At 41.0% G+C, this 144,179-nt stretch overlaps 7 protein-coding genes across 15 annotated transcripts; 4 read left to right on the top strand and 3 right to left on the bottom strand.

Annotated features, from left to right (window-relative positions):
- Nucleotides 1-47,381: 47,381 nt before the first annotated feature.
- fam32a (family with sequence similarity 32 member A) lies at nt 47,382-49,224 on the bottom strand. Its single transcript, XM_048253677.1, has 4 exons — nt 49,091-49,224; nt 48,545-48,689; nt 48,100-48,153; nt 47,382-47,924 (listed from the first exon to the last, which is right to left on the bottom strand). The coding sequence occupies exons 1-4, from the start codon at nt 49,162-49,164 to the stop codon at nt 47,856-47,858; spliced, it is 342 nt and encodes a 113-aa protein (XP_048109634.1). The 5' UTR covers nt 49,165-49,224; the 3' UTR covers nt 47,382-47,855.
- A 148-nt stretch (nt 49,225-49,372) lies between these two features.
- On the top strand, nt 49,373-51,751 carry mrpl54 (mitochondrial ribosomal protein L54). The gene is made up of 3 exons (XM_048253675.1): nt 49,373-49,585; nt 49,871-50,027; nt 51,166-51,751. Exons 1-3 carry the CDS (start codon nt 49,459-49,461, stop codon nt 51,296-51,298), a joined length of 417 nt encoding a protein of 138 aa, XP_048109632.1. The 5' UTR covers nt 49,373-49,458; the 3' UTR covers nt 51,299-51,751.
- Nucleotides 51,752-52,367: 616 nt separating this feature from the next.
- malt2 (MALT paracaspase 2) lies at nt 52,368-61,565 on the top strand. Of its 4 annotated transcripts, none has more exons than XM_048253578.1 (18): nt 52,368-52,671; nt 53,096-53,190; nt 53,508-53,674; nt 54,226-54,392; nt 54,887-55,020; nt 55,208-55,358; nt 55,456-55,640; nt 55,795-55,891; nt 55,998-56,033; nt 56,409-56,450; nt 56,769-56,972; nt 57,237-57,414; nt 57,598-57,672; nt 57,766-57,893; nt 59,410-59,556; nt 60,407-60,564; nt 60,688-60,825; nt 60,923-61,565. In XM_048253578.1, exons 3-18 carry the CDS (start codon nt 53,538-53,540, stop codon nt 61,358-61,360), a joined length of 2,415 nt encoding a protein of 804 aa, XP_048109535.1. In that variant the 5' UTR covers nt 52,368-52,671; nt 53,096-53,190; nt 53,508-53,537; the 3' UTR covers nt 61,361-61,565. The 4 variants fall into 4 exon arrangements, with proteins under 4 accessions (XP_048109535.1, XP_048109533.1, XP_048109534.1 ...); XM_048253576.1 differs by having other exon boundaries at nt 53,503-53,674; XM_048253577.1 differs by having other exon boundaries at nt 53,096-53,200; nt 53,503-53,674.
- A 19,831-nt stretch (nt 61,566-81,396) lies between these two features.
- Nucleotides 81,397-90,396, top strand: safb (scaffold attachment factor B). 6 transcript variants are annotated; one of them, XM_048252794.1, is made up of 21 exons: nt 81,397-81,693; nt 82,284-82,371; nt 82,457-82,521; nt 82,616-82,813; nt 82,914-82,973; nt 83,079-83,118; nt 83,948-84,410; nt 84,801-84,847; nt 84,976-85,070; nt 85,520-85,669; nt 85,947-86,044; nt 86,127-86,182; nt 86,411-86,490; nt 86,583-86,728; nt 87,132-87,434; nt 88,188-88,337; nt 88,445-88,487; nt 88,586-88,674; nt 89,007-89,077; nt 89,690-89,744; nt 89,907-90,396. In XM_048252794.1, the coding sequence occupies exons 1-21, from the start codon at nt 81,526-81,528 to the stop codon at nt 90,022-90,024; spliced, it is 2,583 nt and encodes an 860-aa protein (XP_048108751.1). In that variant the 5' UTR covers nt 81,397-81,525; the 3' UTR covers nt 90,025-90,396. The 6 variants fall into 6 exon arrangements, with proteins under 6 accessions (XP_048108751.1, XP_048108748.1, XP_048108752.1 ...); XM_048252791.1 differs by having other exon boundaries at nt 82,598-82,813; nt 84,985-85,070; XM_048252795.1 differs by having other exon boundaries at nt 82,598-82,813; nt 88,200-88,337; nt 89,007-89,062.
- Nucleotides 90,397-92,850: 2,454 nt separating this feature from the next.
- si:ch1073-396h14.1 (disintegrin and metalloproteinase domain-containing protein 10) lies at nt 92,851-113,642 on the top strand. The gene is given in 16 exon segments (XM_048253427.1): nt 92,851-93,171; nt 93,719-93,866; nt 94,002-94,120; nt 94,563-94,718; nt 98,216-98,310; nt 98,925-99,047; nt 101,592-101,684; nt 102,063-102,119; nt 102,121-102,232; nt 106,864-107,027; nt 108,708-108,879; nt 109,056-109,200; nt 110,916-111,099; nt 112,070-112,169; nt 112,332-112,552; nt 112,791-113,642. Coding segments are annotated over 16 exon segments (2,067 nt in total). The 5' UTR covers nt 92,851-93,098; the 3' UTR covers nt 112,896-113,642.
- A 440-nt stretch (nt 113,643-114,082) lies between these two features.
- LOC125301124 (lipoprotein lipase) lies at nt 114,083-119,802 on the bottom strand. Its single transcript, XM_048253428.1, has 10 exons — nt 119,557-119,802; nt 118,728-118,927; nt 118,434-118,613; nt 118,216-118,327; nt 117,858-118,091; nt 117,493-117,735; nt 116,363-116,483; nt 115,839-116,057; nt 115,610-115,705; nt 114,083-115,517 (listed from the first exon to the last, which is right to left on the bottom strand). The coding sequence occupies exons 1-10, from the start codon at nt 119,654-119,656 to the stop codon at nt 115,496-115,498; spliced, it is 1,527 nt and encodes a 508-aa protein (XP_048109385.1). The 5' UTR covers nt 119,657-119,802; the 3' UTR covers nt 114,083-115,495.
- A 6,507-nt stretch (nt 119,803-126,309) lies between these two features.
- lpl (lipoprotein lipase) lies at nt 126,310-133,197 on the bottom strand. The gene is made up of 10 exons (XM_048253425.1): nt 132,945-133,197; nt 131,998-132,185; nt 131,528-131,707; nt 131,123-131,234; nt 130,577-130,810; nt 130,183-130,428; nt 129,197-129,317; nt 128,880-129,062; nt 128,604-128,711; nt 126,310-128,185 (listed from the first exon to the last, which is right to left on the bottom strand). The coding sequence occupies exons 1-10, from the start codon at nt 133,036-133,038 to the stop codon at nt 128,134-128,136; spliced, it is 1,518 nt and encodes a 505-aa protein (XP_048109382.1). The 5' UTR covers nt 133,039-133,197; the 3' UTR covers nt 126,310-128,133.
- Between the last annotated feature and the right edge of the window lie 10,982 nt (nt 133,198-144,179).

The raw sequence follows: 144,179 nt of genomic DNA, 5'->3' as shown, positions 1-144,179 counted from the left end.
CATTTTTCTAGTCATTTAAGTACTTCTCAAGTAGGTCAGAAGAAGTACAGCCATCATGATCAGGTGGTGTAGGCCTACGGTGACATTGACGTCAAGTATTTAGATGACGTGCCAGCTTTCTCCTCAGAGTGTATTACACTCATGTGTTCCTCTGATTGGTCTGTGATTGTTTCATGTATTTGCCGCCTTCTATTTCACCAAAGGTGTGACAACTGCTGCTGAAACTTTTGGGATGGGTGTTTTGTCAGTTAGCACTAGTCATGTTGAAAGCCAGACATGCTTTGTTGTTAGGCAGCAGCACCGTGGATGTCTTGGGTCCACTGTGCTGTAGGAAAGCACATTTTTACTGCACTCAGTCAACACAGAGACGGCTGCCAAATCATTCTGAAAACCAGATTTCACAGGAAACAGTTGAGATCTGTCCAGCACCCCTCCCTTACCCCTTTAGCCATGAGCGTCACACTCACTATTGCTGTGCACTGACTCATACAGGCCTGATGCTGCTCCTCTCTGGGCCTTCAACTGAGTTGATCACTATAATGCCGAGTTGTTGTTGCGCAGCTTTGAATGTAGACTTGTACATCTTGTCCTAATGCTGATCTCACTTAGAGACATATATATTTAATAGGGGAAGGAAATGTCAAACATGGGGAAGATGGTGGGTGTTCGACCTATAGGTGGACGAATGGCACGTGTATGCGCTGGTGTCCTGACGCAGGTTTTGTTGAGATTGAACTGGCAGTCATGAGGCAAATTCACAGTAATTAAATCTTTAATTTGCTGATTCAGGACATAGAATGGCCTACAGGTTATCTGGCTGATGTGACACATTCACTTGTGTCTGTTTCAGAACAGACTCTTCCTTGGATGTTCTCACATGTCATGTCACTCCTCCTCATTCACTCATGACCTCATCTGGTTTGACAACAGGTGCGTCAAGCAACTTCAGAACATCACATCTGCTGATGGCTTCTTTAGTATCTGACTCACTGCACTACCTTCCAGACAATGTGTCTGCTTATCAATTATACTGCCTATCCAAGTAATTTCCAGTCAAAGGATAATAAGGACGGACTACGTTCCAATGCCGTTGGCGGATTGCTCATTGACCACTCTTATTTAAAGGAGAATTCCGGCGATTTTTCAAATAAATCTGTTTCTCGGGGTCACATAGTACTGTTGGTACGACAAAAATTCTATTTTTGGTTTCTCGGTTCTATACCTAACTTGAATTGCTGCAGCCAACAGCTAGAGCGGCAAGGAAGCTAAAGTGCTACAATCTGGGGGCATGAACATGGGGGCTCATTCTTTGTACAAAATCACCGGAACTCTCCTTTAAGTGGTTATACACAAGTGAGAGTAAGGTTGGTAAAGGCCACCTGTGGTTCAGCCACAGTCCCAGTGTCACATGTAATCAGCCATGAGGTCATTCTTTCACCAACCCCTCACAAACGTGTCATATTTTTCTTTTATACAACAATTCTACTACCAAGTAATTGAGTTTGATGACACCATTTTTTGCATCTGTAGTTTATTTCTATTTTTTCTATTACCACTTTGACTAGACTGTGTCTGAACAGACCTGGTTTGGGAGCTGACATTGGTCTGCCTTCATGTGGCCTGCTAGTTTTTATTAATTAAGCTAATTGGTTTTCCAAATGTTTTGATATTAAAATGCACAAATACTGATCAATTTCACATTGTGGATCATGATTGCACAGAACAATGTCAATCATGGAGAATAATGAAAGGCCTTTTTTTGGCCAGCATTCCTAAAAGGGGGAGAGAGCATGAATGAATGTGACTTCTTTCAGATTACAATGCACACAGGCTCGCAACAAGTCTGCTAGGATGACGTCTTCCCCTTTTGTGTGCTCAGAACAGAGGTGATCTCAAGCCAAAATTATTCCTGCCATTTGGGAGAGTAGATTAATAATAAAAAAAGGTTGGCTGTAAGCACAATGGGACTTCCGTCTATGGATTATGTAGAAAGCCCTTTCCTTTGTTCCTACGCAGCAGTGGATTGCCTGGCCAAGGTCTTGGCAGAGACCCCTTCAACCTTCAGGGTTTCTTTTTTACTATTTCTTGAACAAAGAAAGTGAAGTAATATCCGCCTGTGCTCTGAAAAAAAAACCCCAGATATGTTTGCACACTCTGACAGCACTTGGTCTACACTTGGTAATAACCCTTGCAGTAGATCTTTGTATGTGATGTTGCTCTGCACAAATGAAACATCAAAAATAACTTGCTTCTTTTGAGAGATAGATCTCACACAGACAGTTCCCTGAAACAAACACTGAAGATCAGTGTGAAATGTCAACAGCACAGAACGTTATTGTGTGTCCACAATACACACGCGGGTAACTGTCCAGTTCCTTTCTCGCTGTTGATCTCAGTCAAGACATAAAGGGCTACTTACTGTAATGTGACTGAAGTTGTGCAATGCCACATGGCTCCTTTCAGAAGAAAGAATTACAGTTGGGTAAACACACCATAAATATTGACTATTTAACAGTTTCAAAAAAGGTTCTTTAGATTAGGATGTTTGTCTTGGCAGTGCTAACTAAATGACTCCTTTGTGAGACTGAAGGTTGGACTTTACGGCTGGGTTAAGGTCTTTTATTTGAACTGAGGCACAGTGCAGGATAATGTTCTTGCCATGACAACTCACAGGAGTTTGATGTGGTTTCTGTTCACTGAGAGCACTTGTATAATGGCTGCCATTGTTCTATGATTGAATCAAGTGGCTTCACTAAGACACTTATGAGGCGGCATAGAGTCACTATTTCATTTCGTGTAATTCACTCAACCGAAGGAAACAACGGCCCATAGCGATGAGATAAACAAGGCAGAGCATGGAGTACTTTGTCCTCATATGAATATAATTCATTTTTTCAAAGAATGTTGTGTGTTCATAGCAATACAGTATACTGCTTGAAGGAACATGTCTAACTTAGATTGTTCATGATAAAAGCAGAATGTGTACATAATCTATAGGCAGCTCTGTCTGTCATTGGAGTCAGTGTACAGTATGCTGTTTTGCCAGAGGCAACTCATGTCATTTCAAGATGGCAAACTTTGATGACAAGCTATGCAGAAATTCCCTTTGAGAGGTAAAATAAGTAATTTGTTACACTCTGTATAATGAATGGGTAGGGCTAATGTAGGACATTTTTTCTCATACATCATAGATCATAACTGGATCATAACTAGGTCATAATAAGGTACTTCAGCATACAAATGGCAGGTCATTGCTGTCAGTCGTGTTAAAATGTATGTCATGCCATTGGACTACATGGTGTTTTGGACTGATACTGGATTTCTTAGGACAGGACTCTGTACTCTTTAAGCACAGAAAACTGTGGATTAGCCAGATTCCTCTCGGTCAGACTAATCTTATGAAACTCCTGTATGGGTATGCTATGAAAATAAAGATACAGTACAGAGTTTTACCTTCTGGATCAAATCATTGCACTGATACAAGACTCAGCTAGCCTGACGAGCCAGACCCACATTAAAATGTAGGGTCTGGGCACTCACCATTTGCAGTGCTCAGTCCGAGGGGCGGGATAATCTGTTGTCTTTCAAATTCCCTCTGCACGCAATAGGACAGCAGCAGCGCTATGAGTCCCATGCCTTTCCCACCAGCGGAGCTAGTTGGCTAATTCAAACGTTTGCAAACTTAATAAAAGCTTAACTCGTGTCACACTGTTCGCCAACAGCAACATCCATCTTATTTGTTTTCAAGTAGCAGGGAATTCAAGCCAAACCGTTGCAACTCTGCCATCAATCATTATGTTAAGCCTACCTAACGACTCTATACACGATTTCATTGGCCTGATTGAGTTTCGATTTCTGGAGCTCACAAGCCAACGGAGAGTTTCTAGACTAGCCCTGGCAGCAAGGGGCGCGTCTAAATTTCTAGGCTAAGACTCAGCCACAATGATTTATTATTTTGTCTCAACCGTAATATTTGCACAGGGCTCGATATGGGTTTAATGTGGATACTGTACAGAAATGTTCAGAGTTCTCACCAATGGATGACTAGGCTTTATACAACAGTCTCTCGGGCTGTTTGCAAAATGTTCATAGAAGTCGGTAATAAAATAAACAAACAAATAATCCAGCCGGAGTACAGATGATGCCTGGAATGTGCTTTTTCACTGAATTACTCTGCAATGAGCGCACTGGTTCAGCTTGTCCTGAAAGAATGCAGCAACAATTCTCTCTTTGTCTAATTACAAAACAACACAGTTTTTTACTGTGGCAAATTTGAAACCAAACAATTTTTAATGCCACAGATTTTTTAATGGACATTTAAATGTAAATCAAAAGTAGAAACATTGTGTAATGGCTTTGTTTCTCTCCGCCAAGTGGTTGGACTCAGGAGTTCCAACACATGTTTTATGGCAACATAAAATCATGAAGCCCTGTCTAATAGCAGAACAATTCCTATACAAGCAGTCTGGCTGCTCCACTCCAGTGCTTAATGTGTAACCAATTGCTTGGTTACGAGTGGTTTGTTTTGGTTTTTATTTGAAGGGCAATCAATATTGAATGTAAGGAAACCAAGGCAAGCACAAGCTGCTGTCACAGGGGCACATTTCACCATGCTCTGCCACATTCCTGATAGGGATTTGATGGGAGCTTCTCGGTGTAAGGCGAGCGATAAAAAAACAGGCAGACCCAACCTCCTTGGTGTTTACAGAGTGACTCACTTGTATCGTGTGTGTGTGTGTGCGTGTGTGTGTGTGTGTGTGTGTGTGTGTGTGTGTGTATGATTGAGTGTGTGTGTACATATTTGCGGAGGGCTCATAATCACAACAACGTGGGTGACATTTCTGAGCAGGAAGCCGAGCAGGAACTTGTGCGCAGGGGGCCTGACAGGGTGCCCTGTGCAAACATTGACAGGCGGGTTTCACCACACCGAAACAAGGCCCCTCGAGGAGGGGACCCAGTCTGCCCTTTCATCACAGTGTCTCGCTGGGTGGTGTGGAGAAGGAAAAGAAAACCTGTCCACCTGTCTGCGTGCAAGCTTTCGCAAGAAGTTTACAGCTGCTTTGTATTTGTTTCTGGGGGAGATTCAGAGTGTTTACTACTTTATTTTTTCAGAAAAAAAAACAAGTGTGAAAATAGTTAAATGCGATTATGAGATCAATTCTTACCATATTCTGAAACCACAAACAGCTGTAGATAATGGCACAAGATGTAAGGTGGGCTAAATCTATGGGGACTACCTTGAAGCGTAAGTTTCTCATTTACAGTAGCTTTCGTCCAAGAGCACACAATGAATTCTCCAGGGATTTTGTACTCAATAAACTTCATTCATACGTGTCCAACCATAACATGAGTGATATTGTCTGCTCATTTTGAATGTGCGTCTAGTGTCACAAAAGAGTGTTGTTTGTTTGACGAGACCCAGCTGTTCACTTGCTTTGGTCCTCTGATCCCTATGTTGCAGCTCAGCTCTGAAGTTCAGACATGGCCTCTCTCTCTCTCTCTCTCTCTCTCTCTCCTTGTGTGTCCCCAAGTGTGTGGCTCTGATTTCCCATCCTTAACCAAGCCTTTCATTAGCGTGTCTCTAAACACGTCTGACTGAGTGAAGGACACACAGAGGTCATCATCGGGACGCCTGCGGGCTGATGACGGCGCATAGCACGTCCCAAGTCATTAAGAACAGAGACAATGACACAGGAGCTGAAGGGTCCATGCACCAAAGCTCATCCTAATGAGCTGCAAAGGGTGCACTTGTGGAGCTGCAACCATCATTATCTCTAAACAGTGTTTCCAGTCAAAATACAGTGGAGGCATGTGCCGAGACATCACCCCCACTCATAACACAATAGATAGTAATTGAGACAAGCTAAGACGACTTTTGTCTAGAATTATATAAACATTTTTTTTACTGTTTGGTCACTTACCTGGCCATTTTCAAAGAAAGGTATGACAGAAAAGTTAGTCATGTCAGCAGTGGTTATTTTTGGAGGTATGATGTATTAATGACTTCAAAGTTCATAAATGGAAGCATTACAATGATGGCTAGATTCTTGGTGGTATATCCAGGTATTGTTTTGTTAGTCATAATATATGGCATACTTTTTGTAATGATAATTCAGCATGGAAAACAAGCAGACATAGTTCTAGACCATGGACTGTGTAAAGATTTTTGTATATGCTGGATTTATATCAGTGGTTAACTCATAGAAAAGGCACACCCTGCTTAGTTCAAGTGAGCAATCCACTTTGGGCTTGTCTCTCCATTTTTACAGATAAGAAAACATGCAAGGTAATATCGAAAATGCTTTGTTGGTTTCCATTTCACCTGTCTTAACCTTTTGTCTGCCATTTTATCACTCCTTTGAGAGCAATAACTCAGTAGGTTCTCGTTTGACTGGAGCAGTTCATACACAGAGCAAGTGGTTTTTGTAGAGCCTCAGTACATTTTGACAACTATCGCCAAGTACAGAGGCTCTTTTGTTTGACAAAGAGTTTGATTTGCCTTCTTCCCATGAACCTCAATCAGTCACGTTTTTACTGTTGTCAAGTTCAACTCTAATCTGTCGTCGACATTCACCAAAGCACTCGTTGCAGTATCCTCCATTTGCAAGGTCAACACCTTTATGTACTATGGGCTGAGTTGTAGGCTTGTATTCCCCAGTGGCATATTTAAGTTTACTTTTAAACCGGCATGAAAGGGTTTGCTCAGTGTGGAGTGGAACGAAGGAATTGCAAAAATTCCCATGGCAGCCTGTTTTCCTTTCCCCTCCTCTTCCTTTCTTTTCCGTCTCTTTCGCAGCAATTTAAGTGATATTTTCTTCTCTGTAAACATAGAGTACAAGATATGAAAAACACTGCAATGGTCTTTGTAAGAAAGGGTGAACTATTCGCTATGTTTTGCTCAATGGCATGGTGTCAGTCATGCAGGTTTCTAAATGATGACATGGATTACCTGACATCTGGGCTTGTCCCTGGCTTCTGAGCTTGAATTTGTCCCTTGTGACATAGCTACGTGAAGCACATCCTGTATCGGTATATGTATGCACATCCATGTACATCTAGCTGGTGTGCTTTCAAGGTTAACTGTAGACTTACTGTGCTAGTTGGATTCTCTGAGCACATTAAATCCACTCTGTGTGGGACTGGTTAGTGGCAGTTCTGAAATCAGCTCCTGTGCCACCTTAATTGTGATTCTTCTGTCTGGCTCCATGCTGTCCATGGTCTGCCTTTACTTTAATTAGGTTTCACCTCACACACTTAATCACACAAGATGACAGACCTCACACACATGAGTTTAGTATGCATAAACACATTCATGCACACCAGAGCACAGACATCCAAACACAGAGACACATTTTACACAGGCTTTCGAAAACTCTTTCATTCTTTCATATACACACACAAACGTTTAACAAACATTTAAATTCTTTATTTGGATTAGAAGATAAGCATATATCATGGTATAATCCAAATTTGATAGAAAGGTGTACAACAGCAGCCAATATCCCAGTCCATTATGCACATTAGGGGTAAAGGTGGCACCTACGCCTCCATATGTAGAGGCTACCAATTACTGCTGATACAGAGCAATATCACACACACACACACACACACACATACAGGTGTATTTCTGTAGACGAATTCTGTGTTTTTAACCAATATTTTTTCTGTTTTTTCTGAGTGTGGATCTTGCCATGAACTGAAGGTTATCAGTAGCATAGCCGTGTTCTCATTTAGTGGGAAGCAGACACTTCATGACAAAGAGTTGGGCCATTGCCTTTGGAGAACTGAAGTAGCCTCTAGGGCATACTGCATCTCCGCTGGCCAGTAAAGTGGGGCAGAGGAGAGGAAAGGTGATAGGCAGAGAAAGAACCCTGTTTGCTCTCAATATTGGCCACAGTGCCTGAGTCTTTTGTTTACTCAGACAAAGACTTACCTTTGGTTTCACCTGCCAAGTTACACCATGAGCAATCGTTCTGTCTTTATCGAGTCATTTGTGTGGCCTCAATCAAATGTCACGTCATGGAATTTCATACGGCGGGCCTCTGGGACCGGTGAACAGAAAGAAGTGACAAAAGGGCCTGTGTGCAAATGCAGTTTATTGCCTTAAATGAAAATGTGGTGCATCAGACATTTGAGAGTTAGATGAAAGGACACCAGAGGTTAACGTGAGGTGGGACATTAAGATCTTGTGAAAGGAGATCAATTTCTTTTCGTTATCACTACAGTCCCAGAGGGAAAGGTTATTTAAGGGTTCTTCAAATTGATGAAGTGTCTGTAATTTAGCACTTTTGTCTTGTGTTGGATGCATTACAACTATTTAAAAAGTTCTAAGGTATATTATAGGACATGGGTTTTCTCCACAATATAATTTTATAGTAGTTTCTTTCTGAATCACTTTGTATAAAGTAAATAAATAAATGCACTGCACTGCAATAAGAGCACTGCAGCTCTCCAGACTGCCTGTCTTTAGCTCATTTGGAGCCGATTGTCTACCGGTGAATTGGGCATGCAAGTGCTGGCCTGCAGGGAGCTCTAGGAGGCTCCAGACGGGCAACAATGGGAGCCTCCGTCACAGAATGGACACCCGGTGGCCCAGGGTCTGGAGGTACGCCTCACTGTAGAGGTGACTCAGGTCAGGTCAGTCTGCCTTTGGTGAAGCAAATAGAGCATATTCTACTTTAGTGAATGTAGAATCCACTGTTGAAATGTAGGAATAAAAATGTAATCACATGTAACATTTTGTTTTTTTATAATGCTTTTCACTGCCAAAAAAGAGAGAAAAAACATTCTTTCAGAAATGAAGCATCTTTGGAAAATGTGTGCTTGGTGGTTGTGGTAGCCTAGGCCACCTAACAGTGAAAAACGTGTGTGTGTGTGTGTGTGTGTGTTGTGTGATTCTCTCAGCGGATGGAGAAGATGGACGGCCTCCCTGTCAGCCGCTGTTGTCCTGTCTAGCCACTTGTGCCTTAAACGCTCTTTAAATTGCCCAAGTGCAGAGTAACATGGATAATTACAGTAATGTCTGACACTGAGACGCTGTATTTTGAAAGAAGGGGAGAGCAAACATTTTTACACAGTTGATCTGTTGTGGTTGAGACATAGCCATTTGAACCTGAATGAGCCTGAATTTCTTTCTTCGGTGATATTTTTTTCTTTCTCTGTCTGTGTCTCCCTCTCTCTCTCCATCAACCTTGGTGGGCTCTGGAAACAATTCCTCCCCCTAACCCCCTCCCCCCCCTTTTCTTTTTCAAGTCAGGTGTAGACACGTAATTATGTACTTCTTTCGGTTTAAAGTTACCGGCCCTAATGTAGTCTCTTTAAAGTGTGTCCAAGTTTGGGGGGGGATGGAGTTCCAGTGGCTATTGCTGCTGGGTTTTTTTCTCCGCAGCATCTAAATAATAATAAAAGGGGATGAAAGGCGGTACAAACCGCAGTCACAGACAGGATGTAGTGGCTAAAATGACAAGCATTCATCTCACAACAAAGAGGTGCGCCTCCTGCACAATGTGCCCTGATTGAATTCTTTAATTGCCTGTATCTCTAATTGTTTTATGGGTGCTTTTAGACAATAGTGAGATTCTTTGATTAATTTGTCTTATTATTATGTTCTTCCATGGAGCAATACAAAGTTGCAGTGTATCCCATAGAACATACAGTACATCATTTGACATCAGACATCATGCTGAAAGCCACAGACCACCTACTTTGCAATACATGATCTAAGGTTATGCATGCTGGCCAAAGAGAATGGGGAAAATGCTGTAGAGCAGATCAACCATTACATAACAGTCTGGGGAGAATGGCTATGGAATTACTTTTGATCGCTTAGAATTGTAATTGACTTTGGAGATGCATCAATCTTCACTGAACTGAAGATCACGAGGCAATAGAAAAACTCCTGTTGGAAGCAACATTCAGTATTTCTTTTCTCAGAAGGCAGAGAGCTATCTTGAACAGTTTCGGTATGTGGGATACAGTATCTGGGACATTTGTCTCTGTAACAGCAGAGTTTGCGGGTACATCATTTTGCTCAAGCGAAAGGTTCTGACTCACTTTTCATGTGTTTTAGTTCTGGTATTTGTCATATAGGAGTTTTGTTTTCAACATCACATAGCAGAATTTCAGCATTGCTGGGGAATGTTGTCCATTATCATGACAACATTCCCCAGCAATGCTTTCATTCATCAAATGAATCTGAAGAGACTTGATATTTCCTTTAGAGTGAGAGCAAAACTGAGGAGCTCTACGGTGAAAAGACAGCTACTGTGCAGATTGAATAATCTATTCATCTTATGGTATACCTAACCCCAAAGGAGCTAAAGCACTTACTGTACATGAGTACAAAAAGTTGTTCAGGATAATGAATGCAGGTGAATGAAGGTCATTTATTGAGGAACTTGTATTACATGGGAATGGGGACACAAGAAAATCTATCCGAACAGCAGCAGAAGAGTTTCCACTAATACTGCCAAAGCTATGCTAAAAAAATAGTCACACTGGCTGACTAAAAATGAAAATGAAGACATAAACCCATATGTTTCTATTTATGTTTCCAGTTTTGTCTTCTTTACATAATGGGCCTCAATCTAGAAAAGGTGCACTTAACCCCATGCAAGCCAGGAAGGTATATCTTATGCAAGAGCTCTTTTAGAAAAAAAACAACTGATGGGCATGTATGGTCTAGCATCGCGTTTGGAAGACCGTTTAGCTGTCGAAATCTACTTGATAACCTACCGCTGTACACTAAATTGTCCTGGGGGAAATTCTGTGGTTGGAGTTGGATGAGCCGTCAGCCTGGCATGCGATTGTGTCCAGAGCAAGTCAGATTAGGGTAAGTATGACATGGAGGACATGGACCACTATCATGTCACTCATCATCACTGAAATCTTACTCGGGAAATGACTCGAGGGGCGACTGTCAAAGCCAAGGCAGAGAGAGAGAATATGAGGTGGTTTCTTGTCACGAGGCTTTTGTGTTTTAATGCTTTGTCGTCTCTGGAATGAGCGTATGTATAGGCCTCTGGCAGCCAGGGAGGGATGAAACAAAGGGAGGGAAAGAGGGATACAGAGAGAGTGTGTGAGAGAGAGAGGCATCAACATGTAATGAACTGATGTAATTATGTTAATTAGTCTCTGACATGACACCTCAATCATGTGTAAGGAACTAGTATATTCCGGTGTGAACTTGCTTTGAAGTACAGATACAAACTGCTGCAGTTTGTGAGTCATCCTGAACTCTGATGACTTTTCAACATTTGGTGAACTTCACATTCAGAGAATTGAGATGAACATGAATAGTAAATGTTGAAAAATAGGCTGCACTCATATGTTTTACCCCCTCTTAGAGTGCAAGACTTAATTGTGTTAAAGGAAGAGTCTTTCAGTTACAGATTTTAATCTGAGATATTAAAATAAAAATGTTCCTTAATGCAAGTCTAATGCAAGCAAGTAGCCCAACTTCAAGTCATATTAGATCACAGAGTAACTAGACACAAAGGCTCTTAACTAATTTAGCTTTACTATCAGACTCCATTATAGAGTCTCATTTTCACTCCCCTAATTGTCCTTCACTCTGAGATGCACAGTCACTGTCAGAGATGCCCTCTGCGGTCGTTTGGAGGTCAAATGTTCTGCCCAGGCGAAGCAGACAGGGTGAGTGTACCACTAGCACACAGGCAAGGTCATGTGATTGCTATTAGTCAGTGGGTCTCTGGACGCCCACCTGCACTCACACACAGGGAAGCGTTTCTGCTGATGGGGATTAGGGGTGGGGAGAAGAAAAAAAAAGCCCTCCTCCTCAGTTTCAGCCCTGTTGATTCTGGCTCTGTCGCACTGCGATGAGCAGACAAGATGTGAATGCTAATGCAGCAGTGAAGGAGAGCAGTGAGAGAGAGAGAGTGAGAGAGAGAGAGAGAGAGAGAGGGAGGGAGGGGAAGGTATTGTTGAGAAGCTCAGGTTAAGACAATAAACGGGCGGGAGAACAGAGAGCAGACAGTGCATTTCTGGTGCTTTGAGTTCAGTCTCTTTCCCACAGGCTCCCGCTGGAAACCTGCGGAGGCAAAATATTTGGTTTGGAGGTTCCGATGGCAGCGCTGCAGTCCAAGCTCAACCGCACGCAGGACGAGCGCGATGGACGAGGGCGGAGGGGAGGCAGGCACGGCCGCAGACACCCGCGCGAGGCCCGTCACACCACATGGCCCGCCGGGCCGGACCAACCAGAGGCCGGCCAGCACGGCCCAGTCAGAGGAATGCCTTCCCTTGCCCACAAGAAAATGAGCAAGCCCCAGTGAAGCGCACGTCTACAATTCACTCCAAATTCCACAGTTGCAAAATTTCACAGGATTTCACCATCCCAGATTTGGTCACCTCAAACAGCTGACACCGATTTTCTTCCGGAAAAAGGTGGTCTGGTGAGTCACCTGTTGACACGGATTTTGCAGCACACACACACTCTGTGGGGACACTGAATAGTCGAAACCTCAGTATTAGCCAAGTCTGATTATACACCCACATAAAACTGGACACTAAGCATTTTTCTAAATCCCGAGGAACCACCGCTTGGCGTCATGCGTTGGGTTTCCGATGTTTATTTTTGCCCTGCCAACAAACTAAGGGCCCTGTCATCAAAGTAAGGAAATGGGCCTCGGAATCTCTTGACCACCGAGAGCACTTCAAAGAGTGACACAGGCTAGATTTGTGATTAGTGACCAGGAGTCAGCCTGGTTGGATGGCCTCTTTAATTAGCCAGCAGCAACAGTTGGTAAATACTACCCCATCAGCAGCCCCCCCGCCCCCCGCCTCCATGGCCTTTTTCTTTTGCAAGGTCTGATAACATCTCCACAGAGCTAAGAATCCCCCTATCAGAGCCACAGATACAAATTGCCTCACTGTAATGCTGTGAGATTGGGGCCACTAAGAGCTTTTTCTTCAGAAAAGCTTTCAGACAGACTGGAGTCGTGGTTCACAAAAAAAGGTCTGAAAACCGCAGAGGCCTTCTTTTATTAGGCAAAGTAGCCGAATATGACTCTGAAAGCTATTGTCGACAGCACAAAGTGTGTGCACAAAACGTCAGTGGTTGAGACTTTCTCTCCTAAAGCCCCAATGCACGAAAACACAACCATATCAAATAGCCACTCGGATCTGTTTGTTGCTTTTTTTTTGACAAATCACTCTGAGGAATGTGGGGCTTAATCATTCTGCCTGTAGTGCTCTTCTGCAGGGACAACATCCGTCTGCATCGCCTTGATTGCACATACAGTGCTCTCCCTTGGGGCTGCTGTGACAGTTTGCCTGTACCATTCAAACCAGGAAAAAACTATGCATTCTTTTGTATCCATTTTGGACGGCGCACAAAAGCGTGAGCTCAGAGGAAACGGTGAGAGACAGGTGTTCAGCAGAAACAGTGCATACTCTCCAGCTGCACTGACAATAGCAGTTACTTTGAAGAGGAATGGATGATGGTCGATTTTTAGAAATGACCCGAGGAGTCAAACATTTCACAGTTGGCTCCCAGGCTTGGTGTACTGGACATTCGAGTGTCATAAGCTAAGGCAACACATGTAGCTGACATCTCAAACAAAATGACGGCAACAATATCAGTCAAGAAACAATGTGAAAATGGCATGCAAGCCAATGTTTTAATATGGTATTGTGTGTGTGTGTGAGAGGGAGAGAGAGAGAGTTTGTTTAGCAGACCTATATAAAACGTGAACTTCCTTACCAGCCTCACAAGTTGTTTTGAGGTGAATCTGTAATTTATTTATTTTTCCTCAACATGTGATGTCCATTAAAGGCAGCAATGTGGTGTTTGATGAGAGGATTTGAGGATCATCAGCACTACTAATGAATATCTGACACCAGTTGCATGCTTTGGGTAAGTGAAAGTGACAAGATGCAAACAAATAGCTAAGCCAAAAAATTGAGACTTGTATCTAGTTTCAGTTAATTGCCTTTAATCATGCTACAAAGTAAAAGGTTCCTCCAAGATTTTGTCAATCAATGTAAACATTTGAAATTGTGGCTGTATTTCTTTTATGTTGTTATGGCATATGTGTAACTCAGTTTTGTGAATTTCTTGGGGTGGAAGTGGATCTTAAGATTTAGAAAACTAGCTAGTTAGCTAGCAGCTATTACTGTAGTCTGATGATGATGAGGCTTGATTGGGGTGACTGAGTTCATCAGAGTCAAAGAGAACGGTACTTTATATCTGAGTGTCTATGTAATCACAACCAGAGCGATTCCACACTGAGTCTTCAACACAAACAGAAAGTTGAAAAAAGAAAGTTGAATTGGGCTGACCGCTCTACCGTGATGCAACCAATCATGCAATATTCTTGGAGCGGTCGAAGACAGTGACAGACTCAAGAACAAAAGATGTGTTTTTGTCCACATTTGGATCCAACAAATACCTCACCAAACAAGTTTAAATTTCAGTACCCTGTTTTCATCCAGTAGGTCTGCCTTTTCTACAGTATGTAGGCAGCTTAACTGCCCTGTTGTCTCTCCTTACACCTCACACCTCACACCTCAACACCAACAACGGAACAAATGAAAGCTGAACTTGTCAACACAGGAGCAGTAATAGTTTAGAAGAGCTGTGAGATTCGCCCGGGAGTCTGAGCATGGCTCTGGAAAGTGGAGCGGACATGTTGGTCACTGACTGATGGTTGGAGTTGAACAGGCGTGAAGTCGAAAGAAGTGAGTGTGACGCAGCCCCAGACCCTGCGAATGCCAAAAAACGAGAACATTTCACTGCGGCTGACGTCACTTCACTGATGAGAGCTCATCACATGGCACTGTGGAGTACTGAGGGGCTTTTTCTTTTTTAAAAGCCAGAGCTGTTAAATCACACTGATTCTTTCCTAGGGCCTAAATGAGCCTACAATCAAATCCACATGAGCTGCTCACAGGCGAGCACGTGGGCTTGAAAATAACCAGCTATTAATTATCATCAGGAAACGTATAGTGTATATTTCCCTCCTTCATTTAAGGACTATCTTGAACAACTTAGTTTGAGGAGAGAGCGAGAGAGAAAAAAAATGGCATGTTTCTTAGTTGCCAAGGAGAGCTGGTCCCAAACAGAGGAATGATATTTGATACACAGTTCATTTCTCTCAACAACAGGGGCGCCCTCTCTGGCTAAATCTCCCAGGAGAGTTCAGGCGTGTCCAAAAGTGTTTCCAGCAAGACAGGGTATTTTCCAACACTCGGTATTAAACTGGCGACTCCACAAAGGGGTAGACTGTAAATTCATTTAGCTCTTGTTATGCCGCAATAATTGTGGTATGCGAGCACTCGGCCTGTCCAAGCCACAGTAAATGAGAAGTCGAACAAACTGAACGAAACGGAGGAGAGAGGAGCGTCCAAGCGCTGCGGACGTCACCGGCGGCGCGGCGCTGCGTACTTGTGTTGCATGAGTGTGTGCGGCCGAGGCGCCGGCGGCAACGTCCAAGGCCTCGTCTGCTCGATGTTCACTCTGACGTCTGATGGTGGGAACTGACTGGCTGAGCGACACGGATAGGCACGCGGGGTGACGCAGTGTAAGGGAAACACACCAGAGGCTGTGCACCACACCAGAGGCCCAGCGGCCGGCCCAGACAGGGCTTCGCTGACGGCTCTTGACAGTGACCACACTCTGGGATATTACCCGAGGGGGTCATGGAGGAGGGGGTGGGGGTGGGGGGAGGTTTAGGGGGTAGAGGTGTGTGTATGGGGGGGGGGTGTAGAATCTGTGAGGATCCCCCCTTCCTCCAAGCAGCTGAAAAGCGTGACATTGATGCAGGCCAGTGGGGTTCCCCGAGAGCAGTGAAAAAACCCCTAATAAATTCCATGTGTGTCAGGGATCTGGCGTGGGGCCCTGGGCATCTTGATCACATTGGCAGGGCAGCGTGGCTGCACTCGCCGTGCCTCGCCGTGCACTCGCCCTGTTATTGACAGAGAGCGTGGCACCCTGGCTGGGTAATTACCTCTCTTCCTCTGCGCTAATGAAAGGAGGTTCGCCTGCTTTGCACAGATCAGTGTGATGTGTGTGAGTGTGTGTGTGAGTGTGAGTGTGTGTGTGTGTGTGGGGGTGTGTGTGTGTGTGTGCACAAATATCTGTAATGTGTGACTGTGTGTGTGTGTGTGTGTGTGTGTGTGGGGGGGGCGTGCGTGTGTGTGTATGTGTGTGTGTGCACAAATATCTGTAATGTGTGACTGTGTGTGTGTGTGTGTGTGTGTGTGAAATGTGAAAACATTTCCATTTCCTTCAACACTGTACTCAGAGCTACATAAATGTTTCTGATTATATCATCAGTGGTTCCACTTGAGTATGTCTTGTTTCCAACATAAGTCATAACTGAATGAAATGTACAAACTGGTAAACACTTTATAAAAAACACACTCTGGCTCCGTGGCAGTCATCTGACTAGTATTTGCATGTTCTTATACTTTGACTGCTCTACAGGCTCAGTGAATAGCCAGATTTGCTTGGAGTACATCTCTTCACTTTAAATTAAAGTGATCAACTCCATTTGGTTTGTGCGCTGATGCATCTCCTCCGGCATTCTTACAGGGACATAACAGTCAGCTCTGTTTAAGGAATCACGTTTTTATTTTTCAGGAATGTATTGTTCCTGTGGATGGCTCCCCTGAGAGCACCAGAAGGTTATGGGCATATTTTTTTATAAACAATTACAGCAGATGTTGCACGCCCGGCCAACTATTATTTCTGGCCCTAATAGATTCCATGGGTGAGATGAGAGATTAATAGAAAACAGAGGGAGGCTCGATTTCACCGCACCACCATAGGTCTGCTGAGGGCTATGGAGTCTTTACGACACACACTGGTTTCAATCTGTTTGACCAATAGCAAAGCTCCTCCACCAATGCTGTGAGGACTTATATTATGATCTTATGCACTTGAGTGAGACATTAGAAATCATTTTCTCATCACTTTTCCCAGTGTTTTTCCTGTTAGACCTGTGTGTTAGCCGTGTGAATAATGTAATGTGATCGTTTCATTTCTTGTTAATCCCCGCTGGCAAATTACGGGCTGGCAGTTTTTGCTTTGCTCCGCGCATTGCTAAATGAGCTGCAACCAACTATCAGGTAATTACAAGCTTAAGGGGCAAATAAGCACCTGAAGGAGGAACAGAGCTATTTTTGTGCTGATTATGCTGTCGAGGGAATCAACAGTGATGAGGACAGTGGCCCTACCAAGAACACCCTGTTGTGTTTTGTCTTCAAACAAAATCTTTATACAAAAAAGGTCCTGTTCATTTAAAAAGTATATATCTTTTTAAGTAAAGGTGGAGGTCTTGATTCCTCTGTGTAAATATTTTGCAATCCTTCCATGTTGTGTGGTCAGATCACATGTAGTGTGATCTATGTGCCATTTCATCTTTCTTATCTCAACTTCGATATGAGGTGCTCGCTAATGCAGAAATGGATTGGTTTGGAGGTGTACAGCGGTGTAAATAAATGCCCAGCCAAACTGAGGTGAACCTCAACTGACATATGTAAAGTCTGGAAAGTATATTATGTGGAATCAGCCTAACCACAGTCACATGAGAAGGTGATAGTGTCAGGGCTGTTGACAGGGTGTTTGCAATGAATCTATATTCCATATCAATCTGGCCATGGACGCCCCAAAGGTAGGTTCCTGTGGGAGAGAGCTGAGAGAGGTAGAGAGCACAAACGTTCTTTTTAACCCCTGCAATGGTGTGATCGGGAAAGAATCGACCCAAGAAGCAGAGTTTCCATCTCACCTCATTGAGAAAAGAAACCACCTTCCAGTTTAAATTCATTTTGTTTGGAGTTCACAAATATGATCAAAGGTTTGGTGGATTAGTGGATTAGAAACAGTCACAGGTTAATTGTTCATTTAAACTTAATTTGCATGTGTATGTGCATGTATGTGTGCACGTGCGAGGTATGTGTGCATCTGTTTGTGTGGAGAAGTGAAAATAAAAACTGAGAAAGGTGCGGCTCCCACTGTTGCTTGCGTTTAAAGGTCATTAGAGTCTGGCGCGGATACAAAGGATGCGTTCTGTGGCTTTATGGGTTGTGGCGCCACTCGCCCCAGACGCCACCCGTGCCAAGTGCGAGATGAGCCGGAGCGAGGAGTGGGCCCGAGCGCCTGGGCCTGATCAGTGCACTCCTCCAGCGGCAGCGGCGGCGGCGGCGGCGGCATATTTCCCAGCTGAGCTCGGCAGCACTGCGTGCCTCGGCCCTGGGCACGCCTCTCCAACTCAGCTTGTTAAGAACCTGTTATGATTCTGCACCCGCTTGCCAAACACACACACACACACACACACACACACTCACACACACTCACACAAACATACACGCACACAAAACACAACCCCCCACACACACACACACACACACACACCTCTCCTCTTTTTCTCTCTGACTACATAAGAGGTGTGCCAAGTTTGTATGAGAATGTGTGTGCGTGTGTGTGTGTGTGTGCGTGTGTGTGTGTGTGTGTGTGTGTGTGTGTGTGTGCGTGTGTGTGTGTGTGTGTGATGGAGTGCTTGCATGTGACTGTATGTATTTTCACTTTCATGCTCACTCTGTTTTCTTTCTGACTCTCTTTGTTTCCTTGAATCTGAGAGAACTTCACCACATCTGTGTTTTTATTCAAACGTGCCCAAGAATCCATCTCCTCGTTGTTCTCTTTGCAAACGTTGCCCCATATTTCCCTGCTTGAAGCTGGATTATGCATAGACCTGGCGTTTAAAAATAATTAAGTCCAGCCAGTACCTAGAACACAGCCAGCTTACACCTTTTGCAGACGGTTGCTGGTCTTTTGCACAACTGTCAGCAAGTCTGTTCAAGTCGTACTTCTTCAAGGCATGGTTTAGCATTTTTCAATTCCAATGATTGGCCAGTTGTTGAGGCTCAGACAGCCAGCAAATGTCTAGTCTGTCAGCACATCTTCAGAAAAAGAGGGAAAACAACTAAAGTCCTTTAACCATTCTTCCCATTACTCAAAAGCACTTCTACACCCATAAGCAAAATAGAGGATCTGTATCACAGATACAAAAAGAAGAAAGAAAATATGACCTATCAGTGTATGACAGCAAGAGAGAAAGTGATGGATGATCGTTTGATTTATGATCACGTCACAGCACACAGTGGCACATCATTAACACACACACAGCCGAGCCTGGGGAGGGACATTGACGACGATTACAGCCATGTTCTCCCTCTTGGGTCCCACCAGTGTAATTGCCTGTGCTTTGTTGCTCCACGGAGTGTGTGTTCTCTGGCGGAGCTTTGAAGTCGGCCGGGGTGTCTTTTGATTGGGCTCACAGTGGGGATAGCCGGCTGCTGTATAAACACACTGCTTTGTTTGCACTGACGGCATGTGAGAAACAGTTAAGGTGCTTTTGGTATGGCTGCATTGATAAGAGATGTGTAATGATGGATCTCTATTAGCAGTTGTGAAATCGACTAATTTATCGAGGGAATCTAATAGGTAAAGCAGTCTCTTTGGTTGTAAAATGTTTTTATTGCATTTCAAATTACTTAAAATATCTAAATGCAAATATTTCTTATGTTGGTCATATTTAATTTGGTCTACTTCTGTAGAGGAACTACGCTGTTAATATAATTGTAAAGGAAACTGCAGTTTGCTAGAATGTTGCTACTTGTAAGCACATGTGAAATTGTGTCTTCTCTTCTGGGGTAAATATTAAAGTCATAAACATTTTGCACAGCATAGGTGTTCTGGATTGTAGAAGTTTTGAGCTTTGAGTGTGTAATTCATTTTCCCACAGGAGGCTGGCTAAGTGACATTGTTAAGATCCCAGTGGGGTGCCTCTGTACCATTGCAAACCAATGACTGTACTCCCAGCAGTGGCAACCTGGAAGACGTCTCCCACAACTCACTTGGAAAAAGAGACGCTAGAACACACACACACACACACACACACACACACACACACACTCCTTTTCTCTCATGCTTTCCCCTCCCTCTCGTTCCCTCACACAATACATTCTCTCCATTCTGGCTTTATTATCCGGCCTGCAGCAGGAGGTCCTCTGGGGCCTTTGGAGCTGCATTCAGGTGCACTTGTTGGCCCTCTCTATTCTGAGCCTGACAGGCAGACAGAGCGCCAGGGCCGTTGTGTGGCGTCTGGGGGGACCCCCGGTGTGAACCTGTCTCAGGTGTTTGTTTGGGGGTAAACAAACACAGGCTTTGTCTGCGCAGGCATGTTTATCAAGCCAAATCAAAGCCCCGCTCATTTGTTGCCTGCATGACAATAGCTGCATAATGAAGGCAGCATAATGGCTCTCATTCTTCTGGCCTGTTCTGCTTGTTTAGCTTAATGCCCTGACCTTCTAAGCCGGGAGAAAAGCCTGTCAGGTAAAAGAGAGGGCAAAAGGAGTCCCTGAGTTATTTATTTCTTTGTGTCATTTGCAATTCAAATGAAATTTCACATGGCCCACAGCCATGGTGCATGTGAAGTACAACCTTCAGCCTAAGGTTAAAGTCGTACTCATAGTCTAGCTATCCATGCTTAATAAGTGGGCCTATTAGTCAGAGTCTAGCCATCACAGCCATGTTTAATAACTGAGCTTGTTATTGCTTTGAGGGGACATTTGTTTCTTCAAGGCATCTCTTCAAAATAAAGAAATAATAGTGAATTAAAGAATTAGTCTGATTCATTTCATTAACATCAAAGCTGGGATGACATTGTCTGTTAATATTTCCTGGATATCTCTGATGATTAAGATTTTAAAATTATTTAAAGATGCAATTCTTTAAATACCTTGGTTAATGGTAATTGTTATCATTCAGTTTCTTGATTTCTTGGTATAGATTCATTTTATATATGGGTGCATTACCAATAGCTTTTTCATTTATTTAATTTTTCTTTAAGCCAGGACACACTATTCTAGTCACAGAGCATATGAGAGAACCAAGGGAGAGGGTAACAAGATATGCCCGTGTTTTTATACTCCTTTGAGCAATATGATTTGCTGCAGTCTTTTTTATTTCCGCTGAGCTCCCCAAAGTTAAAATGACAGCAACAGCAAAGAGTGTATATGAGACTTTGGAAAATTGCAGTCGGTCAGCACTTCAATAGTTAGTTACCAACCTGAAATGACATGTTTCTTGCGAGATTGTATAATTACACGATTGGGGGCTTGCCTGCGTATGTAATGTGAGGCCTTTGTGTGTTTGGGGAGGGAAAGAGTTCAGATGGAGGAGAGGGAGGTGTGGCATTGAATAAATAAAAGAAGACGGCCCCCCATCCCCATCAGTGAACGGCTTGTTATTCCTCGTCCAGCCAAAACAGTATGAGGACAGAGAGAGGGCCTATGTGGTTCATCATGCTACAGCTCTCATTTGGGCCCACGTGTCTTGCACAAGAGATGTCCTTAAGCTGCACGGGATGAGCACTCGGAAAAAGAATGCAGGTACATCTGTCTAGACGGTGTGTCCAACTGATCCCCTGTCTGCTCCCATGGTTTGCAGCAATTCCCATGGCTCAGTCACTGTCACTGCCACTGCGTGGCATGACCCACGCGTCTGGCCTCCTGTGCCACCTGTCCATCCTGACCATCCAGCTTGAGCACAACAACATCAGCTTGCATGGCTGTGTCTTAAAATGTTTTTGAATCACTTGTTTGGTGTTGGTTGTGTTTGACAGGATTCAATGTGAAGTAATATCTCAGTCGACATTCTTGGCACGGTGAGATGCCTAATATATTTGCCATTTTCACAGTTGATTGCACTTTATGACAGACAAAGCTGGCTGGTTAGCAGCGTTTCATAAGTTATAAACCTTGCAGCAATGAAGTTGTTATTTCACACCTCAGGTTCTCTGTGCTTTTACGTGAACACCAGTTTTCGTTTCCCACATGATCCTGAGTGCTTTGGTGTGTTTATTGTGAATGTCACTGAGGTTGAGTGATTGAGAGGTGGTATTTTAAGGGGTGAAAAAACGTAGTAGTGACAAAAGCAAGGTATGACAAATATGGAGCTCTGGCATGGCACAGCCAAGACAACAAAAGAGAAGCGTCTTTTTCTCGTGAGAATAAGCTGTAGGAATGTCTGCATATCCTCCACCGGTCCTGTGAGTTCTTTTAAAACCGATTGGTTTCTCTGAATCTACCGAGGTTGTGAATATTTCCTGTTCTCTGGGAAGGGATCCAACATATTCCACTCTCTCTCCTTCTCTCCCTCTCTCTCTCTCTGGAAACCAAATACAGTGTTCAACTACCATGTTGAATAGAGTCGTAATGGGCATATTCACACATATCAGAGGAATAATATTATTTTTTCTCGTGCTGAAATGGCAGAGTGGGGAGTAGGAGTTGAGTTTCCCAGGACTTTTTACAGGTGATGTGGGGCCTCTGAGTTTGTGGAAACTGAGCTGCTCAAAGAGGCCATCTCAGCAGAGCTTATGCACAGTGCCCTGCGCTGAGGTGCCTTTTGAAGATGACGACTATTTGAAGTCAAATCAAACATCTGTGGAATGCCTCTCACCAGGGTCTGTTATCTTACTGGGCCCTGGACAAAGAAACCATATGTACATCAAACTGGGCAAAAAAACTCACCATCATAGAGAACCTAGTGGCATGAACACAAAAAAACAAACACATTTTTCCTACTGAGATGCTACTCTTTTTCATACTTGACCCACTGAAAAATGTCCACCCTGTGATGCACGTATGGATCTGAGTGGTGCCCAGCTGACTCCGTAACTGAAGGCATTCCGTGTTTGTGAGACATGTGGTTAACCTCCCACTGCTGTGACGGGCCAACTGGGGCTTTCAAGCTATAGTGTGGGTAAAAGCATAATTAGACCAAAAGCACCTTGTGTCTGAGCAAAGGGGTAGCAAGCCCCCGGAGGCATTAAGCACACATCTTTCATGTCTACTAAAGCACTCCTCCAAATCCCCTGTCAGGTTGGGGCTGAGGCGAACAATGCAAAACTGGCTGCAGTGCAGACTGTTTCCACAGAAATACTTGCACAAAAACATGCAACGGGCACGTGAGTGGACGAGTTGGGCGAAAACAGACAGATTTCATCAGTGATGTCTCAGGCCGATAGTGCCAACAACCATCCACAAAAGTAGCCAAGTGAGTCACCGTCTGTCAGTACAGACAAAAACGTGGCTTTTCAAATCTCAATGGAGTAGGTCTTTGTTGTGTCGGTGCCAAATTTTGTTACTCAGGAATTTGCTGTGGTGATTTGTTGAGTTTTATGTGTCTGGTTGCCCCACACAATTGCTGGTTCTGGATGCAAACAAGAGCAAGTTCGAAATGCAAACAAGGAACGTGTTTTTCATACCACTAATAATGACGATGATAATAATAGTAATCATACCAGTCTATCAGGTGTCTCTCTTAGAGCAAGGACAAGATGTACAAGACATGTCTTAATTTGCATGTGGATGCCAATCACAAGTCTATGTAAGAGTCAGTAGCATCAAAGAGAGCGTAAGCGAGCAGGTATATTGATACAAGGGCCTTGCTCTCTGTTCTCTGTTTGCTGCCCATGCGTTAACTATACTACAATCACTGCTTTACATCAGCTCTGAGATCAATGATTAACATGACAGACATGTTTTAGCCGTCTGATTATTCATAAGAGCCCTGTTAAAATATCAGTGTGTGTTCTTATGCAACACAAAAAGTGGAGGCCCTTGTCATCTTTCATTTGAAGTCTCTGGGAAAACGGCTTTATTGGTGTTCCAGCAGTTTATTGTTGGAGTCATGAACCAGAGGATCAGTTAGCTTGAATCACACAGTGACGGGACATAAAGCAATCACATGGGCTTATTCATTTATGTGAAGTTTCCTGCTTGGGTACAATAACTGCCCGTACCCCTCTCAACTTCTCCATGTGATTTCCTGAATTCAATAGGCTCATTCATGTGGGTAACCTTGAAATAAATTTCAGATTTTTCCAATCAATTACACACAGCGTTCCGTTTCTGTCATATTCCACAATGATGGAGGAACCCCTGGCTAAGGGTAGTGGCCCCTGCAAGCCTTTCTCCATTTAGAATTGAAACTGTGGTCAATTGTCTAAACAACTCTCGCTAAGTAAATCTAACAAGAGAACAAACTCGGAGACGAGACCACGCACAGGACCACTTTACGTACACAGCTGCACATTTTATTGTATGGGATGTTTTTTCGACCAGTACGAGCGCTGGGGCTACGCGCAGATAATAATGTAAACCTCTTGCGTTGAAAAGGCAGCTTCATGCAGGCATTTATATATTTCACTGCGTTTTCTTGGCCTGTTTTACAGAGGAACGTTTAGCAAAGGCTGTGCAAGCAAAACATCCTGACCACAAAGGCTGACATTAAAGTGACTCTGGTTTGGCGAGCTGAAGGACTGCATCTGGTGAGTCGCTGTGAGGTTGGGTGGCTGAGTGCTGAATGTCTCTCTCTCTCTCACTCTCTCTCTCTCGCACTCGATCCTCAGATTACTATGCTCTCCCCTCATCCCACACCGGAGCCATTAATACATACATTTGTTGACCTGACCCAGGGCACGGGTGGTCTGTCAGGGCCATGGTACAAATCCACTTCTCTGTTTGCAAATTTTCCAGGGTAAATTTATAGTCATGTCACCGCACGCATTCTCTCTGTCTCCCTCTCTCTTTCTCTCTCTGTGTCTCTCTCTCACACACACACAGAGCTGCGAGAATCATTCATCAGACCTGATGACATCTGTCACACATCACATCCATTGTAGTGCTCTCCACGGGGTGCCATTCTCCCACCTGGGCATGATCAGTAGAATGGGGGGACACACAGGACAGGAGAGGGGGATTACCAGTAATGAAAGCACCTAGGAGAAAGGCAGTCTTGCACGCATCCAGCAACAGCTTGACCACCCCTTTACACACAGGGGTGTGTGTGTGTGTGTGTGTGAGAGAGAGAGAGAGAGAAAGAGAAAGCATGTGCGGATTCACTATACTATTTTATTATATTTACTCTCTTTCTCTCTGTCTCTCTCTCTGCATGATTCAAAGCAGAAAAGTATGTGTGTTTAATAGTGTGTTGTGCTGCAGTGTGTGTGTGTGTGTGTGTAGAAGTTAATCCTTGCTTGAAGGTATGTTGTTCATTTTTCTTCATCCTCAAAAAGTATGGATTCACCTGTTAATGCCATCCAACATAAGCCTGACAGCAGCTTAGGGATTTCTCTCTCTCTCTCTCTCCCTCCCTCTCTCTCTCTGAGACTAATGCTAATTCTCACGCTAATGTTTTGCATGCTCCTGGGCCATGGCAGAGGTTAAACCTGTTTCATGGCCATTAGACATTTTCCACTCACTCACTCTCACTATTGTCTGAGCGCCATTCCCACTGTATGGTGCACACAAGCCTGTGTCACACATGCCTGTATCCATAAACTGGGAGACCTAGCAGCTTGTGAAACAGAATAAATAGAATGGCAGTTTAAAAGTGCTGTTCCTTACCATGGCAACCATGCACGCAGACCAAAATACTGAGCTTGGTCACCTCATTTTAACCTTTTCTCCTTTTCTGCTGAGATGTCAATCTTGGTGACCTCACTGGCTCTGAAAAACCCACAAACTGGATTTATATTCACCTCACATTGTGCCTTGATATGCTAGCCTGTTTTGCCCAATAGCCTGGTATGACTAGCTAAAAATTGCTTAAGTCTGTTGAGCAGAGTTTCTGAAAATTAGTTCTGAATATCAGTTGAGCAACTAAGGGTCATTCTATTCTAGAGATAAATCAACATGTTTGTGTTATTAAAGATGAACGATTAAAGACTAACAACACTCTTTTTGATGTGGGCTACTATTTCATGTCCCTGTGTGACAGATAGTATCTACCATATGCATTTTTGTTTTTGAATCTGTGACAATATTCCCCTAATCCCCTCTGTCTTGCTCTGAAATGAGCAGTTCAAAACAGCATTGTGATAGAACGTAGCATATGCTCACATTGTGGCCATGTCTGTGTTTTGACATATTGGTGTTGGCGCTGACAGATGCCTCTCCAGGTGAGAGCGGATTGTGTCAAGGCAGCTTTCTCACCGGTCTTGAACCCTCGGCTGCTCACGTGGCTCAAAACCTGAACACTCATACCTCAGCGGAACAAGGTGTGCCAGTGGGCATGGGGCCTCTGCCAAGCCCTGTGCCATCTCACATTCTTCCTCTGCCTTGTTATGTTATGTCATGTCATGTCATGCAGTGCATCGAGTGGATTTTGTGTTAAATAGAGGGAACAATGTGTACTCAATAAATAAAAGATGCATGACGTTGAAAGATGCATGGAAAAATTTGCTCAATGTAACTATTTATTTCTTTTACAGCTCCAAATCATGTACCAAGAGAGCATTTTGTCATTTATTAATGTCTACCAGGTATCGTAAAGTTTATTTATCACCAGTTTATCAATTTTTTTACCATGTTTAAGGTATGATTTTGCATCTATACATCACATCATAATTTATTTGAGAAGGTATAAGTAAGGAGAAATGAACACATGTATTGTTCCCACTATCATAAAGCTGGTAAAAATGTAAGAACAGCTTTTCCGCAAGAAGCAGAAATACATTTTCAGCAAGAAGCAGAAATATGTTTGTTAGCAAGCTAGCAGTTGTTGCCAGTTAGTTGGTCCTCCAGCTCTTTTTAAAGACAAAATCATCCAGACTGCAAACTTGTGTATACTAGGATGTAAAAGACAAATGGAAAAAATGGACAAATCCATACATCTTGTGTAAATTCTTGTGGCTGTCCTTTGAGAGGCAGCCCTGCGGATCCTTTGACTCCTCACACTATTGATTTAGCACTTACTGTAATTGCTCGTATTTAAGGAATGAGTCACTTGTCATGATTAACACCGCTGTGTCAATATGCTCAGCAGTTTTGACTCCAGCATCAGATAAGGCTGCCTGCAGTGATAGATCTATTCCTAAGCATGTTCATAATGTGTGTGCTCTTTTAACCATTTGTTTGATTTTCTGTCATCTGATTGGTCACTTTGGTAAGAGAAGAAAAGGGTTGTTTTGTTGTGTGCTTCAGTAAAGACATGGAATTATCTCTACTTTGTTGGTACATGTTCTCCTTTGTATGTTCACATTGTTGTGAATTTTCTCTCCATTTCTTTCTTTCTTCCTCCTGAAACTGAAAACAAAAGGGGGGCAGTAAACCAGAATCACTTTTTCACATTTCTGTTTAAGTATTATTCACACCCTGTGTCATTGTGTTATACTTACACTCTTTCTCTGGTTTATTGGCTGAGGCTGAGTCACTGGCAGCTGTGTTTTCGGTCACGCTCAGTGTGTCCATCTCTCTTCCAGAGCTTCTGATGAGCCCCTCTCCACACGCTGTGTGACTAAAGCTGGAGGCTTCCTGAGTCTCAGACCACAGCGATTGACTGTGGCCTGGTCAGGCAGAGGCTTGTTAACTCCCTGACCTTATCTTGAAAGTTCAGCGGGAGCGTTAAGGTGACGGAAGGCCTACGGTATGATTTGCTGTAATGTGAGGTCTTTCCACAAGCATTCCCCATGAGATACAGTGTGTCAATGTGGTTCTGTTGTTTCCAGGGCTGATCTGTGCTTAGGTGTGTGTGTGTGTATGTGTGTGTTAAAGATTGACAACTTTAAATATATTTTGTGGAGCAGGTGGAAATGTGACAAAAGCAATATATGTTTTTATCATGACAGTCTTAAATACATCTCTGCTCTCACAGAGATGTGGGAATAAGATTAGAAGGTTTAATTCACAGAGAATTTTACAAGCAGGTATGTTACGCAAGTCATTATAAGACAGCAGAGCAGGTATGTTACACAAGTCATTATAAGACAGGTGAGTTCAGGTAATCAGTCAAAAGTAAAGGGCCGTTCACACCAAGAATGATAACTATAACAACGACATGAAGAACGATATCGTGGGGGATCACTTTCAGAGTGATTTCGAGAACGATTAAAAAGCTGACAGCCAATTCATCAACACGAGGAGAGACCTTTTGTATCGTTGGTCAGTGTGGACGCTTTTATCGTTTTATAATTATAATTATCTTTATAGTTATTGTTCCTGGTGTGAACAACCCTTAATGGATGAATGAGTAGCATTAGTTTTCCTGGTAAAACTTGTGCGAAAGCCTGCGCTAAAGAATTAGACAGACTGATGGCAGTGCACAAAAATGCTTGTGCAATTTCCCAGTTTCACTATGACTTGTAAACTTTCCAGAGACATTCTGTATGGATCTGAAGAGAGTGTAAATGATGCCACAAATGTATGGTGTTTTCACTACATACAGCATTGGACTATAAGCAAATATTCAGTACTCTTAACATTTCAAGTACACTTCATAATCCACTTTAAATACAATTCACTGTACATGTTAGGCCCATGAGAATCTCTATGAACATAACCCCCCTTAAAACATAATTCCCGATCATGAACATTCATGATTCTTTTATTGTTTGTTTTGTCTTTTACCACTTATCTTATACTGTAAAGCCACAGTTATATCAACATTATCTATAGTGTCACTTCATCTAATGGCAGCGTCTCTCACTTTCACTGTACTGATGTTCTCGTCTGGTAAACTTCTATTCAGAGAGTGTTTTGAAGATGCTGTTGTGTTTGGCTTGTCTGTGGTTTTTTTGCTGTAACATCTTAAGCACAGTGGATTTTCAAATATGCTACCATGAGCAAGCCTCACACCCTCTTAGATGACAATTTCTGAGGACATCTGGATGTCTCCCTGAGACGACTGATGGGCAACATCCATTGTGGGCTATTCCTAGATATCATCATGTGGTTTGAGGAGTCTATTTTTTCCCAAAAAACACTTTCCCCCCTTTCACTTCTATATGCTTATTAGCCTTCATCTCCTATGCACACCCTCTTATTTGAAGGAAATAATCTGTAAATTGCATGCTGCTTTGTGCCTAATCATAACAACTCAAAGTAAATAGGTCACAATGAGTGCCCCCATTCTATTTTTCCCCGGAGTCAAATGAGAAGCACATGTGTTCCCGGGGGTTTATTTTTACTCGCCTTTAAAAGCAGCCCTGGCGCTGCACCACTGGTGGCTGTTATGGCGAGTGGTCCCGGTGGAGAAGGGACCAAATTATGGGGGAGGAGAGAGAGAGGGAGACAGAGGGAGAGCAGGACAGCAGGAGAGAGCACATGTCACCACAGAGCTTTTCCTACAACCACAGGGGGAGGTGTGCGTGCCTGTGGGGGCTTTCATTTAGAGAGTAGATGGGGACAGGAGAAACACTGTGGCTGGAGGCACAGCTGTGTCCTGAGCACCTCAGCACAGGAAGAGTGCAGAGTGAAAGTTAGCCAAAGGTGTGTATGTGTGTGTGTGTGTGTGTGTGTGTGTGTGTCTGTCTGTCTCTGTCTCTGTGTGTGTATGTGTTTGATTGGTGTGAAGGGTCTGGAATTGGAGTGAGAAACAAATTTCATGGAAATGACAGATGCTGCTGATTGCGGAATTGAATTTAGATCCCGCGGTAAAAATGATCCCATGTTCAGATAAATAGCCAAGTTCTCCAAAACTTTCGGATGTTTGGAGTAAGACAAAGAGCTGAATGAACCAAATTTGCCTAATTCTATCCCTGGCACTGATCTCAAACACATGTACTGCATTTGCCGAAGCCATACAGAAATAGACCTGCTTATTTGGAGGGGTGGCCGTTGTAAACCACTTTCAAGCATGGATGTTTGCAATCTTGAAGCCACAGTGGGCTTTTACATGATCAGTAATTCACAAAAAAGTGGTTCATGGAAGATTTCATTTAGTTTCTTTTTTGTATCCTTGTGTTGCCACATGTTAAATTATCATTTTGGGTACTTCAAGACATGTATCATTAGGGAAGACAGTGATATATGCCATCTACATATTGTGCTGCCAAACAGGGGACAAAAAGAGATACTATCCTTCAAAAATACTTTCAGTTAATGCCACTATGTGAAAATATTTAACTCACAGTGCTTTTTACTTCTGTGAGGACATACTTGGTCTTTAGGGAAGTTGAACATAAAACCTGAGAGATCAGTCGGTCTAACACAGCTTGCCTGCTCTATTATGACATCTCAGCTAGTCTCTGTGAGACGCCTTATTTAAGCATCAGATTTTCCATAATAGTGAAACCACAGCAGAAAACACTCGGGACATGTACAGACATCACTGGCATGCCCAAGGAGCTCTGGGCCAAACTTCCTAGAAATCCACATCCATTTCTAAGCATGGCCTCACAGTACATTGATGCATTGTGTTTTATTTTGTTGCTACTCAGTTCTGCTTTGGCTTTGTTTGTCTGATGACTTTATTGTGCTTTGTTGTGTTATCTCAAAGACAAGATTTGTAATCCCCTCAGGCATTAAATAGACAGCACATTCTTCAGTCTAAATATACATGTCTTGTGCTAGAATGTTACACATGAATAGACCTGGTCACACCAGCTACTGTCACTCCCAATTCTTTGTGTCACAGCACACAGTTGTGTGTAGAGATGCCAGAGCTGACAGCGGTAAAGTAAAGCCTGGTGTGGCACCCGCACGTATTTCCCTGAGAGAGTGCAGTACCTCTGTGACGGAATGACTTGCTGCTGATGTCACAAACCAGGTGTACTCACCCAAGGGTTCCCCCTCAGTGAGAATGGCTGTTGCTCGGCAACGGGTAGCCAGACCGAAACAAATAGACAGGGGTTTCCGTGCAGCGTACCTGTCTGAGAGAGGCTTAAGTCCCAGGCAATATGATACCCGTTACTCATTCCTACTGTAATTGCACCACATCAAAGACACAGAGGTAAAGTCTGTGCCAAATTGTATGACTGATGTCAGTTGTTGCAAACAATTACACTGTCATGCATGTCACAAAGAGCAAAATACAGAGATATGTGCTGTAACTTGAAATAACTCTGGAAAGAAGTTGCTGTAAGGTCTTAGATGGTAGAAAGCTTTGTTTTTGCTTATGGTCTTTCATTGTTTGTGTCAGTCAGTCTGGTAGCTCTAACACCACCGGTCTTTCTGACAGCTCTGCGAGTTACCTTACAGGTGTGTGACTGTGTGAAAAACATTCTGCTGTCATTTGCTCTGTCTCTCAGGGGTAATTTTCCATGCAGTCACACTCACACACACACACACACACTCACACACACTCACACCGGAGCGGGAGGCCTCCTTCGTGCTGCTGAATGAGCCGATCCGTTAGTCTTCACCCTCCGTGAGCTCTCATGTCAGCACATCTCCAGTCCTGCTTGAGTGGCTCCAGAATTCGACTGGATATTAGCTCTGCAAACACTTGACGCAAACCATACGTTCTTTGCTAATGTCACTGCATTTCCTGAAGTAATTGCTTGCCATTTTTTCCTCAGCAGAACAAGGAACTGTCTTGAGGGTTGAAAGGCCTGTTTTTTTACGGTGGTGATTGATTTAAGTGATGAATTTCCATGACAATCTAGGGAAAGAATGATTTGTCATAGCTCTTCTGGAGCTTTTGTCAGGGCTAAGTAAATAAATTAAGAGCTATTATGAAACCTAGTGAACTATTGTGGGTAAACACACAGTATTCTCAGTCTAACTGTTAAACAGACCCCTAGAAAAAACAAAGGCACAAAGTAATGCATTTCTCACAGAGTTTATCTGAAACTTTTTTCATTTAGCTGAAACTAAAAAGTATTTCCACAAACACTTCGTGGCAGAGGGAGGTTCAGACAGACATCAAAAAGATGGGATATACCTGGGCAAAGATAAAAAAGAAAGCCAGCGACCGAGTTCTCTGGAGATCCTTTGTCAACGGCCTATACCCCCCAAGGGGTGTCAAGGCATAAGTAAGTAAGTAAGTAACACTTCGTGATAACATAAATACAGAATAGCTTTACAAAGTCCAATTTTGTTGTCAAGGTTGGCATTTAACATCAAAAGTTACTAGTTTCTTTCATAAGAACTGTTGCACAAATGTGTAAAAATACATAGGTATTAATTTTCAAGCAGCTGTGAAACTTTCCAAATATTGCACAACAGTAAGCAGACTGAGATGAAGTTGAAGTTGTCTGTCAGCGCCCTCTATGATGCCTCAGATGTACTACAGTGGAAATGGCTTGAGGCCCCAGAGAAACAGTGCCTAGTCCAGCCCACCCCCAGCCCCTCAGGTTAATACCAGACTGATTTTATAATCCACTTGTAATCCAACAGGAACTGAATATCTCTTAGTGAGAACCTGTAGTGATGACCTGTCTAATACTCTCAGATGGACAAGGCCATCTTGCTTGTGTTACTTTCGAAAGTCTGTGTAAAACCATATTGAATTACTTACCAGAATTTCACTTTTTTTCCATTTATTGTGATCTTTGAAAAACACTATGGTTACTATAGATAATAGATACTGTTATAGATTCAGTCATAATTCATCAAATTGTTTAATTGCCATGAAGTCTGAATTCACTGAATTTATCAATGCACAGTATTTCTCAAGTAAAAGATTTAACAGTGCTCTTTCTGGCAACTCACTAGTGTGATCCCTTTGACCCCAGGTGGTGAGGAATACTGTGTGCCATTTCCTGTAGATAAATGTGCACATTATAACTCAAGGAGGAGTTATAAGAATAGGTGCATGTGATGACCCAGTTACTAACACCTGTGTTATCAAATCCAATTATGCTCAAGGCAACAGATTGAGCCTTTAATAGTTCAAATATCAGGAATTGCGTGCAAGCCTCACTCTCGAGATAAGAGTAAACAAGGAAGCCCTCTCATCAATTGTGTAGTAGCTCTACAGATCCTTTACACTTTGACAGACTGTCAGATCAAATGATGACGTTTGTGTTGGTTAACTTTAGTCAGCTTCAGCAGCCTGAACTGGTCTGGCATACATTCAAAGATTGGGGGTACAGATAGCAACTCAGGCTATTGCACAAGATCACCTGAAATATCAACAGAACCATAACAAAGGGTAAAACATTAATAGCTAACGCCCCTCATTTTACAAGAAGACTGAAGAAACCGTAGCTTGTTTCAGGTCAAGCCACCCACACAGATTCAGGCCTGGAGCCAAGGCCAGGATTGTAACCAAGGAAACCAGAAACATGTTTACTTGTTAATGCAGATTCAAATGTTAAAGTATGGTTGTGATTATAGTCCAATGCAAACACACAGCGCGTGTTATTGGTTTTGTTCTCTATTTTGGCGTATTGGTTGGAAATAATTTTTTCAAGGATAATTGACCTGGATGAAGGACAATATCGAAATACATTCTTTGTTGCTTTTTATGCTTCGACAACAACATTCATTTCATGACTTCATTGGTAAGAAAAACACTTGGTAAAGTTAGAACACATTAACAAGTAAAGAATTTACTGTAGTATTTAAAATACTACAACAGCAAGGTATGCCTATAACGTCTATCCCAACCATTTATGTAAAAAAAAAAAAAAGTATCAAGTATGTACAACAGAAAGGAAACGATAACTAATAAAACCAGATAATGCTGTAGTAGGCCATCTAGCACACAACAGAAGGCAAACTATGAGTCCTTCTATTCCAGCAGAAGACCTAACTCCTCTACATGTGAAATACATCACAAAAACTGTGAATGAACAGACTCTCTTGAGATGGTGCATAATATCTAGCCTATATATTTGTAACCCTTCTGATTTATAGCAAGCAAGAATGTCATTAAGCAGCATTCTGAAATTGTTACAGAAGAGAGAGGTAAAACAGAGACCCCCCTTAGTCAGGCCACTGAGGTACCGATATGAAGTCATAATTACACCTTAATAGCTCTTCATTCAGTTCATCCTTAAATTCATGTTTGCGCTGTGTCAAACAGTGTATAAGGTATTCTTAGCACTTTATCTGGAGTCCTCCATCACGGCAAGACAGATGCAATCTATTATTAGTCTTATCTGACAATCTGAACACACAGTCTATTTCCTGAATGAGAAATCTTTGCCATTCATTAAAATCCTTTTACCCTGCTTTACCTGAGCGGAGAGCAGGGGGTATCATTGAGCTCGTGACACGTCTAATCACACATACCAGGGGCACCACACATACCGAGAGGTGCAACAGAGATTAGATAACACACACAAACACAATGGCAGAGTGAGATGGCTGAGAGACAGAGATCTTCTCAAACAGCAGTAGCCTGAGTATTTGGCGGACAAATATTTAGCACAGAGGTGTACAATCAAGCCATCGGTGTTGTGTCTCATGTCTTCTTATTATGCCCTGCTGGGCATTACATCAACATCTGATTGACTGAGATACAATAAGAAAAGTTTTGTGAATGCATGTCGCAATACAATAATTCTTTTGTCTCATGACTTTAAAGAAAATATATCCAGGTAAATTGCATTTGCTCAGACTATTCAATCCAATTTGGCTCGGGTGAACTGTAATAAGAACATGACATACCCTTTAATGTCAACCAGATGTACCCTCTCCCCCACTTTTGCAAGACTTGGAGAATGTTTCAGCTATGACAATAAATATTGTTGCCAGGTGATGAGCAATGTGTTGGTTGGTATCGCATACACTGCATTTACAATCATTACTGAGGCCCCTCTAAGACTGTTTTCATAATAGCCTACAATTCAAAGCCCCAACGGGTATATTTCAGAATAAATCCCCAACATCTCATTTGTTATAGTGAGTTAAAGTTTCTAGGCAACACTTGGCTATTCCATCTGCTGTTGAAAAGGCTATCAACTTGGGGCCTGTTTTTTCTCTGTCGAATGACTTCCTGCATAGTATTCCAGGTTTCAGTTCCAGAATGCTGCATTCCAGGGACAGGAGGTGAGTTCACCAGTCCCGGCCGAAAAATGTGGCATTCAAAACTCCCCCTGGCCCTAAAATAGCCCCTCAAGGGCAGACGGACCAGGTTGCAGTGGGGAAGCCGCTCTGTGGTCATTTCCCCCCCATTCATACCTCCATACTGGGATGGCATGGTCAGCACTTCCTGATCACAGGCTCTGTCATTAGTCTACTTTTACATAATGTATGGCCTGAAGAGATGTCTCAGGCGCCATGCCAGCCACTGTGGCATAGAGATGCTATGGTCTTTTCCAGTCCAAGAAAGAATCCTGTGTTAAAATGGAGGGCAGTCACCTCAGACTAGTTGTTTTAATTAGAAAAATCTGTTCTGCTGTTGGTCTGGTGAGTGTTGTTTTAGATGTACATTGAGCTTTATCATCTCACTATCACTGATGACAATTGACAAAATGACAAGAACCTGTGCAGACAGTGATGTTTTTGTCAGAACATATGTATGCCTAAGTAAAGTAAATTGAACTTGACTAAAGCCATTTGGTTTTTGGATAAATGCTGCAAGTACTTCCAAAAGGATATTAATCTAAAACCTCTGCAGAGACTGTGGAAAAACCCAAAATCAAGTCCAGTATTAGTAATTCAAGATTGAAATCCAATTACCAACCAAATGGTCAATGCTCAAACCATCAACAAATGGAACTGAACCCAGATCAGTTCATTCATTGCAGCATAGATTTGGCTTTTCATTGCAGACCTCCAAAAGTAGGTTACCTAATTGTAAGTGATGTGTGTTCTTAAGTTTGTCCTAACATTTAGAAACATGTCTCTCCCCATATGAAATATATCACAGAAATCATCTGTGTATTTATGGCAGGCTTATGAGTTCCAGATTATAAACACATGTTTGTCAAAATCCTCTAATGTGAAGCAAGCAAATCAACAATAACAATCATCTGAAACTGATTTACAGCTTAGGACATTTTCAAATGGAGCCATTCTCTAGTTCTCCAAAGGTCTGATGACCCAGAGCAATGCCTCAAGTGACAAATCACAGTAGAGAACATCCATGCTCATTTGCTTTACCCATGTGCTGATACTTGAATCAGCCACTTGAGCGAAACTCTTATTTATGATCCATGGTCAACAAGGGTAATGTTCGTTCTATCAGTGAGCCACAATCAGTTCATGTAAACTAGCAAATCATGAGGCGTGGGGATGAGTCCAGCAATGGCCTGGGCCTTTGTGGATGTGCGAGGGGGGTGTTGATGAAGAGCACAGCTGTGTTAGGTTTGGGCCCTCGGCGCAGGCCAGGTCATTACAGCTATCTGCACAGCGATCTGTGCGGTCAGAGTGGAGGTGAGCCTGACATCCGCACTCTGTTAAAACAATAGGACGTGCGCTCGGTTGTTTGTTGTTGGATTTGTCAAAGCGAAAAGGGCAGGGATCAGTTTCAGCTGTTTGGAGGAGCCCCTCCAACCTCTATCTTCTAGGCCAGGGAGGGACGTCTATGGCGTCGAGCGATAACATTAAAAGAAGTACGGCATCAAAAAAATGTTTGTTATGGAAACAGTGTGCTGTGGAACATTAGACTTTGACTGATGAAGCAATCGCCCCAATAGGCTACACATATCTGGAATTGATTTACCTTTAAAACATATTTATTCGAAGAGGCAATTTAGTGCATGGCCCATAGGGAAACAATGTTTATGCTGTTGCTACAGCTAGGAGAGGGTATTAAATGTAATGGTGAAGCAAAATTTAAACATTTATAGCATATTGCATGATAAAGGCATAATACAGTATGTGTGCCCAGACTGTGCATGGCTCGTTCTTGTGGTTTTAGTCTAATTTAATATTTTCCCAATGGCAGTGGCTTTGTTTAAGATTTTGAGAGTGAGATTAGCAATGAGATTAGTAGTCACTCCTTGGATTTGCTTTCAGATGAAGTGAAGAATATGGATGATGCAACATCATGAAGGGACTTTTTTTTACCAGAAGCAAGTAGATCATCTAAGTCTAGACAATGGGCTTAAATTGATGTCTCCTAAGTCTAAAAACGACTTTAAAATGACTGTCCTTCAAACCATCAAACACTTGCTGGTTTCCTATGAGCCCAGAGAGACGTGATCATTAAAGGGGGCATAAGACAGCTTAACTTTTCAGGACTTCAACTTGCAGTAATTGATGGGAAGAGCTCATGGGTGGTTTCTAATTTAACTGTGCACCCCCCACCCCCCACATTTTTAAACCACACTCACACACACTCACGCGTATGTGCATGCGCTCCCGCAAACACACACACACACACACACACACACACACACACACACACACACACACACACACACACACACACACGATGCAGCACAGCACACAATTAAATACCTTTCTGCTTTGAATCATGTACACACATACACACATTCAAACACACATACACACACACACACACACACACACACACACACACACACACACACACACACCCACACATGACATGCAGCCATGCACCACTGTCCACAACAAAGCTGATTCAGGCCTGAGGAAAGCCACAGGTCCCCTCTGTCGGCGTCACCCTGCCACATGGCTCGCCTCACCCCAGCCTCTGTGCACCCACTGCCCTGGTGACCACAGCACAGCTCCCACCACCAGCTCCACTATCAAGATCAAAGGCCTCATCAAGACATCTCAGCCACTAAGTAAATCCCCCGAAGCTTCCCAATCAACATAAATGAACGACCGCACTGTCAAATCCAGAAGGCTGTAGTTTATTTTTAGTCGTAAAATTGAGACGTGCAGCTTTCTTATTTTAGAAGCCGTGTACCAGATTGTAAGATGATCCATGTATCTTCAAGGTTTCAGATTATTGGAGGTTGGAGTTTGAGCCTTTCAATATTCAGTACAATGTAGACTGAGCATCAGGACATCCTTGAGAGGGGTTAGGTTGTTTTTCAGTCCACTGAAGTGCTAGCCTGACGAGCCAGACCCACATTAAAATGTAGGGTCTGGGCAATCACCGTTCGCAGTGCTCAGTCTGAGGGGCGGGATAATCGGGTGTCTTTCAAATTCCCTCTGCACGCAATAGGACAGCACTGAGTCCCATGCGTTTTCCCACCAGCGGAGCTAGTTGGCTAGTTCAAACTTTTGCCAACTTAAAACAAGCTTAACTCGTGTCACACTGTTGGCCAACATCCATCTTCTTTGTTCTCAAATAGCAGGGAATTCAAGCCAAACCGTTGCAACTCTGCCATCGATCATTATGTTAAGCCCGCCTAACGACTCTATACACGATTTGATTGGCCTGATAGAAGTTTAATTTTTCGAGCTCACAAGCCAATGGAGAGTTGCTAGACTAGCCCTGGAAGCAAATGTAATTTGCTGCCGCTAGGGTGCGTCTAGATTTCTAGGCTACTGAAGTGCTGTAGCTTCACGCCATTCATCTTATTCCAGCCTTGGTGTGACTTTTCAGTGCCAGTTCACAGCTTCTATCTGACAATCTCTCTTTTACTGGATACTGGAGAGAAGAGTGGTTGGGCTTTCTGACCTTATCAGGTCTCTGCTCAGTTGTTTTTCTCTAAAATTGCATTTCTGTTTGACATAATAGTGAAGAAAATCTCTCTGGACGAACTCACTTCATTAAAAAACATACTCGACCCCCAGTGACCTTTTCTGTCTTTTTTTCATTAAGACATCATATTAGATTTCTGCAGGTGCTGTGGTATCGTTGACTGTGACCTTGAGTGCAAGTCCCTTTGGATGCAGGCATCTGCTGCATGATCAAATGGGAATGTAAACACTCGGGGTGATGCAATCACTCCGTGCTCAACAAGATTTGGCTCAGAACGAAGTGCAGCAGTCAGAGCTGCAATATACAAGACTTGCCAATCAGCCAACCAGTGAAAACCCTTATCCTCGCAGTGCTTTGTACATCACCCGTCAATCACCTGTTTACTGGTTTCAAACTCGCACACTAGAGGCACATCACTACTTCTACAAAGAGCTTCTCTTGCTGCAGACTTTTGGTATGCATGTCCACATCATTGTCAAATGTCAGACATTTTTACAAAAAATGTTGCTTCAACGTAAATTTATCACCCTCTCTATTCAATATACATATATGTCAAGTGTGAAAGAGGTTTCAATTTCCTGTGCAACAGCAATCCAGTCCTCTGTGATGTAATTATTATAACATGAATTTAACAGTTTTGAAGGCCAACGATTAATACCTTCTAGATAGCCTAAACAAAATAGAGCTAGCTATCAACAACACACAAAAAAAACATGTAATGCACATAGTTACACTCTGTAAAAATTGCAGCCTTAAATCTGTTATTTCGTGCTCTGGTAATGACCGTCCAGAGACGCGAGTTAAAGCAAACATTTTTGAGTGAGGGCGTACATTTAGTGTCCCTCTGGGAAGTGTGCATTCGTCATCGGCTAACCCCCGGCTGCACAGTTCAGAATCCCTGGCAGGCACCCCAAGTCAGTCCCCACTCTTTTGGAGGAAAAAAAAGAGAAAAAAGGAGGTCTGACTCCTGTCCCTCCCTCTCGCTTTTTCTACCCCATTGTTTTATTTTGTTTCTATCTGTGCTAATGTGTTTGAAATGGAACAAGGCCCATCCCTAAAATCTTATCTTCCACTGTCATGCTCTGAGCAATTGCTGGTAAGAGTTCTCACAGGTGTAGTTTGTGGTCTGAATATTAACACCAACTGCATTTCTAAATGCTTAGCGATCATCACAAGGCTCAGAGACCTTTGGCAGTTTGCATACTCTGTGTTAGGTGTAATGAAACACTCGCATTCCCTCGTGCCTGCTTAGAGAGAAAGATAAAATACTGTAACCTATCTGAGGGTGTGCAAAACAGACTTTGAACACAAGAAAATAATTAAAATCTTCTCTGCTAGCTGTTCATGAAGATAAATGGTTCTCCTTTGTTCTGAATTAATTGATGTTTTTGTTCAGCCAGCAAGGGCTTACCTTTTATTAATCAAACACATGAGTTAGCAGACTTTTGTCTGGGTGTGCAACTGTTAGTGGCTGCCAAGAACAATGGTATAGCTTGCCTGTTTCCTTCCTTTTAATCAGCTGGAAGTTGCTCTCCCATCCACCAACACACAATTGTCTAAAGACGGTGAAAAAAAGAGCAATGATCCTTGACCACCAGAGCAGATATTAAAATCAGTTTCTGTAATACAGACCAGCTCAGCTCAGTCAGCTATGTTGTTTGTATAGTGTTACAGTATTCCACTTCATCCAAGCATGAATTTTCAATCATGTCTGTGGTTCCATGGAGCCGGTACTTGTTTTGCATCAACTGCAGTGTGGTCTTGTCATCTAAGGTCTATATTGCCTACCAGACATAGCTGTGAAGATACAGATATCCTGTGATACGAAACTCATGCAACTTTTCCTGTGAAGTACATCCAACTGTCCCATGGCCTTGCATTTCTTGTTAAGTGATCCGTGTCCGTCAAAACTCGGATACCTACATATAAATGTGTCACTTTGAAAAACGTTTCACTGCTGCTTTTTGGATTCCATTGTATTCCTGACAGCCAGATTTGATAGGTAGGACTTGGCTCAATGTGGAATTTATAGTGCTGAATTGTTCAACATTTCTTTCTATGAAATCTTTTTATATGAACATTTCTATGGCTCAAATCCCAATTCATTAAACCATGGATGGCTTCCAAACACATGCGGATAGGATGATAAGCTGGTATTTTGCCAATGCTGGATCATGCTCAGGCCAAACACTGCCTTGCCCCGTACTGGGATGCATAAGCTCTGCAATCATGAAATCAATCACTGTAATCACTGTTTTAAATCATACTAATCAGTTCCTCGGAAAAATAGAACACAATATATTGCTTAGTTTCTAAATAAGTGAATAAATGAATGCATTGTTTTAACAAGAATATGACAGAACTGGTCAGTTGTTCAAAGGTATGTTTTCCATACTTGTTCTTGCAGCAATTCACAGCACAATGTAAGTATAGAACATCCAGACTAACTGTTGTATGAAACTATGCTACACTGCCCTGAGAGGTACATCGCAGCAGAGGTAACATTTTAATCATAATTAACAGCAAAATATTTGTGGTATTCTGGAGGTCAAAGGTCAAATGATAGCCAATGTTACATGCATTTTCATTAGAATCCCTATAGATTGTATTCAAATGGACTCTTATACTTACACAATCCCACAGATTTTACAACACTTTCTTTCATACACTAGACTTGAAGAAATGTCTAGTGCTTTAAAAGGCCAAAAAAGTACTCAGATTCAATGTCGGTGACCTGTTATTTATCATAAACATGCTTGAGAGGTCAGGTTGCCAGTACAAATGTCGCTATTCACGATGCACTACCAATGCACTCATTCTCATTGTGTAGATGTAAGGTCTAGATAAACACATATTTCTTCCCAGTGAGCTTTGAATGATCATGACTTTAATTTCACTTGATGCATGGCTTTATCAAATGAAAGGCAAAGTGCTTCCTAAATCTTACAGATAAAATGAAAGCAATAACTGTTTGAGAATTACAGGCAGTGACATCTGACACAGTCCCATTTGTTTTCCAGCGTTGCAGCCCGACCAGGACCACATTAATACGGAGGGTTTTTTTTTATAAGGACCATATGGGAATATGACAGTGAGCCTGAGAAGGGGAGTGAACACATTACATTAAGAGCACATAACTCACAAGTGTCTCATAGCCAGTAAGCCTGGGCCGGGACAGAGCAGAGTTATCCAAGAACCTCGCTGGCATCCGACCAGGGGAATTCTGATCTTACCTTACCCACGTCTGGAAAAGCTTACTTTTTATGTCGAAGGCCATTTTCCTCTGACATGTTCAAGTGGGCCACAAGATGGAAGGCTTTCTAATTGCCTCACTGTGCAGCTATGATCACAGATGATGACGATGATGATGATGACGACAATGACGACGGCTGCAGTGACAACAGAGATGATGAATTAAAAACAGACTGAACACGAGAAATGGGAATGACATTACTCCTTTCTAGCATACGTCTAATATATAGCCAAGTTGTGAGCAAACATGTTTTTCCGACCAATAAAGTTTTCACTCCCAAAAAAAGGGTGACCTCTCCTTGAGCACATCTCTATGCCAACCTGTACTTAGAGGGATTCTCGTTTTCTGCAAGAGTCATCAACTACAACACCCTAAGCCTAACCCTATCTAAATCCACTTGTGGAATGCTACAAGAAGAGTGCACAGGATTTGGTATTTTTTGGGATGAACAGCAAATTGATGAGTTGTAAGCACATTTTAAAAATGACAGCCAGTGACCCCATTAGCCTTCTACAGCATTAATGTGTCTAGGCTGCATGTGGACTGCACTCCTCCTCTCCCTAATCTGTGACTGGCAGTCTCCACAGTGCTTTCTGAACCACCACAATTTATGCACTGCCTCAATTCTGTCACCAATATAATTTTGGAAAAATCGAAAACTAGCAAAGACACTTTTACAAATCTTTTTTTTTCTAAAGAAGAAAAAAAATGTAACCACAAGGCATCATGCATGGACAAAGAAACGCCCAACATGTCGTTTCGCTACATCCTCAAGAACTCCCATCTCCCTGACTAAAGAGTATTCCAGTGGAAAGACAGAGAAAAAAAATCCCCCTGTCCATCTCCTCCTTCTCCAGAAATGAAGCCACCTGTCTTCCAGAGGGCACCCTGTCTGAAAGGAATGGGTCGCAGCTGGGAATGCCATGGCATTTAATGTCACCCACCTGACACTTTCACTTGTGATCTCACTGAACATGAATTTATTCCGACGCTTTGATCAGTGTTTTAAAAGTTCAGGTTGAGGGAGCATAGGGTACATTCACTAATGCACATAAGGGCTAATGCACGTAAGGCTGCTGGTCCTGATGGCATCCCTGGACGTGTCTTCAGGGCCTGTGCTGTGTAGCTGACTGAGGTTTGAACTGACATATTTAACCTGTCCCTAGCCCAGGCAGCTGTCCCCACGTGTTTTAAAACCATCTCCATAGTGCCGGTGCCAAAACACTCCTTTTGTTCATTGACTTCAGTTCAGCATTCAACACCATCATCCCCTCCAAACCGATCACCAAACTCTGGAAAAAGCAATGAAAAATGAAAAAGCAAAAATGAGGTGTTGTACTCGCAGGTATCTCTGGCTGACAGGGTCAAATCTGCACAAAATTGGAGGTGTAGGATCATTCTGACACCCTCTGAATGCATGCCAAGTTTTGTGGAATTCCAAGCACGCATGCACACACACACACACACACACACACACACACATAAACACACACGCACGCACACATAAACACACAAGCACACATGCACACACACACATAAACACACACACGCATAAACACACACACATACATAAAGACACACACACATATACACACACAGCAGACATCCAGGCATACGCACACACACACGCACATACACACACACAGGCACGCATGCACAGCCTCACACGCACGCACACACACACAGGCACACACACAAGCACACGCAGGCACACATAAACACAAACACGTACATGCACGCATGCACAAATGCATGCACACACACACACACACACACAAACACGCACACAAATATAAAAGCACACACGTGCACACGCAAACACTTGCACAGACACATAAAACACACACACACACATGCAGGCAAGCAGACACATGCACACACACACACACACACAATTATCCCCCCACACACACTCACAAGCAAAATCTCACACACAGAGAAGAACATATATACACAAAAGCAAACGCACACACACTCATTTACATACACAAAAGTTGCAAGAGTAGGGGAATGAGTAGGAGATGGAGACAAATTGACAAGCATGATTTATTTTTGTGCAGGACTGAGTGGCGGTCATAGTCTAGTTTTTTAACTCTTATAATGTTACTGCTACTACACTGTACATTTCTATACATGTTGTTCATACATTGTTCATACTGCCATCCATATCTATTCTGCTCTTATGAGGTTACTGCTAATACACTGCACATATTTATAGTTTTTATAGTAATTTATATGATTGTAAACCATTCAACCTTCTTAACTATATACTATTGTCTACACTGCGCTATATATCTTATACTGTTTATGCAACACCTGCCTATACTGTGTATATCACATTGCACTTTTCTGCTTTTTTGCAATTCTGGTTAGACACAAACTGCATTTTGTTGTCTCTGTACTTGTACTATTCAACTATATAGGCCACTGGAAATTGGAATTGAGCTACTGAAGATTTATTTTCCTGGTGATTTCAATTATTTGAATTATTACATATGCAGATGGTGGGAGAGTAAGGCAGGATTCTGGATTCCCACATTATGTGAAGAACCATAGTGGCTATTTGAGCTGGTTCAGAAGTAAAGAAAAAAAAATAAAATCTAAAATAAATTAAGGAATGTTCCCTCTAGTTGTATATTGTCTTTGATGACAGACAGCAGTCCCACCTATTTTTCTTTTAGAAAAAATACTTACAGCTAATGTTTAGCCTGTCTTAGACAGAGGCACTTATCACAACCAAGTACAGAAGTCAATAGGGCTGTTGTGATTATCCCCCAGAGACAGGGTTGTACCAAACAGAGCTATGGAGTGAAAGTCTGTTTAGCATAAATAATAAGTCCACACACAGACAAGGATCCAGTCATGAAATTAAACAGCAAAGGTTGTCACCTTTGGCTTTGCTTCGGGTGGAAAATGTGAAATTATAACTTTAAGATAATGCTCCTTGTTATGTTTTGCTGAAACTCCAAACCCCATTCAACTGAGGCATCATAACTTCCCTGAACAACATCCTTTACAACAATATATATATATATTGTATATTTTATAATCAAAATTACTCATGCACATCTGCCATGGCCCTGCTTGGGGAAGACAGGGGGGATGAGGTATCATAAAATACCACTTTGATTTTCTCTAATGTATGACCCTGTCTAATTAAGAGACTGATTATGTGGTTCCCCTTTTCATGTGTGGCCACCACATGAGCGTGAATGGGGAGCACACGCAGACGTGTGTGCACCATGTAAATGGCATGCTCCCTGTAATTGCTCCCTGTAAGTGTAAAAGCTTCAATGGGTTTCTGGTGCTAACAAGAGGACGCTGATGGTATGTGGTGAGGAGCAATGAGCAAGAAACAGTCAAAGAAAATCGTGAATTGCAGCAAGGCGCCATTGGAGGCCAATCAAACGACAACAATCTCACTGTATGCCTCTTTAATAGTAGCTTCTAGTCAGTAATTGCAACTTTCACATTCTCTAAAGAACACGACATTGCATTTGAGTTTAAAGCTTCTGGAGCAATGCAACATTTAAGTTTAGTTGATCACTAAAACATGCTTGTGCACTTCTTGGGTCTGTCATTTGAGCAGCCTACACATGACTAATTGCCAGTTGCATTAATTATTCTCAGATACTATCAGTATTTACTGAGGTTTTATGGTTTTCTGGATCTGGGAGGGATGGTAACATTGAATCATTCTGGAAAACAACCAACTTTAAAATTGACAAGACAAGATGCAATAAGCTATGTTGATACAGTTATTTAAAAAAGAGATTTACTATTTCCGTTGGAGTGTTGATTTTCCTAAGAGGTAAGATGTAAAAGTTCAAAAAAGTCTTCAATCTTCAACCAGTATTTCCACTGATCACCCACAGGAAAGCAAACTTCGAAATGAGATCTCACCAGAAATCTCACCACCCTTCTAAGGGACCCTTAACTGAAATAAGGAATTATAAGATTAGATTGAGAAGAAAAATAGAATATTTTGAGATCTCAAGCATAACTTAAATTGGACTTGGGCTGAGACAATAGGAGGGCTATTTTGCAACTTAAGATCCAAAAAAAAATTCTCAATGTATTCTTATCTTGCCTTATATTTCTTAATGGACCCTTCGGAGAAACATGAGAGATCTCAATAAGTGCTGATTTATTTTCGCGTAAGACCATTTCATCAACATTTTCAAAACAAGGAATCTTCCTTGAGCAGGGGTGCATTGTTGAAAGTGTTGCTGAACTACCATTGATGAAAGATGGAAAAGTTTTGGCAGAAGAGCTAAATGTATGGATTATTCTGAAGAGCATTTACTTGAGCTTGTCTATAAGTAGGCCATCAAGTAAAGCAATGCTGTAAAACTGATGAAAAGATTAAACTGACCAAACTGAACTCAATACTCAGGGTCAGCAGCCAAAAAGACATTCCAGGACTGCAGTAGGAAACAAATTAGACACTCAACATGAGGATGTATATGTAAAAAAATTTGGGAACGTTGTGTGCATGCACTATACTTCCTATTTGTCTTAGGAATACAGCGAAGATCATATCAATAATCAACTATCTCTTATGACAGTATATGTCCCTTCCAACTGATCAGGAAAATGATCAGTTAGGTACGGTGCATATTTAAAATGAAAGTGTGGCAACACTGCCATCCAGTGTTTAAAATGTAAAATGTTGAGCTCAGAGCAGCGAGCAGTCTATGATGATGTTCACATTGCAAGCTGCCTAATCCTTAAAGCGCAATTCTTTTTTAACCCCCAGAAAAAAACAAAAACAATAATAGGCCTATCTCAACAGCACAGCACGCTACCTTAATGGATTAATCCTAAGAAAATACAGATTGTTAGAATTTTAGTATTCATCTTTAGTAAAATACTAATTTTAGCATTCCTCTTCATTCATGTTGAATCTATGAATCAGTAGTCGGAGACAGTCAATAATATGGGGCATGGGATTCATTTATTTATTACTTTTACGGATATATTAGGTTTAAAAGACTTGTATCAAGCATTATTATTGGTGAAAGGTTCTCCTAATTTCCATTATTGTTCAAAACTGATTCAATACAGATTAATGTCTTGTAAATAAGATGTTTATCTCAGATACAATAATTGTACTCCGAAATATACAGTGTTGTTTGGAAATGGGTCTAAATGCCTTAATTTAAAAAAAATGAGGGAAAACCCAATCTTCAAAGACAAAAAATTAGGAAATATCCAACCTTTAGGGACACCAGTTTTAGTATCCAGGATACTAAGCATCCTGATAAAGTTCCCTTGTGCCCCACATCATCACATACCCTTCACCATACCTAGAGATTGGCATGGTTTTATTTCAGTTAGCCTAATAGCTGGTTTGATTTGCATTGATCTTATGGAAAATACCCCATGCCAATAGTATCCTGGATCCATGAAATAACTGGCCTTTAAAAATAAAAATCTGCCTGCCTCTATGGGAATTTAACAAAGGGGGGTGTATACTTATGCACCCTGTATTTTAATGAAGAACATTTATTTATTTATTTAGGATACATTATTCATTCACAAAGAAAATAGGTGTCCTTAAAGGTTGGATTTTTCCTCATTTCTTCAATTAAGGTATTAAGATCAATTTACAAAAGGATTTTTTTTTATTCTTCTTTTTAGTCAACTTTAGCATGGGGGTGACTTATGCAACCCACTGTAGAATGACCTGGCTAAATTAATTAAAATGTTTATTCCATAATTTAATGAACTTTCAAGCAACATAAGCCAGGTTGTGGTTTCATGTGGTTTGAGTGATCAGACTCTTCAGATGAGCTGAGATCCCACAATGACAACAAAAGGCTGAACATTCAAATGAAATATTCCACAAGAACATTTTATTTGTGACCATGTGATGCTATACATTGGTTTAAAAAATATCTGCATAAGCTACTTAGAATGTTATCATGCAAAATACAATTGTCCAAAAGAAAAGCTGGTTGGCAACACATATAACTTGTTTAGTTGCACAAACTAAAATGCCTGATCAATGACTGTCATAACAAAATAAATCCTGAGCCTCACTTTTCAGAGCCTGTTTTAAAGGAGAGAACAGCTAAGGAAATGTACAATGAATCAATCAATCATATAATGCTGCTAACAGAAAAGCTCACAAATCTTTTGACCTGCTGCATTTGGATGATTGATTACAAAAACAATGGAGTAGTTCAAATCAAATGACCAATCAAATCAAATGTTCAATCACCATTGTAAATAAATAAAGACCATTTTAATGAAATACACAGTTTAAGAGGACAACTGAGCTCCACAGTCCATATCCAGGTACCAACTTGTTTATTTTGTCCAGCTGACTTTAGGAATGTCATAATGTTCAGTGAGAGTATCCAGGTGTCTGTTAAATTCCTGAAATTATAAATACACAGCATGTTTGTAATGAAGGACAAAGGAAACACACACACACACACACACACACACACACACACACATCAAACGCCTTTATCTTACACACAATTAAAGTTCTTAATTAATTAAACTGATTTACTGATTTCTTTATTAATCAACTCTGAGCGTTACTTACCTCAACTCTCCTTTTGTGTGTTTTAGATGCTTTATTCAGAATACGTTCCATTTGCTGTTGGGGGTACAGTACATAACATTAATTGAGAGAAACCGTTTATGTCTTGACCTTTTGACTGTGTAGCACTTGGTCAACTGGTGTTGTTTTTAAACTGATTTATAAACAAACCTGACTTGACTTGAGAACCCGTCAAGTCAAGGGATTGCAGGTCAAAACTTGCTTGCTTGTACAATTCTGGTACATTTACATGGCTTATTTAAATTAACATTTTAGCTCTGTAGGCTACACTGACCCTATTAAATACATAAACATAAGGTTGTCACACAACTTCTTACCTAACACAAGGTTGTTTTAAAAAAACAATATATAATCCCATAATAGCGGTCTTCACACGTGGTGATTGTTGCCTAAATTAACACCAATCATATGCCAAAGATATACTTACTCTTTTCTCTTGAATTGTATCGAAGGCCATTTGAGCGGGTGTCCTTTTGTCGACATAAGTCTTCTTGTCTTCTTCCTCGGTGGTTTGAGATGTTCTTATTTGTTGTTCGTTGAGTTTCTTCTTTTCTTTGTCCTTCTTCTTTTTCCTACATAGAGACACACATGGCACTACTGTTAATATAACCGTTATATATTATTTTAGCCCCGAGAGACTAATGCAAATTGTATTTAGCTAACCCCTCTAGCCTAACGCTGACGTGGAAAGATGTTTCTATACTTTGTTAATGTGTCAGAGGTCCAGTTTTAACAATCCAATATTCAGATTTTAACAAGTAGCCTAAAAAACGAATTATGTAGACCAGATATGGAGTTAATTTAAGAATACCCTACACTATATATTAGCAGTTACAGGGAAGTTGCTAACGCTAGCTATTCAAGGAATGCTATCATAGCTGATTTATGCCTCTATATTATCGAAGGGTCGACTAGAGAGACAACGATAACATCACCAATATCTTATATGTCTGTACATAGATAAATAACCTACTTTTTAGCAGACGACAGGTCCCCCAACCCTTTTAGTTTCAGAGCTCCTTTCTGAACTTCTCCGTATTCAGCCATGTTTGCTTGTGCGATGTTTACGAAGTTTCGCGTTTTCCTTTGTGTCCCCTCAACGTTTCCGCCTCATGGCGGAAGTACACTAAACATATTTCTATTGATGTGTGAATGTGTGTACTTTATATTATATATACAATTAATTGTATAATGATTACGTGCAGGGTCATTGCCATAATTGAGTTATGATATATACGTATATCAGAGTGAGTGAAAATAGTAGGAACTAATATCTTTCAGCAACCGGAAGGGTTTGTATGTCGGCTAAGTGACGACGTTGGACTATGTATTGCCGTTGAAATGGCTAGTAATGCATTGTGTTGTTTTGCAAAGAAATTGAATTTTCTAACTGTCGGGCTTCATGCAGAAATGTGTGTGTGTAGTGTCTTGTCAGTTTCTCAAACACGTGGATATGCGAAAAAAGTTGGTAAGTATCGTGTGTCATGTTTATGCTTAGCGACCTTGATTACCTGACTGCTAACAAACGAATGATGGCTAACGTCACATTGCACACGCGTTCACGGAGACTGGCATCTTAATACTGTTAAAACTATATAACCCTTCGGAATATAAACTGGTAATTAATTTAATTGCTGTCAATTGTTTTGAACCAGTCAGTGCTTGATAGTGGAATGTATGTCGTTTGCTGGTTACTCTTCAACATTTGTTTCAGCTGCAAAACTATTCTGTTTACTGTTTCTTTTAACGTTAGCTGCCAAAGGAAAGGGGAAAGGGATGGTTAAAGAAGTCCTGAAGGGTCCAGAGGTGTGCAAAGACCCAATTAAATTGACCACACATGCAGTGGGAGTGAATGTCTTTAAACAGGGCGAAGATCCTCCATTGAAGGCACGTGAAGAGTACCCAGAATGGTATGTGTCAGTTACATGTAACTCTTTAATGGATACTTATTGTTATATTGGTACATTGTTGCTACTGTGAACTGTTACCATATGATGGCTGTAGATAGAAGGCAAACATTCTTATCATCTAGGGCAAGGTTCTCAACCTTTTTGGGTCTAAGGCACACTAAAGATCAAACCAAAACGCTAAAGCACACGTGTACTGGCTTATAGGGGCAGCCTTGGCCTACTGGTTAGCGCTTCGGACTTGTTACCGGAGGGTTGCCGGTTCGAACCCTGACCAGTAGGCACGGCTGAAGTGTCCTTGAGCAAGGCACCTAACCCCTCACTGTTCCCCGAGCGCCGCTGTTGTTGCAGCCAGCTCACTGCGCCGGGATTAGTGTGTGCTTCACCTCACTGTGTGTTCACTGTGTGCTGAGTGTTTCACTAATTCACGGATTGGGATAAATGCAGAGACGGGATCAAAAGAGTATATATACTTATACTTACTAATTGTGAAGTATGTTACACACATTATTATCTAGCCAATAACAGGAGTGTTCATTCTCATACCCATATGTTTCTCTATACAGTGTGTTCATGAGCTGAGACCACAGGCATGCTCATATCGTCACACGATATTGATTGAGCTTTTTAATCAAGAAGCTGTGTCATTTATGAGTCTACAAATGTATTGGGTTCCTCAAAATTCCATGGCACACCTAATTATTTCTCACAGTACCGATTGAAAACCACTGATCTAGGGATATCCCTAGCAGGACTACAGAGGTGCAAGTATATCTTTATAGATGTTCATGTAACCTGCGTTGTGTTGAACCTGCGCGATTCAGCCCTGCACACGCGAACAGCAGCACCTCGGATCGGGAGGCGAGCACGCTAACAATTGAGCCAATAGCCCAGGCTACTGGCTTGCATGCCAGCAGCACTCTTGAGGCGTCAGGGAGTGAGATTTACCAACGTTCCTCAAGCACATCCGTTACATTCATATAAGGCTGTTGAGATAAAATATGTGTATTTATACTTTGTTTGAAATTACCAACTTTATTCATGTTATGTGTCTGCCAAACAATGCATCTAAAATGCAGGGATTCCACATGTGGTTCCGAATGTTCTTGTACTCAACTGCGGTTCGAATCCTGCATTGTAGGTTGTTCCAGCTCAACCTGGGCCCCCCGAAAAAGCTCCCAGAACTGGATCCAGACAGTCGTCAATACTGGAAGATATTGAGAAAAGAACACATGTGGCGCTTCAACAGATTACACAAAGGCAAAAAACTGTAGATTGTGACAGTCTTTTTGGCTAGAAATCGAAGAACTGATTTTGTTCTCCTTTTGATATCATCAAGCATGCTACTTCCAGATCTAAGGATCCACCACACAAACTGCTTACTGTTGCGTTGTACTTTCACAGGATCCAACAGTAATTTAGCAATTTGTTGTTTAGCACACCTCTAAATCTACTTCTTTATACATTACATTTTCTGGATATTGCACAGATCAACAGTACCAATATTTTTTATTCAGCATGTCTAGGCTAGGTCTGAGAAGAATGTACAGGATTTTTTTTCAGAAATCTTTGCAGGGGTATTTTTAATTTTACTTGTTCTGTGTGGTAACTTGCATAGAAATACAAAAGGAGATGTATATATCTTGTGTGTTACTAATATATCAGTATGTAAAGCATTTTCTGTTTTTCATTCATTCAAAATAAGAAATAAATGTGTTGTACACTAATAGTTGTTGAACCAGAAATTGTTGAATGATTACACATAGATATTTAACTGATTCTAATGTGTTATTATACATGCATTTGGTTTCACCTGTCGGGTTATTTGGTAGATGAAGCTTAATCAGTTGACAATGATATTCCATTTTCAACACCACAAAGACCTGGATTTTCCTTTTAGATGTTTTCAAGTTTGTTGCACCGCATCGACAGTGTTGCAAAAGTAATTTGTCAACGCTTGAGTCAACACTGCAATGTAAAATTTGGATTAAAGCATCTGTAAAATAACTTTAGCTGTCAGGTTGATGGTGATTTATAGTTGGATAGTGATGCATAGTTAATACAGAAGTTATTTGGTTACCGCTTTGAGTAAGTATAGAATAATCTCATTGTAGCCTTAACATGTTTTCCCTTTCGACGTCCTTCTGAGGGTAGACGATGTAACGCATGTTTGACAATTAATTATAGGCTACTTTTGAGATAAAAGTAGGTCTACTTCAACAATGCGAGTGAGTAAGGGTGGTGACATGTCACACGGAACGCCCTCATCTAGGTAGCTTGCGTGGTAGGAAGATGTATCGCTGTTGAGAGTGAAAGTAAACCAGTCATTTTTAAATGGGGAAATGGAGACGTGCATGCAAATGAAAGGGGTGAAGAGGAAACAACCACAAAAAGAACGACAGAATCATTTTTTTTGACGCTCTGCTAGTTGTGGTAGCCTTTCTGAATTAGCCTACAATGAACAACTAATATAAATGCAAATAGGTTTGACTAATTGATGTTTTACTACATTGATGGACAGAATATATTTCAAAAACTACAGTCTCACTGCTTTAAATGCCAGACAGGATTTGTGAGGGTGGTTGAACACTCGCGATTGTAAAGCAGTGGAGTAGGCTACATTTCCCGGAAGTTCGCCTGTGCGCAGGTAAGATTTCATGAGTTAGTGGAGCTCAATACTTTGATAATAGCCTAGTTGTCAGATTTTATAGGCCATGGAGAATTTGTCTTTTGTATCTGCTATAGATCATATTAGTAACTGCTGTTAATATTTGGGCATATTAAAACAGTGAGGTTATATACGCTTTAATACATTTCACAATCGAAACCAAGCAAACCATAGGTTGGGCTGCTACCCTAACTGGAAATGTTTTCTAAATTATTGTTTACTTAAGATATAGGACATTGGCTACCGGTAACAAGTTGACCAACATCTCTGCGGTGTCATAGAGGCATGCACAGAATGAATTCATAGCCTGTTTAAATGTAAATTTAATTAAAGATAGGTTTTTAGAAGAATTTAACATATGTAATAAGCTTTTGTAACAGATATTCTTTTGTTATTGTCACAGTTTGAGATGGACTCATACCAGATGTAATGCTTGATATTACATGGGCTATTGCAAAAACATCCACTCATAAAACCTGATCTTGGACTCAGATAAAGGTGGTTTATTGTAGGTCTTTAATCAATGCAATCACACAGAAGGTGTATTATAAAGCATTCTTAACTGAATAGGCTACTAAAAGGATGATTAATATGTAACGTAGTCATAGCCTACTGTGTAGCCTACCTTATATTAGGCTATTCATTTTACTTCCTTAATTTCAGGAATTTGACTATCTTGTATGCCTAATTTGATTAGACTATTTCATCTGTTAATTATTGCCACAATTCATGACATAAGTAAAACTTTAATGGTTTGTCCCTAGTTTACATTAGGCTATGTTTTGTAAATATTTGTAAATATTCACACAGTCTAGGAAAGACTGAAAAGTCAATGAGTGAGAGGCATGGCTGACTGGAACCGGGGTGTGGGGACACTGAATGAAACCGAACTCAATAGACTTGCTGTCCTGCTGGACAATGCCAAGTGTGGGTGGAAACAGCTGGCTAAAGCTGCCACGGATCAGCCACGCTTCCGCTGCAGGTACAGAAAGTTAAGATTGTGTTTGTATTAATTTCTACTGACTGTAGACTGCACTGACCACACATCATAATTACTGACCAGTGTATGTAGATTGTGTTTGTATTCATTTCTACTGACTGTAGACTGTACTGACCACACATCATAATTACTGACCAGTGTATGTAGATTGTGTTTGCAGTCATTTCTACTGACTGTAGACTGTACTAACCACACATCATTACTGACCAGTGTATGTAGATTGTGTTTGCATTAATTTCTACTGACTGTAGACTGTACTGACCACACATCATAATTACTGACCAGTGTATGTCACCATTTTCCATGAATATTGTCTTAAGCCTCTCTAAAGAACACAATTCCTACAACATGCATATATTTGTCAAATGTAGCCTTTGTCAAATAGCCTATGTATTATACCAGACCTCTTTCTATAAATGCATGTTTCTTTTGTCTGTCTGCTAACCCTTGTGCACACTATAATTAATGATATCTAATAAAACCTAGGGAGTGAAGAATGTTGATGATGACACAATGGCTTGCTTTCACTACAGCGAAAGTGAGCTGACCAATTGCTCGCTCCAGGTCTTGAACTGCACTGGCAGTTCAGGACGCTTTCTCCTTGGCATGCTGAAAGACCGTGGCTGCACCTTGGGCTTTCTCCTGCAGTGCCTCCGGAAGATGGAGCATCATGAGGCAGTGGAATATCTCACTGCTGCTGGTACTTCCACTACCACTCATTACAGTACGGTTAGATGATAAACATGAACTTCACTTTTATGGTTTAAGACGAACACGGATTTCCTGGCGTTTGCCATTCGCTGGTTTGTAGATGCCACCTCTATTTTGCTTGGGTAAGGTCATACTAAGTGTTGTGGTAGTGTAGCTCAGAGGAACTCCATGGCCTTTGAGAAGATCCAAAATAGTTCCCTGTTTCTATTGTGATTTGCTAGACAGCACATAGCACTTCCTGTAGAAGTTTGCACAGGAAGGTTCTGCTTTTTTCAGTTGTTGAAGCATCGTTTTTTTATCTCAGATGTCATCCTCAACTACTGGCTGATGATGCGATATAATCATGTGTCATTAGATAATAGTAATTTCCTGTAGCATAATATAAAGTGGGATTTAGTGAGTAAGTAATCTTAAGTGAGATTTAGGTTAAAGATAATTACCCTTATAGTAGTTTTGCTAGGCAACTCTGTTTGTGGTTGACAGTGGAGCAGATCCAGATTCAGATCACAGTGCAGCCCCAGACACAGCAGGCCCAAGAGGGGAGCAGTGTGGTGCTGAGCTGCAAGGCCTCTGGCCCACCTAGTCTTGGCTACCAGTGGTTCAGAGGCAAAGAGGAGGTGAGAAGCACATATAACAATCATATGAGCATCATTCTGTGTTCTGCTGCTCTGAAAAAAAAACACTGTTAATGTTGTATGAAGAGGAAAGAGTTTGAGCTGAAGAAAACCAAAGGATAGCTGACTAAAATATTGCAGATGGAATCCTGAAATGACATTGAGGAATAGTTTTGTCTGTGTTCTACAGATCCCAGGCGGATGTGACCCTGATCTAGTTGTGCCTTTCCTCACGGTGACTCAGCAGGGCCACTATATCTGCCGTGTTAACCATGGGGAAAAGTTTATCTTCTCCAACTGGGCACATGTGCGTGTAGTCCGGTCAGGCAACTCCAGCTCAGGTAATTTGACAGAAAACCATTTAATTCAAATATGCCTCTTCAATGCCATTTACAAGTAAATATATATTAACATAAAAAGCTTCCATTTTTATTTCAGAGACTAGTAGTACAATGTTTCCTTCGACAAGTGGATTGCGAATCACTTGTCAGCCAAGGCAGCAGACACTATCTGAAGGAGATGGCCTCCTCCTTCAGTGTTTAGCCGAGGGAAATCCTCCTCCTCAATTCCAGTGGTACCGTAACAGAACAGCTCTAGAAAACGCAATGAAACCCAATCTGAAGGTGAGCTATGTTTTATCATCTTTGTTGATTAAATGTTGTGTATAACCATATTATCCAATTTTCTGTAGGAATTCTGTAGTATGTCAATTTATGTTACTACTTTCCACATTGAAATCTAATTGGTGTTAGCTAAAGTAACTGTTGACTTTCACAGATACCATGTGTAACAACAGCAGATAGAGGAAGGTACTATTGTCGAGTCTTCAACTTTTACCATGAAATCAAGAGTGAAGAGGTCAACATAAACATTGGTAATCGCCATGATAATTCATATTTTGGTTCTTATTAATTAAGGAAGTTACTCATGCAAAGTGCCTGAAAGTTGATTGTTTTAATGATTCATGTGATGTTTTTCAGGACCAAGTGATACCCACTGGAAGTCAGATGATGAAGGCATGTCATTTTATTTTGGTGCAATCATGTGTCAGGCTCCCTCTGACAATTGTGTTTGAATTTGCATTGATATGACTTCATATCCTAACTTCAAGGACTAACTGCATGGTAGCAGAAAGCAGACAATAATGATTTCAGTTTAACAATTATGTATTTTTGTTGAATGCTTCCACTTCAGCAACGAATAAACAGTTCTGTTGTCTGTTTTTGCCCAAGGAGGAAAATATATGTTGAGAAATGCTGCCATTTAATTTAATTTTACAGTTGTGTTATTATACTGCCAAACACATCTCATGATCAAATGACATAGATAGGTTAAATGTACTTTCAAGCAGTATTTTTCATGCAAGGAATTATTTGTTTGTCATTTTACAGATATCTCCATAGGGCCAACTAGGCAGTCTAGCTGCTTCTATGGTAAGGTCTTCCCAATCATATTCTTAGAAACCACAACATAAGTCTTGTCATGGCTAAGGACTGAGCTACACCAGGCACTTAACTGAAGCATTCCGTTCGCGTTGCGTCTGCTGAAACAATTAGCTTCCACTATAATCAATGGAAGTAGCTACACCAGACGTGATATCGGCGCATACGGTCGAAAAAATTAGACCATTCATCTAAAATGGATTTTATGCGTTGCGAACAGAACTTCAGTTACGCACCTGGTGTAGCCTCTCTGTAAGCCACTGAGCATGGCTTTCTTCTTCATATAATGATCTCCATCCTGCCCCTCAGCCACAGACAAGGTTGCTCTCCTAATGGGCAACATGAACTACCTTCACCACCGCCAGCTTCGTGCACCTATGGCTGATGTGCATGAACTAACAAACCTGCTCCGCCAACTGGACTTCAAGGTTGTATCCTTGCTGGATCTGGACTGGCAGGAGATGCACAGTGCTGTGACGGAATTCCTCCTGCTGCTTGGTCATGGTGTCTATGGTGGGAGTTCTTTTCTCTTGTGCTCATATATTTTATGTAAAGTCCATAATACTGAAGGTCATTTGTTGTTTTGACATGTCTGTTATGCCTTTGTTCTGTGTTTGAGAGGTTATGTTTGTTTTACATTAATAATTCAGATTCATCAAAGTATTGCCATTTGTAATACATTTAATCATTTATTCATTGCATCTTAAATGTTGCTTTCCCCTGCATACTAAACATTAGATGTTAAACAAAGGCAACTCTTGCTTCCCCATCTCCCAGGGCTTCTCTACTTTGCTGGCCATGGTTATGAGAACTATGGTAATAGTTTCATGGTGCCCATTGATGCTCCAGCCTCCTACACCTCAAAGCACTGTTTGTGGGTTCAAGAGGTGCTACAGCGAATGCAGGCGCGGGATACTGGTCTTAATGTCTTTCTGTTGGACATGTGTCGCAAAAGGTAGAGCTTCCATTACTTTTTAAAGTAATTTAAAAACAAAAAGCATTACGACTTTACATGGTTTCATAATGATTGTATGCATTTTGTAGCACAAAAAGTATTCTGTCCATGAAATAAGGCATGTTACACTTGGCACCTCATAAACATCTTATGTGAAAATGCATGTGGTCTGTGTGCTTCAAGGAACTTAAATGATGAAACCATACCCCAACCTGATCCTCGTAAGGTGACCGCAAATATAGTGTTTGGTTATGCTACGTAAGTCTCTCTATATTATTTACGACCATTCTGTTTGTACTCAGAATAGGATAGGTCTATATGTCTATTATTTTAATACTAGCTCAATTGCAGGTGTGTGGATGCTGAGGCATATGAGGTGAATAAAGATGATCTGTCCAATGGCATTTTCATAAGCTATCTGAAGAAAAGACTTATGGAGGATGAGAAGGTCACTGTAATGCTGGACAGAGTGGCCGAGGGTAAGATGTCCTGTCCTCAAGAGCTCTTATAGACCTCTTATAGACCTCTTCATTTTAAGAATTAGAGTTCTGGGTGTTTATCCTAGTAGCCTACATTAGTCAGATTTTCAAGAAAGTAAGGATGCATGTCCTTGGCATATATTTTGCAGGTAAGCCTACAAAATGTCCCTTTAAAAATGTATTGTGCTGCCTATTGTATTGTTTTTTATATGCAGCTTTGGGGTGGGGGGGCAGATTAGTGTCAAACACCCAGATTTGCTAGTCAATAAAATCTATCTAACAAGGAGTAAGAACCAATTAGTGAAAACTAGGCTGAATTTGTTGGTACCCTTACAGATTATTGAAAAAATGCTTTTTTTACATGGACTTTCTAAAATGGCCCAGACATATTAGTACATTAAAAAATATGATACATTATTGGATTATAGTGACATTTAAAACGAACTATTTCACCTTGATTAGTGTTACATGTGTATTTGAGCTTTCATTCAGTCATATAGCCTATTTAAACCGAGAAAAGTAATCACTCTGCAACTTGGTATCATTGCACCTTAATGAAGACTAGAGTAATCAAAGGAAAGAGTTACCTGCTGGGATCTGAAAGATGGTAAAGATAAAGGCATCAGAACATCTTCAGGCAGCTTGATGATCCGGTGGCTGCAGTTGCCCGTGTTATTAACAAGTTTAAGGTGCATGGGACTGTAGCCAACCCTAGATGTGGCTGCCAGAAGGAAATTGACCCCAGACTGAACAGAAGGATAGTGCAAATTGGAAGACAAAGAGCCAAAGATAACTTCTAAGGTGAACTCCAAGGTCAAGGTACATAAAATTCATATAGTCAAGTCACAAGCCTTCTGGGAGAATGTGTGTCTAAGAAAAGAACACAATATCTATTTTAATATTTAATGTTTTGGTGCTGCTTTGCTGTGTCTGGCCCAGTCTGCCTTGAATCTGTGCATGGTACGATGAAATCTCAAAACCTATGGACATCCTGGAGCGAAACATACAGCCTAGTCGCAGGTCATGGCTTTCATTCTAGAGGCGCGTTTCCCAAAACCATATTTGCTAACTAAGTAAGCAACTTTGTTGGTTGCAATGCAATTTCCCATTGCCAACCAACTAAGTTGCTAACAGGTTAGCAACTATGGTTTTGGGAAACGCACCCCAGATCTACAGAAAGCCTTTGTTGGAAGTTATTGCTTCTAAAGGTTGTGCAACTCACTATTAGGTGAAGTGTATTTTTGTCAATTCCATTTTCATTTGATTTATTATTTAAAATATTTTGTTAAAAAAAGTTAAAATCTAAGCCTAATTTGCATTTAAACATGGAATAAACAATGATGAATGACGGTTTTAAATTTGTTTTGTGGGAGGGTACCAACACTTTCAGGCACAACTGTAAAAGAGCTGGTTCGAGGGCTAGAAAAGAGGAAATACTATATAAGGATAAATATAATACTTGATGATATGCATTGTGATAAAAACTGTACAACATTTTCTGCGTTCGTCCGAGCAGACATGGGCCAGTGTAGAATCACACGTGGTCGGCAGGCCCTGGAGCTACGAAGTAATCTGTCAGAACGCCGAGCGCTGACAGACAAAATCCAGAGCACTGACTGCCCTGTTACTTCAGCGCGCAACCTGCAATGGGCTATCGCTCATGGTGAGGCCTCAAGACTACACAATTCATGGGAAATAATGTTGTTATAGAGAATGTGTTGTTATAGTCAAGTTTGTCTGTTGCTTTGAGACTTTGAGATCTATGATGAAAAGTGCATTATAAATAAAATGTATTATTATTATTATTATTATTATTGTTTCTGGTACTGGTACTGGTCCAGAACAACTTATGTCGATATTAAAAATCTTGGTCTTAATAGGAGATAAATAAGGCTGTAAATGCCAACGTGAAGAATGACAGGTGTTTGTTTTTTTAAATATAAAATGTGGGCGTGGTGGAGCCCACTGTTGTGAGTTTGGATAAAAGCTAAATATCAGTCAACTTTTAACTTTAAAGGGACAACAGGCAAGCCTGATGCTTTTTCTCTACGAAACTCTCCCTCGCTCTGTCTGAAGCTCTTTTCCTTTTCTTTGCATCTTCCGTCAAGAGTTTTCGCTGCTTCTTCGCCGGCTCTGCCATTATACACACGTTTGCAACAATTGCTAGCGTTTCGTTAGCCTGCCTCTGTGCTGTGGATGCAGGATGTAAACTGATCCTGCTTCGGTCAGCGGGTACGATACACTGAACTTGCAAGCGGGATATTCTTCCTACCGGCAGTAGGGGCAGGGTCATTTAACCATATACCGACTTACGAAGATGAGTAATTAACACAAAAACGTTGCCTGGTGTCCCTTTAACAACTGAGATGAATTCTGTTTGGTCTTTGAAGGGAGTTTGATGCACTTGTTATCTCTTTTGGTTTACAATTTTGAGTTCATCTGAAATGCCCGTTTTAGAAAGTGTTGTATAAATGAAGCTGAATGAGATTGATTGATTGCCATTCCCCCAACAGTTCTGCCAGAGAGCCGGACATTAGAGTTTAAGTGTGGCGTGAAGGTGCAGCTGGGGTTTGCAGCTGAGTTCTCCAACATAATGATCATCTATACCCGGATATTAGACAAGCCCAAGGATATAGAACACTGTTCTGCCCAACTGTCTGACTTCTCTGAGGTGACATTGATAATATTATTGATGTATTGCAGCTTTTTATTTAGAGTTTTAAATCCATGGATTTTACACCAACCCAATGGGTAAAGCCATGTTCACCGACATAATTGTCTTTTTTTGTATCAGGACCTTGAGATAGACCTCAAACACACAAATCAAGAGACTTTGCAGGAAGCTGGGAGTTTATTATTTACAATAGATTGTCTGCCACAACCCGAAGTCCCAAAGCTATATACCCGTCTCAAAGCACTCCAGAGACTAAAGGTCATAAGCTATATTTGAATTTAAGATCAATTATTTTCTATGGTTTCACCATGTTTTGGCTTAAATGTGACATATCTGTGACATCTTCTCATTACAGAAAGAGCTGACATTTACAGTTTGTCTTCACTACCAATACTCAAACCTGGAGGAGGAGGAGGTTCAAGAAATACAAACGGTCTCCATTGGCAAACCTCTGGTATCCAAACTGAATCTCCATGAGCCACGTTTGGCCCATTGTTCCTCATCGTCCTCTTTTGATTTTCAGTCAACAAGCCTATTGGAGTCAGCCACGTTCCCCCAAGGCCTATGTGATCCCTCTGAGACCTCCAGTCAATCAGCTTCCACAAGCTGGTCCTACTACTCTAATGCAGGGGAGCCTTCAGAAGGGTCATCCTCAACTAAAGTGAATTTGCCAGAAGAGAATCTTGACACTGATGACTGCCCACCTTACACTGCAACCAAAAGCCTTCCCTACGCTCGTGTGGAGGACGTCACATACAGTTTTAGCAATATGCAGAATTTTCATTCCTTGTAGTGCTGATGGATGAAGACGATCTTAGTTTTTCTACATATAGCTGTGTAGTCATATATTTTTGTAAAATTGTTATTATTTGAAGAGGATAGACATTGGTGACTGACGACATTTGTGTGCTGATAAACCTTACTAAGAGTATATTTTGCTTTAGTTCAGGAAAGATTAAAAAAAAACCGTCGACTGAATAAAAATTACATAACAAATGTGTAAGTCTTCATTTCTGTTTCTTTCATCCCGATAGTCCATGGGCCAGACCAGATGTCGGTAACAGTCAAGGTGGCCAAACTTGACTGGTGCCATTTCATTTGTTAGACCAGTAGTACAGTAGTAAAATAATACACGATAACCTCTCCAAAAGAGCGGCTGTTTCATTCTCTAGCAAAGAAAATATATTTTTTAAAGCAGTGTTTCTCAAACTTTTTTCAGACCAAGGACCACTTAATCAATAAAAAAAGCCTCACGGACCACCTAGCTAAAAAAAATAGAATAAATTAGACCTACTTCAATAGTAAATTACACAATAGGCCTACTCACTAACCACTTTGATTGTATTATTGTGTCAGAGAATTCATATGATTTAAACTGGCATGGCTTACATAGGCAGTGTTGCAGAAATGTTTGGATTTACATACAAGTTGGTTCAATATTGCAAACAACTCATCTATATTAAATTTTACCATGTCTGCTCGCGGACCACTTGGGCTAGCTTGCGGACCACCAGTGGTCCCCGGACCACACTTTGAGAAACACTGTTTTAAAGGCTACAGGTGAATAGGGTAACATGTATAACTAGAAAAGCATTTCCTGAAGGAAATACAGTGCATGAAAATGCAAATATATGATGTAAAATATCATACAGAGTAAAAACAAACTATATTGGTTGCTAGGTAGATGAGGTTTAATATAGTTGGAATGACTGAACAGTTAAATAAGTGGATAGTTTAAATGGTTAAATTATTTAGGTAGATAGTTGACGATAACTGACACTTGGAATGGCTCTAATGTTTGCTAGTAGTTATGCTAACTATGTTAACAAAGATAATAATGTTAACCAAGTATGCTAAGCAGCATGCTAACAATGTTAAAATGTTAAGTATGCTAACCATGTGACTTAGCTAACTTAGCTAATCATTTTTAGCAGTTTTGCTAAAAATGTTAACTAGCATGCTAACATGCTAGCATGCTAACTTTGCTAACCATGTGACTTAGCTAACTTAGCTAATCATTATAAGTAGTTTTGCTAAAAATGCTAACTAACATGCTAGCATGCTAACATGCTAGCATGCTAACTTTACTAACCATGTGACTTAGCTAACTTAGCTAATCATTATAAGTAGTTTTGCTAAAATGCTAACTAAAGATGCTAACATGCTAGCATGCTAACTATGCTAACCATGTGACTTAGCTAACTTAGCTAATCATTATAAGTAGTTTTGCTTAAAATGCTTGTAAAGATGCTAACATGCTAATGCTAACTATGCTAACCATGTGACTTAGCTAACTTAACTAATCATTTTTAGCAGTTTTGCTAAAAAATGCTAACTAAGGCAACATGCTAGCATGCTAACTATGCTAACCATGTTATTTAGCTAACTTAGCTAACTAGCTACAGTGGGTAGGGAGTCATAGTTGATGACAAGTAACAGTTACAATGGCTGAACAGTTAAAAAGTTCAGTAGTTTAAAGCGTTAAATTGTTTAACAGTGAAATATTGTAGTGAGGACTTTTATTTTGAAATAGTTTTGGCAGAGGAAGCAGTTGAACAGGATGTGTAGTCTTAATAGGGCCAGTTTGTATGCTTAAAGCCTGAGACTGGCAGTTGGTCCAGGTGGCCCAACACCTGCCATAGGATTCTAATTGCTTAACGGCTCTATTGTGATGTCATCAGCCCATGTTAAGTCTATGGGGAAATTTTGACTAGTTTTTAATTAATAGTTTAAAAAGTATAAAAGTTACAAAGTTGAAAAATACAAAGCCCACATGTCCTAAGTAAGACCCTCGTAACATAGTTTGAATGAAGTTTCTACGCTACACGGTTTAAGCTGCATTAACTGGCGTTAGAAGAAGAAGAAGAAGAAGAAGAAGAAGAACTAGAAAAGCATTTCCTGAAGGAAATACAGTGCATGAAAATGCAAAAAATATGATGTCAAATATCATACAGAGTAAAACAAACTATATTGGTTGCTAGGTAGATGAGGTTTAATATAGTTGGAATGACTCAACAGTTAAATAGGTGGATAGTTTATATAGGTAAATAATTTACTTGGTAGATAAGGTTTAATATAGTTGGAATGATTGAACGGTTAAATAAGTGGATAGTTTAAATGGTTAAATTATTTAGGTAGATAGTTGACGATAACTGACACTTGGAATGGCTCTAATGTTTGCTAGCAGTTATGCTAACTATATTAACAAAGATAATAATGTTAACCAAGTTACTATGCTAACTAGCATGCTAACAATGTTAAAATGCTAAGTATCTTAACCATGTGACTTAGCTAACTTAGCTAATTATTTTTAGCAGTTATGCTAAATCCAAGATGTTAACATGTTAACTATGCTAACTATCTTAACCATGTTTAGCTGACTTAGCTAATCATTTTAAGTAGTTTTGCTAAAAATGCTAACTAGCATCTTTAAGTGTTAGCATGCTAACTATGCTAACCATGTGACTTAGCTAATCATTTTAAGCAGTTTTGCTAAAAATGCTAACTAAAGATGCTAACTATGCTAACCATGTGACTTAGCTAACTTAGCTAATCATTTTTAGCAGTTTTCCTAAAAATTCTAACTAGCATGCTAACTATGCTAACCATGTGACTTAGCTAACTTAGCTAATCATTTTTAGCAGTTTTCCTAAAAATTCTAACTAGCATGCTAACTATGCTAACCACGCATACTTAGCTAACTTAGCTAATCATTTTTAGCAGTTTTGTTAAAAATGCTAACTAGCATGCTAACATGCTAGCATGCTAACTATGCTAACCATGTGACTTAGCTAACTTAGCTAATCATTTTAAGCAGTTTTGCTAAAAATGTTAATTAGCATGCTAACATGCTAGCATGCTAACTATGCTAACCATGTGACTTAGCTAACTTAGCTAACTAGCTACAGTGGGTAGGAGTCATAGTTGATGACAAGTAACAGTTACAATGGCTGAACAGTTAAAAAGTTCAGTAGTTTAAAGGGTTAAATTGTTTAACAGTGAAATATTGTAGTGAGGACTTTTATTTTGAAACAGTTTTTGGCAGAGGAAGCAGTTGAACAGGATGTGTAGTCTTAATAGGGCCAGTTTGTATGCTTAAAGCCTGAGACTGGCAGTTGGTCCAGGTGGCCCGAACACCTGCCATAGGATTCTAATTGCTTAACGGCTCTATTGTGATGTCATCAGCCCATGTTAAGTCTATGGGGAAATTTTGACTAGTTTTAATTAATAGTTTAAAAAAGTATAAAAGTTACAAAGTTGAAAAATACAAAGCCCACATGTCCTAAGTAAGACCTACGTAACATAGTTTGAATGAAGTTTCTACGTTAAACGGTTTAAGCTGCATTAACTGCGTTAGAAGAAGAAGAAGAAGAAGAAGAAGAAAAAGCCTTGGAATAACAGTACAGTGCATTTTCATGCACTGTAAAAAGCCTTGGAATAACAGTACAGTGCATTTTCATGCACTGTAATTAATATATATCACCATAAAACTTACCCACTTGTTTACTCACATTAGAAGAAAGAATTTTTGTGTTACAAATTTTCTTAAATGTTATGAACACATTTTACATATATTTCTAAATCAGAAATAAGAACATTGAATTTCAAAATGAATGCGACATATACAAAAGTGTTTACAAATGTGTTGGATATATCTTTTCATCATTCCATACATCAGAATATAAGTCATTGTTTAAGGGATGTCGTTTAAGGGATAAAATGTTAAATCATGAAAATATAAATAAAGGCTATAAATGGTATATATAAATGTCCCTCTGCAAATACCTTTAGAATATACAGTAGGAAGAGATACAACTGGGAAGTTTGGTGCAAATAGTATCAAAGAATAGTATTAAATAGTGTGTAACAAAATAAAGTGGGGAAAAAAAGTGTACTATATTTAGATACAGATATCCTCCAGCAGATTAACATCACGTTTGGCTCATCTTCACTGACCCAACTGAAGCAGCACATAACTTGGGTATCACAATTGACGGCTACATTTCTCTGAGCATGTAGTCTCAATCGCATTATGTTGGTTTGTCCTTTACAACATTAGGAGGATCAGACCTTATCTGACAGAATATGGCACACAACTGTGCAAGCCATGGTTATTTCCGAACTGGACTACTGAAATTCATTGTTAGCTGGCCTGCCTGCTAGTGTAGACACACATATAACTCCTCTCTTAGTTACTCTCCATTGGCTTAGCAGTCAGAATTAAATTCAAATCACTCACTCTGGCCTACAGTATAGGACACTTACTGCATCTGCTACCTGTTATTTGAATTCCATGATCCAACTCTACATCCCCAATCGCCCATTGCGGTCCTCTGATGAGCATCCGCTGTGTCAACCGGCCAGTAACATAAGGTCGCATTCAAGACTCTTTTCTTCAGTAGTTCCTCGTTGGTAGAATGAGTTGTCTAATGCTCTGTATTCTTATAGTTTTGGGACTTCCAAGAAGGGTTTAAAGACTCTTCTGTTCACTTTACATTTAATTAATTAATTGGACAAAAGTGTCTGCATACCATACCAAATACCATAACCATCCTGTATACCAGTAACCTATCAAGACCAAGTTGCTTATTAAGGATTTTCTAAGAATAAATGGCCTATTGATTAAGAATAAGAAATCGTCAATAAAGACCTAATAAACCTGCAAGGATACTTAATACAGACCTTGTTAAGTACTAATACATATGCATATTAGTGATGTATTCATTAAAATGTGTTCCTTTATGAGAAAAGTGATACTATGAGAATTTGACAAGATTGTGTTTTATATTTCAGCCTGTTTAGAAATTTCTTTGTTGCCCCCTTACCAAGTAACCCAAATGGCCACCAAAAGATGACTTCCTGGTAATAACCTCTTCAATAACCTCACAACCCATCACTAACAGTTCCATGTATGTAGTGTACCATTGTCAATATTGATTACAGTAGGCTATATAATACTCACATATCTGTGTACAGGATTATGGAAAAAATGTCAGCCAGATGTTAAGTAAACTTTTGTGGAGAGGTGTAGGATGAGCCAAAGAGGAACACATTACATCTTTGAGCTGATTTGACTTAATGGCTGACGGAACAAAGCTGTTGCAGGATATTGCAGGCCTTTATGGAGGCCTGTGATCTCCGATAGCCCTTATACTGTAGCTTTCCTTCACTGTGTATTTAACCAAATGTAAAAAGACCAGATTGTGATCTAACCAGCCTTGGTTTTGGGAGCTCCTGAATAATAATACCCATTTTACTGTTCCAAATGCCTGCAAGGGTGTTTGGCTGGAGGGAGATTTTGCACACTCAGCATTTTAATTTTAAAAATGTCTGTCCCCTGACTCTTTTGCTAAGTGTAATCCCTGAATTATGTAAAAAAAAGGTTATATAATGTACAATTCATTTATTTATTGTACTTGAAAACAAGATCAGTCTTTTACTCCACAGCATGGACGGATTCTACCTCAGAAAGTTAGTATATTTACGTTTATTCATTTAGCAGACACTTTGCATCCTTCTATTACAAGGGACTACATTGTCCCCAGAGCAACTTAAGTGCCTTGCTCAAGGGCACAACGGTGGAAACCGGGAATTGTTTCCACAACTTTTCAGGCTACAGCATGCTAGTCCAGCTCCTTAACCACTATGCTACCACCACCCAAACTCAGTAATGCCAGGGAAGTTCTGCTGGGCATGCAAGAAATGTTTTTAAAGAAAATAACCCCTTAAATGAAGACTTCTGGCGAGTTTTGTGGAAAGAAATGGATGATTGAGACTTACAAATATGAAAAAAGATTTAAGGCATCTTGCTGTGAAAAAAGATGCCGATTACAAAGCATGATTATCACACATAGTGTGATCTGTGGGGCCCTACTCAGATAGGAGTGGAGAACATATGTGCCTTCACACAGTTTGAGCTTGAGGGCCCCCTGAGCCCTTGAACCCGGCGGGCCTAGTAGGCCTTTTCAATAATCCATCAACCTGCCCGCACTCAGGGAGGTTTTAGCAAAGGAGAATTTTTTTTTTACCAGCCACTGGAAATACGGTATGCAAATTTGATATCATGACCAAAAATGATCATGATTATTGCGATATGATTAAAATGTGCTGACTTTTTTTATAAACCTACCACCAATGTTGGACAGAACTCATAATTGACCGGTCATGCCCAATAGCAGCAAAGGTCACAGAACTACTTTTGTCATAAAAGTGGTGTGGCTCCTCAAAGACAATCCATCGGTGTGAGCACTTTATATAACTCTATACTAGCCTACATCATCTAATTTTAATATTGACAAGATATCTAGGCCAGTGTTTTTCAACCACTGTGCCGGGACACACTAGTGTACCGTGAGAGATCATCAGGTGTGCCGCAGAAAATTACCCAAATGTCACTCACTGGTCCAGAAAAGCAACTGTTGCATCAAAGAATTTATAACCGCATGCTCTCATTGATTGTACGATTGCACTATTTGTGGTATGCAGGCATTGTACAACGGGGGCCCCATATCCAGTATTCACAGAATCATCACATATCCAGTTCATAACAACAATTAAATTAGAGTCACCTACAAATGAAACAGAGGGCGCTTGTTTTATTGAGCAGGTCTTGCATAGAAGCCATAATAAGGCCATATCTGTGTATTTAAAATTTTAGGCTATGGTATGTTTATTTTTTCTTCACACAGGATGTTAGTGTGCCGTGGGACATTTTAAGTGTCAAAACTGTGCCGTGGCACAAAAAAGGTTGAAAAACACTGATCTAGGCTATATTTAACATTCAACATTTATTTTCTATAGGCCTGTTATGAAATCATGCATTGACCAATAAGCACAGCTCAGTTTTAAGACATAAAATACATGCATGCTTAGCATTTTGTGAAAATATTTGTGAAATCATTATGGCTACACTGATAAACTCTTAGCACATAGCTCTGATTTTAATATTTACAGAAATAGGCCTATATGCGATTTAAGCACAGCTCAGTTTTAAGAAACGTAAAGCCGAAAGTTGGAGACCATGAAATGTGCTACAATTTCAAAACCAGATTTGCCCACTCTGGAACGGTTTATTGTAGGCTACAGGGAATGCAGGCTTCACCATTGTGCTCGGTAAGGTCTGATATTCTGATATACGGTTGATCATGAGTGAAGAGTCGGCTAGCCTAGTATGCAGAGTAGGCTAATATGATTATTTCTTGAAAAGTAAATTTTCTCGCAAACCGTTTATCACAGCAAATAGCGTCGTTTACTTTAAAAGATGAGAAAAAAGCTCTTTCATGTGTTGTTTGTGTAATGATTAGGCTAGAATTCTTCGGAAGTAGAAGTCTCCCAAATAAAAAAAAACATACAGGCTAAAGAAAAATATGTTGATGTTTCAATAGCCTATTCTGGTTTTATGTGTGCAGTGTTTTGCTGGAGAGACAAGAGACAGACAGCGCGTGTACGGCTTAACTAGATCTTGCGCAGCAATAATGAAAGTGTTTTAGCGGACAGAAGTACGTTGCAGTCTCCCAAATAAAAAAGCATGACTTAAAGAAACGTGTTTCATGATATAGGCCTACAGTAGCCTATATAAAAAAAAAAACGATTGGAAGTGGGAGCGAGCATCATAATCAAAAACAGATACAGGTGGGTTAAAGAGTGATACTAGAGTGATAAGTAGACTATAATACAGTAAATAAACAAATAAATAATTAGGCTAAGTGAAATTTTCGGCGCGCGCTATGCGCGCATTATAACTCTATATCTACCACCAAGAAATAAAAACTACTTTCACCCCTGGATATAGTGCAACTGCTTTCCCAAAACAATTCCTCCATAACTGTGTATTTAATCGTTTGATATGTGGATAACTTTCAGTGGACTAAACAAAAGGTAAAGATTTTGTTAAGCCTAGCTGGAGTGCGTTTCCCAAAAGCATCGTTGCTAACTACGGTATCGTAACACCCCCAATTATCACCACTTTTGTTCAGAAATTCTAAAACAACGATGGAGCAGTTGACATGCTTGTATTATCATAGGGGGTTGATGGAATAAAGTAGGTCTTGAAATGTCAGGAATATAGACATGCATTTGAAAACAACAGTATAGACTTTGCTACTATCTCAGCAGCAGAAGGCAACAACATGAGCAGCACCTACAGTAACACTGTGTGTGTGTGTGTGTGTGTGTTTGTGTGTGTGTGTGTTGGTACAGCTGGCGCAGATCCTTCAACCATTTGAGCGTTGAAACATTTGTGCTATGTGAACTGTCATTTTTTGGTTGTGATTCAACACACAACTTCATAACTACAATGGATAAAAAGTAATGGTAAAAAAACTGTATCTGTGCATTTAAAATATCATGAAATACTTGTGTGTGGTAACAGTATTCAGTTTTCAGTGTCACAATGAAAACACATAACAAGGGCAACATTGGAAAAATGCTGCATAAAGGCATGACAAAATCCCATTGAAATGAAGGGCAATCATACAGTAAAGTATTCATTTATATAGCGCTTTTAGAGTGAAAGAGTGAAACCCAAAGCACTTACACAACAACATGTTGTTCAACATTGTTGATATTACATATCCATATTTATTCTGCTCTTACTGTAAGGTAACTGCTAAGATACTGCACATATTTATATTTCATTTATATTACTCTAAATCACCTTCTGCAAACCAACTGTATACTACTGTCTACACGGCACTATATGTCTTGTCCTGTCTATGCACCTGTCTATACTAGGCTATATCACATTGCACTTTTCTGCCTTTTTGGCACTTCTGGTTAGATGCAAACTGTATTGTATTTGTACTTGTGCTCTGCACAATAACAATAAAGTTGAATCTAATCTAACCATGCCAATTTTCATAATATACATTTATCCTAAGCCTAGGCTAGTAAGCATATGGTCTCCAATCAGTAGTTAAAACTAGGACTACAGGTTCTAAACGATCATAGGAATATTTAGTGATTGAGCCTATCCAAGATTCCAAAACCATTCTTAAACGATCACTATCTAGGCTCGAACCTACGACTACAAGATCCGAAATGCAGAGGTCTACCCTTTCACGCCACCTTGTCACGCTACAACAAACGAAAATATTGGCCAGTCTTTAGCCTATTCGGTGTGTAACTTATTTGTTCACATTTGCTCGGTTGGCGATTTATGCTTCACTGATTAGGCTAATTAGTAGGCTACGTTCAATAGACTGTGACGTTATTATTAAAAGTATCATTATTATGTTATGCCTATTATTATTATTAATAGCCTAATATATATATGTTTTTAAAAGCATACATAGCCTAGGGCCTATTGAAATTACTGCCTATTGTTGTAATAAGTATTATTATTGGGGGCCAAGCAGCGAAGCTGCGAAGGCACCCATTGTGTTTCTATCTTTTCTTATTGGGGGCCAAGCAGCGAAGCTGCGAAGCCCCATTGTGTTTCTATGATTTCTTACTATTATTATTGGGGGCCAAGCAGCGAAGCTGCGAAGGCACCCATTGTGTTTGTTAGTTTTCTTATTATTATTATTCCTCTGCCATTGAAGTCTATGGCAGCCCATAGAACCGTCTGGTGAAAAGTTGTGAAATTTGGCACACTGATAGGGGACAGTCTCATAATTAATTTCACCAAGTTTCATGCCGGCACCTCAAGCGCTCTAGCGCCACCAACAGGCCAAAGTTGGACTTGTGTTCACGGACGTAACTTTTGACCTGTTGACTCGAATAGCAAAATTAGGTATCATTGGAATCCTTGGGCCAAGCCGAGTTCAACACACCCTATGACGTCAATTTTTGACCTCTGTGTTTAAATCACAGCAAGTGTGATCATATCTCAGTCAATCTTTTATTTTTGATGTGAAACTGATGACAGCAAGTTCCAACTAGTTCATTCTAATGTGTGCGTGCAAGGGTGGGACGGGGTGGGATGGGCAGGGGCGGCTCTTGCGGCGGTGGGCTGGCTGGGGGAGGGGGCGGCGACACTCAGCCCTGGTTCAGCCCCACAAAATCAGTTATGTTTTGATGTGAAACTTGACCTTGTAACTCAGCCAATCTTGGGTTGTATGGCATGGAACTTGCTGTGACTGCTTAAGGCTATATGTCTGATGCAACGGCATTGACTTACATGGCAAATCTGGCCTGCTGATCTCACTGCTTGGCCCCCTCATTGCTGCTTGCAGCTATATTTATTATTATTATTGATATTATAACTGCTGGGCCCAGGAAACGTCATGCAATGTCAAATTTCATTACTTTTACGTGACTTCATGCTTTCGGCTCTAACCGACAGAGCCCGACATTCTCCGAACACATCTGCAACCATTGTAGTCTGAACTATGTTGGTTGAAACCAACATGGTTCAAACTAACAAAGTACTATGTAAGTAGGACGGTTTTGGGAAACAGTCGTAACTTACATGTTGGTTAGTTGAACGATGCATCGTACCACGTTAGTAAAAAGCTAACCTCCGTAGTTGTACGGGAAACGCACCCCTGGTTCGTTATATGGCGAAGCATATAGCCCACTTTGTTTGCAGCAGTGAAGCTGAGTTTGTTGTTAACATTGTTGGTAACTGTCAGGGAATTTAACCCCAACATATAGATACAAGAACCACAACAAGTATGGCTTTGCCCACAAACTCTGGTACCAAGAGGAGAGCCTGCTAATGTAAGGAAGAATTCCTCACACCATCAGTTTCTGACTCTGCAGCCCAAAAGCTGTGTCTTTTATTGTACAGATGCACACAGAAAATAGGAAGCAAGACATAGCGATTTCATTGTGACATACTCTTATCTCACCCCCACACACACACAGACAGGGTGCAGTTCCTGTCTGTCTGGGTGCACACTTAACTTGTAGGCTACTCCCTGTTCTTAGAACTCAGCACAACAACATTTAACTTGAACTCTCTGTTCTTAGAACTCAGCACAACAATATTTCTGCTTACACGAATGGTTACAATGATAATTAAAACAGGGTTCTTAAGTCTAACGCAATGGGCGTGCACGCAATTCAACAAGTTCACACGCTCACACGCCACCTTTCTCACGCAGAAATATTACTAGGGATGCCAAGGTATCTGCATAATTAGTAGCCTAGAGGAGACGCATACAAGAGAATTTCTCGCAGGGTTCAGAACTAGCGCACCACTCACCAGACAAATAAAAAAATAAATAGCCACCGACATCCAATCAAAACATAGGCTATCGTTGTATCCGGGTAAAATTCCCGTCTCGTCTCCCTACAACCACGTTATGCTTGTGTGGGGTTACACGTTTAAGATTTCAAAACTGTAGGCCTAGGCCCTACCAACATTCTTTTTATTCAGAAATTCAACTGTCTGTCATTTGGTAAACCATTATGGCACTTTACAGGGTGTGTAAATCAAGCATTTTCACGAGCGTTTGGCTGTCCTACTTTAAGGCAAAATTATTTCTTATCTATAAACTAAACTGTCGGTCATTAAGAAAACATAACGATTGTGTCATTATAGCTTTGTGTAACCCAGACATCAGCAACGTTAATTTTACACGACCAATCACTCTCGTGGCTGCCTGCACTTTCCCTGTCGTCACGGCTGCAACTTTCGCACTCGTTTGTGCTTTTTAGCGCCGTGTTCATCAGGTCCCGGGACACCCGTCTGAGCCTCCATGGACCATGTCAACAATGAATGAAAATTGGCTTATTATTAACGAGTGTTATCAATTTGAGCGAGTATGCTACACATACATTTTTTTCTAAAGCTACAGGACTGCTGCAGACAATGACCTGCCAACCACCATAGGCCTAATATTAGCAACCCAAGATAATGAACTTGCTGTCCTTATAAAAAAAAAATGGTCTCGGCATGCACATGATTAGTCCAATGGTATAGTGACAATATAGGCTATTTAAGTGAATAAAGCAATTAGCCTAATAAATAAAATATTTTTCTCACTCAGTGCATATACATCTCGTAAATTGGTAAGCCATAGAATATCCCAGCGTCACGATTATTATATTTCAAGATTCCAATCTATCCCACGTAAATATGAAAAGTTATTTCTACTGACAGCTTCATGGTGACATAAAAACACAAATGGTTTCTCTTGATAAGGCTGACATAAGAGACATAGGCTATGCATTATACTTTGCCAGATGGGTAGGCCTACAAACCCCTGACCCTGATGTAGCCTATAGATTACAATGACAAATTCAAGGTCTCAAAGGGTTAATGCTTCTTTCCAATTTTTTTTTAAATCTCACTCCTCACTCCAAGCTGAGCTCAAAACTTGAGAACCCTGGATAGTAATAATTTCCTTACAGTAACGTAAACGTTTCTTCAGTTAGGAGCAGTAGCCTACTGTTTTTTTTTATTTTTTTTTTATGTTGTATTCATTATCATTGGCAAAAGCTAGCCTAATATGCATGAGAACCTATAGATTTTAGGGAGCTGCAGCTGTTAGCATTAGCACCAGGCCCGGGGTGGGTAATCGGCAGAATTGGGAGAATTCCCGGTGGGCCGCTTCACTTTTGGGCCGGTCGAGGAAAAAAATTATTGACATTTGTCACGTTAGTCTATCTTCTCTTAAAGTAGGCTATACACGTTCCGCATTCTGTGCATGACACCGTTGCCTCTGTATGGGTTGTAGCCTATGTGAGGGAGTTCTCCCCTCCCAAGAAGAGTTGGTTGGGTCCATATCGCCCGTCTTTTCCAAAAAAGTTTTCTCAGATAGCCTACGGATAGCCGGGCCGGCCATTCATTCTGCACTTATTCGTGGAACCAGAATTGGAACTGCAACCAGTTCAGAAACCGGAAGCTTCCCGAGAGTGGCGGTTCTCCCCTTATTAGACATTCCCTGATGCATTCTAATCCATTGTCAATCACTTCCGGGAACTTTTTGAAGTTTACATGAACCACGTGACCTTAACGAATTTTGAACACCCATTGTCGCAACTCTACCTTTATATGGCTCTGGTACTCCCAAAAGGTTTTATTTTAGATAGATTGTTGCAGGGCTGTATAGTACAGCCAAAGATGGTTGATTACGAAGATACTTCATGAGAGGCCATTTCCTGTCCCTGGAAATTTATGCAAATAGGGTAGCAGTACACGCCCCCGCACATTTATGCAGTGATCGGGCTCTCTTTTTAACATTGAGGTCTATGGCAGAATCCAAGAATTTCCCAGAATTTGTCGAAGTCTTATTTTTCTGAGCAATGGATGCACATTTCGGACACGGTATCATGATCTCCAAACCCTCCTCCCTATTTCAGTAGAATGTCGTGATAGGATGACCCTCCAGTCGAGAGAAAATCAACATTAATGAAGGTGTACACCAAGTTTATTTTGTACTCCGGCTTGTCTGGCGTGGAACCGAGTCGTTCAAACGTAAGTCATACGTCATTGACACGCCCCTGTGCAGGCGGGAACTGAACCAGAGCCCGTCTCTGACTGAACTCCACTTTGCCCTCATAGACATGAACTAGGACGACCCATCTTGCTACGCATTCATTATCTTTGGTACAGCGGCTAAATCGTTCAGTTTTTGCAGAAAGTGATGCAGAAGTTTGCGGAAACTTGGCACAGTTATACTACTACCCCTAGTGATCAAAAATTGAAATGGACCCCAACAGCGCCCCCTAGTGGCCGCCATCTTGAATTCAAATAAGCATACCATTCTTAATAGAATTGTTGATACAACTTCAAAATTAAACAAGATAAAAAAGTCTTTTAAGTTCTAACACTCAATTTTTAGGGTCAAGGAAGCTATTGACATGATTTCCAAACAAACTTGATGTTGGCCATTTTGAAATCCAATATGGCGGATACCAAATGTGAAAATATAGACCAGGGGTATTCAATTAATCTTCAGCGAGGTCCAGTTACGGAACATTTCCTCAAGAAAAGGTCCGGAGCATCATAATGTTTAACGTGCGTGTTTAGGCTATGTATGTGTGTGTGTGTGTGTGTGTATATATATATATAGATATATATAGATATTAGGATGGATGGATGGATAGAGCCTAGGTGTAGGCCTAGGCCTAATGTTAAAGGAGAATTCCGTTGTGATATTGACCTAAAGTGTATTGAAACATGATCCCGAGTGTGAACGTATGTCTCATAGCCCATCTCGGCTTGTCCCCTGCACTCTAAAATCTGGCGCTAGTTAGCCGATGCTACCAATAGCTTTTTCAATAGTGGTGCTTCGGCATCGGGCTAGCCATGCAAATAAATCACTGTTTTACACCCATTTACGAGACTCAATGTATCTCCACACTTCATTGGTAGACTTCCGAGGGCCCTGACATTTAAAACGAGACATTGAGAACTTTGAAAAAGCACTGGTAGTTTACTTACAAGACGATTTATACAGACAGTATCTTCAATGGTTTAGCGCTTGCAGCCATCTTGAATTTAGTCACGATAAGTCGAGCAATGAGTAAGAATGAACAGGTATGATAAGGGATCAGATTCCAAAAATAATTCAGTGGAAATGCATGGATTCCAGTTGCTGCTACTGGAAGCAGACACCGGAATTCTCCTTTAATGTGAAATAAAATAAGTAGCCTAAAAGGCAACATTCGAAATGAGAAGAAATAAAATTTGAGCTGAGACAAGGATGGATATTCCACAGCTGGTTCCTTGAACCCATTAATCAGCAAGTTTATTTATTTATTTATTTTAGTTTTTTTTTTTAATGTTGACCTGAAATCCTGGAAACCCAGGAACATCACGTTGTTGGGCAGCAGTGCCTTAACTAGATTGTGGTGGATCAATCATATTGCCTTCTTAAATCGTCATGCGCGGATCTACGGGGTGGCAAAGGGTGGCAACTGCCACCCCTGGGACATAGTCTTGCCACCCCTGTTGCCACCCCATTTATAAATCAGATAATATTTTTTTAAGTATATTTTATGTTCATACATGTTGGACTGTGAGAAGGTGTGAAACCCGCACTAAACTCCTCTCAAAAAAGAAATCGCCGATGAATCCCCTGCCTGCCACAATGGTTTCACCCATCACCATCAGCAGCCAGTGACCCCCACGAAATTTCACCATTGGCAGCAGATTGCACAGTGCATGCAACTATGTGTCAACTGTCTGTAGGCCTACAACGGCGGTAAGTTTGACCACCAAGTCGAAAAAGTCCATAATCAGACCCATAGTCAGTCCATCAGTTAACCCGGCAACAACCTCACTGTTAGTATACATCATTTACATCCGCAAGACTTTGTCTCATCGAATTTTTTGATGATGGTCAGGTCAGATAATAAGGGCATGCTCATGCGTAGCTTAACGTTTAACGTTTAAAGTCTCTTTGTGTGTGTCGCTAGTTTATAACATTTGATTGTAGCCTAAATAGCTGCAGCTGCAACCAGCAATCCAGCTGAACCTCTCAAAGACTGAACTGCTGGTCATCCCAGCTAAACCTACCATACACCACGACATCAACATCAAATTTGACTCCCTGTCTGTTTCACCGACCAGGACTGCAAGAAATCTAGGAGTTGTTCTTGACAACCAACTAAACTTCTCGATCATGTTGCCTCAGTCGCCCGGGCATGCCGCTTTGCACTCTACAACATAATGGAAAATCAGGACTTACTTGACTCAAGATGCTACCCAACTTCTGGTTCAGGCAATTGTCATCTCAATGACTCGACTACTGCAATGCCCTCCTGACAGGTCTCCCAGCCCGCGCGTGAGTGAAACCACTTCAGATGATCCAGAACGCTGGGCGCCGCCTGGTCTACAACCAACCCAAAAGGGCACATGTTACCCCGCTGCTCATCCAGCTACACTGGCTACCTATGGCGTCCCGCATCAAATTCAAGTCTCTAACGCTTGCCTACAAAGTAGTCTCCGGTTCTGCTCCCACCTACTTGAATGCCCCTCATACAGACTTACACTACTCCAGACCGGGCCAAGCCCTCTGACTAATCGACGCCTAGCTCTACCACCGGGTAATGCTCAAGCCAATCCAAACTTTTCTCATCTGTTGTTCCTCAGGAACACACTGCCAGTTCCTACAAGGGCAGGGACATCCTTTTCCACTTTCAAAAACTCCTGAAGACCCAGCTCTTTAGAGAACATCTACTCTCATAGCAACACTTACAACAAGTCTTACTGATCCTAGCACTCACCAGCCGCTTTTAAACTGACAAGTAACTGTTAAAAAACAGCACTCACCGACATTGACTTATTCTTACTGTACTCTAATGTTTTTTGTTTTTTTTTAAACTGTCCTAAAATTGTGAGAATTGTTCTAAAAACGACTGTTTACCATGTTGTTAGTCGCTTTGGTTAAAAAGCCAGCCAAATGTAATGTAATGTAATGTAATGTAATGTAAATACTGCTGTCAATGTCAACCCATACACGTGATAATTGAACACAGGTTCTCAAAATTGTCATGCATCCACTTTCCCAGCATCTATGACTATCCAAATTTGGTCGACATGTCAAATCAAACTAGAATATCTAATCGGTGTCAAGCTGGTGGCGGCCATGCTTTTTTTTACCATTTCTTTCATATATAGTGTGAATCAATCTACACAAGTAAAAGTAGCCTACAGTTACATGACTGAAATTCTACTCAATCACAATAATAAAGTAGTAGCCTATTTTTCAAACAAACCTACTCAAAGTAGGCTACTAGACTAGAAAGCACAGTGATGTGCTTTCTAGTCTAGTAGCCTACTTTGAGTAGGGTTTGTTTGAAAATAGTAGGCTACTTTAGCCTACTAGCAGACTTTCTGGCAGCACTTTGGCATACATCTGGCGATTTTGGGCTTTGTTTTGGCAGACCAAAACTTTTGGCTTCAATTTGGCATGATTATGGGCAGCCATAACAGATAAGAAGGCTTCAGTAGTGTATGGCTGAATTATGGCATATTTCTGGCCAACCGTGGCGTTAGATTAAGAGCGGGGACAGCATCTGATGACGATAACGGCTGTTTGGCATGTTTATGGACAGCCAGAAGATGGGCTTAAGAGCGGGACAGAGTTTTGGCATGTTTCTGGCTAACCAAAAGACTCAGCAAAGACCGGGAATTTTCAAACTTTCTACTCGGACAAGACCCAGCCTAGCCCCCAGTTCGACCAGCGATCGCTGTTGAGGTATGTATTATGTCTCCATTCATCTTTTAACTTTTAAATTCAGGAAAATGTATTCAATAACCTTGGTCAAGCAACTGTACAGCCTACTTTTTAAACATGTTAAACACATTTACATGTTATTAATTTACTCGTAGTAACATTGGATTTGCTGTTATTGTTGTGAGAGTTAGAAGCTAACGTTAGCCGTTCCCATGATACTGTTAACGTTAGATGTTCCCACGACGATATTCCTGCAGCTCTTGTAGCCTGTTATGGTTAATAAGGATTAGATAATTAGAACAAGAAATAGCAAATACCTGCCTATTACGAAACAAGATTGTGGTTTAGAGAGGTAATTGAGCCGATAGCCAGGGTTAGCGGGGAGCTCCCAGTTAGCTATATTGCCAGTTTTGTGGGCCTCTTACAGACACAAAATGCAATTGAAATTTCGGTGCAACATAAACAACAAGATGCATTTAACGTTGAGCCCCTAGGGATCAATAAAGTATCTATCTATATATCTATCTATCTATTTGTATCTCATACATTGCGAAGAAATCGTTTAAATTCAAAGTTTGTACTGTCCCCGACCTATGTTCCTATGGTTTCTTCGCAATGTATTCATGAGTTAAAAACGCATCTTGTTGTCACGTAAGGCCCTGTTCATGTTGCACCTCTGTTAAGAGGCACAAAGACACTCCAGATCATGCCCCTAAAACGTCGTTTTTGTACCCCCCTTTCACTGCAGTTAAACTAATCATGGTTTCCGGTTGTTTTCTGTTTTGTTCTTAGTGCAGTCAGCACCCAGCTACCCAGCCATCAAGCACCCAGCTACCCAGCCATCCAGCCGCCCAGCACCCAGTTTCACAGCTACCCAGCCATCCAGCACCCCAGCCGTCCAACTGTCCAGCCACAGGCACCAGCCATCCAGCACCCAGATACCCAGCCAGCCACCCAGCTACCCAGCTGTCTAGCCACAGGCATCCAGCCATCCAGCACCCCAGCTACCCAGCCATCCAGCACCCAGCTACCCAGCCATCCAGCACCCTACCAAAACATATAATAAAGCATAATGAAATGTATTTAATTTTCCTGTGTTTTTTAACAGATACATACGCATATATAATGTACAACATAATTTAAGTATATAGTGAACCTAGACTAACCATTACATTATCAGCAATTAAGTCACAATTACCAGCAATAAAGTCATACAGACAGCTGAATAAATTAAAATAAATAATACAAATAAATAATAATAAAAAAATAATAATAAATACATAATTTCTATGTAAAAGCAAACATGTGGCACAATTATGGTATCATTTAGGGTCAGTTATGGCTACATTTTGGCTGGATTATGGGATTTAGGATTCTTTTTGGGACATTTAAGGCTATAGTTTGGAAATCCAAAATTGGTTTTGGGTGAGCTTTGGCCTACTTTTGGTTGATTTTGGCATGCCAAATTTGGGCCATTTAGGGCCCATACATCCACCCAGAGCTTTACCAAAATGGCAAGCCAGTTTTGGGCCAAATCTGAGCCATAATAATTTTGCTATCTGGGAAGCGTTGTGCATGAGATGTAATTGCTTAGATTCCAGTTAAATCTTCCAGTTGGGTGATCGATTTCAATCATTTGCTGGTAGATGAACCAACAAGTTGAGGCCAGCACAGGAGTTTGTGTCCTCAAGAAATTAACATGTTGCTTGTTCACTCGTGTTTGAGGTCGTTTTAATAGGACATTTATAAAGGTACTTTAATACAGTATACATGTACTTCCTTATTCACCACTTTGTGAGTGAGTGAGTAGCCTAAATTGTGAATGGCAAAACGTAACATTTGGCACTAAAGATCAGGGACTGAGGGGGACTGATTTCCATTTAGGTTCGTTCTGAGCAAAAACATTATTTGATATCATAATATTATAATATCTATATAATATTAGGTCTTAAAAATAATAGCCTAACTTTACCCCTTCGCCACCCCAGGAAAAAATCTCTAGATCCGCCCCTGGAAAGGGCCTATAGATATATCCATGAATGAAAGAGAGAGCAATGCAAATTCACTGCAAACATGTTTGAGGCTAGAATAACAAAATCCCGGACGACTTTGAAATTCCGCACGATTCAATCGTCCCGACACGTCAGTATCTATTGCTTTCCATGTAAACAAGCATGCGATATGAAAGTCTGGGATTGTGGAGAACACTAAATGGTCTACCGAGTAAGCATTAAGTCAAACCTTTAAATGAACACTCATTGATAATCGAAAAAACTGTAAACGCTAATGAAGTTTACTTTTGCGCATCAAAACTCGTTTATCACCAGTGACTCCGTGATAAAAATGACATGGCAAGATATTTGGCTGATAGAGCATGTTAACCTCTTCTATGTTTTGACCGAAGGACGTCGGTCTATCATTACATCGGAGAAAACTGGATTGTTTCATTCGTCCCGTGTTTCAATCGTCCCGTCCCCTATACTGTAAAAGTCATGATAGGCCTACAACTTAACTTCCACTATGCAGAGGTTAGCATATCAGTTCCCTCACACATGGAGGATTATAAAAATCACAACTAGACCTTGACTGTTGCCGTCACCAACAGTCACCAACAGTGTTTTTTTTTTTCCTTTTTGGTCAGGGCCCATGGATTTTAAAGTGGTAGGTCAAGTGACCTGAGGATGGCGGTGTTGAGCATTTGTCATGCCTGAAGTTTGAAGTCTGCGCCGATTCTTAGTTAACGCATGCGTATTTAGCACAGTCTGCGTATTTGCAAGTGTGTTCGAACGCCATTTTAGAGCTCACCGTCTGGTTTCGTGTTGTAGTTTGACTAGAAGTGGCGTGAATAGTAGTCTACACTTTGCTGTCAGAGTAATTTTCAATCATGTCTGAAAATTCTGCGACAGTGGAGTCAGCGGTCGGCGAGATTCAGGAGGGCACCGGCATTCGCAAGCTCTCCGAGCTCAGAGTTATTGACTTGAAGGCAGAGCTGAAAAGGCGAAACCTGGACGTTAGCGGCAACAAGAGCGTGCTATCTGAACGACTGAAAAAGGTAATGTCTGAACTGATTTAAGCGAACAGAAACTGTGAAGACGAAATCACCATCTTACTCATGTGGCTGTAGACAAATTGAAGTGTGGAGGCGAGTAAATGCTGCTTGTAAGCTATCTTACAAAGTCAACAAGTCGTCTCGTTAGCAAACCAGCTAGCACATGTTGGGTTTATAGGGTAACGCTAGCTGGCTAGCTAGCGAGAATCGATGTTTAATTTATGCAGTGCTGCATACCGTTAAGGTGGTAATTTTCAGAAATCGACGTGGTGTATAATGATAAGCTTTACAGTGTGCCCATGGAAGATGCATTTTAGCACTTCAGGAGTCAAAACAGTATTCCATAACATTATGTAACAACAGCGTGCAGCCATTTCCCTAACGTTAACGGTATAGCGCTAGCTAGTGTCGAAACACAGATTACAGTGTGTTCTCAATCTCAGCCAATATTGAATATGAGGGCGGGAATATGGATTATTGTCAGCCCATTAGGAAATGTCCACATTGTCAGTTAAATTTGTTTGTCAAGGTATTCAAGCTCAAAACACACTTTACATTATATTATCTCTACATTCTCTCTGCACATGCATTAGGCTATTGAAGAGGAGGGTGGAAATCCGGATGAGTTTGTCGTCCCACTTGAAGGGACGCAAAAGAAAACGCCAAAAAGGACGCCAAAAGGTAACGTTGGAGGGAAAAAAAACTGGTTGGTGTAAATAGATGATGGTGACGGTGAATTGACATCTTGCATTGGGGTTTTCTGCAGGTAAAACACAGGAGAACGATGAACCGGAAGAATGTGGTTTAGAAGAGGATTCAGGAGATGGGCAGGTGTGACTTCGATAAAATGTTGATAGAAGCTGATGCTATGATTATAACTAAGGATGTATCTTATTTGTAAGAGAAGGACTTTTATTCTTTTCAGGATGACACTGATGGGAATATGGACAGTCTACAGGAAATGGACCTTAGGGACATGAATGTACTGGATGAGGCAGACATAGACAATGGCATTACAGCAGGCGACCAGGATTGTGACATGAATGAAGAAAATGGCAATGAAGAGGAAGACCATGAAGACGAAGACGATGAAATCCTTGCACCAACAAACGAAAATGACGAGGTGTGTTGAAGTATTGACTGTCAGTTGTTTTAGCCTCAGCCATTTCGTGTCTCCTGTTTTGAGTCATCATAATACAACTGTGCACTTTATGCCCTCAAAGGAGATGGAGCTCAAGGAGGAGGATATTGCTGAAGATGATGATGTTAAGTCTTTCAAACAGGCAAGTATTCATTTCTCCAACTCCTGAATTTAGTTATGGTGTTGTATTGCGAGAAGTATCATTAGTGCTTGTCGTCCCCCATTCATCTGTCATTCTTTTTCATAGGAGCAAGACGAGGAGCAGGAAGGCATTCAAGAAGAGATAGGTACTGTTTTCAAGGTTTTGGATATGTTTCATTGCAGGCTTTTCCTGCTTGCCATAAGTTCTAAGTTCAGCAGCTCCCTGAACATAGTATTATCATCTAGGACTTCTAAAGAAAGAGACTGGAAATCCAAAGTTAATTGCTGGTTTTGAGCATGACCGGATGGACAAGCAAAAATGATACGGTCTGACTTGTTAGTATGATTGGCATATTTTGGTGTCTGGTTGAGACACTCATTTCTGAAGGTCATGCACATGGCCAGCAATTGGTGGTCTAGTGAGTAACTTGGAGAGGTCAGCCGGTTGTTGCAGGTGAAGTGCAGTGTTTCTAGGTTCCCTTGAGAAGACAAGAAGATGTGGACGTCCATCAAGCGAAATGTACAATGGAAAAAAGATTGTCAAATCCTTATTCGGACTCTGTTTATGCATTCAAAACGATGCTAAAGGACTCCTTGGTTTTATACATCATGGAAAGACAGAAAAGACCTTCATGTGAAAAGACATTGCAAAGTTTCATCACATCATGGACTCTCATGAAGTTTGAAACAAAATGAAGATGGACTCCACTCATTCTACATGCTGCTGTCTTGTGGCTTTTCTGCAATCTCTTTCTTGGACCAGGTGAACTGCTTAGGGCGACCTTGTCAGAAATTTAGTTGATTATGCTGTTCCTTTGGTGTTTCCAGTCTCTTCATAAGGTGTGAAATTCATTGCATATTGATATCAGAGTCCAGGGTCACTACGTTTTCCAGCCTTGCCAGTTCCACGTTAACCATTGCTGTGTTTCAGAAGTAATTAAACTCTGTACCATTCTATTCCTGTTAAATCCGTAGAAAATGAGAAAGTAGCCGGGTCTTGTAAGTCAGAGCCCCTTAAAGAAGAGCGCCCATCTGAAGAGGAGCAAGCTTCCGTCGAGAACAGTCAGAACAACGTTCCTGAGGAAGACAATGCGTGCGACCTCGGTACCTCGGCCGATGAGGCCGTCGATACGGAGCGAGAAATGTCCACGGTGTCTCGCGATCTCGAACAGGACGTGGCCGAGTCTAACAAGGCCGAATCACAAGGCGAGAACGATCATGTCATCCACGAAGAAGACATGGACGCTCAAACAGAAACTGAAAGCACTCAGGCTAGTGCTGTTGATAAAGGCTCAAATGACATTGAGGGCACTGTTGATTCAGAAACGGGCTGTAAAGCCGAGAGCAAGAATGAGAACGCGAAGACAGAAGAGTCTGCTGCAGAGGCTACGGCACTGAAAGAGTCCTCTTCTGTTGAGGGTGATGATCAGAAAAAGAGGTTTGTTGTTTTATGTCTACTAGAAAAAAACAAAATGGCTATGTCTGTTACATTGGTTCCTTTTGTTAACACGTTTTTTGGTGCTCTTGGGAGATGTAGTGGCCTGTGCATTCCGTCTCAAGCTCTCATTTTTGTTGTCACCCCCTCCCTCTACCCTACCCTACACCCCCTTCGTTAAGTAATGCATTGCAAATTTCCTTGACTGCCCCAAGCCTGTTTGGAGGCTTTTAAAAATCAATTTGCCTGTCCATCATTGTTAAATCCCACAAGTAACAGTAAAACTACAACATTGTTGACGTCATTGTCTGCAAAAGGTGGGTATGATTTGCCAGGTTGAAACGCTGTGTTAGACTTACCTCCTATTCATCAAGTGTGTTTTTCTGTCTTTAGTTCTGATGATGAAAAAACTAGCAAGCCTGAGTCTAAGGATGAAAAAGGTTTGCCTTTTTGTCCTCTTTTATATCTTAATTGTCAGTATGTCTACCTCACCCCAGTTTTTTCTATAACTTCTGTTACAGCATGAAGTATTAATTTCACTCCAATCATGCTGTGCGTGTGTGGTTAGCCCCAGCAGGTAGTGGAAGAAATCTGTGGGTTAGCGGCCTATCGTCTACCACAAGAGCTACAGATCTGAAGAACTTGTTCAGCAAATACGGCAAGGTTGGTTGACATCTGTGTATGTATAAATTGATCACTGCAAAATTAACCATGGTTCTCAGTTAATCTTCAACCTGTTCATTTTGTTTGAGCATTAGCCTTGAACTCCAATGTTAAACATGGGCCAATCTACTGGCTAAAGGTTGTCATTTTAATCATTTTGTTGGGATTAAGTCAGTGTATGGAATAAAAGACCCCTCAAACTTCTATGCTATCCTTGGTAAAAGACTTAACGGAAAGATTTGGCCCATGTACCATACACGGGTGAAGCCTAGTAAAAAAGCTTTTATCAACGGTAGACTTTAATTGAAATGTACTCATAGATTAGGACTTGGTCTAATCCATGCATGGGTAAACTGGTTGCTTATATTTTTAACCATAGCAGGATATAGACAAGTCAAAACAATGCAATCTTATTTCTTCTTTTCTCATTGTGGTTAATCTCTCACCAGGTCGTTGGTGCTAAAGTGGTAACCAATGCCAAAAGCCCAGGCGCCCGCTGCTATGGCTTCGTCACCATGAGCTCCACAGACGAGGCCACCAAGTGCATCAGCCACCTACACAGGACCGAGTTGCACGGGAGAATGATCTCGGTGGAGAGGGTGAGTGAATCTGCCTACATTTGCAGTGCTTTAAGAAGGCCACCTGATCATTGGGATGTCCTGCTGCAGATGATTCATATTTCAGAGTTGAAATTGAAATTAAGAGGAATTAAAGTTATATCGCTGTTGGGCAAAATATCCACAAAATGGGAATGTCACTGTGAGCAATCTGTTTTTTTTTGTTTGTTTTTTTTCCCCCAAGAAACACTATGAAAAAGTATTTAAAAGCTCATTTTGATATTGTTTGTCTGTCAATGATGCCTAATGTCTCTTGCAGGCCAAGAATGAGCCTGCCGGTAAGAAACCAGCAGAGAAAAGCGAGGCAAAGAAATCTGGGAGCGACCGTCGTCATTCCACAGATTCCAAGTCTGAAAAGTGAGTTCTCTTCTATTGTTTTTGTTTTGTGTCTGTTTTGTGTTTTTTCTTTTCTCATATATTTTTTCTGTTGCCTCTGAAGGACTGACAATAAGGATGAGAAGACCGAGGAGTCGGAGGAAGGCAAAGACGGAAAAGGTTAGTTTTATTCTGTTGTACACTGTGGTTCTTTCTCTGTCAAATCTTGACATTGCACTCATTCTCAAAAGAAAAACATAGACAGACATGTGGAAGCACCTTAAGGTTACATGTAGTTTGCTGGTCTTTGGTGTATACTTTAATAGTTCACAACTTTGCGATTATGTGATACATTTTGGGGGGGGTTTTCCCCTGATTTCTCCTGATTTTAATTGATTTATTTTCCAGGACGGGATGAGAGGACAGTGGTTATGGACAAATCCAAAGGAGAGCCCGTCATCAGCGTGAAAACCAAGAGCAAAGAGAGGGTATGTGTCCTTTACGCGGAGTCAAACTATCCTACCGTGGGCCAGGTCTGCATTAGAAGACAGTCGTCATGAAATGTGGCCTTCTCTTTCAGAGCACTAAGAGCCGCGACCGCAAGTCCTCCAGCAAGGACCGGAAAGACATCCTGTCCTTTGACCAGATCAAAGAGCAGCGCGAGCGGGAACGGCAGAGGCAGCGCGAGAGGGAGATTCGGGAGGTGGAGAGACGCAGGCATTCTGGGTACAACAAACATCTCTCTCTTTGATAACAGGCAGATAGCTTTTAACTTGGGGCTTAACCCTTAAAGGTGTAGGTTTTTGAACGTTCTAAGTTCCGCAACAATTGAAGGTTCTAAAATTCTATGTTGAATTCAATGAACCCAGATATTCTTTAGAACGTTCATTTCCCAACATTCCCGTCACACCGGTGTGACGGTACTCCTTTAAGGGTTAAAGGGGAATAGTGCTCAAGGGAGTAGTATGTCCTCAGTCTTTAGAGATTTAATTTTGATGATTAAATATAATTGCCAATCACTGGTCTGTGGCTTTTTTTCTGCCATTTCTGCTATTGAGAGGATGTTTAATTGGGTCATAATTATGGGTAATTTAATAATCTTGGCTGATCCCCCCCCCCCCTCTCCCAGTGATCGTGAACGTCCCACCGACAGCCGAGCGGAGCGTGAGCGCATCCGGCTGTTCCGGGAGCGGGAGGAGCGTGAGCGACTGTTGCGGAAGCGCAACTGGCTGGAGGTGGAGAAGCAGCGGCTGGACGCTGACCGCATGGAGCGGGAGTTCCTGGAACGGGAGCGGCTTCGCGTGGAGTACGAGCGGCGGCGCGAACAGGAGCGCATCCACCGCGAGCGCGAGGAGCTCCGCAGGCAGCAGGAGCAGTTGCGCTTCGAGCAGGACCGCCGACCCCTCAAACGCCACTACGACATGGACGGCAGGTAAGCACCCGCCTTGTGGCAGCGATGTGGATGGCAGATTTGTTGTCTGCTTATTATGGGACAGAGGTTGAGTAGTTTTATCATTGACTCACAGCGGTTTGTTGGGATACTGTAGTCTGCATGATGTTGCCATCGCTGTGTAGAACGTTTACCACTTCCAGTTAAATCAATGGAATGAGTTTTGCCAGCTAAACCTACAGTATTTTATATGCTGAGTTCTATTTACCTCTGAATTCAGAATGTGGAGTTGGGAGTAATGTCACACCAAGTTGACAGTGTTCCAGTTTAAAAGTCATAGAAACAACCATTGTTTGAGATACTAGTTTTTGACCAGTTGATGGCAATGCATTAATTAAGAGGTATTGCCATGCCATGCATGCAAACATTTTCGACTGATCAAGGTTGGACAATCGCGTTTATGTGAATTAAACGTGATCAGAGGATTACTTGGAGCATTGTTGATACTATGTTGCATTTTGAGGTTGGGGTTGGTGAGATTCATCCAATTTGAATTTCAGGGGTTGGCAGTAAAAAATTCCAACTTGGAACTCGAAATGACTGACTTCTGGAACACACTCCATTAAATTGCAATTTCTCATTTATGATGATATGATCCCTTGTTTCAAACCAATTGGCATTCCACAAACCACATGAAACAACAAATGACCTTGGCTCTCTATTTGAGCCTCTATATTGTGTACTGTATTGCATGGTGGTGGGTCACATATTCATTGCCGTTGTTGCTCTAATTAGGGTTCCTTCCAGGAAAGACGAATGGCCTGAAAAACGAATGGCCATGGATGATCGATACGGACGCTCAGATTTCAACAGACAGGATCGTTATCAGGACTTCGACCACAGGGAACGTGGCGGGCGCTACCAGGATGACGTGGTCATGGACAGGTATGATGGGACTTGCGCAGCTCTGGAATTTGAAGCCTTCACACTTTCTCCTCAGTACTAAGTGCCCTGGTTGCCTTTTATTAATGGTGGTATGTTTTTCTCTTTAGGAGGGACAGTACCCGAAACATAGTAGGCGACAGAGAAGGACAGGTATGAAGCACTAGCTGTTTACTAAATGTCTTTCTCTATTTACTTGTTTGCGAAATGAATAGGAAAATGAATGACTGTGTGACTGCTCTTATCTACAGCACTTCTCAGATCGTGACCGACATACCAGAGACTCCCGTGAGTCGTGGGGTGGTGGATATGAGAAGCGTGGTGGCGGTATAAACCCAAGGTGAACACTTCTTGCATACCAGCATTATATCCCTGACATTGTGGTATTGAAAGATTGCGGACTTTCGATTACTGATAGATTATAGCGTTTACCTTTTCTTTGCAGCAGTAGCTTATTGTGACATTGAGACAGCATCAGTATAACTGTTTTAGTCTTATATGGATGGCCTGCTTAATAATTATTCTGCTATTAATTTCTCATGAAGATCTAAGTGACTACAAATGTATTATTAGATTCAACTTTATTGTCATTGTGCAGAGTACAAGTACTGAGACGAAATGCAGTATTATGATAGTTAATGTTGTCTTGATGTTCTTCTCTCGTACCTCCAGAGATGGCCGAGATTGGGAGGCTGGACGCAAAATGGACGGCGACAGAGCCTGGCAAGGTGAGCCAAAAACAGGTATTCAGACGAAAACTGCATAAGTGGGTAAATATGTCTAGTAATGTTTTCTGGTTATGTATCCTCCTGTATTTGATCCCCAAGTTTTAAGGAACGCTGAATTAACTAATTAGAATGCTGTGTTAAAGAAAGTCTTTAATTAGTAGAACGATCTTAAGTACAGCCTCCAAAGCTGCCAAGAATTTCACTTTAGAGGGTGCTGGATAATTTTATGCCTAAGGAGATCTCTAGCCTCTTGACTCCATGGGTTTGATCATTAGATTTAAGCTACTCTGAAATAGTCTCTCTTGTAGGGGTGTTCGATAAAAAAATGATATCTGTTGTGAGAAACCTGCATTCTTCAAAAATCTTTGTAAAAGTCTCATGTTGTACCATCTCACTCTTAATATGAATGGAAATTGCATATTTACTGAACTGAATTGAAGCATTCAAATAAAAGCAATAATAAACTATTGAGATCGGCAATGCCAAGGGGCAGAGTGATGTAAAATCAGTAGTAGGTGTTTGCGGATCTGTGCAGACATTCTCAAACGATATTTTTCCCTACAATTGTGAGAAATCTATGGATTGCATGACCAATGTTTTTCCATTGACTTCCCTGGTGTGGTTTAGGTGGAGACCGGGGCGTACCTGGTCAGACTCATATAGGCAGAGGAGGAATGGCCAGGTAAGGAACACTCATTTTTGTTAGATTCTTTAATTTTTCGAAAGTCTCTTTGTCTTATTGTTAGTGCTTTGTTTTCTTGGTCTTATTTTTCTTCCTAAAAATTTCTCCTTAAAATGATTTTCTCCTTTGTCTTAATCTGTATATATTTTTTTTTCTCTATAGTCGTGGTGGATATATGCAAACAGGAACGTCGCAGTCGATCTCTGGAGCCTTAAATCGGCCAAATCAGATGATGCAAGGCAGTGGGATGCAAGGAGGAGCTTTTGGTCGTCGATATTAATTGTTCACTTCCGTAATTTCTTTGAGTATCGTGTTGCTTGGCAGCTTGTACATTGCGTACGCAGGCTTTGTAAATTTCAGATGACCCTTTTTTTAAAAATAAATTTTGTCTTTCTCTTAAGAGAGCCTCACAAACACGAATGTCTACTTGAGTTTTTAATATTGCTGTTTTCCTTTAATTGTATTTATTTTTGTTTTTTGGTGAACTTTCATTCCAATAGTCTTATTTTTCTTTTGTGTTCTGGGGTGACAAGTGTGATGTGAAAGTCAGGTGAGGCACTCAGGAATGGGCGAGAACCCTGTTGTCCGCATTATGGATTGTGTGTGTCACTTGTGTTATGGATGCATTTTAATAAATTCAGAAACCAACAAATGTGTTGTCCGTATTGTATATTTGCCAATAAAAGGACATCAGTTGAAAGTGAAAGAATTTGGCACAAGTTGCAGGTGTTTTGGAACCCAGCGGTGGAACTCCAGTGTTCTTTCAGAGCCCCTAAATACTTGGCTTGCAATCACCAAGAGCAACACGGTTGGGTCTTACGAAAGTGAAGTAGCTTACTTACCAAAGTGTTCTTTCACTCCGTATAAGCTGAAGAAAAAGAAAATACTCAGACAAAACTACATAGTAAGTAATCTGACCAACAAGCTGGGATTACATGCTACTGTTAGATCACAGAAAATACCACATTTATTTGTTTAGCAGACGTATATTATCAGAATAAATATGAGTGTTGCATAAACTAGTCTTAAAGGAAAACGTTCAATAAGTAAAAACCTGTGTAATAAGCACTATAAATAACTGCAGAGCTGTGTTAGTTGTGCTTCCTCTTTTCCATCCATATAATGGCTGACCTTCAGAAGAGCAGTTAAGAATCATTCAGCACCAATCGATGCCAACAACTTCCACTTTGTAGACAAGAAAATTAAGAAATAATAGTCTAATTAGAACCCAAGGCAAATATTGGTGCAGAATTGAATATATTAACAAACATATTTGACATCTTTGAACATACAATGTGATCACTGTAGTCCACAGGCTTTACTTATTAGTGCAAATGTTAATTTTTCCTGTAACATTAGAAACTTCTACACTTTCACAGCACAGAATTGGAACGAAGGAAGTGGTGCAGTGAACTGATATCAAAGAGTGTCCAGGGTTTCTGCAAGGCTTTCAACAAGTTCAGTTTTGGTACCATTATGAATGAAATTGAAGACAAACTTTATGCCCTTACCAGACATTAGGAGTCCCAGATTTAGGCAAAAAGAATAAATACAGGTTGTCACATTTACATCAGTTATCTTTGCACGTTGATCTAGTTTGTGATGTGTCTGTACTGAGTAAAAGACTTTTTGGCACCATGGCACTTTAATGCATGTCAAACGTTAAGGAATATAATTGATAATAATTACTTAATGGAATTCCAATAAGTTTATTATAATAAACTTTTTAAGACCCATGGAAACCCTGGTGTTAAGTAAAACTCAATCCCCCCACTCAATAGACTAGCACTTGCTTGCTCATGACTCTGATGGAAGTCTTTTTTTTAGCATAGCCTATCTGTATGTGTATGTATTTAAAGACTAAGATGACCTGATCCTAATTAAGCAAATTCCATTTTCATTCCAACACATTTCAGTAGCCAGCAGAGGGCAGCAGCACATTGTGTGTTTTTAATGGTCTAGAAAATGGCCATGGCTGCCCATCAACACTTCAATAATGTTATATTTATGGCATGTGTATGTGTGGCATATTACTGCATCTTGTAAATGTCATTGTAAAAATAAGCTTTTCTACAGCTAACTTTGTTTTTGAACTTGATAAATGTGCTTAGTGATGTAAATCCTCATTAACCCCAATGTACAGTTAGGCTCATACGTTTTTGAACCCATGCTAAAGTTGACTAAGAAGAATATAAAATCATAGGCATTTATTTGGACAATATAAATTGATTTGTTTGCTTGTTTGTTGATTGTTTATCTTTAATAACAGTAGTACCATAAGTTCTGCTATCTTTTTTCAAAAGAATGTGGTTAACGTGGTCTCACACAATAAACAAATACTGATGCACATTCAATTGAAAGTGATTGTTCCCAAAGATGCACCACATCCTGAAATATATGTTCAGATTATATTGTAGTTGGAAGCAAGTTTCCAGTGAGATGAAGGCTGTGGTGTTAGTAGTGAGTGGTATGATCAGTGACCTTCCTTTTTAATCAACAACTTCTTCTTTTGCTTGTTAAAAGGCCGTTGTAAAAAGGGAACTGAGTGAGCCGTAAGGAAGGTACTGGACTATCCTAGAGTAACCCCTGCTCGGTGTGTGTGGCTCCTTGTGGGTGGGTTGATCTTGTGATGTCATAATTTCAGATCAGGCTGTTCTGCCTGAGCCAATCAACAGCCAGGGAGTGTGGTGGGCAGGGCTCATTGTTACATTCTCAGAAATGGGTTGATGGGGTAAACTGCCTCATCATCTGTCATATACTGACACGTGCCGGGGTCTTCACATACAGTAGTGTGTGAGGCTCCAGTGTGGTCTTTAACAATAATCCACCTCCCTCTTGTTTTGAGGTGCTCTATTCCGGTTCCTGGCTGGTAGTCCATGTGCTGGACTTGGCAGTGGTCCATTTTTTAGGCGTGCCAGATCAAGTGAGCAACTGGGGGAGATGAGTAGGGAGAGGGGGGCTTATCTCAGTGTGCTCTGGCCTAGTGCATCTCTCCCCCGCAGGTCCAACTGCCCCCGCAGAGCTCAAATATGAAGGCGCCTGCTTTGAAAATGTTTGCCTTACTCCGGGCATTTAGTCCATGTTTAATCACATCAGCATGACTGGCCACAGCTCAGAATGCAATCACAGGCAAAGCTATAGTTTCAGGCCTGAAAGCAGATGCTGGAGATATGTTTTGTGAGCAATATTAATCTTACCCCTTATTCACAGATGTGGTCTGCTCCCTGCAACTCTGGCATGTCTGAATATGTCTGCTTCAGAGGTAGATTCGAGCCTGAGCAAGTAGCTAACATTCCTGTGTGGATGTTCCGGGTGCGACTCTAAGCGAAGACAAAAAGAAATCATGAGGATAGCATGGCTGGTGACGTTCTGAATATTATACACTCCTGGGTCCTTCTGTTGACATGCATCAGTGGACACAGTACAGGTAGAACTCTTTCCTCTATTGTCCTTTGGGGTCATGTCATGTCATGTTTGGGTGGGTCGTGTTGTGTATACTATGTAACCTTGAATGCTACCAGTGTAACCTTCAGAGTGATCGATCGATAGCCCACCCTCTGTATTAGCCCTTTTGATTGGACCTAAAACCTACATGTTCTTCTGATATTTACCCTGTTGAGAGTGGAGGGCACAGAAAAACACACGTCCCTGTCCTACTCCTTGGCACATTAGTTTTATGAGTCATACCAGAGTTTTTGACTCTCTGCTGTACTCCCACTTACTGCACTTGTCCAAGTCAGTGTAGTATTACCAGCATGAATACAGCGGTCACTTAAGGGAAATCATTCCACTGCTCTGTACCAATGAAAAACAGTGCCTGATAAAAAAGAGGACCACATGCTCTAGATTCAAGTGTGTTTAATTGAATAAGACAGTTTTTTTTTTTATTCTTTATTAAAATGAGGTAATATAGAGCATTTAGTATCCTATTGTTGCTTGTAGTGAAACACGTAATATTTGTTTTGTTCTCTCAGGAGCTTTAGGTACCATTGGTCAGTTCATAAAATACTATGAGGGGCTGACTTATGACCGCCAAGTTTTACATCAGAGTCACCAGCGAGTTAAGCGTGAAATAGTGTCTCACAAGCAGCAGCTACAACTGAACTTCAGCGCTTTCCAACGGTAACACCCTTCATTACACTCTCCTGGTCCCTGCACCTTTCAGAAAATAGTTCACTGGTTCCTGGAAAACATTTAGCTGGTTCTCCTCAGAATTAATTTGCCATTAACAATTCATCATGTGCTGGTCTTTCTCAGGGACTTTAACTTGGTCCTCAGACAAGACTCGGAGGGATTTGCAGATAACTTCAAGATTGACCTGGGCGAAAGAGACACTGTTGTGGACCTCTCTCATGTTTTTTCCGGAAAGCTAGAAGGTATGTGAAAGGTGGTGATAAATCTTGTAATTGCCCAAGGCTCAATGTTAACTTTTAAAAGTGGTTGCCAGCTTGGCAATCAGGCATGAAGTTTTGGTTGCCAAAGCCAACCAAATCTGGTTGCCACTTGTAACAACTTGGTAGCCAAGGGCAACCGGGCAACCATTAATGTCAAGCCCTGTTATTGCCCCACTTTTCCTCACTCTACACCCAAGCAGCTAATTTCACTTGCTGGCCAGTTCTTAGGGAAGTTAATGTTCTGTTCATGCACTTCGTCCACATGTCTTTAAGGCTACATCCTCTGTATTCATCATTATTAAGTAACCTTGTCTTTGGAAGCTGAATTAGCTCTGCTTCCAGGTCTGATGGTTAGGAGACTAGCAGAAGGCAACCTACAAAATCAGGGCCGTAACACGTCCATGCTTTCTCCTTTTGTCTCCAGATGAGGACCAGTCCTCCTGCCACGGCTCTGTTCTCCAGGGCCTGTTCCAGGGCTTCATCACCACCGCCAATGGAACCTATCATGTGGAGCCACTCCATAGCTACACAACCAACGAGTCAGAGTTCCATTCCATTATCTATCATGAAGACGACATAGGCAAGTGAAGAGGGGACACATGGCAGCCTCCCAAACAGGCTCCAGGCTCCTCGTCACCTTAAGCTCTCATTAGTCAACCCGTCACTGGCAGTTTAGGAGGAGGTTTGTCCGGACCGTTGCTATTGGTTATTGCCAGCCGGACCGTTGCCAGCTGGTATTTTGCAGGGGCATTTCGGAGGTGCCAAGAGGGAAAGTGGCAGTAGGAGTGTGCCAGGGGTTGTATGGGAACAAAGGGCTTTTAAGGAAAACTTGATGCAACTCATTGTGGGGGAGATTCTTGAAAACTGCTTAACATATTGTTCTTGAAAAAAAACCTAAATGTGCATTTGTGTTTCCTTGGATTTGCTGAGAATTAGGGATCATTTGAGGGTGCTATAAGAAGGCCAAGACTGTTGACACAGTGGTGCTCCACAGAACTGCCCCGCCGAGGAAGAAAATTTAGCCCTTCTGATAGAATCCCGTCACAGAGTAGAAGTTTGGGAGGCAAGAGTGTTTAACAGAACTGCAGCCAAAGAAAAGAAACGGATGAAAGTAAAACAAAAAAACGAGTGCGTTTTAGAAAGAGTATCAGGTGACGGTGATCCCATTGTCGGGTTGAGCGGTGTGCTTAATCTGAGGCTGGAGTCAGGACTGAGACACCCAACCAGCATATGCTCGTCAGTGACACTGATGTCAGTGTGACACTGGACTCAGGTCGTCTGTTTACAGAGGCTAGGTCAGCCAGCAAAGACTTGTGTTGGCAGCCTCTTCACTGCTCCTACGGTGCTTTTCAGACTAAAATGGAGCACTCGTACTCTAGTCCCCGTCGTCTCTGAAATTAGGCTTTGTTTACAAATGAGTGTTTAGACCTTTCATCAATATCACCAGGTGTGCTATGGAGAAATAACACAAAAGCAGAAGGATTTAGAGCCTATGAGTATTTGGTAAGTGCTTGCAGCTTTTAGGATGTAGAAAGAATGTAAATCTGTAATCTCATAAAGGGTCTGATTAAATAACATCTTAACTTGTAGAAAGACTCCAGACTGGCACCAACATTGTCATATTTGTGATATCCTTCTGTGTGTGTGTGTGTGTGTGTGTGTGTGTGTGTGTGTGTGTGTGTGTGTGTGTGTGTGTGTGTGTGACAGAGTATGTTGAAAGAGAAGGAAAGGCAATAATCTTGTAGCTATAGCCTAAGGTAAACAAACCCGGGAGTGCACTGTGGTTACCCTGGGTCATGTGATCTTGTAGTTGAAGTCAGACCACATGCATGAGGCTGAGAGGTTACTATAGGGCATTTCCCATACTCTTGGCGGCAATGGTCCCATTCAGTAGAGTAGCTAGATCTCTCTGTGAGATACAAACAACTACAAAGTCAACGATGCCTTTGCATGTAGACAAACTCATTACTTTGAGCAAATGGCTAAACAAAGGATATTTATACTTATCAGAGGGATAAAAGCGCCGATTCCAAAAGAATGTCTGGTGATTTCATTTTTATTTTCTTAGTGCAACAAAGATTTGGCTCGAGAAGAAGTTAGCTTTGCTGTTTGATTAGCTTGGCTTTGCCATCAACTAAAACAAAGGGAGATGGGCCTGTATATCAGACATCTTCTGAGACCCGTCCTACGCAGTGTAGGCTTGCTTACTTTAATTTCCTCTGCATGTTGTGTCTGTTTCCTCAAGAATTCTTTGGGACGGAAAGCTTGCTTTTGTCTTGGCATGGAACAATACTTAAAAGGGAACTAAGCTTTGAGAGAGAGAGAGAGAGAGAGAGAGAGAGAGAGAGAGAGAGAGCAGCCATGAGGTTTGTGAGCAGTCTGGAAATAATTCCGTCAATGGGTCAATGCCCACTGATTGCCCCAAATCCCCATCCCCACCCCCACTGACAGCCCTGTCGAACTGCCATTGGCTTACTTCCATTCAGCCAGATCGTCCGACCTAATCATGCTTTGTGTTTTCGAATGAGCAGTTGGAAAAGTGATAGCATGAGAGTCAGCTCTTGGCCAATGATCAATTCATTCAGTTGAGCTAATCTTATCTTGGTCACTGAAGGCCAAACCACCTGACTCGGTCCCATTCAATAGCTGAGCTTTCATTTTCACTAAGCCATTGTAATCTATTAAAATAATGTTTTGCACTTCCTTTATCAACTTGTGTAATAGTAGGGTGTGCAGACGTATGCTTTATAATAACTCTCTAAGGTGCAGACAGATAGGTGCTTAGAGTCTTGAAAACAATACAACAGTTAATTTTGTCTTGCTTAGTTCAGAAATTACAGACACTGAACCATTCCTGAAAAAATGCCTTAGACCTTTCTTGTGGCATTGTAACTACCAAATTTATAGCAACACTAACAGTTGTCTCAATTTGTAACGGTGACAGCATTTTCAATGAGATTTCCACAAAGGCAGCTTAGCCTTAATTAATGTTTTACAAACTTGTAACCCATCACTAATGAGTCATGAGCTATAGTCTCTAAATACACGTGGGGGGTGTTCAAGGGCAATGCATGAAGAATGAGGCCTTTGAGATTTACAGTTTAGTGCCAGTCTTCTTGAAATCTCCCTTGACTAGCCTATAATTGTGCAAGTATTTCAACAAGCAATGTGGGGTCATGGTCACTGCCATGAAACAAGTCCGGTGGTTGAACATAATGGACATTGGCGTTATTGTTAAGAATATTTATGTCAACACGTGCATTTATGAACGTTTAATACATAAATCAGATCAAAATCAAAATCAGATATTACTGAACTGTCATCACAGTGACTGTGTCATGGGTAAAAGCACTTGCACCTTTTAAAACGCGAAGACCACGTGTCCACGCATCAGTGCTCATTTCTGCTTCCCACTACCAGACTTTCACCCTGCACGTGCATTAGTGTATTCCAGAACAGTCCTTCGCACCCTTAGATTGAGTCAATATGGCAAGTCAACAATACTCAAAACCGCAATCTTTCAGCCCTAACTCCCAGCATACATTTCTGCTTGCAAGTAAGTACTCTGTGTTAATCTATGTGTGACGTACACACATTGTACAGGAAAAAGAGTGGAGAACACAGGAAGAGGGAGAATGCAAATTAGAACACCTGGACTGAATAAAGCATATAGACTCTCTTTCTTTACATTAGATATTATGCATGGCTCTGGGTCTGAAAAAGCTGTAGTCAGAGAATCGGTTCCAGACGGTTTATTGTCTCTACATTCAAGCCTATATTTACCCATTTAGCCTGCGCTGCACAACTAATTACCTTTTAAAGTGCTATTAACACAGTTGTTAACAAGTCTTTTTGCATGTGCAAAATGCTTCCCTCTTAGTTTTTTTTTTCTTGCGCTCTCTCTCTCTCTCTCTCTCTGTGTGTGTGTGTGTGTGTGTGTGCATTTACCTGAATGCCTATTCACATGTTGTAGTAGTTATGATGTTTATGTTTGTTATATTTGTGTAAGGTTTTGTGATTTTTGGGTGTGTGTATATGTGTGTGTATATGTGTGTGTATATGTGTGTGTCTTCACAGACATGTCCTCCCTAGGGAACAGAGTTAATGGGCTCTGTGGGTCGGACCTCTTGGCGCACCTTGCCAGAAGCCTCAGACTGGAGGAGGAAGGGCAGGTCAGACATGACATCACTCTTATACTCTTATTAGCTCTTCGGCACACTTCCTGCACTACACTTACCCTATTTTCTTTCTCCAACGTTTTCCAGTGAGATTCCCATCCTCATTGTCACCCAAATTCACAAAAACTTTTCAGAAAGCCTCTCCTTTGCTCAGTTTTGCTGATGCCAGGGGAACAACAATTCTGAGACAAATGTTTGGACTTTATGTCCTGTACTTAGTGCCAGTGTTTCTGATTGTTTTCATAATCACAAATCGAGGTTAAAAGCCATGCGTGCTGAGGCCACATATCTACTCTATCTACACAACCTGTACTATTGTTTTAGAGAAATATTTGAAGATTTGCCAAATTGTAATCAGTCAACAATCAAGATAAACAAACAATTGGAGTAGCCTACAAGGAAGCACAGAATAGCAATACCTCATCGTAGTGTATACTGACAATAATTCTATTTTTAGACACACAACACTCCTTGCCCGTAATCTGCAGATAAGGGTCCTAAATGAACTGCACACATGTTATCCTGGGCCTACCCAACATCCTCCTTTGCTTCCCACCTCTCTGTCGCCTTTAGAAGTGTGATAATCAGTGGTCTGGTGTGCTTCACAGGAAGAGTCACTGATGAGGTCGAGGAGAACAACGGATGATTCCAAAACCACCTGTCTGTTGCACCTGCAAGCGGACCACTTCTACTACCGGAAGTTTGGTAGCGTGGAGGCTGTCGTGGCACAGGTAATGCATACAATACGGTGCAGGCCAAATAAAAACTCTTATGATGATTCTACCTTTCCCCTGAGTCATTTAACAGACATACACTACCATTCAAAAGTTTTAGGTCACTTAGAAATGTCCTTGTTTTCATCAACGATGCTGTAAATGACTGTTGGAAACAAATGGCTGATCTTTAATGCAAGATCTACTTGACTACGCCAAGTATACAGATGCCCATTATCAGTAACCATTCATCCAAAGTTCCAAAAGCACATTCTGTTTACTAATCTGATATCTGATAAAACATTGGAGAACCCTTTTGCAATTATGTAACCACAAAATGTAATCTGAAAACTGCATATGAAAATGAAACGAAATGAAAAAACAATGCAACTAATCTCAGCTGGTATTCTGTCTGTAATGGAGTGGAATGGAAGTTTCTAAGTGACCCCAAACTTTTGAACAGCAGTGTACAGCTGTGTAAAGTGGCACATGGTCAGAGAGAGATATGTACATACAATATGTACACATGACAAGAAAGTATACATGAAAAATGTAAACACATATGTAGATCTCATGTGGTATGGGTGTTCCCTGGGAATCATACCTTTGGCCTCAGTGTGTCTGGCGCCAAGGTGTTCCCCTTCAGCTGCAGGAAGCTACAGGAATGCCTTTTTTCGCCTTTTTTGAGGGATCATGAGCCACAATGGTCCAGTAATGTACTTTTTCATTGTTGAAAAAAGTGGTGCAAAGTGTCTCCCTATTGTGGGGCCAGGGGAAGTGAGGTTATGTCCCCTGTATTTGCAGATGGGGGTGGATGAACTGTTGGGGGAAAGTTTGGACATTTTCCAAATTCTACGTTTTGCCAAGCTTCATGACCTTGAGAACATACAGTCTATTTGAACCATGTAAAATCGAAATGTTACGTAATGTTTGTATATTGAAAAGAAGGGGGCAGGATTTCCGTCACTTGTAGTTTTTTGCCCCAGAATGTTATGTTCTGTACAATATAAACCCATTGCCCATCCCAGAGATCAATTCATGTGACTTCATCCTTTTTTTTTGTTATTGTTTTTATTCCATTGTCATTGTTGATGTCATACACTCATCTAGTCAATGTACCATATATCATGCCATACCAACAATCATATTTTACAGCTTTTTACTGATGTGAATCTTGGAAACACAGTTTCTATTGTTCTGTTATCCTATTGGTTTGAAGTATTTTGTTACTAAATGGATAGTTACATTTTTTTGCTTTATTATCTATACAGATTTATCCAAGGCTCCTAGATTCACTCCTCAGGTAAAATGATTCTTTACAGTGTTAAACAAAATAAGTTACCAAGGAATGAGAATACTTAGTCACCTTTACAGAGAAAAGAAAACATATGTGGCTCCCTAATGTTGTGAGAAGGAGTAGATACAGACCAAAGATACATATTGAGCTGACTTGTCCCTTTAAGAGCTTGAATCTCTCCTTGGACGTCATATTTATCTAATCTGGACTTTTGTTTTTACGGAGGGGAGTTATACTATGCCCTTCTGGTTAGCGCTTCAGACTTGTAACCGGAGGGTTGCCGGTTCGAACCCCGACCAGTAGGCACGGCTAAAGTGCCCTTGAGCAAGGCACCTAACCCCTCACTGCTCCCCGAGCACCGTGTTGTTGCAGGCAGCTCACTGCGCGCCGGGATTAGTGTGTGCTTCACCTCACTGTGTGTTCACTGTGTGCTGAGTGTGTTTCACTAATTCACGGATTGGGTTAAATACAGAGACCAAATTTCCCTCACGGGATCAAAAGAGTATATATACTTATACTTATACTTCAATGGAGCAGCTTATCAGTGAAGGACTATGGGGTGGCAGGACTACTGTACCTACAGCTGTGTGAATGAAGTGTGGGCGCGGGCCAGAGTCCGTGTGAGAGTTGGGGCCAGGTGCCCAGGCACTTTGCCACATGTGAATCCAACCCCGCAGCATGCCGCTCCCAGCTGGCACATTCAGCGTCCACTTCCAGGTCGCCATGTCTCTGGCAGCCTGCTCTGGTATGTGGTAACACGCTGCCCATGACCAGGCCCAATCAATCGTGCGCTCTGACAGTTGATCTGGCAGACCGTGCTCCGAGACTGTTCGGTCCCACTTAGACGCTCTACTGAGAATTGCCCTCTCTTGATTGCGTGGTGTCAGACTTGCAGTCTGCCACGTGCGGTGGGTACAAGACTGTTATGCAAGACTGATGAAATATCAAACAACTCTCTGGGAGGTTACGATATAAGAGCCACAATTAATGTGTTTGTAAAGGATGGCTGGTAAATGTTGTCAGAATTGATCTCCTCTATGTTTATCAGTGGAGATCCCTATACTCCCTACTGTGGTCTCATATAGTGACATTGGACCACACATGGGCTATTTCCTTTTCTAGGGTTGAAAAACCTGTTCTGTACCATCTATCATCCCAATGTATGTGACTGTGGTCATCATGATGGTCTGACAAGCACAGTGAGGCAATTAGAAGTTACAAAATGTATTTTTTTTTTACCCATTTCTCGCTATTCTCCTTCATAGGTAGCCTCCTATATGAGAGCTGTGAATGATGTTTATGACAAGGCAGACTTTGAAGGCATCAAGCTGATCAACTTTAAAGTGAAGTCCCTCAGTGTGAGTGCCATAACAGCATCACATGAAACATGTGATTTTTCTCTCATTTGAACTTACCAAAAATGTTGATTGCACTGTGCTGAGATGATATTGGTTTTAATGCATAGAATGCGTTTATATTCAGAATGTGTTGCTTAAAGGCTTATTGAATGAAATGACTTTTGCATGGGGCCAAAGAGGTGCAACAAGTGAATTTAAACAGAAACTATGTGGCAATATCTGCATAGGCAGTCTGAATGCAGATGTTAGCCTATGCAGTCTGTATGCAGATATGCAGCCTGTCATATTCAATTTCAATTTCAATTTAATTGTATTCATAGAGCGCCAAAACATTACACATGTCTCATGGCGCTCATATTCCTGTTCAACTTCTCTCAGGTGGTGACAAAAGAGGAGCCAGGCAACCCCATGAATGGACCGTTCATTGGGCCAGAAAAAACTGCTCAGTCTCTATTCAGAGACCAACTGGGGAAACTACTGCTTGTCTTACCTGCTGACTAACCGTGACTACAGTGGAGTGCTAGGCCTTGCGTGGGAGGGAAAGACAGGTAAAACAACAACAACACTGAAAAGAAAGACAAAAAGAAACAGAAAGCCTAAGCTGAAAAGCTGACGGTGGAAGTATTATCATTAACGATAACATAGCACACGTGAGAGACCCTTATAACTCAGGTTGTTAAGCGATAGACTTAAAGCTTGTTTGGTATCTGCCCTTTGTCCACTTCTGTCCTTGACACATTTCCAGGAGGGGCGCCAACACGCTTGTTCCTCATCTAATCCCAACCCCCCTCGTGCTCAAAGCCTGCACAGAAACTCTCCACTTTCCACAAAATACTAAGAAAAACAGGATGTAGGAAATTTACTGGCAGGGCAGACAACAGAATGAATAGATTCACTTTGTTTTATTGCCTTTATTAATTTATGTGTGGGACTGATACTTTATATGTCTCATCTTAAAGTAATTAAGCGCCACATTCATTGTTTTTGTTCAATCATCAGGGATTTATATCCATTTTGGTTCTGCATCTCTTCCTAGAGATTTAATAATATGAAAAATGTGACTATGCCAACACATTTGCCATGATCCTGTGCAGTGGTCTTGTATTCAGATTTGCAAATAAAATAAGCATTTTTTAGACCACATCACATACATTCTGTAACATACCACATCGCCTCCTGTAACATACACTGAATATAGTGAAAAGCTTGTATAGATTTAAGTCAAGAAGTGATACGTTCTCCAATTGATTTGTGCCACACAGTCACTACTGTCATAATGACCCTGCTGTAAAGTAAAGTTTTATTTTTTGTCACAATAGTGCAGTAGCAATCTATAACATACTATACTATACTATAAAATGTTTTTATTTTATTTTTATTAAATGTTTTATTTTATTTCTAAATCAATCAAAACAGTCTTGTTAGGGTCATAGATTTACCTACTTCACTATGAGTTTTATGTCGCACAAGGAGAACCTCAGTTTCACTGAGTGTCCAGGAAGTGGATTAAAATGCTGCACAATGTACTGTAAGCAAATTGCAAATTGAAATTATCTTGTTAGACTGTCTAAATGTCAGCCAGTAGACAGACACTACTACTTCCTAATACTTCCTGACAGCAAAAAAGCAAATAAACATTGCACTTATATTTCATGGAGACATCTCACATGAGATTAGCTAGGTTCAATAAGTATAGTACGCACATTTCAACACACAATGCCACCTATGTCATCCGAAAGGTAAATGGTGGCCCACTGATTTGCAGTCACTGTAGGATCTCGAGGAAAATGTTGTTGTGCTTGTGGAAACCGCATGGATGCTAAAAAGAGGAGATCATTTGTTACTACAGTTGTAACCTTGTCCTCAGTGAACTGTAACCCACGGCTTCTTCTGGGACCCCCATGCTGTGGACTCCCCATGGCCCTCAGTATCTCGCCACACTTTGATTAAATTTGTTTTCAAACACATATAAACTACTTTTAACTTTATGGAATGTATATGAAAGGCCCCGCAACAGCATAGGTTGCAATTGCTCCTCAAAAACTGAGATTTCAGGACCTTGCTTTGCTTCATGCCCAACTATGCCCTGTAGTTGTTTTAAAACCACTGTAACCTACAACCTTCATGGACACACTTTAACAGACATCTGATTTCATTGATTGAAACCTCTGTTAACGATTATGCTAAATTGTCCTAATGTGGGATACCTAAGCTCCAGTGGGTGTGGATCTTCCCCAAACTAATGAATGCCAGTGAAACTATGGGAAAGCAAAGCTGTTGCCTTCACATTGTAGCCTAATCTAGCCTTCAACATAAGTCCGAAAAGCAAAAAATTACCCACATTAGGGCAATCCACCCTATCCACTTCTACCATACCCTCTTCCAACTGCCATACAGCCTCTACCACATGTAGTTTTTTCAAATATGCACTCTAGTTTTGTTTTGTCTTCATACAGCTAGAATGATAGCCTTTTAAATTCTATTGTTTTTAAATGGACACTGCTTTTCAATAGCTTTTCCTAGAAGTCTTGCTTTTGGCTTATTGTGGTGTTAATTTGAATGAAGCTGTGAGCTTTTTTTGTTTAGCTCCATAAGAATTGATTTTCAATGGAGATCAAGTGAACGAACATGTGCCACAGCAAACCACAATGCCAGCTCATTGGTACGCCGTGCACAGGACACTGGATGGGCCTTACCAGACAAACGCCCAAAGACACTGATATCATTTCCTGACCAGGGAACTTTCTGTTCACTCCTACATCTGAAACTATAATTACATTTTATCAACATCCTTACATTCCAAAATGCCTAAACTCATGAAATTGACTTGCCAGGACAAAGAAAGTATTCACATTCCAGCACAGTCTGTGACTGGTAGCAAGGCTTTGAATATCACTGACATCCCACATGTCAAGTGACAAAGTAGGCTGTGTTGTTGTTGTGGGGGTGTGGAGGGTGGGGTTGGGGGCTGTGGTGGATAAGAAAAGTAGGCTGCACTCCGTGAATGTTGCCATCACATTGTCAGCTGTGTGGCTCTGGATTGGCTGTGCAGAGGGGCGTGAGGCCACCTAAATACAGTCATGTGACGAAAGAACTCTGCATCTTTTTTTCACCCCCAACCCCCCATGTTTCTTATCCACCACCGCCACCATGGATGCTGGCTGGGTAGTAGTGCTAGTGGCTACATTACACAACTTGGATTTGTCTCCATGGAGACATCTCACATGATATTAGCTAGGTTCAACAAGTACGCACATTTCAACACACAAAGCCACCTATGTCATCCGAAAGGTAAATGGTGGCCCACTGATTTGCAGTCACTGTAGGATCTCGAGGAAAATGTTGCTGTGCTTGTGGAAACCGCATCGATGCTAAAAAGAGATAATTTGTTGCTACAGTTGTAACCTTGTCCTCAGTGAACTGTAACCCACGGCTTCTTCTGGGACCCCCATGCTGTGGACTCCCCATGGCTCTCAGTATCTTGCCACACTTTGTTTATTAGTTTCCAAATATGCTTATTTGTTTTTGGGAGAAGAAAGGAAATATTCAACTTTAAAACATAGGAACTATCTCCATAGGGGTAATATCACTTCTTAGAAGCTTAGAGACTTTTCTCTCCTAAGTCTCTGTACTGTATCCCTGAAGCGGTGAACTCGCCGGCTGTCATGGCTGACCTACTATTCAGAGTGAACCTGACTTTGTTGTGATCTTAAGCCTGCATCCCATTGTGGGGTAGTGTTGCCAGCCCCTGGCCTGAAGCTCTCCCGGTGACAAAAATGGCTTGGCCTGAGCTTGATGGAAAATTGGCCTAATATAGCTCCTGAAGTGGGTGGAGACTCTATGGCAAGTTGTTGAAAGGGGAAAACCACAACTTAAACATGAGCTCTTTGGCTGTAAAGGACTGCCACTGGACAAGGATGATTCCATTTCTTGTTGGGTCTTTGCAGCTGCAGTCCCCTTGGTGATTTCCAGGGATGGCTGAGTTGATCAAACATGTACCAGTCATAGCTTCCGTAGAAGATGTTTTCACAGTAGCTACTAGCTAGCATGCCTGAACTCATGTATCCTCTTTGCCCACTGACACATTGATTAATGTGAATGTTTACGTGTCTCTTCTCTCACTCTGAGTGTTTTAATGACTGAGGTGAGTCACTGAAATAAATTTAATTGTGTAACCCTTATTAGATAAGACCAGCATTCTTGACAGCCCACTGCCATGGCCTGGAGCCTAGTACATGAGCCAAAAGGAGAGTTGAGGTTTGAAGAAGTCAGTGCATATCTCCACTATGACCACTACAAGAACTTGTAAGAGCATGCCTCTTGCTGCTTTGTCACAGAGTTCACCAGGCCATAGAGCGCCCCTGCATTCCTTTAGGGTTTCTCCTTTCATATTACGAAAGAGGCAGTGAATGCTTTGACCTTTCCAATTTACCCATGAAGCTCCTCAAAACCAATACTCTCTAAAGATAGCAGATATGCTATGTAACAATAAATAAATAAAAATGGTAAATAATTAACACTGCTCACTTTGCACACTTGTTGTCATGTTTCGATGACATACAATTTCTTGAACAGGAATCTCATGAGTATACTTAGCCTATTGATAAGTATGGTAAGAGAATTCACAATAACAAAAATTATTAAAATATTTTGGTTATGTATGTACATTATCTCTGTGGTTTTTGTGGCTTTTTTTACGTACGGTTGAGTTCCAAGGATGACAATGCACTGTGCATTCCAGGCATTCTGCCCTGGAAATCTTGTCAACATATGGCAGTTAGTGTTGATAGGCTGACGGATTAACCAGAGCCACAGCCTCTCACACAGCAAGCCATTCTTCCCATCTGAGAGCCCTTTGGGCCAGAGGACTTAAAGGCAGCAGTGTTCACGTGTGAAAAAGCCCAGCTGTTTGTAATCCAGCAAACCTAACCATTTTGTAAGTTTGGGGGACGTGTTTCGCTGAAACTGGAGAGTGGCGTTTTTTTAGGTGATGTATGCTCATGAGAAAAGGGGCAGAAGTCTCAGGGTTGTTACGTCAGATGTACAAAACAGGGAGATGGGAGAATAACAGGACACACGCCTACAATGTACTGATAGAGGTTTATTGGAAATGGTTGTCAATGGGTGAGTTGAAAAACATCACATTACTGCTTTCCCCCCCACTTTTTTGGTTTTCCAGGTAACTGGGGAGGGATATGCTCTAAGCACACCACTCTGAGGAACGGCCGCAACTCTAGCCTCAACACGGGCCTGATCACTGTGCAGAACTACGGCCAGTATCTACCCCCCAGGCAGATCCAGCTCACTTTTGCCCATGAACTGGGCCACAGTTTGGGATCTCCGGTGAGTCTCATGCCTCTCTTACTGCATGTAGGACATTAAGTCCTACACTCTGTAGAACAGTTCAGTTGGTGACAATGCGTCCTGATCTCGGAAGGGGGGTGGGATCCTGGGTGTTGCCCAAAAAAGAAAAGTCTGCAGTCAGAACAGTGCTTGCCCTGTGGCCTCGTTCTCAATCCATGTGGGCCCAACACTGTGCTTTATTGGCATTCATATCGGAGCAATCCATGCATCCACCCGACAGAATCCCTTTGCTTTGCCTTGTAGAACCACCGTGAAAATGACTTCATGAAAAGGGCAGACAGGCTTGCATGCCCCTTCCACGGGACCTGTCACCCATTCTAAAACCCATTCCACCTCCAGCACTGCACACCACAAACCAGCTCGCTCCACTTACAGCTGACCCCTCACCCACTGACACCACAGCCAGGTCACCTCGCCTCATGAATGATGGTTACCCCTCCACAGGCTCGCTTGGAGACTTGCTCCGCGTTCCTGAGTCAATTAGTTCCGCTGTCTGCTCTCTCTCTCTCTCTCTCGCTCTCTCTCTCTCTTTCTCTCTCACTCACTCATTTTCTCTCTCTCTCTACCTCTCTCTCCTTCTGTCTTTCTCTCTCTCTCTGCCCCCCCCACCCCGTCTTTATAAATTTAGTGAGTTGGCTGACTCGAGCAAAGCCTGAATGACCTGACATACATGTTTTCAGTGTTTCCAACACCTTGCCTTCAGTGTTTTTATGACCATGCAGAGATCAGAGAGAGAGGCTTCACCTGAGATTTATGTGGGCTGTCCAGCCCTTAGCCTGCATCCCATTGGACTTTATGTTCTGAGGAGTTCCTTCGCAGTGCCCTAACTACCATGAGTCACCATGGGAGCAAACTTTTAATCTGGTTTTGTATTAACTGTTGGTTTATTGTTTTCAAAACAAACGTTAGGAACATGTGACCCTGTACGCCCTAGATAAAAGACAAAGGCTGAAAGGCATCCGTGAAGATATGATGAATGAGTTGTTATCTATGCCCCTCTTGACATCTGTTAGTTATGGGATCATTTCATCCAAGGCCCAGGGACACTGTCACTGAAATCCATTCGAAAGTCATGTCTGATGTGATCTGAATTCCTGTAGTAAACATCTGTTTAAGCATATTTGTATCAGACATAACGGTCTATCAGTTGTTTTAACCCTTAAAGGAGTACCGTCACACTGGTGTGACGGGAATGTTGAGAAATGAACGTTGTAAAGAATATCTGGGTTCATTGAATTCAACATAGAATTTTAGAACCTTCAATTGTTGCGGAACTTAGAACGTTCAAAAACCTACACCTTTAAGGGTTAAATGTACAATAAATATGCAAAGTAAAACAAACGTGTGTACAACAGGAGGCGCTTACCAGGCCCCAGTGGTTTGTTGTGTCTTTCTTAGGCTTGTCAGAGGTCAAACTCACAGTAGTTAGCCCTGTAATGACCTTAGGGTGTAAATCACGTAGAAGAACTGCCCTTGAGGATACCTTGCCCCTGCTGAATTGCCCTTTTCATAAGTTGAAAGAGACACAGATTAGTCTTGCTGTTGGACAAGAGGGTATATTTAATGAACATCTTTTTTTCTAAGCAAGCCCCAAAGAGTGTTTTCATTCAAATAAAAACACCTCACCCTAATATGCACTCTCCTCTGTCTTGGTCCCAGCATGATGAAGGCCCAGCATGTGGGAGCCTTGGCTCGGAGGGAGGCAAAGGCAGATACCTGATGTTCCCTCACGCCAGCAACGAGGTGCAAGAGAACAATGACAAATTCTCCCCCTGCAGCCTCCAGCGCATCGGCCAAACGTTGTGGACAAAGAAGGACGACTGCTTTGTCGGTGAGAGCGAGGAGACGATTCACCTTCTGGGCGGATTTGCTGTTTTATTTCGTGGCTTATCTGTCTGAGATCTTTAAGCGCCTTGAGGCTATGTTATGTCGGAGCTTGTCTTTTTTTCCTCTCACGACTCATCCTTGTTCAACCCTTAAGAGTGTGCATGCTCTGTCTTGCTGTAGTTAGCGATCAGCCCATCTGTGGAAACCAGATCGTGGAAGACGGAGAAGAGTGTGACGTGGGCCACAACGACTCGGACTCGTGCTGTTACAGCTCTAAGGAGTCGCTGGCAGTACAGTGTCGACTGAAACCAAATAAGCTTTGCAGGTATTATCATACGACTCCTTCTGAGAACTTGTGTGCTAATTAAATTTTCCTCTTTTGTGCTTTTAGTGTCATTGGTGTTATATTATGACCGCCGCGCAGCGAAGCGGCGGTCATATAGGGTTTAGTCAGTTTTTTTTTTTTTTTTTTTTTCGCATGGCCAATTTTCCGTCAAGGAATTCCGGGACACTGAAAGACCGGGGTACACAAAAGTTGGTGGGCATGTAGCCCCACATGGATAGCATGGAACCATCGTTTTTCATTTTGATCTGTAGCCCCCCTGCTGGACTGGACCCCCCGAAAGGAGGGTAGGGCAGACACAGTTTTCTGTGAATATCTCGAGAACCAAGTTTAGGAGGACCACCTTTTTTTTGTATGTTGATCTTATGGGGCCATGTCAACCCATTCCATAACCACTCATTTCCTTTATAGCGCCACCTAGTTAAAAACAAAAAAGTAAAAATGAGGTGTTGTAATCGCAGGTATCTGTGACCTATGATCAAAACTGCACGAAATTGGAAGTGTAGGATCATTATGACACCCTCTGAATGCACGCCAAGTTTCGTGGAATTCCGTTCATGGGGGGCCACACAATAAATTAATTTATGTTACTGTACACCAACTGGCCTGTAGGTGGCTTGGTCTTAAGGGGCCATGTCAACCCATCCCATTACCACTTATTTAATGTATAGCGCCACCTAGTTAAAAATTAAAAAGCAAAAACTTAGGTGTTTTAATCACAATATCTCTGGCTGACATGGTCAAAACTGCACGAAATTGAAAGTGTAGGATCATTATGACACCCTCAGAATGCATGCCAAGTTTCGTGGACTTTCGTTCTTGGGGGGCCGTACAATAAATTAATTTATGTGTACATTTAGTGACCGTACACTAACAGAGTTTTCTGTGAATATCTTGAGAACCGTAGGGCCTAGGATGACCAATGTTTTGCGTATGTTTGCCTCCAGGGATCATGTTAACCTATTCCATATGCACACATGTGCATAAACAAGTACACACGCACACACATACATTCACAGTAATCATACGTATGACACATACTCACACAGTAGACATATAGATAGATAGATAGATACTTTATTGATATGTACGCATGCATGCACATGCACACACAAAGGCACATACACAGGCACACACACAAGCACATGCACGCACACACACACACACACACACACACACACACACACACACACACACACACATAAACACACATACTAAACTAATCATGTTTTGGTACTTTATGTCTAGCAGATACCAGTGAGAATTGAGTGTGCATAGTGCAATTCAGTGAGACAGTTATAATCATATGCCTTTCAGCGTGACTTATTTTTGTGGAAAAAATGTGCTGGACTGGGTGGCGGTCATATTTTGTACCGCTCTGCGGTACATCTAGTTTCCCTTCAGGTTAACTGAGGTTTGGAAAGTGATTTTGCAGTTCAGTTGTTTATCCCAGTAGCTGAGCGGGGAAAAACATGGCACAAGAGATGTTGGGGTCAAGGGGTCAAGTCTTTCACAGTCCAAGTACTGATAAAGATGCATGCTTTCACAATACTGTAAGTCACTTTGGATTAGAGTGTCTGAAATGAAACTGACAACTTTGGCAGTGCTTTATGGTAATGGCAAACGGTGGTGTTGTGCATGCCTTTACTAATCCTTCTAAAGTTTCCTGCCAAACCCTTTTGCTTAAAAAACTGCAGTCCCAGCCAAGGCCTCTGCTGTAGCCCAAGTTGTGACTTCAAAGCCCGAGGCACGCCATGTGAGGATGAGTCCGAGTGCGAGATGAAGAGCGAGTGCTCTGGGGCCTCTCCACACTGCCCTGCTCCTCGTCCCAAAGCCAATATGACCGTCTGCAGTCTGGGCACACGCATCTGTCTACAAGGGGTACGTCAGAATGTGATGAAGGTCAATGCCGATGCTCGCAGTGAGCCAGCTACATAGCCAGCTACATAGCCACAATAATGAACATTAAAGTGGATTCAAGAGAGTCAAACATGCTAAACTGATTACAGATAGTCTGGCTTTCACCAGACCAAGCTCAATCTTTTACAATCTTTTACAATCAAGATTAAACATTGGTCTGGGGAGTCCGCTATGTATTTTCTACTGCACAAAAGGGGTGATCAATGGGCATAATTTAAATGACTCTGTACACAATTGGATAGTCATTCACCAATCTGACCAACGAACCGGGTGAAGTTTGCAGAGCAACGCGTATTAAATCTGACAATAGCGCGCCAGGTGGATAAGCCAGCTTGTGATTGGGCCCGGGCAAAATTGTAATGAAAGCAGCAGAAAAAGATGCACAGGTTTCCAGCCTGAGCTGCAGGGCGAAAAAGAAATCGCCAGCAGATCAGGCTGGGTTCACCCAGCCTAGATTCAAGAGTCAAACATGCTTAACTGAGAAAAGGCTATGTAAGAATGCTTGATTACTAATTAGAAACACAGTTCACACACTGTGTTTGAAATGCTATGCCGTTTTCAAAGGGAAGCCCTTACAAACAGAGAGTGAGTGTTCACAGTATATAGCCGCATGTGTTTTTAGTTGAATTCTGTTCATTGTATCACCCACCGAGATGACGAATGAGGGACTTGGCGAACAACGTTGGTGTGAGAGAGAGGAGAAAAGTTATCAGAAACCACACTGTACTGTACATTTCTCATATATCACCCTCTGGAGAATCACAGGCATGCCTTCCTGTGTGCAACACTCAAAAAGAATAGAGCCATGCGAGGAAATTCTGTAACCTGGAAGCATTTCCAGCCACATTCTTCTGTATTTCCTGAACGAAAGGCTGTAAAAGAGCTGCACCCCCCACAGAGCTACCTAAATCATCCTTTCTATTTGTCTCAGGAGTGCTCTCTGTCTCTCTGTGCAAAGTATGGCCTGGGGCAGTGTGACTGTCCAGGAGAGTCCATGAGAGAGAAATGCCACATGTGTTGTCAGCAAATTAGTAAGTGTGTGTTTTCTTTTTTTATTATGTCGACTGAATATGTTTATTCAGCGGGAACAATCCAACAGAATAACAATTCGAGAAAAACACCAGACTACTTCAAGAAAAGCATTAAGAAAGTGAAAAAAAAATATTTTCTTTTCCATCTTTTTTCACTGCCAGACGAACCCAAAACATGTGCGAGCACTACCTCCTCTGTCCTAGCCAAACATTTTCGGGGAAAGCGTGTGGCCTTGGTGGCTGGGGCTCCCTGTTCAGGGAACCAGGGCTACTGCGACAAGTTCCAAATCTGCCGACTGCTGGATGCAGATGGGCCAATAGCAAGGCTCAAGAATGCCTTTCTTCATCTGGATGATTTTGATGACCTGGGTGACTGGATGGTGGTATGTTCATGTCTGAATATAAACAGATAGATGTATTACCACATTTGCATTTCATCCTGTTTCGATTGAACCATTATCAGTTTTTGATAAACACATAACAACTAAATTACTCAACACACTGTTTTGTCTCCCAATTGTCACCATGAAACACTAGTATTTGTCCTTCCAGCATGCATTTCACATTTTTTGTCTTGCACAGTTGTAAGAATTTTACAGAAGTACTTATATTTCTCCCTAGGCACACTGGTGGGCTATTCTTTTGGCCATCCTCACGCTCTCTGCCGTTATGGCTGGCACTGTGCTTGTGTTTGGACGTCCCTTGGAGATAGATGACACTGAGTAACCAGACAGCCTCCCTTCCTGCCTTGCCACCGCTGTCACGGGTGGACAGCCCAGTGCAGCCGTTTTGTCAATCCACGGCCCTGCGAAAAGTAAACTTGACTGTACTCTCTGCATCATTTCTACTGATTCAGAGCACTGTGAATTAATCCCCAAACCCTTTGCAGAAAAGTTTTGAGGATGGAAAAACATCTCCCAGCTTGTTATTGTCTTTATACTGTTGGTGAGCTGGCTGGGCTAAATGAAGGTGATCCCAGGTTGAGTCCCATCTGTCCAAACATGCTTTGACACTGTTTGAACTCTTCTGTGCACAGGCTTCCAAGCATCTCCAGCCTCCCATCAGGCTGTCCTTGCAGAGCTATTTGAACTTGATGTCTAATTTGAGTCTTGACTGTGATCCAGGTTTCCACGGTGTACTGCCCCCAAGAGCCTTCGACAGAATTCTATTCAGTGTCTCCATAGATATGTATGACAGCCAACCAGAGAAAGATGTTTGTGCACTTTTCCACCTGCACCCATACATTAGGGGTTAATTTGTGGCAGTTAGTAAATCAAGCTGTTTGATAGCAAATACCTGATTACTGCTGAGAATCAAACATGTTGAGCAAACATCTCAATTTAGTTGTACATTTCTAGAGATGCCAGAGGCAGTTGTTTTCAGGGGGATAACTTTATGGACCCTTTCAACAAGGTAAACAAAAACAATGCTTGAACATTCTATTTGGGCCCCAATCTACTTCCTCTGCATTAAGATAACATATGGAATGTTAAAAAGGAAGCCTGCATTAAGATAATGGAACAAAGATAAGAAAACAATGGAAAGTTAAAGTAATGCATCAGTTGGATTCCTTGCAGGTAGCTGTCATCTTAACCCAACAGTTAAACAGTTGTCAGAAACATAATCAGAATATGATACCCAACCCTTATCCTCACCTCAAACTCCAGCTCATTTTCTAAAACTGTTTAAATGTTTATTTGTGTTATTTTTTTGTCCAATTGTTTGAGAAAAACACAGGTAGTACAATAAACATTGCTGACCCCTGAGTATTTGAAATGTTGTTTACAATAACATTACTCTCGTAGTCAAATAAAGTAAACATAAATATTAAAGTCAAACATTAATTCAATGTATGTATTTCAATGTGAAATTCTGCATGCATATCTCAAGCACAAACATACCCATAACACACGTTTAGATTTAGATACAGAAAAGTTAGTTTATTAGAGTATCTCTATTTACATTATGTATATGTCCATCAACATGGTTAATATCTTCATATGTTTATGAATACCAACAATAAAACAATAAAAAACACATAAATATGCATTCATATTCTGTACCATGTAAACCAGTTACCAGCAGGTCATTGAGCCTCTTTACAAAAAAAATACATCTATTCGTTCTATCGTACACCTAAGTTTTAAAGTGCAATGCATGTTCTGCTTGTATCATTGATTGAGTGGAACTAAGAATATAAGGGTTACAATACTGAAACACCTTATCGAAGCATTCAAAATTATACTATTAAAACATTTATGTAAATTGTTATGAATACTGCATAACAATTAATATGACATGAGACTACAACAGTTTACAGTGATCAGACATGTATACAGACATCACACTTTATGGATAATGACATCTCAAAATGCAGACACTTAATTTATCTGCCAAGTGTATTACTGTCATATTACATGTGTTGCAATATGACGATAATACACGGTAATTGACCAAACTGTCCTATGATTTGCTTTCTGAGAATGGGTTCAAAATAATTTCCTGGGGAGACAAGTTAAGTTCTTACGGAGAAATTAAACAAACTGAATATTTGATGAAATTTGCATATTATATTTGGCAACGCACAGTTTAACATTTGTTCACAGGCTTAAAAAATACAGCACCTGCAGAAGTGCTTTGGAATAAATGTGTGCTGTAGTTGACAAGTACAAAAAAATTCACACATCCATATATTTGGTGATATATAAATCGGTGCATACTTATTTTATACATTTATATAAACTAACCAGAGATTTGGACTAAAAAAATAGAATTAAAGCAATATATCATGTGTTCATTGTACCTGGCCGTCTGTCACAAAGGCAATGCTTGCAGCGCGCTTTGACTTTTTTTAAATAGTAGCAAATTGCTGTACTTTGTATACACAAAACAATGAGATTAGGATGTAATACAGTATGCATTTGCTTTTGCTTTGCAGAATAAAAATAAATAAATAACAGCATCATAAATAATTGTATGTCTATTAAGGGTGCAGTCCGCGATTATCGTCCCATAAACGTTTAGTCAAATTCTGTGAATTGTTCCTCACAGTCCCCTCACAGGTCCGTTCAGTTGTTGTGCAAAAACAAATAACTCCGGTACTGCTCCTGTAAATGGGAATCAAACATAGTGGCTCGAACCGAGCCGTAAATAATCCCAGCCAATCAAAATGGTGCTCAAGGAGTACAGGAGGGAGTGGTGTAATCTGATTGGTTGTTGAGCTCTAATATCAAAATCCTTTCAGGAAGCTCAAACCAAATCGCAGACTGCATCTTTAATAAGAGAGAGTCTCTCTAGTAACACTTGAATCCTCATTTCGGGAACTGTCAGTGGCTCTTTAGATTCTTCCTGAAATCATACAAAGATGAAATCAGAACACGATTAAAAATAGCTAGAAAGGCGATTTTGAATTATAACAATCTTTTATAAAAACTACCTACCTTCGTGATGGACCTCTCCACTCATCTTTGCATTTGACAAATGTAACTACTTGGGCCATGCTTACTGCTTTGGGATCTTTTACACAAAGGACAATCCTAGAAAAAAACAGCAAGTTAGGGATAAAGGAAAATACAACCAGCAACCAGTTTTGACATAGTTTTGTTTCCAGCCATTGTGTTGCTGGAATTGCTCAATGCATCATGATGCATCAACCACATCAAAGCGTACTTTTTTTGTGTCTCTCCGACTCTGACTCGAATCTTGTGGACATCTACGCTGGGGGTGGCTGAGACACCGGACCACCAAGATGACACCATCTGGAGGAGTGAGGATGCAGACCAGCTGGTGGACTCCTCCCAGCTGAACTTGAGCATCAGAAGGTCCCCAATGTCCTTCTCGGTCACCAGAAGAAAAGATTGTGTCTTATTGGCAGCAATCTTCTCCATCCTGTGCGAGGAAAAGATCTTGTGTGATTTTCACAGTCCAACAAAGCTGTCTGACTAACATCCTGTCATTATCATGTCTAATTATTTAACTCCAAACAAAGTGTTGCCTCTGCAAAGTGTTGCAAAGTGAATGACTATTCACAGAGAAGATCAGTAGAGTCTGATCTAAATATATGTGCAGCAAGCATGTAGTTCAAAATGACCATTTTACACATTCAGAAAACGGTAGAATAATGTTTTCTTGCTGATTTATGCTTTGCTTTTGTTTGGGTGACATTTGAAGGGGAAACCAAAAAAACTCCTCACACATTAAGGGGAAGGTTCTCAGCTTCTCCTTTAGTACCATAGAGGGAAACGGAGAGGGAAGGGTCCAACTTGGTTTGGTTGATCTTACTTGAGAAATGAATTTTCAGTTGATAGTGATACACTGAAAAAGAGACATGACTTCACATGAATAACAGCTGACCACTCTTATTACAGTGTGTTGCAACCAGAGCCGGACAGTAACGGAGTACATTTACTTGAGTACAGTACTTGAGTAAAATTTTGAGGGATCTGTACTTTACTCGAGTATCATTTTTGGGGAGTACTCATGACTTTACTCAAGTACATTTGAAAGGAAAATATTGTACTCTTTACTACACTACATTTCTATCCATAACCGTGAGTACCCGTTACTTCTTCTAAAAAGAAAGGAAAAAAGAAAAATCTCAGAAATCCTCAATTTGTTGTTTCCCTCTCAAACGTGATTGGATAGTGCAGGCGCCACTGATTGGGACAACCTATCAGCAATCACCTTCAGCTTTCCGCTAAAGTCAACTCCATGGTCAGATTTAGATAAGAGACGAAACCATAGACGAAACAATGGATGAAGACGCAGCAGGTTCATCCCGGGAATGTGCCAACCTGTGGCCCCACCTCGCCAGACTATTTCAATTTTCTGAACAAGTTAATGATAGTATTCACTTCAAGTGTTTCAATTACAAAATAGTATTTTGTATTTGAAACATGTATTTTATATACATGTATTAGAAATACTGCCCATCCCTGGCAACATGGTAAAAAGATGAAAATGACTTGATTTTACTTTCAATTCCTTTTACATTCTCCAAGGTATTAACATTAACATTTTCATAACTCCATGTAGGACTGTGGCAGTAGTAATGCACTATTTAGAAAATGTAGGCTACTCTTGTACTCTTAATACTCAAGTACTTTTAAAAACAAGTACTTCAGTACTTTTACTTAAGTAGACATCTGACTGTTGTACTTTTACTTGTACTTGAGTAAAATTTAGCAAAGGGTATCTGTACTTTTACTCAAGTAATGAAGCTGTGTACTCTGTCCGCCTCTGGTTGCAACAGCACCAGAAGTTTGTTAAGTAATGTGCTAGGTGAAGTATGTTCAAAATTCCAGTTGCGTAAGATGTACTGTACCTCTAAAAGGCATGGAGGAACGAGTCTTTGTGAACATTTTGACACTGCGGGCTTTGCGGACTTTGGTAGCATCATAGCCAATGGTGTTACAACTATTTTTATGACACTTGAGGCACATCCCACGGTCAAACATCTCGCTGCTTCCACAGCTATATGCTGTGCTGGCCTCTTGTTCGTTCAGAAGGGAGTCAATGAAGAGATGGATGGACCGCTCATGTTCACATTTTATGGCATCGTTTATGGCTTGGAGAAAAAAAAAGGAAGATTCTATTAGCGAAAAGTATTTCACTGTATGAACTTGAAGTGAATGGTCAAAATAGTCTAGGTGTTTGTATAATAACTTGTCATTGTCATGTCTTTCTCACCAAGTATGCCAAAGTTGGCTATTTTCTCCAGGGCACCCCTCAGGTTGCAGCCAGGCTGAAAGGCTCCCCCATTGGGGTAAATGTCAACATGGCCCACAGGCTGCTCGATGCCAATGCTCAGGCCGAGCGAGCCACGAGTAAAAGTGTGGAGAACATCAACAAAATGGGCATCGTCGGGTGAGAGACGTCTGTGGGCATGAACTCCTTCAAAGTCTGGCCCTGCGGGGTCAAGACCTGCAGAGAAATGTTTTGCATTTCAAGATTATCTGTTATGTCAATGTTCAAAACAAAACAATCGTATCTGCAGCGAACATAGTGTGTCCGGTGACTAATGTTTAGATAAGAAAGTCATACTCACCAGTGATTCGTCCAACCTTGTTGGAGGTATGACTTCCAGCGAATCCTGCGACATGAGCACCAAGACTGTAGCCAATAAGGTGAACATTCTCCAGTGGAATATTTGTTGTCTCCTAAGATTTCCACAAAAAAAGTACAACAAAACTGAGTTACTGGTATTTTTAAAAAAGCTAATATCAGGTATCCTTGACTACTGATTCATCAAAATCACACACATACCTCCATCCAGTCAATGAAATGAGCAATGCCTTTTCCAACACTCTTGGTGTTTTGTGCAGCGATGACATAGTGATTTTGGGCTGTGCTGAGCCAGTCCACGACTATGACATTAGCACTCTGCTCCCTATCATAAAGTGCAGCCACCAACTTCGCCACCCAGCTCTCAAACAGTCCACTCACCTGAGGATACAGAGATGCCAGGGGTGCTGTCAGTACCACAAAACTGGACAGTGCATGAATAGACATTGATTGTACATATAATGGAAATACATCAGACATGCAGCGGCTATTTACCGTCCATCCATGAATCACCAAGAAGGTTTTGGCAGTTGAATTAAAAGTGCAGTCAGACAAGGACTCTGGCTTGCCAGGGATAATGTAGCAGATATCATCATCTGGCTGGTTTGGTTTGCGCAGAGAAAATTTGACTTGTGGACCATTAGCATCTTTCAAAGTAAACAAATTCTTGGAATTCAAAGGTTCCAAAAAGTTATCTGCAAAGGGATCAAAATAAATTACACATATTGTATTTTCCATTCAGCAGCATTCATTTTAACAACATTCTTCTAACAATAGTTTCTATTGATCTGTAACAGGGACAGATTTTGAAGGGCATTTCCGCAGCATTTACCATGACTTTCCCATGACCGTTTGACCCTGTGGCAGATTGTAGTTCACAATATTGTAACCTTATCTACCCACTTCTGTCAACAGGAAGCTTAGCTAATATTGCAAAACGTGACATAGTGTTGACCTTTTGATCAGAAGTAAACTGAGTTGTAAATGAGCTACCCATCTGATTAAGCCCTCCCCTTTGGGCAGGTGAAGGATAGCGCGTTGTAGCGAGCCATATTAATAAGGCTACGTCATTATTCACAGACACGACAGAGATGTTAAGACTCATGTGAGAACATTACACTTCACTATTTCCCAAATGGATACTTTCGGGAAAGGTAAATGTACTTCAAACGCAATTACGCAAAGACGTGTCAGAGATATACACCAATACGACAGAAATAGACCAGGTTACGCAGACAAGTTGTCAATTCAAACACAGTAGAATAATCTCACTACTATGGTAAAACGTATGTTATCTGATAAGGTAGGGCATTTACACACTTACCAAAGTTTGACTGAGAAAGTACGTCCTCCAAAGAAGTAACGTCAAGAACAGTGCAACTGAGAACGAGCCAGAAAAGACATTGGTGGAACCGCAATTTCATGTCTTTGAAACTAATTTCTGAACTGTTCACCCTTGAGTTTATCAAACGACTTTGTTGACTAGGCCTAGCAATTCAACAAACTGTGTGTGTTGGAGTAGTCCTCTGACCAGCAAACTCCCGTGAACAGTATTGATATCTGACACTCAGTGCAGAAATTCGGTTCCTAAATAGTACCTCTCGCCACCAATCCAATATCCCATTGGTCGTTGCCTGCGGGCGGGGTATCATTGCAGCGTGCGTTCAAGATGTGGACTCCTGAGTAGAATTGTAAGTTCTTCAAGAGGTTATTCTGTGAATATAGGTACGTCTAATATCGAAACCCATTTCATGTTTGTTTGTTTTTCGTTAAGAAGAATATTGTGGTTTTGTGTCAGTTTAAATAGTAATTTAATTAATTTAATGTATTATGGATGTGTAGGTTATTTGGGGGAAGAGGGGAAGAGGGCCCAGAAACGTCTGGAGTATATTTTATTTTTCCTGAATGTTTTCTTTTCTAAATTAGATGCCATAATGAATGTAAAACGAAATGTGAAGCTAATTTGTGAAGTGTATTTGCTGAATATCTTGGTTGATTTACTGACTGAATTTTATATAAAAAAATAATGAAGACAGTCTAAGGTCACACAAAAGCTTGCTAAAGAGCAAAATGGTTTAGGCCGCCTGCAGGACTAGGTAGGCTATGCACTTTTTGCTAATGTCAAATTGATGAAGATGTTTGCTTGTGTTTTGTCTATTTGCTAGTGTTTTTTTTCCGATTTGCATGTGTTGTCACAAATTGCAGGTCCTGTGCACCCGTTGGCCACCATATTGAGTTGCTCTGATGAGAATGGCCCTTGTAAGTCACTTTGGATAAAATGAATGAAATGTCTGCTATATGAAAAAAAAAATAACAGTGTGGAAAGATTTCAGTGAAATAGTCCAGCCTATTTCCATACAAATACTGTGGTTTTGTCTATCTACTTTCATTTGAATTTGTGCATGCATTCACATAGTCTGATGTACACACAGCTGTAAGTTAGAAGTGTTAGATGAATACTAACAAGATACACAGTCTCTTTCACACACACACACAAACAGGAAGGCTGTGGTTCTATGACTGCTTTCATTTTGTGCATACTCTCACATAGTCTGTGCATGTAGTCACGTAGCTCTGACAGCTATTTGGGTGTTTTTAGCTTTGGGTGTATTTTAAATTTTCTACCATCAGTAAATGTCATGTTGAGGTGGGTTTAACAGGTGTCACCTTTACATTATTCAAAGCTGCTAGACTATAGTTGCTCAGGAGCTACTCTATTGATGTTGTCTATGTGAAGAGATCAAACTCCCGTAGACTTGTTTAAAATTGTGTTAGGAAAACAATTGTTGAATACCAGTGTTTTTATAGGCTGTATTGTAATATGCTATAATCAATGAATGTAATATATTTTAAGTATCAATTTATCAATTGTCCCCGAACCCCCTATCATTTTGGGGGGCCCAGAGCTGTCTGTCATAGGCCCCAGATTTTCTCTTTGACCCTCTTTTCCATATACAACCCAATTAAATTGCATTAAAATTAGGGCTGTCAATCGATTAAAAAATGTAATCGAATTAATTACATACTCTGTGATTAATTCATCTAAATTAATCGCATATATCATTTTTGCTGTGAAAGTATTTTAAATATTTAAAATCAAATAAATCATTAAATAATCACCATTAATGACATTAAAGTTAAAACACTTTTTTATTATTATTTTCACTGTTCAAATAATGGCCATAATAATCTATGATATGACCTAATATGCTGAGGAAATAAATTCAAAAGTGCTTAGGGAAGAAGTTTTTTTTCACATACAAGGCATTTCAGACCACAGATATAACCTAGGCTAGGGGACACAATGAAAATAAATTAACACTCCCCTCAATGTCAACACTATTTCTTTGCATTGATATGCGACTTTAGAGTTGACGAACTCCGGTTATATGCAAATTCCTTGCTGTAGACATCGCATAGGACTTTATTTTTATTAACACAATCAGGCCGTTTTTTAAAAGTAAATGTTCCAATCAATGATCTAGGCAGCACATTTTCTTCTCTCTCCTTCATTTACAGTCTAATGGTTACTGACTAGAACGGCTCAGGGTCAAAGGTCATACAGAATCGATTAATCTGCACTATTTTTTTTAGTCATTTATTTTTTCTCAGGTTAATTAATCAGTTATTTTGACAGCCCTAATTAAAATCCTACAAGATTTCTGCCGGTAGGACTTACCAGTAGCCATGTGCAACCATAGCTGTTGTTCAACAAGTTAAAGTGAAGTGACAGCTGTGTTTCCATCTTATGGGAAATACCTTTTGTTCTTTCATTCAGTGAACGCAGAACTGCTCAACTGACTAGTCAGCAAGTGAGCAGAATATGACCATAACAGTGGAAAGATCATCTAGCCACAAAAATGCAAAGACCTATTACCCATAGAGGGAGAAGGGATAGTTGTAAGCATTATAGTATGTAAGTACTATAGATTTCAGAGATCATATTTAACAAGCCCAAAACTCCCATAACAGATATTTTTGCACAATTCTTGAAATCTTTGAAGGGACACAATTCCATTCCAATATCTCTTGGCCTGGAAGCCAGCCGAACTTAGCCCCGCCCACAAATTTTGAGGTTGGGAAGTTCGGTCTGGAATTGTTCCGTTGAGTAGCAACTATGCCCGAACCAGAGTGGTTCGGACCAGAAGAACTCTTGCACGTTTTTGTTCAGAGCTGAAATGCAACTGTGTTTGACAGAGGACAGATGTAGATTGACAAAATATTAGCTTTCAGTATGGTACGTCTGTAAATGACGTTTAAAGTGTTTCATTCATACCGGTTAACACGTTTAAAGTGTTTCATTCATACCGGTTCTCCCTTCACAAAAAACGCTGTTGCTAGAAGGTAGACATTTAGATTTCGACATCATGTCTGTTGTAGAAGATATTGACAGTGCAATAACTTTAAAAAATGACCAGAAAATTGTGGAGAAGGAGGATGGTTCGGGTGTTCCTACATAATTGTTCCTACAGAATTTACCCCTGTGTCTGTTGAAAAACACCCCATAATCACTTCCCAATGGAGCAGTATCAGACTCAAATTCTGACTAATATTGAGTATGGTGATGTCAGGCTAACTTTATAGTGCTTAAGGACATTTGTTTTTGAAATAAGTACACTCCCAATCATGCTCTGAAGAAGAAGCCATTTTCATAGCATGTTGTTTTTTTCACAGCACCAATCTGATGTTTGGCTACATTGCCTTAACTGTCCAGAAAAACCCCCAATAATAAACACCTAGGAACAAAGTGAGTCTATTGCTTATCCAGGATCTGGACAAAAAGCAAGCTATATACGGTATGATTTTTTTTTTCAGCAGGTGAAATAGTCATCTTACCATACCAATATTTTACCATTGTCTAGCATAAATGTATTTTCGACGCAATTATTTGAAATAACTTACAGTAGATACTTCATAGAGTTTGTTTGTTCAGTCCTGCAGTTTGTAGGAATACCTGGCAGGAAGAGTAGGCCTATTACACATCTGCTGAAGGCACCCACAACCAGCTGCTCTCTCTGTGTTTTCATTTCTCTCTTTCTCTCTCTCTCTCTCTCTCTCTGTCTCTCTCTCTCTCTCTGTCCATTACTGTGTGTTTATCACGGAGGGAGAGAGAAGAAAAGAAGAAAAACAACAGGTAAATGTTCTTTGCAAATGTCCAGTTTGTTTTTCTTGCTCCATAGCTTTAAAACGTGCCTTACAGAGCTGGCTGGCAGAATCTCCCACTTTGTTTTAGAGCTCAGAGTTTAGAGTCATTCCCAAGGTGAACTTCTTCAGCCATTCCAAATGCAGTTCTAGGGATTCTTGGAAGGGAGTGAAGCGCTCTGAAGCCAAGGCCTGGAAGCCTTTGTTTGTATTCCCAGAATCCCCCCCACACTTTTTTTGAATTTCTAGCAACAATTTGGTGATGTCATTTCTTCGAAACATTTCCTGTTTACCGTGACTACAGGAGGATGAAGAGGTGCAGTGCAGTAAAAGTCGTACAAGCCCTAACTAGAGGAATCAAATGATAACTGAATCTGAAGATACGATGGTTAAAAATACACATACTTAGTAAAACTATATAACCTGATATTAATTTTAATCACTGAGAAGTTGTCAAATGGATTTCTAAAATGAAGCCTGTTAGTTCAATGTTAACATGTAACTCTAATATACCAAATGCCGCATTAATCACAAATTCAGCATTCTTGCCTTAGAGCTTAGCTCTTGACAAAGAACCAGTGGCGGATCATTTGTGTATGTGGCAGTAAGGACCTTGACCGTTAGATGCATTCTGCAAGTGTTCAAAGAGATGCCGTCACATCATTGTATCAAGTTTGAAGTCTGAATACAGACAGGTTATTCCAGATTATTCCAGTTCTTCCAGGCCACACTGACACTGACTTCATATACTGACATGCTTTCACATAAGTCAAGTCAAGTGAAATATATTTATATAGTGCATTTCATACGCAGAGGTCATTCAATACATAAATCTTACATAAACAAAAGCAAACAGTGGAGGATAGCCTGGTTAACACCAGACCACTTCTCAAATCTCAACTGCTAACAGGTTCATCCGGGTTCTCCAGGCTACATGGAGGATGTTCTAATGAAGAATCTGTTGTCACCATCATTACCACAGCCAATTCAGCCAAGTTCAAATTGAGCTATTGAAAAAATGAACTTCAAGATGGTCTATTTTGTTTGGCAATATTTTTGAGGTGGTAAAAAGCTGATTTTGCTATTGCTTTCATGTGGCTGTTGAAATTTAGATCACTGTCAATTAATACACCAATATTTTTAACAGTATCTTTTGCTTTCAGCCCTTTTGTGTCAAGGAGAGTGGCAACCCTAAGTCTTTCCTCCTTTTTACCAAATATAATTTCTTCAGTTTTTTTCTATGTTCAGCTGAAGAAAATGTTGACACATCGAGTTGTTGACAGAGCTAAGTAAATTTGTGTGTCATCTGCATAGCTATGATATGAAATCAAATTATTTATGAATTTGTCCAAGTGGAAGGATAGAGGTTGAATAATAGTGGCCCCAAGATCGACCCCTGGGGAACACCACAGGTCAAGGACGTTGGTGTTGAGGTACAGTTGCCGATGGCAAAGAAGCTCCTTTCTTAGATAGATATGATTTGAGCCAGTTGATAACTATACCTGTAAATCCAATCCAGTGTTCTAGTCTGTGTAGTAAAATATTGCAGTATCGCTAGGACTGATGTTTTACCTAAATCTGTATTGAGCATATGTCATTGAAAACCTTAATAAGACCAATGCTGTGATTTGCCTGAAAATTTGCCAGACTGAAAGTAATCAAAATAAACATTTGATGTTAGGAAGATAGTTAGTTGATTAAAGACTACTTTTTCAATAATTTTGCCAATGAAAGGTAGATTGGATATGGGCCTGTAATTGTTTAGCCTGGAGGCATCCAGGTTACTCTTCTTGATGAGTGGCTTTACAACAGCTGTTTTCAGTACCTTAAGGACATCTGCCGCTATAAGGTGAAAAGAAATGTGAAGAAATTGGTAGGCAGGGTGTCTAAGCCACATGTGGAAGAGCTGAGACTCTGTACCGTTTTTTGAAGTGTTTCGTAGTCTATCAAGCTAAATTCTGACATCAAGTTAAGTTTCCCTCTATTTGTAGCTGTAGAAGTTCAGGCGCTAATTGTGAAGGGGAATTTGTTAACTTATCGACGGTTGAAAAGTAGTGAAAAATAGTGTTATTTGAACTTCTACTGATAAAAAACTGTCTTGCTTTGCATATTTAAGAGTTATGTGCGGAGCATCTCTTTATTGATTTCATAGTGAATCTGAAGTTTGTATTTACACCATTTTCTTTCGTCCTTCCTACACCCTCTTTTTAGGAGTTTAATCGCTGGATTTTGCTTCTATAGTGCTTTCTGTTTGTCCTTAACCTTCTTTGAATTGTAATAGAGCAATGTCATCCATAATGTTTGCCATTTTTGAATTAAAGTGATCCAATAAGTCTTCTACTGAGTCTGACAGTTGACTTGACGTCTGTGAAAGTGCTTGCTCAAAGAGAGCAATTGTCTGATCATTTATGATTCTCCCTTTTTACCATCATAGTTCTGTTCTGAGTGTTTGGAGACAGACACATCAAAGAACACGCAGAAATGATCGGATAAGGCCAGGTCTTTAACAGTTGTAGAGCTGCAGCATTCTTTAGACATAAAAGCTGCAGTACTCTTTAGAGCAGAGGAACAGTTTAATGTCCAGACTGACATCCAAGAGGCTAGATTATTTCAGTTGCATGGCCATAACTGTAATGATGATGATTAGATTAGGGCTGGACATAGATATTTTAAGGACCATATGCTCTCAATACAAGAAGCTAGTACAAATGCAAGTAATGTTTGATTGCAGAATGGGTGTTTGTGTGTGTGTGTGTGTGTGTGAGAGAGAAGGAGAATGAGAGAGAGGGAGAGACATTCAAAGTTAACCTGCTAGAAGTGTGGGATTCTTCCCCAATTGTTTACATCTTTCATCAGGTATGATGCAGCAGTGATATTGGAGATGTTTGGGTATGATATGGTAAGGTGTTTTAAAATGACACCACACTACTACAAGTTCACAATATGTCCAGTTTATTACACAAAGATTACCATACAGCATGCCACTTCTCACTTCGTTAAGGTGAATTGGCATAGTTCACAGCGTTCAGCTCACCGAAACCAATTAGATCAAAATACATAATAAAAGAATACATAGGAGGAATTGAAAAAAACACATTTGAACCATGGCATAATATATTAAACTTAATATACAAATATATACATTTAATAAATAAAATATGAAACATTGTTAGTATATGTATGGCTATTATGTGCTACTATTCTAAAAAGAAATGTAACCATGGACACTGCAATATTTTAACATGTTCTTGGTCATTGTTATGGTAATGATAAAGTAATGATTGTTCATATCAACAGTCCTCTCAAGATGACTGGGACGACTCAAGAAACAGTGGTTGAGTACTTCTGAACCTAAGATATAATTTCAAGTGGAATCAAGTCATTTTGATCCCGGAAAATGACTAGTAATGAAAAGAATAGTCACACAAAAAAGAAGGAAAAATCTCTTGTATATAAAGAAATAAATCCAATACTTCATTTGATATTTAATGACTGTCTATGTCTTTGGTCCCTCTGCTTTGGCAACAGTGAATGGGTAAGGCACAGGATGATTGCTCATATTTAAGGTAACAGTATGCATGGCGAAATGCTTGTCCAAAAAGTTGCAACAATTCAGCTATGTAACAAAGCAAATAATAATTTCCCACCATTTGCTTTTCTGACAATTAATAGGTTCAACATGTAGCAACTGTAAGTTTATATCTAATACAATGGCAAGAGCACTAATACATATGAACTTTCTTGCTGAGTAAGTAATCATTCTTTTCATTTTAAGTTCTTAATTGATTCTACAGCTGATAGAGAAATATGAAGTCGTAAGAATGTGCCATCCTTATAAGTGAGACCTTTCTGTTCTGTTCTGTTCCAACTAAATCGGATAATAGGCAAGGTGAATAATGTAGTGACCACAGACGAAGACTGGATTCAGTAATCAAGGGTCTGTTCTTGGCATTGTATTTTCCCCAAGTACATATGAACAGGGCACCAAATGTTACTGAATCCGGTCCCCCTTAAAATAGAATTTTACCCAGGCATGCTCAATACAACGCTTGCATCAATAACATCAAATATTATATGGGCTCATCACAGTAACAGTCTTCTACTACTAAACCCTAGCAGTCAATAATAATTTTTCTGTCAAGAATACATTTAAGCCAGTAGTTATTGCACTAAACTAGGCCAAACTTCATTTCATAACCATCCAGTAACCTTTACCATACACAGTACAGTAATTCTAAAGCATGGTCTACACAGCTTCTAAAACTGTTGTATAATATCTCCTTTTCTGATTGTTATTTACAACAGTGGACATCCACTAATTTGGAGGGAATGTTTAAACAATGTCTCTTCATTTCAACTGATTTTGTGCTTTTTTTTCCCTACACAAAAACCCTATAGGCACTATAGTGTATATTAAAGGTTCATCCTTTCTATCTCTACAAAGTCAGGCATATGTTTAGTCTGAATGACATTTCAAAAAACACATTCTGGATGCTTGATGAACTTGCAAAAATATTGAGTATTTCAGAAACCTGTGTAAACACTGATTCAAGTAGTTGAGGCAGAGAGAGGCAAAGAATAAAAGGTCTGACATCATAAAAGCAGCTGTGGAATCTCATGAGAATGTGGAAATAGATGTAACATGATTGATACAAACGTCCGCCCAATGTCACCGATGATGAGAGAGAGAAAAAACATTTAACACAGGCACAGGTCCATGCTTCTCTCCACTCCAAAGATGTGTCTTCTTAAGTCCATCTTATGCAGTGTTCTGCTTAAAGAAGCTTCCATGCATTTTCAGCTTGTGAAGCCTGTGATGAGATGACATGAACAGGGGTTACACTCCTATCCTGATTGGTTATAATCACATAGTCACACAGAAACTAGCCTGGGTGAACCCAGATGAACCTGATAGCAACTTTGAATTTGCTCTGCAGGTCCCTCTGGAAAGGAGACCATCGATGCCTGTTTCCGAACTTGCAGTTTTACTACTTTCACAGGTGTAACCAGCAGTGAAATTAAACTAAAATATGTGCATTGGAGTCTTACCAAATTGTTTGTGCAGCTTTATAAACAAAGGTTTTAAATGTAGTTGTTTACTAAATTACAAAGAAAATACACATTCCTATGTTTTTGGTGATTCGAGAAACGGAAGTCAATAGACTCTTTTCCAGACCAACCTGGGTTCACCCAGGCTACAAAAGGAACTATATGAGGGACAATATTTACCTTTCATGTTTGCGACTCGTCTGGTCTTCTTTTGACTTGACGAATACAGCAGGCTCCCCTCCCCTGGTCAGGTACGCAAACTCCCCCTCTTTGGAGCTGAAGATCACCCTGTGAACATAATGTGCCTGTCAGTATTCTGTCACCTTCTATGGCACCAAGAATTGTTTCTGGTCACAAGAAACATATCTATCATGAAAAAACAGTGCATGCCAGTGTTTCCACTCGATGAATTGCACAATGACAATCTGCAGTAATATGTTACATGACGTACTGTACCTGGCCTGTGTCTCTCCTGCTTTGACTCTGAGTCTGCGGATGTGGAAGTTGCTTTTCTTCCACCAGTCTGACCAGCCGAAATAAGAATCTTTATCCCAAGTGATCTTCACCATCAGCAGCTCCCCGATGTCCACGTCAGTGGTCAGGAGGAAAGATAAGGTGACGTTCGTCTTCAGTTCAGGCCTATGTGGTAGGGTCAAAATGAGCGCTTTTCTTAAACATTGGGGGGTTACAGAATACTTTCTAGGTTTATCACATTCAGATGTATGACATATGTCAATATTACAGTGCTTTTGAAGCAGGAGAAGCATACTTACAAGACATGGGTGATGTCCTCTTTTTCTCCATGGGTACCGTACAGTGACACTCTGATTGGCTGCTCTGTGAAGCTCAGTTCATCCTTGCTGAAGAAGTGCACCTTCAATTGGTAATGGAAAACTGTAGGGAGAGAGATATTTTTAGACAAGGAAAAATTCCTGTTGACAACATCTGAAATCCTGAGAAAGAGATACAGAGAGCCTGTATAGAAACACCTGCAGCTTCACCAGAATGTCCTTTAGGGCTATTTTAAGACAACCATGCCTCATATAGCTCTTCCAGCTCTATTCAAAAGCTTGGCCGCATAACTTGCATTGTGCCGGTACTTTAATGATACGGAACATCTCCATGAAACACATCTCTTCTGACCCCTAAGAGTTAATGTCATAAGTGGCATAAGAAATCTGACGTCTCTTGAGCTTTACATGCATGGAGCAGTGTCCGGTTTCAGAGCACCAGGCACTGAAATATCCATCCTATCTCTGGCATGTGATCATATGGCCAGAAGGTTGTGTGGGCTGCACTTGTAATGACCCGTGTCTGGTTAAATTTTTTCCTCTGACATCATTTTCACAAATCAAGCATTTACAGTTTGGCTTAATGACAGAAAAAACTGTGGGTTCAATAGACTCATAAAAGGAAATCTGTGAAGAATATTGCTTAGTACTGCCAAAAAATATGGTAACAATTTGTAAGATAGGTGTTTTGAGGTTACATTTTCTGGGTAAATTTAATGTTTCACTTAATTTGTTCCGTATGTGTGTGCGTGCATTTACATGTTCAATAAAACAAAAGCCATAGCAACCAGGCTCAATAAGACAACTGAAAGTTGCACCTCCGCACGTACATAACTCTACACTGTACATAACCTCCGCACGTACATAACTCTACACTGTAATTCAAACCTCTATGATTTCTAGTTCTGTAACTCAGATTCACTGATTCATAAGATTAATCAATGAGTTGACCCCTTCACCAGTCTCACCTTTGAATGGCATCATCTCTCTGGTCTTCAGGTACATCTTGGCACTTCGGCGCATGCGCACACGGTTGATTTCATAGCCCAGCTTGTTGCAGCGGTTCTTGCGGCAGCTGAGACACACACCCTTGTCGAAGGACTCCTTGTTGCTGCAGCGGTAAGCCATGCTCTGATGCTCCTGTGCGTTCACCAGCGAGTCGATGAAGAGGTGAATGGAGCGCTCGTGAGAACACTTCACGATCTGGTCCATGTCTGGAAAGAATGAGCAAGGAAACAAACCAATTAAATGTGAACAGAACATTATGCCCTTTTAATTTTGAAATGTCAACTCAGCATTAGTGACGTTTACATCCAACTGTGTGACCAAATGAAATGGAAAGGGTTGAAACAGTCAGCATACTTGAGAAACCTGTGGACACGATCATCTTCATTGTTTTCTGCAGGTCACAGCCAGGCTGGAAGGTCCCACCGTTGGGGTAGATATCAACATGGCCAACTGGCCTCTGGATACCGATGCTGCGGTCTGGGGATCCTCGTGTGTTGGTATGTAGGACATCCACAAAGTTGGCGTCATCGGGAGAGAGGGTGCTCTGTGAGTCGGCATACTCAAAGCTGGGGCCAGCTGGGTCAAGACCTGGAAGAGATCATAGAGTGATTTTGTGCTGAACCATGCAAATGCAGTCAAGCTGTTGTCTGTGATGACCAGATGTGTTTATGTCGTTCAACCTCTGATGTGGTTTGGAGCAAATCAAGCTGTAGACAATGATGATTATCATGTTTGTTAGGTAGACCATTTTTCTTCTAAAAGAAACAGGGGACATTTCATCGGCCATTGTTTATGCTGCAAATCCTCCAAATGGTGTTTATGATATAATTCCTAGAAATGGTGAAATGTTGATAAAGGGAGAACTGAATTTCTCATTACATTCGTGAAGTCACTCCTTACCTGTGATTCTGTTCACTTTGCTGCTGGTCAGCAGTCCAGCAATTCCCGCCACATGGGCACCAAGACTGTAGCCCAGAAAATGAATTTTCTCCCAGGGGTAGTCAAGCGTACCCTGAGAAAGGAGAGGAATGGGGAAAATGCTGAAAAGTGGCCAAACTTTCGTAAAAAACAAGTAACACAATAACATTCCAGAGATACCCTACACAATAGGCAGCATGTCAACAGAAAAACCTGAGAGAATATGTGTGTGTGTGTGTGTGTGTGTGTGTGTGTGTGTGTGTGTGTATCACACCACCAACATCCAATCTTTCAATACAGACAGAACTGAGGGAATATATACACAAACTGTTAGAATATAACAGATGGGAACTTTTTGATCTCAAATGATACCCTAATTACTCTTACCTGTAACCAGGTGACAAACTTGGCAACATCTCGTCCGACCAGTTTGGTGTATGCGGCGGAGGTCGGGTAGTGCTGCTGGGCTCGGGTCAGCCAGTCCACAACGATGACGTTAGCAGTGGGCTCACGCTCATACAGAGCCGTCACCAGCTTGGGGACCCAACTCTCATACATGCCAGTGACCTTAACACAGACAGCCCTGTCAATATCGAGTCTCACACAACGAACTCTTTTAACATGTTGTTTGCTGTAGGGTAAATGTATTTCACGGTGATATTATGGACAAACAAATATTCGGAGCTACTTTACATTTTAGTTGTCTATGCAACCTGTTAGATTCAAAGTTGTTTCCCTACATGCCCAATCTATGATGCTTCTGACAAAAACAGCATTTACTGTATTTTAATGATTTCTTAAAATATGTTAAGGACATGGAAATGTTTTGGCAGTTAATAGGTAAGGGTCCCATTTACCGTCCAGCCATGTATAACGATAAAGGTCTTGGCCTCGGAGTTGAATTCACACTCTACGATGCTCTCAACTTGGCCAGGCTCAATATAGCACAGGTCATCATCAGGTACTTCAGCTGTCCGCAGGGCAAACTTAGATTCGATGTCTGAGAAGTCTATGAGCCAGTCTGTGCCATTTATTGTGATGTTACCTGTACAAACATAAATGTGTTACTGTTTAAACCAAACAGCAAATAACCAAAGTTGAGGGTGTGAGGCATTACTTTGAATTATTGCAACATTTCTGTTCACTGAAACTTTTTAGTGTTTTTTTTCTTCTGAAAAGCAAATAAACACTGATGTCGTGCCTCCAGTTGGCACACTAAAAAAGCATCCTAACATATCATTGTACTAAAACAGACAAACAGTTCCAGTAAAATTACTCAACCTGAATTTTAAGAGCTTTGTTGCTATTTTTAGTTACTGCTTTCCCTTTTAATCTGACCAGACTGTAAAAATTAGAACACTGATAGTAGGCTATTTACCTGACTTGGTAAAAGTACCATGCATAATGTGTATGTCGCTTTGGAGAAAAGCGTCTGCTAAATACCATAACCATAACAAGCAAAAGCAAGCTTTTAATCTATTATACCAGTTTTGTATTGACACTATTAAACAATGCAATACATCGCTTCTTTAATGCTCTCCTGCGCACAGTGCGGGCAGCCAACCACAACCACGAAGGAGTCCAAAACGTGACTCACTTCTGATTAGGTCTCAGCGAGTTAACTCCCGATCATTCTTTTAATTTGACCCCCTCAGGCTGGAATGTTTACATGTGAAAGTTTCGCGGCTTTAGGGGCCGGCTCGAGTAGGCTAATTTATCTGTAGGGTAATTCTGGACATTATTAGTATTTTCTCAAATGCACATGAGAGAGCATGCATTTCCAAAACTAAACTAGCCTACTTACCAAAATAGTTCACTTCAGCGGTAGTTGAGAAAACAGTGCAAATGTTTTCTAAGTATATCCAAACAACCAAGAGAAATAATTTGCCTTTGCCCATATTATTGATGGTCCAGTCAGTGCAGTCGCTCTGAATAAGTTATTTCGCGTCTGTACAGCAAAGATATTCCAGGTCACTCGTTTGTCGTTGTAGTGGGCTACTCCAATTAGACGTACAACTACAAGAGTGGCCACTGCCTGAAGTCACTTGAGATGTTTGCCTAAGAGTGCTCCAAGCGTGTCTTTATGCCTAACACAGAACCCCATGCAAATAACTCATATTCCATTGGCCAAAACAGACAGGACTGGGCGGAGTTGAAGTAAATCAATCGCAACCGCTCTATAACGGTTCCAACAGAGTGAGAATAACAGCGCGAGCGCTTCAGTCAGGGCGCACATGACAGTATGTCTACATAAGCTATTAACTCAAGCTGAATGTGATTATTCCCATGTGGCTTCAGCAGATAGTTTTGTACCCAATATTTCAAGAATGATGTAAAGAGTCCCTAAACCCATTAGCCTACATTTTCTGACACATTCATCATGCATATGCATTTAATTAAATTAAAAAGCCAATAAAGACATATTTCTCTTGTAAATGGCAAAACATCCCTTTAAATGTAGTTCTAGCATTTAAATTAGTCTGATTGTGATGTTTCATCCTAGATATTCAGCAAGCCCAAGTACCCAAAATATCACTTTGGATACCATAATAGGCTATAGAATTTTGACACTCCAATGAAATGTGAGCCACTGGGATATGGTTGCCATTGAAGGTCTTTGTGATCATGCCAGGTGACAAAAGAGGCATATCATTTGAGTTGAACTCAGGGCTCCCCTCACCCTCACAAAACCTCAGATCACTTCACATACTACATATATTGCATGCAGCACATACAGAGCATGCTATAGATTACATAGTGTGGAAAGAATGTCATGGGTATCAAAGGGATTTTCCTATAGGGAAGAGAGAAAGAATGGGTGTGTTGAAGAGCATCCTTTCTGATTGGTCAAAGAATTGATATGTAGTCCACTATAACAAGACTGCTAACAGCATTACTGGCAAACAACTGATGCAACAAGTCACTTCTCCCTTACTTTTTGTTAACAGCAACATATGAGAAATTAAATTACATGCATAGATTTTCTGCATAAATGTAATCTTCGTCATGATCAGAGAAAGGTTCAAACTTCACACAGTGGTGATTATTATATGTAACCTTAAGGTGACCATCAAGAGGGTGACCATTACACTGTCACAAAGATAAACTCAGTGCTGTGTGCCAGATGTTCAAACTCATTCCACATTTCAATGATCAGTTATGAACTCTTCAGGCTCTCTGAACACGCAGTTCTCGGACAGGCGACCAAACAGCCGAGGGCATCAATATCTTAAAAGTGGCTGGCTTAAAGCCATTCATCTTGATTGTGAAGTTTTATAAAAGTGACAACAGAACTGCATATTTTGCAGAGATGAAATGTCATAGTCATTTCAGGGGCACTTTCTGTCAGTGTCCAGTCAAGGAGTAACAAAATAGCATAATAGTTTCTGTTTAATCCTTTTACAGATTACTTATTATGCAACAATTTTGTCATGACTAAGACCCCAAACATGGAGTTTAACTGGCAGGAAGGATACACCCTGTTGTGGACTGTGCCATCTTGCTCTGACTTGTAGCTGCATTCATGGTCTAAGTGATCCTTATCTATTAAATTAGTTTTGATAGTAATCACATGTTATTGTTACCATTTCCCTTGATATGTAATGAACAAAGACAAAGAAAATGTCCAACTCTACAACAGGACTTAAGTTGTTGTCTATTCACTTAATATCAAAAATACATCAGGGAGGATTGTTGCCAGTGTGACAATGGAGAATTCTAAACAGTTCTTTGTTTTTGATAGTGGCTATGGCCATGGATTTTCAGTGGAAGGACATGTCTTTTTGAACCAAAACAATGTAACCTTTTAATGAGATACCTCTGAAAGAGACAGGAACCTGTTCACTGTAAACTTTTTTAGAAACCCCCAAAAAACACAAGTAAACATTTGAGAGGTAGGTTTTGAAAAGCTGAAATAAAGGCTAAGATTTGTCTGTGTTTCTCTGAGTCTTCTCAGCACAGACCCAAATGTTTGTACAACTGATAAATAGGCCTACATCTGTTTCCCAGCTTGTAAAAAAGTCAGGTTTACACTCATGAATCTACTGTAATCCACAGCTGAAAAGTTTATGTATACATAACAGTTTGATCTTTTTCTTATTTCTTAATCTTCAGAAGCTTCAATCTAGCAAAAAGACTTATACCATTTGGCCCCTGTGAAAATTACATCAGTTTCTGTGCTTTGTAACCGAATTATTGCAATGCTCTTCTCTCGAGACTTGAGGTTGACGGCATTTGCAGCTGTGCATTTTGAAACCCTGTCTGCCTTCTGCTCTATATTGTAATCTATCAAGGACCCCATGCTCGTTCCAGTCCTGCAAGACAAGGACACATGGTGAGCAGTCTCGGTTCTGGGTCCTGCCAAGGAGCCATGAAGGTTAATCTCACGGCAGTGAGTGTGTGCCAATTAGGGCTGTCACTTTACGTTCGAAAATCGATTGCACAATCAATTGGACCAACCAACACAAGTTTCGAAAACTAAAATAGGGAATGGATTTTAACCAAATATGTACACTATTAATTTTAAACGAATTAAACAAATGAAAAAGATAGATGTAACAAAACTCAGGAACAAGCAGAAAAATAACAAAGAATTCCGAAGTGCAGTAAGCATTGTGAAAGCTAAGAATCGAACAGGATTTTTTCACAAAAGTGACAGCCCTAGTGCCAATACTGCTGTGTGCAACAAAAAAAAAACAACAACTTTATGTTCTCTGAGTGTATTTCAGTGCTTTTGGCGAGCTGTAAATCGTTTTCTTTTCCTCATCGGTAAATCTGCAGTTATCACAGTTTATATTCCAGCGTGATTTTATAACAAGAACACTAAGGCTGAGTGACCATACTAAGAGCACTGAGACGACCAGTTCCAACTTCATCTCTCAGGTGTGATACTCTTCTGAACGCCAGTCAATCTGCACAAGGACTGCGCTCCATGCCAGCGCGCCTCAGCTCCGACCCCCGAGGGGCTTCTCTTCAGAGGAGAGCTGGCCCCTGTAATGAGAAACAGGCTTCTTTTGAGAATGAGACCTGCTTCTACCAGTTCTCCTACAAGGTCAGTGGGGAAAAAACCCAACATAAAAACACAAAAACTGTGCTGCCTTCTATCTCCACAAAGTCCCCTTCCCATAAACTCCATGTGAGATCCCCAAGGACCATACCATTCTGTTTCATAATGGTTAGACGAGACTGCCGCTGCTGAACTGTTGGTGCATGCCAGTGAAACACATACAAGAGTGTTACTACCCCTCCCCCCACATACACCCCATACCCCAAATCCATACTCACCCCCCCCCCCCCACCCCAAACACACACACACACACCCCAATCATATTACACGGCTGTCTGTGTGGAGATATGTACCGTGTCAGTCATACCGCTTCTCACTCTCACACTTGCATATAGGGGAAACGTATGTTTTTCATGCCACATCTGCTGGGCCACATGTGTTTCCTGACAGCAAGAGAAATGCCTCAGTGCGGAAATAACACAAAGCAAGTGTTTATGCCTAACACGGTAACTTTTCGCTGGATTTTCATGGCCAGTCCATCTAATCGATTTTACTTTCGGTTAGTCACGTTTTGTGAAATTTTGGCAGGAGTTAAGTAAAGTTTATATTGTTAGAAATAAATCGTAATGCAAGGGCCTCTCTGCCTTCATTTTCAGCCCAAGAGCACATAAATCCTGGGGTGACTGAGGCGATTGCGACAGCTATCTATCCCTGGTGGAATATACTGTCCTCTGCTCACCCACACCACAGCCATTCCCTTTGCTAGCACAACTGTGGACAGCATTTCACAACTCATCACTTTCAAAACTCCAGGGGACGTCATGGCGTGCAAGCTTTGACACTGCATCATTTCTAATCATTACACAATTGAAGGAATATTACTTTATGCAACAGGGAACATGTATTTTGGTTGGTACCATGCCGGAGCATTAAAAAATCAGACCAACGCTGAATATCAAACACATAGTAGCTCTGTTCCACTTTGGCTTGCGGGTCCTATCCCCACATGGTGAAGTTTGGGATTCCTAGAAGCACAATAAGGATGTTTTGACAGCTTTGTTATCCTCTGCACTTTTATAAGAGCTCTCTATATCTTCTCAGCGGGTGTTGGAAGGGGCCTGGGTCTTACACTATTCCCCATCGCAGCAGGCCCTCACGTGACAGGGCCCAGCAGAGGTCTTAGTAGCCACGCTTGGCTCAATGTAATCATGTGGAATAATACTCGAAGCTAAGACATATAGAGTGTCACAACATTAGGCGCACACATGATAATGCTTGGTCCACTGTGTTTATTCACATATGATATGTTTGCTCAGAGTTGTTTGACCCAGAGTTGTAGCCAACCTACAGAGGGTTCATATGGAGTGCACAGACTGTGTTTACTATCCCACAGACAGTATTTGCAGCAACATGTATGCTCATTCTGATAAAATGACACATGACTTCACACATGCAATAGCTAAACACTTACTTCCACTGAGACATCAGCTGGATCTTTGGCAACATTTTGTTACACTTAGCAATAATAGTGCTATAAAAAGGAGGAAAACTGATATGAATGATGTTAGCGCACAGTTAAAATTATGCAATATTTAGTATTTTATTGTAAATAAATTCTTACTGCACTAATTCTTAGTTTGACCGTCGACTTCAAGGCACCTAACCCTAACCCCAGTGCCTTCCAGGCAGTGTTGCCTTGAAGTCAACGGTGGGGGCCCAAAAGACCATATAACACACTTAGGAGACCATGAGACTACTTCAGCATATGACATTGAAATCACTGCAATGACAATCACTGCAGTGATTTCAATGTCATATGCTGAAGTGGTCTCATGGTCTCCTAAGTGTGTTATATGGTCTTTTGGGCCCCCAAAAGTTGACGGGTGGGGGCCAAAAGACCATCAAGCCATAAGTGTCTTCAGTCTTAAAGCTCCCCCTGCTGAGCTGCTGGGGAACTCCAAGTAGTCACATAAACCTGCAGTATATGCCCATTTCAAAGCATGATAAATACCAAATGATCCGCTCATTTTGGCAAATTGTGGATTATAATGATGGATTGTTCAAGTTTTCAGCTAACTCATTTGCATAGACCTGGGCTCACAGAGATCTAATTCTATACTATCTGGCACCTTTTCAAGAAACTATGACTATGCAGCATTTGTAGCCTTATTTACATGTCGTTTTACTTCAGGCAGAGATGTGCAGTCAGTCCTGTTGGGGAGTTTTGACCTTTTTGTACACAAAAATTCCAAATAATTAATAAATGTATTTTGTAGAGAGATGTACCTACGCAACCAAAGTTCTATGCCACATTTGTATGACAATAACAATGACATAATGAACATCAGTACTAAAACACTGTAAAAGTGCCCTGATCTCTACATTAGAAATATCTATTATTATTTTATATATAATAAAGTTAAATTAAAGGTTCTCTAAGCACGGTTGGGTAACGTCACTCCTGTTGACATTTCAAACAAAACAGAGAGCTAGCTTGCCACTCCCTCCCGTGCAATTAAAACTCACATGAACGCGCATCTCGCTGGTGATTGGCTGGAACCATTTGTTATGTTTCATGCTGTTTTTGTTGTTTTGCTGTCCACAGGGGCCGTGTTTTTTTACAGCGTATTCAGAGGATTGTGAGGAAATGTTTGTTTTTTGTATGTGACAAAAAAATTTGCCTAACACGACTTAGAGAACCTTTAATATAACATATTTTAGTGGCCAACATCACTGATGATCATTATCAACTACCTATATGCCTAAAAAGCCTGTAACGCAGAGGTGACCAATACTGTCATGTGGGAAAATATACTATGACCACAATGTAAACTTATAATAGGCCTTGCTTAATCACACTGTTTTAAATATACAAAGAAGGTCCCACCATTAGTAACTGCTGCAGCCGTAACTATGAACACGTCTACTTTATGTGTGCTTTCCTGTGCCAATAGTCACCATAGTCACTAATTTTCACTATTACTCATACTCAGGTTACTGACTGGGACAAAAAAATGGCCCTGGCATATTTGGCCCAAGCAGCCCTCAAATCGGTCGGGCACACCTAATTAAATACAAAATCCTTGCATTACCCTTAAATATGCATATATTTACAAACTAGATGTACCGCTTTGCGGTACAAAATATGACCGCTGCTCAGTCCTGTACATCCATTCCGCAAAAATAAATCGTATTAATGAATTTGTCTCCATCATCTACTCCATCCCCCACTCTTGAAACTTTTGTGTATGCTTGTTTGGAATGTGTGTTTGCGGGCGCACACAAAGTAGCCTACTGGCGCTGCAAAGGTGAATAGATTTGTAGCACTTGCCAAAAGACTTGTAGCATTGTTATAAAACCTTTAAAATCTCTAAACAATCACAAGTAGGGCAGTTCATCACAGTCCATCCATTGCAACTGGACTGATGAAAGGTACACCTGTAGGTTACATTGTATTTGGGAAAAGCAGAAGGTAGCAGCATAATGTATTTATTTATTTATTTATTATTAAACAAAACAATCCCTGTCAGTTCAATGCAGTTTTCAACAGCTATCAAGAAGAGAGGTCATGTCATGGATTTTTGTGAATGTTTCTTCTTCTACATATGCATAAGTTTAGTCATCTAGTTCATATGACATTCAGCTTTATTGTCAATGCACAAATTAAATACCAGTAGTCTAAAACAAAATGTCGTTTTACCCAGAGGTGCAAATAACTGACATGTCCAAAAGGGCCTTCATGAAATGCGTTGCTAGACTGTTCATACACATTTTAACAGGCGAAGTTGAAGAGCTACTGTCTGTTATTGTTTGTGCAAATAATATGCTGATTCATGTTCCCTTGCATTTTGCAACTATGAGGTCCATGGTTAGTCTGACCAAAATCAATCTTTTAAGAAATCGAAAAGGAATCGCCGGCAGATCAGGCTGAGTTCACCCAGCCTAGTCCATGGTAGGCGCCCGATAGAAATATTTAGTCCATGAGCCACAGGGGGTCGTCACTAGGGGGGGTTCTCACTATATTTTTCTGAAAATGATAGCAAGTTGGATGTTGTAGCTGTATAGGCCTTCAAAGTTGACCTCTGATTTGAAAAAAATAATTTTAATACACTGCATATATCTACATTACGGTATAGCCATAGTTAAAACTGTATCGGACCGGTGTAACGTTGGTACTAAATCATCCATCGCAAAGAATGATTTTTGTAGCACGTGCAACAAATATGTGTAGCTACAGCCCTGCCCTGGATACATCTCTCAACGTGCGCTCTAAAACATTTGGTTTAAATGGAGATGTAGATTATCACGGGTGCGTTAATAAATCTACATTGCGGCGAGTTGACACAAATTATTCACTTTGACGAATTTATGTAGTTTCAGCTAGTTGCTTTACTTTGAGCCATGCTTTTCCTCTTGAATCACCTTTGAAAATAGAGGATTGAAGTAGTAAACTATATGGGTTTTTGGGAATGAACGTTGACTCAGATGCTTTTTGAGACTTTGAGCAGAAATGTCCCAGCCCGGTGTTTAGGATGCATTATATAGCGTGTTTCCATCCAACTTCCTAATGCGCATTTAATCTATTCGAATAAGAAATCCCGGTTGGAAACACGTGAAATGCGCATGAAAAATCCTAATGCGCATCTATATTTGATTCGCTAGAGGGGGGTGGATTAACTCTCGATGCGCATAAGGTATAATGCGAATAAAGTTGATGGAAACGATTTATTCGCATCGTGTGACGTAACCTTCAGAGAATCTCAGCAATCTCTGGCGCTTCCCTATAACATTAGGCAACTTGATGTGTTCTCTTGCTTGTTTCCGTAGAATAAAACAAACTGAATACACACATCGGTGCACAGTTGTTTTGCTGACGCTAAAGTTTTCGCCAACAACTCGATTGGCACACATCGCAAGTTTAGGGGAGCGCGGGGCACAAAGTAACACTTTTTGGTTATGGCTAAATAATTCTAAAATCATTTGAGTTTCACTAGTTATACTTTTTAACAAGCAACATACATATCTCTGTTACACATATGCACTGGAAGTTTGTTTGTAGGAGCTACTGTTCTTTTACAATTCCACCGAGAGTGGCGATAGGTAAAAATGTTACAACCTGCCCCATATGCGGGGTTAGTTGTAACACTCATCCCAAAGGCTGTTTTTAATTAAATTAATTCAATAAATGTATCTGAATGTGTATGACAGAATAGAATCTGACTATTTATGATACATAAGTCATGAACTAACAACAGACGTGTGTCGAAAATTGACTTTATTTTCTATACGGAGAAATAACATGAAAATATGCGCCAATGGAAGCTGAAGAGTCTAACCAAGGTCAATCCTGCCAAAAAAAGCCCTCAAACCTGAAAACACATGAGGCAAAATTTACGTTGATGTCTTCAAAAGGCGTTTGCTGCAGATCTACGTGGAAACACGTCCATACTGACTGAAAATGTGTGGAACACCGTCTCATAGTAGTGTGATTAACTGACCAATAGCATGCCTCGATCAACCCCCTGCAAATAGGGAAAAAGTCCGTGTTACATTTAACCCCGCGTTACTTTGTGCCCCGCGCTCCCCTTTACAACTAGCGCAGTGCCCGTTCAAACATGCCATTCCTGTACAAAACCAGTAGCCCGATTACATGCCCGCAGGTATGCCTGCTTTAACAATAGGATGATAGGGAAAAACATAATTCCAGCTAAGCATTCAATAACGTATACTGAATATTATAATATATTAACCTATAATTAATGTGCAGTAAGCAGAATTTAGGCATGACTGCATGTGATTTCTACAGATCAGAATGGCATAACACATGTTTTTAGTTAAGGCTATAGGCCTAGCTTATTGCATAACTTTCCTGATAGTGAAGACAAGCCATTTTGTGATCGTTTGACATTTGCAACGATGTGACTCAAAAGCAGTGTTTGGTAGCATAAGTGACGTTGCTCTGTCTGCCACTTGTTGTCTAGCTGTGTGGCACGTCTTCTGAAACGTTAAATTCGGGACCATTAGCCTATATCCTTGTTTCAATTTGGACCTTGCAGTCGGAAATGTAGTTTGTTTATTCAAAGTTTTACGTCCAATGTAGCCTGGGCTATTCAAGCGTCAGTTTACACACTTTTCATGTAATTTTGAATAGCCACTACCCGTGTTGTTGCAAGATCCGCGTAATCATTTTATGGAAGCAAACATACAGGAAGTCTTTATTGTTGAGGTCAAAGATGATAATCTAACATCTTGCATTTTAACCGTGATTTAGTGCTGCCAAATCTCCGCTATCCTCTCTCTGGTCCTGCACGCAGTGCTGTGTGAGAGGGTGGCTAAGGTAGAGCGGAGAAAGCCAACGTGTGCTAAATATATAACGATATATTTAGCTTTTTATATCCAAACAATGTCAAACTATGCACTGCACTTCCTCATGCCAGTAGCAAGACACTAGGCCTATTCATGCCAGTAGCAAGACACCTGCAAAGTTTGTAATCGAACGAACCAACGACACGCAGACAGACAGACAGACGTTCCTACAATTTAGGCTATGGATAGATCATGCGATGGCTTGTTTGTTGGGATAGGCATCCGACAACGAGTAGGCTACTCGGGGCAACAGCCAGGTCTATCATTCGTCATAATTCTTCAAACCCTGACTTGTGAATCTAAAGATCTTCACCCACTGTTGGTCAGTGATATAGAGCTATAATCGGGCCTTAAAATTTAGGCCCGACAAGACCCGAGCCAGAAATCAGCCCGAGCCCTACCGAGCCCGAGGCTGACAGCTTTTTAAAATCCCGAACCCGTTTACAGCCCAGGGTTTGATTTTGTTGCTGTAGCCTAACAAACGATGTGATCCTGATGGGCACTGACAGCCTTGATCAACATGCCTTATCAGCGACGAATTCCCTGTCGTTCTACAGAATGTTGCACCTTTTGGATTTTCCATAACCACTGGCTCATTATTCTCATTATGCACAAAACTTTTCCACACCTCAGACTGCTTTCTTTGCCGGTGCAACTAAAACGACAGTCTCAAGAGGCCAGCCTCTGTTGTCTCTGTTTCACCTCCTAAGCATCCATTTCTGCATCTTTCTCGGAGCTAACCCAAACGGGGGTCATCCATGTTCCCCGGGCCCTATGTTCCCCGGTCGGGGTTAGGGTTAGGATTATGTTATGTTTGGTTTTTAAAAAGGGTCCTATGTTCCCTGGTCCCATACAAAGCGGGGAACATAGAACCCGGGGAGCATAGGTAGGCTAGGCTCCCGAAATGAAGCTCTACAGTGAAGTGCCAAATTTGACAAAAAAAAACCTTGGTCATTCCCAAGTGTATGGCGGTCTCCGACGATGGGAAGCTGTCAACACCCGATTGCGCAATATAAACATTCTCCGCCTTCTTCTTCTAATCGATATTAAACAAAATATTTTCAAAATTAAGGAATGAATTAGGCCTAGGACCTAGGCTATTCCGACCGCAGAGAGGAGGGCGTCCATTTCACTCAACATAGGCAAGGTGTCCCAAAATACTTAGAATCAATAGGTGTTGGAAACGCTGACTAATTCGCATTTAATATGCGCATTACCACGGATGCGCATCACTAATTCGCATGAGTTGGATGGAAACACTCTAATTGACAGGTTATCTTTCAGGTAGACTATATTCCATTAGAAATCCATCACGTGGCAAACGTGTTGTGGCTAACTCATTTAGCTCCTGTTAGCATAGGTTATGGTCATAAGCAAATGAGATGACAGTCAAAAGATACAATTAGTGCTGTTATCAATTTGCTTGGTAGCCTATAACCGCATTTATGGTTTTCTACAAATACATCAATAATCAAATTGGCCTCCATCACTCAACCAATGCTAACGGTAACATTATTTTACCTACGTCCTAGGCTATTTATATAATTTAAGATTAACGTAGCCTAGAAGCTACCTGCAGTAAAAACCAAGCATGTCCGATAAACATTCTCAGATTTATTTCGGCTTCAAGAAGGACGCATAGTGTCTTTCCAACCCACTTTAGATTAA

The sequence above is a fragment of the Alosa alosa genome, chromosome 9, assembly GCF_017589495.1.
Source record: "Alosa alosa isolate M-15738 ecotype Scorff River chromosome 9, AALO_Geno_1.1, whole genome shotgun sequence".
NCBI lineage: Eukaryota > Metazoa > Chordata > Actinopteri > Clupeiformes > Clupeidae > Alosa > Alosa alosa.
This window is presented reverse-complemented; position numbering and strand designations above follow the sequence as displayed.

Bases quoted from the DNA above. Each gene is read 5' to 3' on its own strand.
- fam32a (XM_048253677.1), bottom strand. From the start codon at position 49,164: ATGGCTGAATACGGAGAAGTTCAGAAAGGAGCTCTGAAACTAAAAGGG. The intron at 48,690-49,090 runs GTAGGTTATTTA...GTCTCTATGTAG, and splicing joins GACCTGTCGTCTGCTAAAAA to GAAAAAGAAGAAGGACAAAG. The intron at 48,154-48,544 runs GTAAGTATATCT...TACCCCCAACAG, and splicing joins ATACAATTCAAGAGAAAAGA to CAAATGGAACGTATTCTGAA.
- malt2 (XM_048253580.1), top strand. From the start codon at position 53,538: ATGGCTGACTGGAACCGGGGTGTGGGGACACTGAATGAAACCGAACTC. The intron at 56,451-56,768 runs GTAAGGTCTTCC...CCTGCCCCTCAG, and splicing joins GCAGTCTAGCTGCTTCTATG to CCACAGACAAGGTTGCTCTC. The intron at 57,415-57,597 runs GTAGAGCTTCCA...GTGTGCTTCAAG, and splicing joins TTGGACATGTGTCGCAAAAG to GAACTTAAATGATGAAACCA.
- LOC125301124 (XM_048253428.1), bottom strand. From the start codon at position 119,656: ATGAAATTGCGGTTCCACCAATGTCTTTTCTGGCTCGTTCTCAGTTGC. The intron at 118,928-119,556 runs GTAAGTGTGTAA...ATCCCTTTGCAG, and splicing joins ACTTTCTCAGTCAAACTTTG to ATAACTTTTTGGAACCTTTG. The intron at 118,328-118,433 runs GTATGTGTGTGA...TGGAAATCTTAG, and splicing joins ATTTCATTGACTGGATGGAG to GAGACAACAAATATTCCACT.
- mrpl54 (XM_048253675.1), top strand. From the start codon at position 49,459: ATGGCTAGTAATGCATTGTGTTGTTTTGCAAAGAAATTGAATTTTCTA. The intron at 49,586-49,870 runs GTAAGTATCGTG...TTTTAACGTTAG, and splicing joins TGGATATGCGAAAAAAGTTG to CTGCCAAAGGAAAGGGGAAA. The intron at 50,028-51,165 runs GTATGTGTCAGT...CCTGCATTGTAG, and splicing joins CGTGAAGAGTACCCAGAATG to GTTGTTCCAGCTCAACCTGG.
- lpl (XM_048253425.1), bottom strand. From the start codon at position 133,038: ATGGGCAAAGGCAAATTATTTCTCTTGGTTGTTTGGATATACTTAGAA. The intron at 132,186-132,944 runs GTAAGTAGGCTA...ATGTTTGTACAG, and splicing joins CGCTGAAGTGAACTATTTTG to GTAACATCACAATAAATGGC. The intron at 131,708-131,997 runs GTAAATGGGACC...GTCTGTGTTAAG, and splicing joins TCGTTATACATGGCTGGACG to GTCACTGGCATGTATGAGAG.
- safb (XM_048252790.1), top strand. From the start codon at position 81,526: ATGTCTGAAAATTCTGCGACAGTGGAGTCAGCGGTCGGCGAGATTCAG. The intron at 84,848-84,975 runs GTTTGCCTTTTT...GTGTGTGGTTAG, and splicing joins TGAGTCTAAGGATGAAAAAG to CCCCAGCAGGTAGTGGAAGA. The intron at 86,491-86,582 runs GTATGTGTCCTT...CTTCTCTTTCAG, and splicing joins AAACCAAGAGCAAAGAGAGG to AGCACTAAGAGCCGCGACCG.